Genomic DNA, 122,222 nt, shown 5'->3' with positions numbered 1-122,222 from the left:
GGCTGCAATTATTGGGGCTGGTAACTCTAATGAACTTATCCTCTGTAGCAGAGGTAACTCTGGGTCTTCCATTCCTGTGGCGGTCCTCATGAGAGCCAGTTTCATCATAGCGCTTGATGGTTTTTGCGACTGCACTTGAAGAAACCTTCAAAGTTCTTGAAATGTTCCGAATTGACTGACCTTCATGTCTTAAAGTAATGATGGACTGTCGTTTCTCTTTGCTTATTTGACCTGTTCTTGCCATAATATGGACTTGGTCTATCTTCTGTATACCACCCCTACCTTGTCACAACACAACTGATTGGCTCAAACGCATTAAAAAGGAAAGAAATTCCACAAATTAACTTTTACCAAGGCACACCTGTTAATTGCATTCCAGGTGATTACCTCATGAAGCTGGTTGAGAGAATGCCAAGAGTGTGCAAAGCTGTCATCAAGGCAAAGGGTGGCTACTTTAAAGAATCTCAAATCTAAAATATATTTGGATTTGTTTAACACTTTGTTGGTTATTACATGATTCCATATGTGTTATTTCATAGTTTTGATGTCTTCACTATTATTCTATAATGTAGAAAATAGTAAAAATAAAGAAAAACCCTGGAATGAGTAGGTGTGTCCAAACTTTTGACTGGTACTGTAATTATCATTATATTATTATTATTATTATTATTATTATTATTATTATTATTATTATTATTATTATATTATAGGTTAGGTAGAATGTTAATAGTAAGGCCCTCTGATCCCATAACAAGTCTAGGGACAAGAGGGAAGACGTTATCCAGTATATGTGATACAACATATGAGACATACACTACAGTTAGGTTAGGTAGAATGGTTACAGTCAGGCTCTCTGAGGGTGTGTGGCAGTGAATTCCTACCCTACTCTCCTTGGTTGTGTCCTGTACAGACAGCTGCACCATAGGGCTGGGGTCCTTATTGCCCTTCTTCCTCTGAAAGACAACATATAACACTGATATCATACACACTAACATAAACAAAAGGGGGGGAAATTGTATTTTACACCGGGTAGGTGCAGTGAAATGTTTGGTTTTACAGGATCAGTCATAGTAGTACGCCACCCCTGGAGCAAATGAGGGTTAAGTGCCTTGCTCAAGGGCACATTGAACGATTTTTATTCGAACCCTCTAACCGCTAGGCTACCTGAGGACAGACTGTAGACCAGAACCAGTCAGGTTGCGTTCCAGGTCGTCTTTACTACAGTTCCTGAGCAGTTAAACACTTCCCTAGGCATGGTGAGTTCTGATCATCTGTGCAGTACGACTGCAATAAAGACGTCCTGGAACATGGCTACTGTCAGTCAGTACTTACAGGCAGGTCTTGAGCGCGTTCCAGGTAGACAGACAGGATGGCTGCAGAGGGAGGGTCAGCAGTCTTACAGGTCATATTTCGGTTCCTCTGGATAACCTGATCACATGGGAAAACAGAGAAGGGTGTTTGAGGTATATGATTATGATTTACCTGATCAAAGCAAAAAAGTGAAAACTGAAGAGTGCTTGAAGGCAGAATGATACAGCTCAATATTTAAACAGCATCTTTGTTTACAAACTACTGCGCTATGGACACACCTCACTGAGTCGGTCAGCAGAGGACAGCAGAGAGAGCCACTCCAGACGGAGGTGAACACTGCCTGATGTAACATCCTTCAGCTTGAACCACTAGGAGAGAAAATGGGGGGGGGGGGTTAAAGAGAGACTGTGCATGTTTGAGAATTGCAGTGAGGCTGAGCAGTGCACCAGACCTTCACGACTGAAAGGATGTTTTAACATTTCAGAAACCACATAAATATGATACAGCCAGTGAAGGCTGCTGAGAGGAGGACGGCTCATAACAATGGCTGGAATGGAGTCAATGGAATGGTATCAACCACATCCAACAGGTGGTTTCCATGTGGTTGATACCATTCCATTGACTCCACCCCAGCCATTATTACGAGCCGTCCTCCCCTCAGCAGCCTCCACTGGATATAGCCCAACTGACATGTAGTCGATCTTGAACATACATATTGACTAACCCCCGACTAAACCATTGAGAGTAATAGAGGGGTGTCATGTTATTGTGGTGAAATGGACTAAAACACTGAGAGTCATGAAGGGGTATAATGTTATTGTGGTGAAATGGTGAGCACAGACTGAGCCAGCAGGAGATCACGAGGAGGGAGGTACATGGGGTCTGCATGACACTTGCTGTTTGAAGGAATTACCAGATTCAGCCTTCATTCTGACCCATGTCTCAGGGTAGTCTTCATTCCAGCTCAGTGCCCTTTACACACAATGGAACTTTTACTCTCTATACGAGATACAGAAAACAGCTAGTATATGTTAAAATGCTAATTGACCAGAAGCTGCTTCTAAATAGTTAAAGTAGATCACCTTTTATTGAACCTATTGGGATGTCAGACTCACTTTAGGTACATAAGATGAAGAACAAATTTGGAAAGTATTCAGACCCGTTGACTTTTTCCACATTTTGTTACGTTACAGCCTTATTAAAAAATGGATTACATTGTTTTCCCCCCCTCATCAATCTACACACAATACCCCATAATGACAAAGCCAAAACACGTTTTTAGAAATTTTAACAAATGTAATAATTCAAAACTGAAATTTCACATTTACAGAAGTATTCAGACCCTTTACTCAGTACTTTGTTGAAGCACCTTTGGCAGTGATTACAGCCTCGCGTCTTCTTGGGTATGACGCTACAAGTTTGACACACCTGTATTTGGGGAGTTTCTCTCATTCTTCTCTGCAGATCCTCTCAAGCACTGTCAGGTTGGCTGGGGAGCGTCGCTGCACATCTATTTTCAGGTCTCTCCAGAGATGTTCAATCGGGTTCAAGTCCGGGCTCTGGCTGGGACACTCAAGGACATTCAGAGACTTGTCCTGGAGCCACTCCTGCATTGTCTTGGCTGTGTGCTTAGGGTCGTTGACCTGTTGGAAGGTGAACCTTCTCCCCAGTCTGAGGTCCTGAGCGCTCTGGAGCAGGTTTTCATCAAGGATCTCTCTGTACTTTGCTCCGTTCATCTTTCTCTCGATCCTGACTAGTCTCCCTGTCCCTGCCACTGAAAAACATCCCCACAGCATTATGCTGCCACCACCATGCTTCACCGTAGGGATGGTTCCAGGTTTCCTCCAGACATGATGCTTGGCATTCAGGCCAAAGAGTTCAATCTTGGTTTCATCAGACCAGAGAATCTTGTTTCTCATGGTCTGAGTCCTTTAGGTGCCTTTTGTCAAACCCCAAGCGGGGTGGCATGTGCCTTTTACTGAGGAGTGGCTTCTGTCTGGCCACTCTACCATAAAGGCCTGATTGGTGGAGTGCTGCAGAGATGGTCGTCCTTCTGGAAGGTTCTCCCATCTCCACAGAGGAACTCTGGAGCTCTGTCAGAGTGACCATCGGGTTCTTGGTCACCTCCCTGACCAAGGCCCTTCTCCCCCGATTGCTTAGTTTGGCCGGGTGGCCAGCTCTAGGAAGAGTTTTGGTGGTTCCAAACTTCTTCCATTTAAGAATGATGGACGCCACTGTTCTTGGGGACCTTCAATGCTGCAGAAATGTTTTAGTATCCTTCCCCAGATCTGTGCCTCGACACAATCCTGTCTCAGAGCTCTACGGACAATTCCTTCGACCTCATGACTGGGTTTTTGCTCTGACATATACTGTGGGACCTTATATAGACCGGTGTGTGCCTTTCCAAATCATGTCCATCAATTGAATTTTCCACAGGTGGACTCCAATCAAGTTGTAGAAACATCTCAAGGATGATCAATGGAAACAGGATACGCCTGAGCTCAATTTCGAGTCTCATAGCAAAGGGTCTGAATACTTGTGTAAATAAGGTATTTCTGTTTTTCTTTTTATTACATTTGCAAAAACTTTGTCATTATGGGGTATTGTGTGTAGGTTGATGAGGATTTATTTAATCCATTTCACAATAAGGCTGTAATGTAACAAAATGTGGAAAAAGGGAAGTGGTCTGAATACTTTCCGAATGCACTGTATATTTGTGAATTTTGTGAATTTCTATTAGGATCCCCATTAGCTAACGCCGTAATGTTAGCTAATCTTCCTGGGGTCCAACACCAATTAATAAGACATTAAAAACAATTACAAATTTGGAAGGGGGAAAAAGTAAGGAACTTGTCTGTAGGTCCTGCATTAAAGAACATAATTGGTTAAAGAAAATTGTGATAAATAAAAATTTATACCAGTTTCATTTAAGGACCAAAGGATTGACAGCTGTCCCATATATATTGCAAAATAGTTGGGAAGAGATTTTTGACGTACCGATTCCATGGCATAGTGTTTATGAACTGATATGCAAAACGACGCCGGATTCAAAACTTAGAATTGTTCAATTTAAATTATTATACAAAATTCTTGCTACCAATAGAATGTTATTTATATGGGGGATACAATCTTCCCAGCTCTGCAGATTTTGCTGCGAAGAGACAGAATCATTTGATCATTTGTTTTGGTACTGTCCATTTGTAGCTTGTTTTTGGTCACAGGTCCAGGGATTCCAATATTTACCTGGAGCTAACCCTGCAGATAGCACTACTGGGTGATCTGAAAAGTCATAGTCAAATATATATAATAATACTTTTAGCAAAAATGTTTATTTTCAATTTACAATCTGTAGAAACAATGAAAATAGAAAGGTTCCAAACTTTTGTGAAACATCACAGTACAGTTGAAGAATATATGGCAAATAGAAATCCAATATGGATGGTGTTAAGAGATAAAGGGGAGGTGTTAAATGGAGCTGAAGGATGGAACTAATAACAACTAACAACAAATAATAACAACAAGATAACTAATGTAAAGCATACTGTGTCCATAATAAGTATATAGGTTATAGGTTGAGAGCTTTTGTGAAAGAGCACAGTTAGAAAGATATGGCATATAGAAGCAAACCAGATGGACATCATGAAAATGATCGAAGAGGTTGAAGGTAGAGGAAGTTCAGGAGTAAAAACAAACAAAGTAGAATTATAGTAAAATTGACTGTGTCCACAATATGTATATAGTATGTATAAGCTGGAAGTAGAGGCCTAAGCGTTGTTGTTCACTAGTTTACTCCAATTAGGGAAGGGGTGGTGGGGTTGGAAAGTAATAAAGGGAAATATATTTTTTAAAAGGATATGTATATATAAAAATTATATGTATACAGTGAGGAAAAAAAGTATTTGATCCCCTGCTGATTTTGTACGTTTTGCACTGACAAAGAAATTATCAGTCTATAATTTTAATGGTAGGTTTATTTGAACAGTGAGAGACAGAATAACAACAACAAAATCCAGAAAAACGCATGTCAAAAACGTTATAAATTGAATTGCATTTTAATGAGGGAAATAAGTATTTGACCCCTCTGCAAAACATGACTTAGTACTTGGTGGCAAAATCCTTGTTGGCAATCACAGATGTCAGACGTTTCTTGTAGTTGGCCACCAGGTTTGCACACATCTCAGTAGGGATTTTGTCCCACTCCTCTTTGCAGATCTTCTCTAAGTCATTAAGGTTTCGAGGCTGACGTTTGGCAACTCGAACCTTCAGCTCTCTCCACAGATTTTCTATGGGATTAAGGTCTGGATACTGGCTAGGCCACTCCAGGACCTTAATGTGCTTCTTCTTGAGCCACTCCTTTGTTGCCTTGGCCGTGTGCTTTGGGTCATTGTCATGCTGGAATACCCATTCACGGCCCATTTTCAATGCCCTGGCTGAGGGAAGGAGGTTCTCACCCAAGATTTGACGGTACATGGCCCCGTCCATCGTTCCTTTGATGCGGTGATGTTGTCCTGTCCCCTTAGCAGAAAAACACCCCCAAAGCATAATGTTTCCACCTCCATGTTTGACAGTGGGGATGGTGTTCTTGGGGTCATAGGCAGCCTTCCTCCTCCTCCAAACATGGCGAGTTGAGTTGATGCCAAAGAGCTCCATTTTGGTCTCATCTGACCACAACACTTTCACCCAGTTCTCCTCTGAATCATTCAGATGTTCATTGGCAAACTTCAGACGGGCATGTATATGTGCTTTCTTGAGCAGGGGGACCTTGCGGGCGCTGCAGGATTTCAGTCCTTCACGGCGTAGTGTGTTACCAATTGTTTTCTTGGTGACTATGGTCCCAGCTGCCTTGAGATCATTGACAAGATCCTCCCATGTAGTTCTGGGCTGATTCCTCACCGTTCTCATGATCATTGCAACTCCACAAGGTGAGATCTTGCATGGAGCCCCAGGCCGAGGGAGATTGACAGTTATTTTGTGTTTCTTCCATTGAATGATTCAGAGGAGAACTGGGTGAAAGTGTTGTGGTTAATCACACTAACTGTTGTCACCTTCTCACCAAGCTGCTTGGCGATGGTCTTGTAGCCCATTCCAGCCTTGTGTAGGTCTACAATCCTGTCCCTGACATCCTTGGAGAGCTCTTTGGTCTTGGCCATCATGGAGAGTTTGGAATCTGATTGATTGATTGCTTCTGTGGACAGGTGTCTTTTATACAGGTAACAAGCTGAGATTAGGAGCACTCCCTTTAAGAGTGTGCTCCTAATCTCAGCTCGTTACCTGTATAAAAGACACCTGGGAGCCAGACATTTTTCTGATTGAGAGGGGGTCAAATACTTATTTCCCTCATTAAAATGCTAATCAATTTATACCATTTTTGACATGTGTTTGTCTTGATTTTTTGGTTGTTATTCTGTCTCTCACTGTTCAAATAAACCTACCATTAAAATTATAGACTGATAATTTCTTTGTCAGTGGGCAAACGTACAAAATCAGCAGGGGATCAAATACTTTTTTCCCTCACTGTATATACGTAGTTCCCTGTAGCTCAGTTGGTAGAGCATGGTGCTTGCAATGCCAGGGTTGTGGGTTCGTTTCCCACGGGGGGCCAGTATGAAAATGTATGCACTCACTAACTGTAAGTTGCTCTGGATAAGAGCGTCTGCTAAATGACTAAAATGTAAAAAAATAAATAAATATATATATGTGTGTATATATACAGTGGGGGAAAAAAGTATTTAGTCAGCCACCAACTATGCAAGTTCTCCCACTTAAAAAGATGAGAGAGGCCTGTAATTTTCATCATAGGTACACGTCAACTATGACGTCAAAATGAGAATTATTTTTCCAGAAAATCACATTGTAGGATTTTTAATGAATTTATTTGCAAATTATGGTGGAAAATAAGTATTTGGTCAATAACAAAAGTTTCAATACTTTGGTATATACCCTTTGTTGGCAATGACACAGGTCAAACGTTTTCTGTAAGTCTTCACAAGGTTTTCACACACTGTTGCTGGTATTTTGGCCCATTCCTCCATGCAGATCTCCTCTAGAGCAGTGATGTTTTGGGTCTGTCGCTGGGCAACACAGACTTTCAACTCCCTCCAAAGATTTTCTATGGGGTTGAGATCTGGAGACTGGCTAGGCCACTCCAGGACCTTGAAATGCTTCTTACGAAGCCACTCCTTCGTTGCCCGGGCGGTGTGTTTGGGATCATTGTCATGCTGAAAGACCCAGCCACGTTTCATCTTCAATGCCCTTGCTGATGGAAGGAGGTTTTCACTCAAAATCTCACGATACATGGCCCCATTCATTCTTTCCTTTACATGGATCAGTCGTCCTGGTCCCTTTGCAGAAAAACAGCCCCAAAGCATGATGTTTCCACCCCTATGCTTCACAGTAGGTATGGTGTTCTTTGGATGCAACTCAGCATTCTTTGTCCTCCAAACACGACGAGTTGAGTTTTTACCAAAAAGTTCTATTTTGGTTTCATCTGACCATGTGACATTCTCCCAATCCTCTTCTGGATCATCCAAATGCACTCTAGCAAACTTCAGACGGGCCTGGACATGTACTGGCTTAAGCAGGGGGACACGTCTGGCACTGCAGGATTTGAGTCCCTGGCGGCGTAGTGTGTTACTGATGGTAGGCTTTGTTACTTTGGTCCCAGCTCTCTGCAGGTCATTAACGAGGTCCCCCCGTGTGGTTCTGGGATTTTTGCTCACCGTTCTTGTGATTATTTTGACCCCACGGGGTGAGATCTTGCGTGGAGCCCCAGATCGAGGGAGATTATCAGTGGTCTTGTATGTCTTCCATTTCCTAATAATTGCTCCCACAGTTGATTTCTTCAAACCAAGCTGCTTACCTATTGCAGATTCAGTCTTCCCAGCCTGGTGCAGGTCTACAATTTTGTTTCTGGTGTCCTTTGACAGCTCTTTGGTCTTGGCCATAGTGGAGTTTGGAGTGTGACTGTTTGAGGTTGTGGACAGGTGTCTTTTATACTGATAACAAGTTCAAACAGCTGCCATTAATACAGGTAACGAGTGGAGGACAGAGGAGCCTCTTAAAGAAGAAGTTACAGGTCTGTGAGAGCCAGAAATCTTGCTTGTTTGTAGGTGACCAAATACTTATTTTCCACCATAATTTGCAAATAAATTCATTAAAAATCCTACAATGTGATTTTCTGGATTTCTTTTTCTCAATTTGTCTGTCATAGTTGACGTGTACCTATGATGAAAATTACAGGCCTCTCTCATCTTTTTAAGTGGGAGAACTTGCACAATTGGTGGCTGACTAAATACTTTTTCCCCCCACTGTATATACAGTATATATTTGCGAGAAAGAAAACATATGGGGGATTGGAAGTTATTCAGACATTTACATTGATGGAAGTTACAATCTATTTGCAATATTAAAGCTGATCTACCCCCGAAAGAATATAAAATAACACAAAAAAATTTAACATTACAAATTAAGACTTTACAAACATTTTACAAGTAGACAATACAGACAATTAAAATACCTGACAGGTAACACATTTAACATTCAGTTGATGCTTTCTATTTCCTGTCCAGTCATATGGTCTATCGCATTAGATGGTCTTTTAGTTTTTTCTTGAAGGTGGATTTACTTTTTGCCTGAGAAATATGGATTGGTAAAGAGTTCCATTCAGCTATGGCTCTATATACAACTGTAGATTTAAGGTGAATTGTCCTTGGCTTGGGTTGTCTTAGATGCCCTGAATTTACCTGTCTGATTTGGTGGTTATGCATGTTGCTAGTATGTACTAACTGGTCTGAAAAATACTGTGTTTTTAAAAAATATATAACATTCCTAAAGAAAATCAGAAGACTGGATAGTAATTTGTTTTCAACGTGAAGCCATGAGATTCTGATGCATTTGGACAATATTCATACTGTGACGTCACGAGAGGCTACACAGCTTTCAGCGGGATTGCTCAAGTAGTGCAAGGAGACAAGGTTCAAACAAAACAAGGATTTTATTATAGGTCTTGGGAAATTAACGAAAATATAACAAAATTCTGTTCTCTTGTGGCTCTTTAAGGGTTAACAGTTCAGGGATGTCTCTTCCACATCCAAAATCATAATTCTCACTCGCTCAGATAACTTTTCCCCAGCCTTACTGTAGTCCACGTTGCAGCTAGTGGCCAACCCAGCAAAAAGTCCTTCCAAATGTCTCTCACGTATTTCCACAGGTGCATATATCCAAAGGTGAGTATTTCCCAAAGGTAAGTATCTCCAAATCCTTATATTCCTCATGGAAGTGGACGTGCAGCACTCTTGTCCTCCAGAGAGCCCAGGTTGGAGACTGTGTCTCTTCCCTTCCCAAACCTTCAGCTCATCAGCTCCTCATTTGTTTCAGCTGCGTGGGAAGATTGGCCATAGAGGGGTGGAGTTCCCGACCCTACCAGCAGATGGAGCCATAGCTGTCTGGGTTTGCAGCCACCTCAGGGGGATGTAACGTCCCTCCAGGACACAGCCTCTCGTGACATCACACATCCCCCTCCTCGGGACCGACGTCCTCGTCGGGTAAAGGCAGCGAAGAAGGCATCACGCCGGGAGAGGGCGTCCGCATTGCCGTGGTGCTTGCCAGACTGCTCTCTCTTCAACTCCTCCAACTCTAGGACCAGGGACTCAGCCTCCTGTTGTCTCTCCTTGAGTTTCTTACTGAACGCATCAGCCTTGGTTTTAGCAGAGTTTAGCTTCTGTTGAGCAGCTTTCAGTTCCTTCTCTCTCTCTGCCTCCGCATTCTTCATCTTGTTCTCCAACACCTTGTACTTCTCCTCTGCCTTCTTCTGGACCTCCTTACTCCTGCGCAGGGTCTCCTCACACTCCTCGATGGTCCTGCGCAGCCTCTCCAGCTCCTCCTGTTGCTTAGGGAAGGAGCTCTGTTGGAGTTTAGCCTGGAGGATATCTAACTCTTCTGTCTTCATGTCTAACTGTTGCTTTAACAAACGATACCTCTCAGCGGTCCCCTTCAGACCAGACAGTTCTTTGTCCAGATTCTGTAGCTCCGTCTCTGTGTCGGTCTGGGCACCTGCCATCCCTATCAGAGCCCGGGCGGGAGTGAGTAACTCGGAGGATTGCACCGGAGCCTTCCCAGGATGAGTCTTGCCTCTCCGTTTCCGAGGTACTCGGGTTATCCTCTCCTGAGACTCTCTCCAGAGTGGGTAAAAGGCTGGGCAGTCTCGTCCAATTAGGACAGGGACGGGGAGGGAATCAACCACCCCCGCCGTCGTGTGTATGGTTCCCCGTGTGCTGGTCATTGTAAGTTCAGTAATGGGGTATTCTCTGGTGTCCCCATGGACACAGGAAACTGGGAGGACTTTCCCCGGGGTCAGACACGTTGGGCCCACCAAATCCTTACGCACCAGGGTGGCCCGGCTACCAGAATCCAGTAAGGCCTCCACATCATGGTGATTCACAGTTACCGGGCAGGTGGGGGGGTCGATCTGGGCCGCCATCTACGACTCCCAAGAGCGAGGCAACACGGTGTGTGGGTGCTGAGCTGGAGGACTCCGCAGTGGGCATAGGTTCATCGGCTGGTTTCCCACACTGCCAGGAGATATGTCCCATCTCCCCACACCGGTAACACTGTCGAGTTTCCCCCTCCTGGTGTACTCTTCTTGGACCCGCCTGGTTTCTGGCTCCCCCTGGAGCCGGGATAAGTCCTGACGTGGCTGGGTTCGAGACCTTGGGGTCCTTTGGACGGGTTCTTCCCATTTGTGGTGGGGCCGCACTCCTGGGGTCTTTTCGGGAAGCATTCCGCATCTCCGCTGTGGCCTGGTACTTTTCCACAGCTTCCACGGTCAGATCAGCCGTGGTCAAGGCCTGTTGACTGATGAACCGTTTTGCCTCATAAGGCAGGGCGCGTAGGTAACGATCCACCACAACGGCCTCCACCACCGCCGCTGCTGTATTCCTCTGCGGATCAAGCCATTTCCTTGCGATTCGGACAAGTTCATGCATCTGCGCCCGAGGAGGTTGGTCTGGTTGGAAGGTCCAGCTGTGAAAGCGCTGGGCCATACCAAACTTTGTGAGTCCATATCTGCTGAGGATCTCAGACTTCAGGGCATCATAGTCAGTAACCTGGTCAGGGCCCAGGTCCCGGACAGCATTCAGCGATTCCCCCGGTTAGAAAGGGGGGCTAACAGACCAACCCACTGTTGCTTGGGCCAGGCTTCCCTAGTGGCCGTGGCCTCAAATGCATGCAGGTATGCCTCAATGTCATCGGTAGCTCCCATCTTAGATATAAAGTCACTTGCCTTTATTGGGCGGGTATTTTGGACCACCCTCTGTCTCTGCAACTGCAATTCCTCTGCCTTCAGAAGGTTGGCTTTCTTTTGCTCCTCCAAGAGAGCCACGTTTGCTTGCATCTGGGCTTGCTGGCCAGCAACAAGGGCTTTCAATATGTCCTCCATTTCAGTCGGCGGGGAGCCTACGGCCAACTTGGAAAACTGGGTGATCAAACCTTCGGTATCCTCCTCTGACATGCACTATTAACGCTTGAGCGTGCCTGTATTCTCCACCATCTGTGACGTCACGAGAGGCTACACAGCTTTCAGCGGGATTGCTCAAGTAGTGCAAGGAGACAAGGTTCAAACAAAACAAGGATTTTATTATAGGTCTTGGGAAATTAACGAAAATATAACAAAATTCTGTTCTCTTGTGGCTCTTTAAGGGTTAACAGTTCAGGGATGTCTCTTCCACATCCAAAATCATAATTCTCACTCGCTCAGATAACTTTTCCCCAGCCTTACTGTAGTCCACGTTGCAGCTAGTGGCCAACCCAGCAAAAAGTCCTTCCAAATGTCTCTCACGTATTTCCACAGGTGCATATATCCAAAGGTGAGTATTTCCCAAAGGTAAGTATCTCCAAATCCTTATATTCCTCATGGAAGTGGACGTGCAGCACTCTTGTCCTCCAGAGAGCCCAGGTTGGAGACTGTGTCTCTTCCCTTCCCAAACCTTCAGCTCATCAGCTCCTCATTTGTTTCAGCTGCGTGGGAAGATTGGCCATAGAGGGGTGGAGTTCCCGACCCTACCAGCAGATGGAGCCATAGCTGTCTGGGTTTGCAGCCACCTCAGGGGGATGTAACGTCCCTCCAGGACACAGCCTCTCGTGACATCACAATACGGATAGAGCAATGAAGAGCTAATCTGGCAGCCCTGTTTTGAGCGATTTTGAGCTTTTTTATATCTTTCTTTGCTGCAGATGACCATATAACTGGACAGGTTTGATAGGACCAGGGATTGAATCACCTGATTCAGAGTGCTAGATGTTACATACTCTGAACATTTTCTTGTAATAACAATATTATCTTTGTGTTCTGACCATGATAAAGCTTCGTCCAACATGATGCCTAGTAGTTTAGTTTTTTTCACTTGCTCTACATGCGTTCTATTAATCGACAAATTCAATTGGGGATCATCAGCAAGCATCTTGAACTAAATACAATACATTTAGTTTTAACCTTTAAATAAAGGTTAAATAAAAAAATGTGTCTCCTACATGATACAATCTTTAATAAGGGTATATGACATGGAGCCATCAGTTGGACTCATGGCATTCCTCAACTTGTCCACTTTGCCTGTAAAATATTCATTAAAGTAGTTTGCGATGTCGTGTGGTTTTGTAATAAATATACCCTCTGATTCAACAAAAGAGGTGGACATGTTCGAATTCCTACCCATAATTGTAAGGCTTGGTGTGAGGTGTGACCCAGGTGCGGTGCAGGATATACAGTAGGCAGTAGGCAGAGATGGTGAAACAAGGATCTTTATTGGTGGTCCCGAAGCCAGCATACAAAATAACTGAATTATCACGATAAAAGTAAGGTGGAGCAAATAAGTCTCCAAAAACCGGCTGACAGCCAAAATACGAAATATTACCTAAAACTCTGGGTGGAGGCGACGGAATGTTGTTATCAGCCCTGGGTCCAGAATGTCCCTCCTGGGCACCCAGGACCACTCCTCCGGTCCATAACCCTCCCAGTCCACAAGAAATTGGAGACCCCTCCCCATCCGCCAGCAGTCCAGGATCCGGTCCACAGTAAAAGCCGGCTGTCCTCCGACGAGGCACAGCGGGGGAACAGGACGAGGAGGGGGAGCCAGGGGACAGGTGGCGACGGGCTTGAGGAGGGACACATGGAATGTGGGATGCACCCGCATGGTGGGGGGAAGTTTCAGGCGGTAGGCCACTGGGTTGGCTCGCCGGACCACTCTGAATGGCCTGGGGGGACAGCTTCCTGGACTCCACGCGGAGGGGAAGATCCCGCATGGAGAGCCACACCCTCTGTCCCGGGCGAAAAACCGGGGCCGGGCGACGCCTGCGGTTGGCCTGATGTTGAGACCTGACCGAGGCCTGCTTAAGCACCGCCCGTACCTGCCTCCAGGTGCGGCGACAGCGACTGATGTGGGCCTGGACCGACGGGACCAACGCCTCCTCCTCTTGCTCTGGGAATTTGGGGGGTTGGTACCCTTATTGGCACTGGAAGGGGGACAGGCCGGTGGACAAGCAGAGGAGGGTGTTGTCGGCGTACTCCGCCCACGCCAGTTGCTGACTCCACGTAGCTGGGTTGCTGGAGGTGTAGCACCTCAGCATCCCCTCCAGATCCTGGTTGACGCGCTCCGTCTGCCCGTTCGACTGGGGATGGAAACCGGAAGGGAATCTGACGGAGGCGCCGAGGCAGGTGGCGAACGCCTTCCAGAACCTGGCGGCGAACTGAGGGCCCCAATCTGACGCCACATCTTGGGGAAGGCCGTGGACCCGGAAAACGTGCTGCAGCACCAACTTAGCCGTCTCCCGTCTGACGGGAGTTTGGGAAGGGGAATGAAGTGGGCAGCCTTCGAGAACCAGTCCACAACGACCAGGATGACTGTGCATCCATCAGAGGGGGGTAGGGCAGAAATGAAATCCAGCGAGATGTGGGACCAGGGGCGCTTTGGGATAGGCAGGGGTTGGAGCAGCTCCTCCGGTCCATAACTCTTCGTTCACGCGCACACCGGGAAAGCCACAATGAAGGTGCGCATATCCCCCTCAGCAGATGGCCACCAGAACCTCCTACGCAGGAACTCCAACATCCTGGCGCTCCCCGGATGGCTGGTGAGGTCGGACGCGTGCGCCCACTGAAGCAGTCGCGAGAGCACAGCCTTGGGTACGTACATCCTCCCCAATGGACTTCCGCCCGGATCGGGCTCCCACCGTAGCGCTGCTCTGACCAGCCTATCGATTCCCCACGAAACGGGGGCAGCAATCAGGGCGTTGGGGACAATGGGGTCATCCCTCTCCACCAGATCCATGGGTTCGAACTGCTAAGTTCTTATAGTCCGTCCATACAGCGAATGGATGGGCGGCCCACTCTAGCCAATGCCTCCACTCCCCCAGGGCGAGCTTGACCACTAGCAACTCACCTTCCAGCTCAACCTGTTGATCCAATTGTAGCTTCTCAGAAAACAGCTTTCGAACTTTGTCCTCTGATTCAGCCCATGTCTCACTTTGGCTCTCCTGGATACCATCTATTACAAGATTATTTCTCCTCGATTGTCCATCCAGGTAATCAGCCTTCCCAGACATGTTCTGGAGGCCCTCCCTGACTGTGGTGATTTCATTCCGCATAGAGGAACAGTTTCTGGAAAGTGTATCCTGTGTAGTCTTCAATACATCCACATCCTTCTGTGTGAACTGAAGGCTTGTTTTAATGTCTTGTACATCTTTAGTCAGGTTGTCCAGCCGTTTGTTGGTAGACTCCATGATCATTTGTATAAAGCTTTTAAAGTTGTTTTCCTGCTGAATTATAATTTCCTTATAGAATACTTTCTGCTTCTCCAAGAGTTCACGTACCTGCCCAGCAGAGATGTGATCCTCGTCTTTTTCGGAGGCATGGTAGTACTAATAGTAGGGCGAGCCCACTATTCACTCTGTAAAATGAGAGACGCCGGCAGGAGAAAACTCTAGAAATCGGTAGTCCTAAGCCCGGGACAAATAGAAGTGTGGCCCTAGCCACAAGGGCCAACCGCTTAGCGGGCTTGGTATCCGTCAGTAGTAGACCAGGTTGCCTAGCTTGATAGCGAGCAGCAAGGCTAGCTGCTTCGCCAATGTAGTACCACCTTGTTTGAGCAAGGATCCCGGGACATATATCAGCGGTCCCAGCGTTAACACTAACTGCATCGTAGGATCCAGATATGAATAGGAAAACGTTTATTAGCTAACTAGGTAGTTTGTTGTTAAAGTAAAACAAACCGAATCTCTAGTCTTGAACTGTGTGCTCTGTTGACGATACGGCCTATGGTGAATGGTGAATGGTTAAGGAGCGCTTGTAACTCACCTCATCTAGAACTCTGGCCTTGTGCACGACATCTAGATCCATTTTAACCCTGAGAGAGAGTGAGAGAGAGTGAGAGAGAGAGAGAGAGAGAGAGAGAGAGAGAGAGAGAGAGAGAGAGAGAGAGAGAGAGAGAGAGAGAGAGAGAGAGAGAGAGAGAGAGAGAGAGAGAAAGAAAGAGGCGAGAGAAAGAGGAAGATAAAGGAACATGTAAAATGTACATTACAACATACAGTGGTACACAGTAAATGTGTAACAATGAATTAGATGACATAACCAACAAAGAGAGTGAGTCAGTGCATCCCAAATGGCACCCTATTCCCTATATAGTGCACCACTTTTGACCAGAGTAGGGCATAAGAATCTGGCCAAAACTAGTGCACTACATAGGGCAGTGTTTCCCAATCCTGGTCCTGGAGACCCAAAGGGGTGCACATTATTGTTTTTGCCCTAGCACTAACATACCTGATTCAAATAATTAAAAGCTTGACGTTGAGTTGAATCGAATGTGTTAGTGCTAGGGTAAAAACAATGTGCACTCCTTTGAGTCCCCAGGACCAAGATTGTAAAACACTGCCCTATATAATGCACTAGTCTTTACTATAACCAGTCAAAGGTATTAAACTAAATAGGGAATGGGGTGCCATTACAGACACAGTCAGTGAGTGAGTTGGGCGCTACCTGCCCAGGAAGTCATCCTGGTTCTGGTCTTTATCAAACACCTCCACCTCCAACTCCTGACCAGGCACTTCATGGACAATCACCTGACACACATATATAAACAAACACATATACACATGTAATCACAATCACAGATGACACAATAGTAACAGTAGCAGTAACACAGACATGCACATAGTCACAATGGTCAAAGCCCATAGCACCAGTGTTTATCTCAACAGCCCCAATGTCCATAGCACCAGTGTTTATCTCAACAGCCCCAATGTCCATAGCACCAGTGTTTATCTCAACAGCCCCAATGTCCATAGCACCAGTGTTTCTCTCAACAGCCCCAATGTCCATAGCACCAGTGTTTCTCTCAACAGCCCCAATGTCCATAGCACCAGTGTCTCTCTCAACAGCCCCAATGTCCATAGCACCAGTGTTTCTCTCAACAGCCCCAATGTCCATAGCATCAGTGTTTCTCTCCACAGCCCCAAAGCCCATACTATAAGACATACTCTAAGCCTTGGGCAAGACTGTTCATGTCCCATGACACAGCAGAGTTAAGTAGCTAACACCGATGTTTGGTCAATTCTGCGCATCTCTTTACATCTCACTCATCTCTCTACAAACCTACAGCTTCCCTTTGTCAGCAGTAACAGAACACACTGCCTGAGGAAGAGCTGGTCGGTCATAATGTGTTGCAGTATGCGTCCTGCTGTAACAATATGCTGTGCCCCAAATGGCATCTTACTCCCTATATAATCCTTTTTTTTTTACCAGGGCCCGTATGGCTCTGCTGAAATGTAGTGTACTATATAGGAGATAGGGTGCCATTTGGGACACCCATAATATGCTGATCTGCTCCCATCTCTGTAAATATTTGTATATAGTTCACTAAAGTGGTATCTCTGCAATATGCAGGCCTCCTTTTTGTGGGAATCTGCAGAGTAAAACAAACCAACCTGTTTAACTCCAGGACTAAGGACACTGAGACATCTCTTTCACTCTCTCTCTCTCTCTCACCTCAAACATCTCTCTCTCTCAAACACCTCTCACTCCCTCTCTCTCTGTCGCTCTCCGTCTCTCTTTGTCTCTCTCTCTCGCTCTCTCACCTCAAACTTCTCTCTCACTCCCTCTCTCTCACTCCCTCGCTCTCCGTCTCGCTCTGTCTCTCACTGTCTCTCTCTCGCTCTCACCTCAAACATCTCTCTCCACTGTGGGTTGAGGTTGTTGTCCACGGTGTGTGATGTGAAGGTCTGGGTCCCCACACGCAGAACAGCGTACGGATCCGACTTCCCATCTATTATCCCCTTAATGACCGTATCCTTGGCTGTCAGCTCCTCAGCTTCCAATAGGTGGATACGCACCACTCCCTGACGGACATACAGAGAGGCATGATTAATACAGAGCCTACAGCAGGAACACTTGGCTGTCCACTGTTTCTGGACAACCTGTAGCTATGTGTTTATCTCTGTCAATCATACAAGTAGGGTCAGTCCATCTGTTATGTTTGGTAAATGCTTCAGTCAGTCAGTGAGTCAGTGAGTCAGTGACTCTCCATGACAGATGATTTAGAATGTCAGTAAGGTTACCCGTGGGAGAGGGGAGCGGAGCTGCGCAATGTGCAGGTTGGCCACCAGGGGGATAGTGAGGCGGTTGGGGAGGACCAGGTATGAGGCTATAGCATCCATTATCATCGTGTCCGACATGGCACTGTAAATGAATGCAGGGAGGCGTTGGGATGGGACAAAGAGGTGGGAAACACACACATAGACAAAGACTACATTCTACTGCTGACAGGAACATGCATTAAACTAGTAAACAATGAGGAAACCCCATTGAGTAAGGATGTGGCTGAGGCAGGGGACATTTCCCATTAAATCATTTTAAGCTAAATGTGATTTCTAAGTTGAATACAATTAAATAGAAACATATTGCCAGGAATATTTGAATTTATGATGTTAGCAACTAAACACTACACTGACAATGATTTCATTGTATTATCAGACAACTAGATGCCTAGATGCATGTCTTATCTACACACATGTGAGCAAGGACAATGCCTTGCTAAGTTAGGTCATCACCCTGAAGTAATACTAACATATACAGTACTAACAGCATAACACGTGGATCCACAGTACTATATAAGTACTTTGAGAAAGGCAATAGGAGCCCTCTCACTCACTTGAGTCCAGGGATATCCAGTATGTTGGTCAGCCCAGTCCAGTTGATGTCCAGCTTCTGTGAAAGCAGAGAAATGTCAACAACAATGAGAAGGCAGCATCGAATGAATGAATTAATTAATTAATTGAATAGATGGATGGATGGATGGATGGATGGATGGATGGATGGACGAACTAACAAACAAAGGAATTAAGTGATCGGTAACAGAGACTCACAGGTCTGTGGATGAAGAACATGGTGATGGCTCCCACCAGAGGCACATCCCCAATCAGGGGCTCCAGGATCACCCTCAATTTCCCATGTAGCTACAGAGAGAGAGCAGAAGGGAGGGAGAAAGAGGGGGGGAGGGGGGAGAGAGAGATAATGAGTTAATGAGAGAGATAATAAGAGAGGGGGGGGGGGGGAGAAGGAGAAATAAAGACAAGGATATTAGGTTAGCTTTGGAGAAGAATTTGGGAACCTTTTTCTCAAACACTCCCACTCCCCAGCCACTCTTTACCTGTATTCCATTCACTCCTGCTTTGCAAAAGTACTTTTTGATTCCCACATTGATCTCCACATCACCTGCATAGCTGCAGAGACGAGAGAGGTGAGGAGAGAAGAGAAGAGGAAACAGGAAGATGATTTAACTGTCACGCTGCTGCTACAGATGATGGATGTGCTCTACATCACAGAGGCATTGTGGACGGGCATGCAGTATGGGGTGCTGCGGCAGCTGCGTACCTAATGTATAGATCCAGTAAGACCTGCCGCTTGTCGTGCTCCGTGTGAGCCTTCACTCCCACCACCTTCATGGCCTGAGACAAAACCACATACTACGGTATTATTATGTGTATAGAAAGCATACAGTATAACACAGATAATGTTCACGGCAAGCTGTTCTGCATAAGGTCACCTCGCCTGCAAGCTATTATGGAGGGGGTCTGGTGCTAATAAGAAGTGATTCATTTGTGTCTAAATGTTCTGTATGCTAATTAGTGTTAGAATGAACCTGTCTATCTTTATGAGTATAAGGAGCTTACCAGAGCCACATATTTACATTTCTAGAAATGGCTTGGCTCTGGGTCCTACTAATACAGGCCAGGGCTCTAGTTAGTACCCTGGGTCCTACTAAACAGTAATGACATGGTGTTATACAGGCCAGTGTAACGGGACATTTTAATTGTATGTGTCCACATAACTGAGTATGTGACTAACCTTGTGAAACCGTGTGAAATTGTCCTATTATAATCTCCTGTTCTTCTGAGTATAATTCTGTGTTGCAAACCAGCTTAATCATGTGTCCTTGTATAGATAAAAGGAAACTGAAAGTCCCGCCCAAGAACAGGAAACTATAAAGATATGTGCTTATCACCCAATGCTTCGGAATTCAGACTGTCTACACTGTGCTGTCTAACTCTGTTCCCTCTGAGCTCAGAAATAAATCATCTTAATTTGACTTGGACTTCAGCAAATCCTTAAATTATATTATCCACCACATCAGGGCTCTAGTTTGTACCCTGGGTCCTACTATACAGTAATAACATGGTGTTATACAGGACAGGGCTCTAGTTAGTAACCTGGGTCCTACTATACAGTAATGACATGATGTTATACAGGCCAGGGCTCTAGTTAGTAGTAATGACATGGTGTTATACAGGCCAGGGCACTAGTTAGTACCCTGGGTCCTACTATACAGTAATGACATGATGTTATACAGGCCAGGGCTCTAGTTAGTAGTAATGACATGGTGTTATACAGGACAGGGCTCTAGTTAGTAGTAATGACATGGTGTTATATAGGCCAGGGCTCTAGTTAGTACCCTGGGTCCTACTATACAGTAATGACATGGTGTTATACAGGCCAGGGCTCTAGTTAGTAGTAATGACATGGTGTTATATAGGCCAGGGCTCTAGTTAGTACCCTGGGTCCTACTATACAGTAATGACATGGTGTTATACAGGCCAGGGCTCTAGTTAGTAGTATTGACATGGTGTTATACAGGCCAGGGCTCTAGTTAGTACCCTGGGTCCTACTATACAGTAATGACATGATGTTATACAGGCCAGGGCTCTAGTTAGTAGTAATGACATGGTGTTATACAGGCCAGGGCACTAGTTAGTACCCTGGGTCCTACTATACAGTAATGACATGGTGTTATATAGGCCAGGGCTCTAGTTAGTACCTTCTCCCCTAGGTTGACTTTGGTGAAGCTGAGGGTCTGCAAGTGGGTGTTGGATGCACGTATGGCTGGAGCAATGGTCTCGACCAGCAACTTCTCCAGATACTGACCAACGAATGGCCACGCCTGCTGCAGGATCTACAGGACACACACACAGAGAGAGAGAGAGAGAGAGAGAGAGAGAGAGAGAGAGAGAGAGAGAGAGAGAGAGAGAGAGAGAAGGACGACGAGAGAGAGAGAGAGAAGGACGACGAGAGAGAGAGAGAGAGAGAGAGAGAGAGAGAGAGAGAGAGAGAGAGAGAGAGAGAGAGAGAGAGAGAGAGAGAGAGAGAGAGAGAGAGAGAGAGAGAGAGAGAGAGAGAGAGAGAGAAAGGCATGTCTCAGTGTCTTTAGTCCTGTAGTTAAACAGCTTGGTTTGTTTTACTACTTTACTAAGTAGTCATGATTCTCACTGTGTATTTACAACCTAATGAATATACACTGCTCAAAAAAATAAAGGGAACACTAAAATAACACACCCTAGATCTGAATGAATGAAATAATCTTATTAAATACTTTATTTATATAGTTGAATGTGCTGACAACAAAATCACACAAAAATTATCAATGGAAATCAAATGTATCAACCCATGGAGGTCTTGATTTGGAGTCACCCTCAAAATTAAAGTGGAAAACCACACTACAGGCTGATCCAACTTTGATGTAATGTCCTTAAAACAAGTAAAAATGAGGCTCAGTAGTGTGTGTGGCCTCCACGTGCCTGTATGACCTCCTTACAACGCCTGGGCATGCTCCTGATGAGGTGGCGGATGGTCTCCTGAGGGATCTCCTCCCAGACCTGGACTAAAGCATCCGCCAACTCCTGGACAGTCTGTGGTGCAACGTGGCGTTGGTGGATGGAGCGAGACATGATGTCCCAGATGTGCTCAATTGGATTCAGGTCTGGGGAACGGGCGGGCCAGTCCATAGCATCAATACCTTCCTCTTGCAGGAACTGCTGACACACTCCAGCCACATTAGGTCTAGCATTGTCTTGCATTAGGAGGAACCCAGGGCCAACCGCACCAGCATATGGTCTCACAAGGGGTCTGAGGATCTCATCTCGGTACCTAATGGCAGTCAGGCTACCTCTGGCGAGCACATGGAGGGCTGTGCGGCCCCCCAAAGAAATGCCACCCCACACCATGACTGACCCACCGCCAAACCGGTCATGCTGGAGGATGTTGCAGGCAGCAGAACGTTCTCCACGGCGTCTCCAGACTCTGTCACGTCTGTCACGTGCTCAGTGTGAACCTGCTTTCATCTGTGAAGAGCACAGGGCGCCAGTGGCGAATTTGCCAATCTTGGTGTTCTCTGGCAAATGCCAAACGTCCTGCACGGTGTTGGGCTGTAAGCACAACCCCACCTGTGGACGTCGGGCCCTCATACCACCCTCATGGAGTCTGTTTCTGACCGTTTGAGCAGACACATGCACATTTGTGGTCTGCTGGAGGTCATTTTGCAGGGCTCTGGCAGTGCTCCTCCTGCTCCTCCTTGCACAAAGGCGGAGGTAGCAGTCCTGCTGCTGGGTTGTTGCCCTCCTACGGCCTCCTCCACGTCTCCTGATGTACTGGCCTGTCTCCTGGTAGCGCCTCCATGCTCTGGACACTACGCTGACAGACACAGCAAACCTTCTTGCCACAGCTCACATTGATGTGCCATCCTGGATGAGCTGCACTACCTGAGCCACTTGTGTGGGTTGTAGACTCTGTCTCATGCTACCACTAGAGCACCGCCAGCATTCAAAAGTGACCAAAACATCAGCCAGGAAGCATAGGAACTGAGAAGTGGTCTGTGGTCACCACATACAAAACCAGTCCTTTATTGGGGGTGTCTTGCTAATTGCCTATAATTTCCACCTGTTGTCTATTCCATTTGCACAACAGCATGTGACATTTATTGTCAATCAGTGTTGCTTCCTAAGTGGACAGTTTGATTTCACAGAAGTGTGATTGACTTGGAGTTACATTGTGTTGTTTAAGTGTTCCCTTTATTTTTTTGAGCAGTGTACATGAGATCCTATCATCATCTGGTCACGATTCAAGGACATTTTTCAAGGACTGCAGCGCTTGCAGACAAAACACTGTGTTGGGCAATTTCCTTGAATCTAACATAAATTATCTGAATTAGCCTGCTTGGCAAAGGTCAACATATGCCGTGCCAAATTCTTTCATATTTATGGTGTATAATCACATTTGAAGATGTGGTCCTTTTAAAAGAATTGGGCCATTCAAGACACAGATAGTAGGTTCTATAAAACTGCATATGACTGTGTAATATCTGACTACTGTATTGCACAACCAAAACCTCATAAACACTTATAACGGATTACATCTGCTAATGCAGCAAGAGGACCTGACAGTGTAACATGTGACAACCTTAGAGCAGGATCTCTACTCCCGTGATCACATATCCACCTACACTACAGGAAACCACAACCACATATCTGATCGAGAGACTCTTCACATGACAGAAACACAAGCCTTAAAGGCCAGCTCTGACAAGAGAGCAACAAAGGACAGAGTGTCACTACTAGCTAGTTACAGCAATTAATAATTAAGTAGGTATTAGACCTATAGTCATTTCCTAGTATTAGACATCCAAGTAGATGTCAACAAATATATGCATTTAGGTAGACACAATGCAGACGATGATAGTGCCTTCTTGGTTTGTCAATGACTTTTTAATTACTACATTTATCAACTGTAGGCTACATTTGATGGTTAATTTGTGTATGGTTCCGCTGTGCATGTCAGCACTGTTTGTCATATTCTTAAATCACACTGCCATGCAGCTCTTTACACAGCGAATAAAGTGCAAGGTCCGTCCGATCAAAAGCTTGTCGTCACTCTAAAAGGTGTTAGTTTCTGAATCAGTGTGTGAAGTTTAAGGCTGATACTACTTCTCATCTCTCTGCCCAGCCATTCCCATGACCCCTGACCTTCCCCTGGGCCCTGTCTGCTTGTCTGGGACTGGTCATGGGCTTCGTCTCAAATGGCACCCTACTCCCTATACAGGGCACTACTTTTGACCAGAGCCCCATAAGCCCTGGTCAAAAGTAGGGCACTAAATAAGAAATTGAGTGCCATTTGGGAAACAGGCATGAGGATGGTGATATGATACAGTGAGAGAAAAAAGTATTTGATCCCCTGCTGATTTTGTACGTTTGCCCACTGACAAAGTTTTAATGGTAGGTTTATTTAAACAGTGAGAGACAGAATAACAACAACAAAATCCAGAAAAACGCATATCAAAAATTTTATAAATTGATTTGCATTTTAATGAGGGAAATAAGTATTTGACCCCTCTGCAAAACATTACTTAGTACTTGGTGGCAAAACCCTTGTTGGCAATCACAGAGGTCAGACGTTTCTTGTAGTTGGCCACCAGGTTTGCACACATCTCAGGAGGGATTTTGTTCCACTCCTCTTTGCAGATCTTCTCCAAGTCATTAAGGTTTCGAGGCTGACATTTGGCAACTTGAACCTTCAGCTCCCTCCACAGATTTTCTATGGGATTAAGGTCTGGAGACTGGCTAGGCCACTCCAGGACCTTAATGTGCTTCTTCTTGAGCCACTCCTTTGTTGCCTTGGCCGTGTGTTTTGGGTCATTGTTATGCTGGAATACCCATCCACGACCCATTTTCAATGCCCTGGCTGAGGGAAGGAGGTTCTCACCCAAGATTTGGCGGTACATGGCCCCGTCCATCGTCCCTTTGATGTGGTGAAGTTGTCCTGTCCCCTTAGCAGAAAAACACCCCCAAAGCATAATGTTTCCACCTCCATGTTTGACGGTGGGGATGGTGTTCTTGGGGTCATAGGCAGCATTTCTCCTCCTCCAAACACGGCGAGTTGAGTTGATGCCAAAGAGCTCCATTTTGGTCTCATCTGACCACAACACTTTCACCCAGCTCTCCTCTGAATCATTCAGATGTTCATTGGCAAACTTCAGACGGCCCTGTATATGTGCTTTCTTGAGCAGGGGGACCTTGCGGGCGCTGCAGGATTTCAGTCCTTCACGGCGTAGTGTGTTACCAATTGTTATCTAGGTGACTATGGTCCCAGCTGCCTTGAGATCATTGACAAGATCCTCCCGTGTAGTTCTGGGCTGATTCCTCACCGTTCTCATGATCATTGCAACTCCACGAGGTGAGATCTTGCATGGAGCCCCAGGCCGAGGGAGATTGACAGTTATTCTGTGTTTCTTCCATTTGCGAATAATCACACTAACTGTTGTCACCTTCTCACCAAGCTGCTTGGCGATGGTCTTGTAGCCCATTCCAGCCTTGTGTAGGTCTACAATCTTGTCCCTGACATCCTTGGAGAGCTCTTTGGTCTTGGCCATGGTGGAGAGTTTGGACTCTGATTGATTGATTGCTTCTGTGGACAGGTGTCTTTTATACAGGTAACAAACTGAGATTAGGAGCACTCCCTTTAAGAGTGTGCTCCTAATCTCAGCTCGTTACCTGTATAAAAGACACCTGGGAGCCAGAAATCTTTTTGATTGAGAGGGGGTCAAATACTTATTTCCCTCATTAAAATGCAAATCAATTTATAACATTTTTGACATGCGTTTTTCTTGATTTTTTTTGTTGTTATTCTGTCTCTCACTGTTGAAATAAACCTACCATTAAAATTATAGACTGATCATTTCTTTGTCAGTGGGCAAACATACAAAATCAGCAAGGGATCAAATACTTTTTTCCCTCACTGTACATGCTAGCTCACTAATCCTGGAAGGAACCCAGGAAATCCTGTGCACTGGCAAGAGCTACTCGATATGCTAACAGTCTGTCATGAGAGACTACACATTCAAAAACTATTGTCAAACTATAATTGAATAACATTTGGGCTGTGTCATCCTATCTCTTGTCCTAATGAAGTTAGATTGGGAAGCAGACCAGGGTCTGTTGTTGTTGCAGCCAGCCAGGAAGAGACAGCCAGGCAGAGCCAGCCAGGCAAAACCAGCCATCCAGGCAGTGCCAGCCATCCATCCAGGCAGAGCCATCCATCCAGGCAGAGCCAGCCATCCATCCAGGCAGAGCCAGCCATCCAGGCATAGCCAGCCAGGCAGAGCCAGCCATCCATCCAGGCAGAGCCATCCATCCAGGCAGAGCCAGCCATCCATCCAGGCAGAGCCAGCCATCCAGGCATAGCCAGCCAGGCAGAGCCAGCCATCCATCCAGGCAGAGCCAGCCATCCAGGCAGAGCCAGCCAGGCAGGCAGAGCCAGCCATCCCGGCAGAGCCAGCCAGCCTGTCTGGAGGCTGGATAGCCTACGCATGCAGTCAGAGCACATGGTGGGTGGCAGGCAGGCAGACAGGCAGAGAGCCTGGAGGAGAAGCAGACGGGTTGGTTCTTGTGAAAGATGAGCCCTTTAGATCACTCCCCTACAATCTGTGCTTTGTCACAGCGACTTCATTACATTCTCCCAGAGAGAAGGGCAGCCTTGTTTATTGATATTCACATCACCTTCATCCACACTGAAGCTGCTCTCACAGTGGAGATGGAGATAGGGATGTGAGGCAGGGTGGCTGCTGTGGCTGCAACGGAGATAATCAGTGGGTCGGTGCTATCCGGAATCCTTGGGATGTCCCAACTCTGACGTTACCCCATTGAAGTTGAAATGTAAAATGGTTAAAGGTTAAGGTTAGGGTTAAGGTTATGGTTAGGGTAGGGATTAAGGTTAGGGTTTAGGGTAGACGTCCCAAGGATCCCAGACAGCACTAACCATACTCAGTGTGTGTGTGTGTGTGGTCTGGCGGAAGCTTTACACTCTCCCCTGACTCTTAATTATAACAAAGGATGATGGGTTCTGATGGAGGAGGTGGAGCACTCTCAGAGGTAGGATGCACACACACAGCAACCCAGGGCAATGGTGGACAAACAAACAAACACGACTACCCCATTCAGGAAGCACAAAGCTACTCCATCGGCACACCAGCTCAGTGTGTGTGTGTGTGTGTGTGTGTGTGTGTGTGTGTGTGTGTGTGTGTGTGTGTGTGTGTGTGTGTGTGTGTGTGTGTGTGTGTGTGTGTGTGTGTGTGTGTGTGTATGTGTATGTGTGTGTGTGTGTTTGTGTGTGTGTGTGTGTGTGTGCGCGTGCGTGCGTGTACACTACATACCTTGTTCATCCACTCAACCTTCTCCACGTCAGGGAAGTTGACCTGTAGAGAAAATGAGAAAAGTATTGGTTAGATTTGAACTTTTAACTGCCTTAAACAATATATACGTAGCAGGAGAGTGTAACCTGGGCAGGAATGTAGGGAGGTCATGAAATGGCGAAGGATTGACTCGAGACAGGGTCGTTCCAGCTCAAAAAGCACAAGAAAGAGGATTTCGAAACCCACCATCTCAGATTGTTCGGAAAAAGATTGGCATTCCTGCAACATTATTTTGTTGAAATATAATGTAATCTTTCAGACATTAACCTAATTGATTGCACCCAAATTGCCCATATTAATTTATAGGATTCATATAATATTGAACCTAACAGTACCTAACATTCGATTTGGACCAAACTTTTTTTGGGTGCAATCAATTAGCTTAATTTCTCAGAGATCAAATTATATTTAAACAAAATAATGCTTTCGAATGCTTATCTTATCTGTTTCTAACTACAGAAACGATTTCAGAACCATCTGAGATGGTGGGTGTCATGGATCACTGATCATGATCAAGTGTGTCAGTGTGTGTGCATGCTTGCAAGATAACCTGTGATATCCTGTTGACAAAATCACAGAGATTGTGGTGACAATGTGAGTGTCCTGCGGGTGTTGAAGAATGTTGAAATTATCCCATGATTAAGAAAACAATTATCATATTTTCTCTCTTTCCTGATATGGTCCTCCTTGTCCCCCCTCCTTCTGAATGATGTCTCTGAGTCACCAAGCTTCTGCCATCTAAAAGGTCAACAGTAGCACAACCATAGAATTAGGAATTAGAAAACTAATTTAATAGGATCGCTATGAGTACCAACCTCAAGTTCTAAGGAACCTCCGAACTGAAACAGGAAATGGGGGGCACACACATAGAAACGCCTAAAATGACGGTGGCACGACAAAACCTCAGAGTGGAAACACTCTCTCTTGTAAAATGTTCAAATACTTAATGGAAAGGTTCAATCATTTTGAATGTTATATTGTTTTTGTGCATCTCTGAGTGATGTTCTATCGATTCCCTGGGTCATTTCATGTTTTCATGTGTATCTGAGTTATTGGTGTTCAAGTAGTTAGAAATCAGTCCGGTATGACGTAGCACCGTGATAAAGTTGCTCTCACTACACTGGAAGTTAATAGGAACACGACTTTTAGATCGCGAAAACGTCTATCATACATGTCAGATTTCAATGCTGGCCGATGTCATATCTCGGGAGGATGTCTTCTCTCGAATGAGCCATTGATCATATTTGTGCAATATGTTCCCGTATTCTTCCGATAGCATTGAGGAGTACACCACATCAGTCACTGGCTTCATCAATAAGTGCATCGATAACGTCGTCCCCACAGTGACCTTACGTACATACCCCAACCAGAAGCCATGGATTACAGGCAACATCCGCACTGAGCTAAAGGGTAGAGTTGCCGCTTTCAAGGAGCGGGACTCTAACCCGGACGCTTATAAGAAATCCCGCTATGCCCTCCGACGAACCATCAAACAGGCAAAGAGTCAATACAGGACTAAGATTGAATCATACTACACCAGCTCTGACACTTGTCGAATGTGGCAGGGCTTGAAAACTATTACAGACTACAAAGGGAAGCACAGCCGCGAGCTGCCCAGTGACACAAGCCTACCAGATGAGCTAAATCACTTCTATGCTCACTTCGAGGCAAGCAACACTGAAGCATGCATGAGAGCATCAGCTGTTCCAGATGACTATGTGATCAAGCTCTCTGTAGCCGATGTGAGTAAGACTTTTAAACAGGTCAACATTCACAAGGCCACAGGGCCAGACGGATTGCCAGGATGTGTACTCTGAGCATGCGCTGACCAACTGGCAAGTGTCTTCACTGACATGTTCAACATGTCCCTGACTGAGTCTGTAATACCAACATGTTTCAAGCAGACCACCATAGTCCCTGTGCCCAAGAACACTAAGATAACCTGCCTAAATGACCACCGACCCGTAGCACTGACGTCTGTAGCCATGAAGTGCTTTGAAAGGCTGGTCATGGCTCACATCAACACCATTATCCCAGAAACCCTAGACCCACTCCAATTTTCATACCGCACCAACAGATCCACAGATGATGCAATCTCTATTGCACTCCACACTGCCCTTTCCCACCTGGACAAGAGGAACACGTGAGAATGCTATTCATTGACTACAGCTCAGCGTTCAACACCATAGTGCCCTCAAAGCTCATCAATAAGCTAAGGACCCTGGGACTAAACACCTCCCTCTGCAACTGGATCCTGGACTTCCTGACGGGCCGCCCCCAGGTGGTAAGGGTAGGTATCAACACATCTGCCACGCTGATCCTCAACACGGGGGGCCCTCAGGGGTGCGTGCTCAGTCCCCTCCTGTACTCCCTGTTCACCCATGACTGCATGGCCAGGCTACACTCCAACACCATCATTAAGTTTGCAGACACAACAGTGGAAGGCCTGATCACCGACAATGATGAGACAGCCTATAGGGAGGAGGTCAGAGACCTGGCCATGTGGTGCCAGGATAACAACCTCTCCCTCAACGTGATCAAGACAAAGGAGATGATTGTGGACTATAGGAAAAAATTAAGAGGACTGAGCACGCCCCCATTCTCATCGACGGGGCTGTAGTGGAACAGGTTGAGTGCTTCAAGTTCCTTGGTGTCCACATCACCAACAAACTATCATGGTCCAACACACCAAGACATTCGTGAAGAGGGCACGACAAAGCCTATTCCCCCTCAGGAGACTGAAAAGATTTGGCATGGGTCCTCAGATCGTCAAAAAGTTATACAGCTGCAGCATCGAGAGCATCCTGACTGGTTGCATCACCGCCTGGTATGGCAACTGCTTGGCCTCCGACCCCAAGGCACTACAGAGGGTAGTACGTACGGCCCAGTACATCACTGGGGCCAAGCTTCCTGCCATCCAGGACCTCTATACCAGGCGGTGTCAGAGGAAGGCACTGCCCTAGTCATAGACTGATCTCTCTGCTACCGCACGGCAAGCGGTACCGGAGCGCCAAGTCTAGGTCCAAAAGGCTTCTTAACAGCTTCTACCCCCAAGCCATAAGACTCCTGAACAGCTAATCATGGCTACCCGGACTATTTGCATTTGGCAAATACAATTTGATTTGATTTGATTTGATTTGTTACATGCTGATATTGTCTTTGAGATTATTGTGTGTAGCTTCGTTTGCTAGCTAGCTACCTAGCTAGCTAGCCAGCCAGCCCATAGAGAGAGCATTACGTTGTGGATTTTGTAGTCGACTTGAGATGCAACAGATTTCCACAACAATTTTCCATGTTGCTAACAACCTTATTATAACGCCAAAATGAAACATTTGTTCACAAAAAATATTGTTCTCACATATTACTGTCATTTAACACAGTAAATTAAAGGAATGAGTGGTTTTGGTTGGATTTTTTCCTTTAAGACGTTCATTGAACGAGTAACTCAGTCACTGTTAAGTTAACTGTGTGCTAAATGTAAATACAGTTACACCTCTGCGGTATTACATTTTAGTAATTTAGCAGAAATACTTACAGTAGTGAGTGCATACAATTTCTTACTGGTCCCCCCATAGGAATCGAACCCACAATCCTCGCATTGAAAGACCCATGCTCTACCAACTGAGCCACACAGGACATAATTGGATTAACTGTTAATTGTGAAATCATTTATTTTTTCACTTTGATTGTGGCATTCTAAAGTTTTGACTCATTCTCCAGGCTCTGCACATTAAGAATGTCCAAATATAGCTACGGCTGGATGGACTAGACTAAAGAATGTAGAAGAGGGGGAGGTGGGGGTGGTTAGGAACAGAGTAGAGTAGGAAAACTCACAGTGCATTTGGAAAGTATTCAGACCCCTTGACTTTTTCCACATTTTGTTGCGTTACAGCCTTATACTAAAATTGATATTTCCGTTTTTTCTTTTTAATACATTTTCAAAAACCTGTTTTTGCTTTGTCATTATGGGGTATTATGTGTAGATTGATGAAGAAAATCATTTATTTAATCAATTTTAGAATAAGACTGTAATGTAACAAAATGTGGAAAAAGTCAAGGGGTCTGAATACTTTACGAATGCACTGTATATCAACAAAAGGTCAGTCAGTCATAGACTTGGATGTCTTTATACTGTGCAAATGATGAAATGGTATGAAAAAGAGAGCGAGAGAGAGAGAGATTGTGAACAACTAGGACATTGTGCTCATCCCTGTGCTGTTATATCTGTCCTTATTATCAACTGAGTTGTGTCACTGTGTTACGTTGGCCACCACAGACAATTTCTTTACTTCATTCATTTACATATTTATTTATTTATTTATTTTGACAACATAAACAATGAAATATGACTTATTACCCTTTTGGATATGAGGTCATTCTTATTATTAAAGAACAGTGATATTATCAAGAGCAGTGATACTATCAAGAACAGTGTGCAGGTTTCTTCATTTTTCTCATCTTCAACTGTTACCATGCACCTGCAAAAAAGATAGCTCAGATGTGCGAGTGCCTTTTGAATTTTGGATATGAGGTAATGACATTGATGGATTTTAAGGCTGACTTTTGTTCAAATAATGTATTATTATTCCGCTGTATTTTATTTTATTTGAAATGAATATAAATATTATAGCACAGTCAGTGCCTTCTTGTTGTTTAATAAAAAATAAGACGACAACGGAATGAAGTTTAGCTTGCAAACACTTGACAATGTCTTACCCTATTGACACGAAACGAACAGAAACAGTTTTGCTATAAATGTTCATCTAAAAAGACCTCTTGAATAGGTCAACGGCACCAGGGGACAAAACCGCTCTTCATGCGCGCACTGACAAACACTAGCAGGCACAGGCAAGTGGATTCAAATACAGTGGGGGAAAAAAGTATTTAGTCAGCCACCAATTGTGCAAGTTCTCCCACTTAAAAAGATGAGCGAGGCCTGTAATTTTCATCATAGGTACACGTCAACTATGACAGACAAAATGAGAAGAAAAAAATCCAGAAAATCACATTGTAGGATTTTTTATGAATTTATTTGCAAATTATGGTGGAAAATAAGTATTTGGTCAATAACAAAAGTTTCTCAATACTTTGTTATATACCCTTTGTTGGCAATGACACAGGTCAAACGTTTTCTGTAAGTCTTCACAAGGTTTTCACACACTGTTGCTGGTATTTTGGCCCATTCCTCCATGCAGATCTCCTCTAGAGCAGTGATGTTTTGGGGCTGTCGCTGGGCAACACGGACTTTCAACTCCCTCCAAAGATTTTCTATGGGGTTGAGATCTGGAGACTGGCTAGGCCACTCCAGGACCTTGAAATGCTTCTTACGAAGCCACCCCCTTCGTTGCGCGGGCGGTGTGTTTGGGATCATTGTCATGCTGAAAGACCCAGCCACGTTTCATCTTCAATGCCCTTGCTGATGGAAGGAGGTTTTCACTCAAAATCTCACGATACATGGCCCCATTCATTCTTTCCTTTACACGGATCAGTCGTCCTGGTCCCTTTGCAGAAAAACAGCCCCGAAGCATGATGTTTCCACCCCCATGCTTCACAGTAGGTATGGTGTTCTTTGGATGCAACTCAGCATTCTTTGTCCTCCAAACACGACGAGTTGAGTTTTTACCAAAAAGTTCTATTTTGGTTTCATCTGACCATATGACATTCTCCCAATCCTCTTCTGGATCATCCAAATGCACTCTAGCAAACTTCAGACGGGCCTGGACATGTACTGGCTTAAGCAGGGGGACACGTCTGGCACTGCAGGATTTGAGTCCCTGGCGGCGTAGTGTGTTACTGATGGTAGGCTTTGTTACTTTGGTCCCAGCTCTCTGCAGGTCATTCACTAGGTCCCCCCGTGTGGTTCTGGGATTTTTGCTCACCGTTCTTGTGATCATTTTGACCCCACAGGGTGAGATCTTGCGTGGAGCCCCAGATCTAGGGAGATTATCAGTGGTCTTGTATGTCTTCCATTTCCTAATAATTGCTCCCACAGTTGATTTCTTCAAACCAAGCTGCTTACCTATTGCAGATTCAGTCTTCCCAGCCTGGTGCAGGTCTACAATTTTGTTTCTGGTGTCCTTTGACAGCTCTTTGGTCTTGGCCATAGTGGAGTTTGGAGTGTGACTGTTTGAGGTTGTGGACAGGTGTCTTTTATACTGATAACAAGTTCAAACAGGTGCCATTAATACAGGTAACGAGTGGAGGACAGAGGAGCCTCTTAAAGAAGAAGTTACTGATCTGTGAGAGCCAGAAATCCTGCTTGTTTGTAGGTGACCAAATACTTATTTTCCACCATACTTTGCAAATAAATTCATTAAAAATCCTACAATGTGATTTTCTGGATCTTTTTTTCTCAATTTGTCTGTCATAGTTGACGTGTACCTATGATGAAAATTACAGGCCTCTCTCCTCTTTTTAAGTGGGAGAACTTGCACAATTGGTGGCTGACTAAATACTTTTTTCCCCCACTGTATTTGTCAGACTTGTGAGGGAGGGTGTGTTCTCTAAGTGAAAGCCCTCCTTAAATCATTTGCCAGCTAGTGACCACTCTACAGAGCTGCTTCCAGAACAAAATTAATGATGAAAAACGCTAACCTGCAATGAATGAATACATGTATAATCCATGTAAACTGTAACCATGGGAAATTCTCAATTGGGCAAAAGTTTGTCCTCGTTATTTGTCCTCCTTTTATGCATTTCACCAAACAATTTCATACACATCAAATCAAAAATGATTTCTGATAGTAAATCTAATACAAAATAAGCACATTGTGGGCAGGATTCATTCATCGGTATCATCACAATCCAATTTCATGTATTCAAAACAAAGGTTGGTTTGCTAATAGTTTTGTAGACTTTCCATTTGCGCCCAGAAACACATTCCACAATAGAAATAAGGAAGGGTGAATACAATAGAGGAACACAACTGATATGAATGTACTGGCCTATATTCAAACCAAAGTAAAGCTCTATAATGGAATATCACAATGTTGGAGATGATGACTTAGGAGTAACCCAAAGTTATGTATAACACACAACTTATTTCTCTGCATCTCTGCATGTTCGCAATATTGTAAAAAATCATAACAATTAGACAGTCCCCACTGACCACGTATTTCCATTTATTGTACATGGTATGGCACTGATGGGGTGATTTAGAATTTCATGCAGTAGTATTTACTGAATGCCGGAAAACAGTGAACACAATTGCACACATTTCTGTTCTGATCAAAACAATGTTTTAATATTCTGTGAACAAAACACTTAAGAACTAATTTTGTATTCACTAATGACATTGATGGATTTTAAGACTGACTTTTGTTCAAATATTGTATTATTATTCCGGTGTATTTTATTTGATTTTAAATGAATATAAATATTATAGCACAGTCTATAATATTTATATTCATTTCAAATAAATAAAATACCAGCTCACAGACTAGTAGGCTGAAGATGTGTTCTGCACTCTGCAGCAGCAGGCTGAGCCCATAGAGAAAATAGGAATATAATAATTATCTGTTTCTTGTTACTTACCCATGGGGGTAATTCCTGTTTACTCCTAAAAGCCCTTGCAGTGGCGTATGCTCTCTCATTCTCCAATACGTACATAGCTGACCGCAGACGCATTACTTTCTCGTTCCTGCTGTGTTTCCATCCGATGTAGACCATCAGACCGAATAGAACCAAGCTGATACTGAACCCAAAGTATCCGGCCAGATAAACTGGTAAAAGTGTAGCCAGGCATTTTCCAAAGGACCACAACACGGTTACAGCATGTTGCCCTGGAGGTTTGGGTGGCTGCATTTCTTCGGGCAATTCCAAGCCCGCAGTCCCGGAGCCTGTGCCGATACTCGGACTTGCATCCACAGATGGCATCACTACCTCTGCAGTTCCGCGTTCAGTGCCTTCTTGTTGTTTAATAAAAAATAAGACGACAACGGAATGAAGTTTAGCTTGCAAACCATTGACAATGTCTTACCCTATTGACACGAAACGATCAGAAACAGTTTTGCTATAAATGTTCATCTAAAAAGACCTCTTCAAACCCGCACTGACAAACACTAGCAGGCACAGGCAAGTGGATTCAAATATTTGTCAGACTTGTGAGGGAGGGTGTGTTTTCTAAGTGAAAGCCCTCCTTAAATCATTAGAGAAAAAAGTAACCCTAAAATTAACTTGTTCCGAAAATATTTGACAGCACCAACCAGTCTAATCTCTAGCGACCTCCACTGCAAGTACCAAAAAAAGCCTCTTGCGCTGCTACAGCTTTCACAGACCAATAGCTTTCAGACTGACTGAGAATTGATTTAGGCCTACTGTAGCCTTAAGCCTATATAGATCTACTGTAGGCCTATGAATAAATGTGATAGTAGGGTAGACTACCTTTTTGATACAGCAACAGCTATACGACCGTTACCTCTGTTAACGCCTGGTGTAATGTAGAGCTTGGAGAAGCCTACTTGCTGTTGACTATTCTGTATTTTTCATCAGTAAATTAGTAATTTAGAAACTGATTATTAATAGTCTAACATGCATTTGTAATGAAAAACGTAACCCTAAAATGAACTTGTTCTGAGAATATTTGACCGCACCAATCAGTCTAAGGCCTCGATCACACCGTTACGCAGCATCATCTGGATATGTGTGCAACCAAAACTTCAACATTCACCTTCTGCTACCATTTCTGTTAAACCGCCTATGCATACAGTTTGACGCATACTTTGCACCACACAGAACGCACTACAACTGCCTCTGCAATGCAATTCTGCAAGGTAAAAGCAGAGTTCCATTGGAAATAAATGTACTTCCGGTGTGCCAAAATGCAATGACACTGTCGGTGTAATCGAGGCATAATCTCTAGCGACCTCCCCTGCAAGTAAAAAAAAAGCATCTTGCTCTGCTGCAGCTTTCATAAACCAATAGCTTTCCGACTGACTAAGAATTGATTTAGGCCTACTGTAGCCTAAAGCCTATAGATTTACTGTAGGCCTATGAATAAATGTGATAGTAGGGTAGACTACATATTTGATACAGCAACAGCTATATGACCGTTACTGTAGGCCAGGGTTCTTCAATTCCGGTCCTGGAGGGCCGAAACACTTCTGTTTTTTATTTCTACCTGGTAGTCAATTGCACTCACCTGGTGTCCCAGGTCTGAATTAGCCCCTGATTAGAAGGAGAGGATGAAAAACAGAGGTTTCGGCCCTCCAGGACCAGAATTGAAGAACCCTGCTGTAGGCTGTTGACTGTTCTGTATTTTTCATCAGTAGGCCTAAACTAGTAAATTTGTAATTTAGAAACGGATGATTAATAGTCTAACATGCATTTGAAATGGGAAAAACATATAGCCTATGCATTTATATGTTACTTATAGCCTATATTTTTCATTTTATTTGAACCTCAAGACAGCCATCTGGTTAGAAAATGTCCTACAAAATAGGCTATCACTTGTTTACATACCACCAGTATCCTTGGCTGACATCTATTTGAACAGCCTGTAAATACAAGACAGTGCCAGCGAGATCAAACCATTTTGACTCCAGTGTAAACTGGTTTGCTCTTGACAATTGTAGGTTTTGAGTTGGAGTGGGGTTTTATTTATTTTTCAGATTAACTTTATAACAAAATGAAGGCCTACATTTTGTACAGGCCTACGTTTACATAGTGTTAAATTTAAACCATTGGCTACAATACATTATTCTATACATGAATGGGCTACCTAATGTGCAATGACAGGTTTTTCCCTACAGAAATGTCCTTAGAGACAGCCAGGTATCCAGGGATACATTTTAGTCATTTAGATACTTCAATCAAGCTACCAATGCAGGCAAAATATATATCTCAATGCCCCAGGGCAGTGATTGGGAACATTGCCCTGTGTAAGGTGCCAGATTTCAGATGGGACATTAAACAGGTGTCCTGCCTCTGTGGTCACTAAAGATCCCATGGCACTTACGGTAATAGTAGGGGTGTTAACTCCGGTGTCCTGGCAAAATTCCCAATCTAGTCCTCATACCATCATGGCCACCTAATCATTCCCAGCTTCCATTTGGCTCATTCATCCCCCTTTTAACCATTTCCCAGGTCATTGCTTTAAATGAGAATGTTCAGTCAATTTACCTGGTAAATTGTTGCTGTGATACCACAACTTAGTCACAGCAGAGCCACATATTTAGATAAAGAGCCGTTGACAGGACAGACATGAGTGGCTGGCCTAAATACATTGCTTTCTCACCTCACAGGTTTGACTGAGGCACATCTTTAAGCTACTAAACATCCTTTGACAAATACAGCTACATGGCCATGGGCTGTCAAGCACAGTACACGTATGCACGCATGACTAAGTCGCTTTGGATAAAAGTGTCTGCTAAATGGCATATTATACGCAGGTCATTTTAACATTGCACTTTCTACTCAATGTAGAGTCTCCCTTTGCAGATGACTCCCAAAATGGCACCCCATTCCCTAAAGTGCACTACTTTTGACTAGTCCTGGTCAAGTACGCACAGTAAAGGGAACCATTTGGGAAATACGTCACCAGACCATATGCCTTCCATTCCAAATACAGAATGCCCATTAAATCACTGGTGTATAAGTGTATGCATCAGTCGTGTTGATACAAGAGCTCCAGATGTCCCACGTGAAGGTAAATCAAATCCATGCAGTCTCCTCACAACCTATGACTAAACAGCTGAGAGAAAACTCAGTCAAAACCTTTCCTCAGATAGTCATAACTGAGGAACTTAGTTCTTTGAAGAGACCAGTAAAAGGGAAGCACATCAACACATGGGTTACCTATGTTTGATATGACTAGTCTACAGAACTGAACTTGGTCAGCCATAATGAGAAGTTGCAGCATGGTAGGAATTACATTTTGGACCCAGTTTCAGAAGCAACAAAGTCAACTTTAAACCAGAAACTTTATTGGGAAAGTATAAACAAAAACAATGTAGTAGGGTAGGTTTGGTAGAAGAGTAGAGAATCTAGAGTGTCCCCATATCAAATCTCCCAGGCGGGTGGAGTCTCTTGATCGAGACTCATTGGCATGGATGGCACAGCTCTGATCAGACTTTGCACAAGGAGATCCTTGGTCCAGTGTTGTCCAGAAGGACGGTCACAGCCATGGTGTTGTGGGGTGGCAGTCTACTTGGACCTCTGCCTCATCTTTCGCCTCTTGCGCTTCAGCCTGCGCATACGCTTCTTTCTCCACTGGAAGAGAGAACAGAGGGAGCGATGTTAGACGTGATAACATTAGCTACTTTCAGATATTGACAAACCGTTTAACTAGGGTGCAGTGATTTGTTCCAACACTTAATTTCAGAAGCATGGTTGGCAACACCCAATAGGCATATACAGCAAATTGTCGTCAATAAAGTTCTACCACCATGGTCAACATATGCTCAGGTCGAGAAGGGACATTACAGTCATGCACACCCACATTTTAAGGGGCCTGTGAGTGAAAATATTACATCAAGTTAGCTAGAATTGCACAATAGTTGGCTACAGTAATGACCCAGGACAGGTGATACTGACAAGACATATCCCAATGTTTACTACAGAATTAGATTACTTGCTAGCCAGTCATGTGACAGTCTATTTCTGTGGTTCGTCTGCAGTTACCTACTTGGCTAGTTAGTGCCATTGGCCAACATAGTTAACGTTAAGGCTTCGCCTATCTGAACGAGCGTGCTCCCATACTCCCTTAGAAAGACCCTAACCTGAAAAACGTGGCAATCGTACAGTTTGTCAAGCTTGGCTGCCAAGGAGATCTTAGTCGCGCATTTCACACCCAACTAAGTTGTTTGGTGCAGTATTTCTCAAGTGAAAAAAAAATGGAACGAGTAGTCTATCGTAGGACTACAAAAACGTCACTGCAGAATCCTTACTGTTGACCAATGACTGACGAAGGAGCGTAGTCTTCGCCTAACGAAATTCGGCTTGCCTAGAGAAAGCAAAACAAATCTAATGTGCACAAACAGCCGAAAAAAACCTTGCCGGAGACAGACTTCAAAATGTCGTAATATATGCACGAATTGTTCCAAACTGTTTCGGATGTGAAGTCTTTAGTGGATGGTCGCTGACAATTACTTGTTAGCAGATAAGTCAGTGTTTCGAAAACTATTAAAAATGTTAATGTTTCAGTTGTCTTAGAAATTATTACAAGCCTGTACACCGAAATCAATCATCAATGTAGTTGAAATATGTAGCTGGTTGATAGCTAAATTTAAAATGTGTGCGGTTGTCGCAGGTAACTTTGCAGGCTAGCTAGCAAAGTATAGTTAGCTAACATAGCAACAAGGAAGATGGCTACAAATCAACCGTTTCGAGGGGATAAAACTCACCTTGGCCCTCATGTCGTTGAGGGGTGTCTATAAAGCAAAGGGACAGAAAGGTTGATCAGTTGGATGCCTTTTTGTTATTAAGGATTACGTTGGATACATATGACAAAATACAAAACGTTTTGGGTTCTGCGTTCAACGTACCTCTACCAGATGGCACCGTCTCCAAGAAGAACGTCACCAGCGTTCGATTGGTTATTTATACACTGAAATTACGTCATCACTGTTGGACGCTCATAAATTCAGGGATATGTAGATTTCATCAATCATGTGTCTCTGGACTGTCCCAAGACTTGGGGAGAATCTCAATTACATAGTCCTCGCGTCCACTCTCCTTCTCGAAACCAATTAGAGGAGAAGTCAAAGGGGAGGAGAGAAGACCAACGGGTTTTGAGAAGAAGGAGGCAGGGAGAGAAGACAGGAGAGAATGCAATTGAGATTCTCCCCTAGACAAATCAGTACTTTTTTAAAGACCAACTGCATTTCCTGATTTGGCCTTGTTTTAAATTGGGTCATGCTAGAGGCCATGACTGAATTCAAACATAAATTGGTTTCCGGTGTGGTTTGATGTGCTTGTATAGCGTGAGATAGCTGCGAAAAGGTTGAACGTACGTATCGTTAGGATCGTAAGAAAAGCTATGCATGAAACGTAAACGTTAAATTAGATCTGTAAACGTTACGACTATGAATTAACATTTACCTTACATCTCCCTTTACCCAGTTACAGATCTTTTTTTATGTCCACAAACTTTTTTCAGTAATGTGGCATCTGCAAAGGACATGAACCGAATGTAGCTAGTCGAATCAAGCTACTCTAGCCCAGACATTAGTTGCTTTGCAGCTTCCAGTTTCAATTCCAAAATAAAGTCTACAGCTTGTTGTAGAGCTGCATTCAATAACGACGTTATACCAGTAGATGGCGTAGTATAGGCTTGGGCCTTCAGCAATGACTTTTGTGAGAATGATAATGACAGAAGAGCCTTGTCTAGAGTAACCGCTTGAGCTGCAAAATAGACAGTAAATATGATTTAGGCTTATTTCGCCATCTAAATATGCCATACTGTTGTGTTATTTATTGTGGTGATCATGTAACCTAATGAATCACACTTTTTCCAGTATTTGGGAGCACAGACTGTAGGCCTTATATTAGGCATTTTGACTGTTGTATTAGTGAATTCCACTCTGTATGTAGGCTTGTTATAGCCATTTACGTTGCACAACCCCATCATGCAGAGGCTATATCCATATCAATAAATGGGACAAGACAACATATTGATTAAGTCTTGGCTATAATCTCTCCTGAGCGAAATAGCCAAGGGGTCCCAAATGGTCAAGACTATCTATAGCCTATTCTTATTGCCAGATCTGTTTTCCCTATCACCCACTGCATGTGCTTCTTCAACAATTTAGTGAAAACATTATTTAGAGGCTATATTTAGAGGCCTGTGAGCTAGGGTTCTCTTTTTAAGGGGAGCCCTATAATAAAAACAGTTAAAAAACCAAATAGAGTTCTAAAATTATTCCGCAAGACACCAGTACCCAGCCTCCCGAGTGGCGCAGCAGTCTAAGGCACTGCATCGCAGTGCTAGGGCCGTCGCAGCCGGCCGCGACCGGGAGACCCATGAGGCGGCGCACAATTGGCCCAACGTCGTCCGGGGTTGTCCTTGTCCAATCGCGCTCTAGCGACTCCTGTGGCGGGCCGGGCGCATGCACACTGACCCGGTTGCCAGTTGGACGGTGTTTCCTCCTACACATATCTGCGGCTGGCTTCCGGGTTAAACGAGCAGTGTCAAGAAGCAGTGCGGAGGACGCATGGCTCTCGATCTTCGCCTCTCCGGAGTCCGTACGGGAGTTGCAGCGATGGGACAAGACTGTAGATCTTATTCATATAATTATTATATGAAAACATTTACATTTCAGTCAAGTATGCAGATAAAATGTGTTTAAAAATAGTTACACTGAAATGGGTTGTAATTCTGACATACTTTGCTAATGACAATTTCAAAGGGCTTCCAAAATACCAAATTTTATTGGGAAGACTTCTATTACTTCCTAAATAAAGACTTTTGAAGAATTATATCCCATACACATTTACAATACAAGAGAGGATACATTTCTTTCATGAGAACAAACTTAGAAAGTAATCAACCTAGTAAGAAACATTCCCACAATGATGGGATGATCTCTCCCTCTAATATCCTATTCAGAACGAAAACCCCACAAGAACTAGTGGTGCGGCAGTTGGTTAGTTAGTCCTTTGGTCAGTTGCCTCATACCCAAACTCAATATAATAGAGTTGTGTTATTTGATGCCGCCTTGGTAATGTTTCTAGTAAAAATGAATCTAAAAATAGCCTGAAACTGGGATGATTTATTTTACAATTAAGTATCAGGTATTAAACAACTATGGAAACGGATGTAAACACTGACTAATATAGGTTCAATTCATTGACGAATTGGCAGTACCAGTGTATTATGAACTGAATTATGGCGGTCGTATAGATAACAAATCATTTAATAATGTGAACATTTGAACCCTTCATCATTGGGCATAACAATGACAAAAAAAAAAGTTTGGTGTGTGGTGCGTAGAGCAAGCCCCTTATCCGATTCCCTGTTCGAAAAATCAATGTAATATGTAGTCCCGTTAGGGGACATATCCATGGAAACTGACTTCAGGCAGTTGTTACAAACAGTTGGTAAGATAGCTAGGTACGCCCCTAAGGAATTTGCTTATCTACTGTACATAACGATTCGAGTCGCAACGTAGTCAGCCGTCATTTGCTAGCATGGCTGTTTATAAGGTCTTTCATATGTTTAGAAGAGCTTTAAGTAGGTTTAATGGAGGGTTCAAGTTAATACACATTTAATTCACTAATACACACACTGACATCCATGGTTATGACCGCAAAGGTTTTCCTTCAGAATAATCATTGGCGCAGTGTAATCGTATCATACCCTCCACTGTCGTGCTTTGCTTTCATATATTTTATTATTCACTGTTGACTTTCATTACAGTCCCAAGGCTCAACGACTGTATGGTAAAAACGTGTCTCCCACAGAGTCTACTCAGGAAAATGCCCTTCTACTACTCAATATCCCTCTAGGTGTCACTTAGTGGTTACTATTCTGGGGAGAACCCTGCTGTCTCAAGGACAGTGAGATTGAAATGGGATGTGACATAATTTGAATTTAGAAGGGTCAGCACCATCCCCTGTACAGTCTGACATCAGTTCACATTTGGAGGTATTTATCACAAAAGGCTAGGCCGCACTGCAAGGCTGGCGTCTCAGGACAGGAGCGCATGATGGAAGGTCTTGACATCTGTTCTGTTCTTTGGGTTGGTCAGTTGTCAAATGTCTGTCAGTATTATTGGGAGACGAAGACTAGGTCAGGGGGTGCAAGGTTTTATTCTGCAGCTTCAGTCTCTTTGACCTCCGGCGCTGGCTGTCCTGGTGCCGTTTCAGTTTCCACAGTCTTTGAAGCCTTGTCACAAGGGGAAAAAGTGGGTTGAGGGATTGAGGCAAAACTCTTATAAAATGTGTATTTACATCACATTAACATGTGTCCTTTTTAAATGTATTTAACAAGGAAGTCCCATTGAGGTGAGAAAACCTCTTTCCCAAGGGAGACCAGGATGTATTTACATTAAATAGTAGGGGAAGGGGACACAGTCAGTTGCACAACTGAATGCATTCAACCGAAATGTGTCTTCCACATTTAACCCAACCCCTCTGAATAAGAGGTGCGGGGGGCTGCCTTAATCAACGTCCATGTCATCAGCACCCTGGAGAGCAGTTGTTGTTTGCCATTCTGCTCAAGGGCAGAATGGCAGATTTTTCTACCTTGCCGGCTCGGGGATTCGAACCTGCAACCTTTTAGTTAGCCTACCTTCTTTTTCTTCTTCTTCTGCGTCTTCCGGCTCGCTGAGCTTTGGAGCAAGGCCTGGGGAAAGAAAGGTTGGTTTTTGAGAAAACACAACAACAAATCAACTATGTCCGTTTAGGACATAACGACATAATTACTTTGAAAAAGCCAAGTCACACCCAATAAAGTGGCTTGCGCTCTGCTGACGTAGGCAAAAAGTTACACGTCCAGTGTGGGAGCTAAGAAGTGTTTCCCCGAAGCCCTAGTGCAGCTCCCCAGTAGGAGCAGTAGGCCATCTGTCTTGCTTTACCTTGAGATCTGCGTCCTCCACTTCGTGTTCAGACTTATACAGCTCCGGCTCATACAGCCCTGTGGTGATGCGTAGGGGTCCGTTGGCCATCAGCAGCACAGTGAACTTGAACTGGGCAACAAACTCACCTAGACTCTCACACAGAAAAAAAGCCATTAAGTTTAGGCTTATAACAATTTGGTTATGACACTTTCATTTGTACTGGTAAAGTGGTGAACTGAATCAATGAAGAAATATTTCATTTGCGTTTCAAGTCACCTTCACATCCCTTAAAGGATTATCTGACACATTTTCACGAACCGTAACGTACTGTACTTTAGCCTAAATGCATAGCCTCTGTATGGTTAGATCTTCCAACTCACCTTCTTTCTCGTGCAGAACGTTGAAGGGCTGCAGCAGTTCATGTTTGGCACACTCCACCACACCCAGCCTGGCCTTGCCCTCATCCTCAAACGCCCTGAGAGACAGAACGGGAGAAAGAGAGACCGAGGGAGAGAGAATATAAAAAAAGGCAATAGAGGACCAAAACATCACATATCTAATAGGCATTACAACTGAGGAAACCAAAAAACATAATTAAGCGTTATCAGTTGGGGGTGAATGAGAGCAAATGGATGTAGTCTTTTGGATCAAATAGTCTAAAATCGGGAAAAAACTATATTGTGCCTTATTCAATTGATCAATTTGAACAACCTCAATTTCCCTAGTTGACATTTAAGGTGTTCTGGGTAAAAATATAATATTAATTGTAGGTAAAAGTATGATATTCATTGTAGGTAAAAGTACGCTCCCTGCGGCTGATGTGCTACCTGAGAGTGAAGGGCATGGCATCGAAGCGTCTCTCCACCTCACTGAAGAAACTTCTGGATGTCTTCATTTTCAGCCCGTACTGCTTGTCTGGGTCCCGCTTGTAAATGGTGGTCCTCTGGCCTGCATCCTTCGCCTGTAGTGGAGTATAACACATGGGAAGTTAGAGCAATGAAAGGAAGGGGGTTTAAAGCATATACAAAGTGATGACAGGAGATGGACAATAGAGTAATTCAATGCATAATGTCCCCTCACTGTTTTGCTGCTCCTGACTGTGATAACTTAATAGATTCTAGCACAACCCATCAAGGGGTTTGAGCCTCACGCGACTGGAATGTTGAGTGAATGTTTGTCCTCACCTTGCCTTCTCCGGTGCTGACGAGCACATCCACAGCGTACACCTCGTGTACCTCAAACTCTGCCTTCTCGTGGTCCTTCCTACACGCATAGTGTGAGAGAAACAAGGCCATTCATAATTCAATAAAACTTTATTTGTCTCAAGAGCAATTACTATTAGGGCTAGAGCGGTGCCTCAGATACATACAACAAACAATAACAGATATGCATCTTACAAGTAATACTAAACAAGCCAGAGGTCTTGGACTAATATTAAATGGTTAATGTCTCTCACTCACCTCTGCAGGTCCGTGGGGTTCTGAATGATGGTTTTCTCTCCATCAATAACATGCTGCTTCAACTGATGGGAAAGCATGCCTGAGGAGAGTAACATTTGAAAAAAAGTCAGGGTATGTGATTTGGCAAGTTACCAGTACAAGACGTAGGGGGTTGAATGTATCGTGTATCAATGTGGCACTGAGGTGCCAAGTATGTTAAATGAAAAGGAGTGACTCACCCTCTATGGCTGAGCATTTGAATGACTTGGCAATCTTGTTCCAGGCTTCTGTGACCTGTGAGTTCTGAACGAGAGAGACAGACATCCTAAACGTTAAAGAGCTATAATTCCACTGATGGAAATACTGTACCATTACAATGATACCAACTATATTTGTTTGTCAAGCTTCTTCTTTTTTTTTTTTTAACTTGTCACTGCATCCCTAATAAGCCTGTTCCCAGCTCGGTTTGTGCTGTATAGCCAACTGCACCATGGGAGTTGGCTATAGAGCACAACCAGATCTGGGACCAGGCTAGTCCCTGACTGTCCACTCAGTAAAGCGCTAGCTAATCACCTCACCTGGTTTCCAGGCTTGACCAGTCTGAGGGCAGCCTCGGCACATAGGTGTGCCGCTTTAATAACGTCAGCCTTACGCCCTGTCAAGGGAGCATCCTGATGGAGCAAAAACAGAGGATGAGAAGGTGAAATAATATAGCAACTGATTACAAAGGAAAATACATTACGCACATGTGTTGTATTTTCCATGTACTAGATGGCTGTCTACCTGAATCCTTTGTGTGTCTAACATTACATGACTGTTGCACTATGCATGTAATGTTTCATGTGCTGAACATCCGTCTCTGTGAATATCTGTATGCTGGCATTCTGTATGAGACAGAACATATTATCAACATCATCTGCACTCTTGCTAATGATCCTGATGCCGTCACTGCAAACAACAATGGTCTACTACCTTGGTCACTCCCACCACAAAGCTGTGAGCCAGGTTTGAAATGAAGCCATCGACGTGCACCCCCAGATCACTGCACAGGCAAAAACAACAAGCAACACATGAAGGATAGGCACAGAGACTCAAGACCATCAGACTGGCCCATGCACTGACATGGGAAGGGTAGTGCCCCAACAGTTGAACAGGGACAGCCATACAGGTCCCATACAGAGAAGGCAAAGATTCATCCAATAACAGCTGCCCATGAGACAGTCGGCCATAAAAGTTCCATACAGACAGAGATATATTGTTCCTACATTTTGACGAGGTCCCGGTCCTTCAGTGTGATCTCAGGGTCACTCTTCAGGGGAGAGAAGTGACACACACAGTTGTTGACTGATACACTGGTTGGGAACGCAATGCCTGAGGGAGGCAAAAAGTACAGACATTTATTTACATTAATAATGTAAGAAAGTAACTTTCTGCACAACAAAGAATATAAAAAGTGTTTTGATTCCTTGTGTTTCCCTCTCTTTTGAGGACACAAGGAGAGAGGATATGAGTAAACAAGGAAAAGACTTGAGATTCCCCCAAACACTAAACTTTCCTGCAATGAAAAAAGTCAACTACAAAACTCTACAAGAGCTACTTCACTTCACTCTGTCATGACTCATGATGTCAACACAACTCATTGACTTAACCAATGAGATGAGGCCCATACCTTTCTTCAGATCCTTCTCCTTCCTGAAGACTTTTCCAGTTTCTGCCATGATGAAAGCATCTCCCTTCTCACAGAGGCTGACCACAGTCACCCCTGCCTTGGCAGCCTCCACCACAGTCTTCAGGGCCTCTGGAGTAGACAGGAAGAGACACAGGAGGACAGAACATGAGGTTAGGTAGGTAAGCTTCAGGTATTTACTATTAGGACCAGGAGATGGACACCTAGATACACATAAGGCAAGGCCGTGGATATTGTCACTTGTAGATTTGTAAAATGTTTAGGTCCCTTTGGATAAGAGCATCTGCTAAATGACTCAAACGTAAAAATGTAGATCTGCTGGTCCAATAACCACTTCCATAGGGCAAATATGATTGTCATTTAAGCAAAGTACATTACGATCCCTTCCCAGGAGCATTATGTGGGATTATCAGGATTTACATAAATTCCTAGGAACACACTGCAGGCAGGTCTTCAATTTTGATGCACAGGGAATAAGTGTATATATACACAGTACCTATATCTGGATGCACAGGGAGTATAGCTGTGTTACTGCGTTGCAGGTCTGAGGCAATACATTGTCACTAAACTGACAGATGCTGATGGCCCTTATCCCTATACAATGAGCGACCACCCAAGGCTTCACAGAGAACACGATTCACTTGTTACAGTAACAGTTCAAGATTATTGACATGCGCGAGTATGTTAAGATATGAGCGGTGCAAACGACCTGTTTGTTTTAAATAGTAAGTTGGCAAACATGACAGTGAAAATGACTCGTTGGCAATTACCTAACTAACTAAACTTAGAAAATAGTAGCTAGCTAAATGCAACGGTATCATAGCGAACTTATTCAGACGGTAGTTTGCTTACCAGTTAGCTAACGTAGCATTTAGCTAGGTACCAGTTAGCTACATAAGTGCATGTATAGACTACTTTTACTATTAGTTCGCAATAATATGCTAACTCATACTACGATATCTACGAGACTGGCAGAACTATTGCTTAAGACCCCTACACAGGCCAAACGCTAGCCCCGAGGAGACGTTGTCATTGATTTATCGCTAGCTGCTAGCAACACAGCACATGGCTGCATTGTGATAGCTGAGCTAGCGTTAGCACATTAGCCAGCGGACTATCACGTCTAAACTCTTCCATCTTCCATTAAATATATATTCATATTCACTTACGATTGGCAATCTCGGCCCCCATCTTGTACTTGGTGACGACCAAGTCATCGGCGATGGTCTGCTCTTGTGGCTCGTCGTCTCCAGACATCTTTTCGGTGGCTCTTTCGCACTCAAAGTAACTTTTTCCCGGGTGTCAGCAACAGACTGGACCACGCTGACTGCAGTGCTCTCTCTCCTTAGCAGGTCTTGCCCAGGCCCAACTCACTAGAGATCACTCCTCCTACTAGCTGGCTACGTCCCACGCAGTGAGTGCACGCTGAACGCCAAATTGAATTGGCGCGTCACTGCACTGACCCTTGGTTTTAATGTCTATGGCACGGACCGATAAACCTTTTTAACAGTAAATTAGACCTTCTTCAGTAGTCATTCAGTATTATATTATCTGCATATCTACATAGCTATTATGACTAATCAAGAATAGTGTATGCATATCTCTTGACTTGCTTCTCTCTCTCATTTTTTCAATTAAATTCAATTTAAGGGCATGGGAAACGTATGTTAACATTGCCAAAGCAAGTGAAGTAGATAGTAAACAAAAGTGAAATTAACAATAAATATTAACAGTAAACATTACACTCAGAAGTTCCAACAGAATAAAGACATTTCAAATGTCATATTATATCTAATACGGTGTTGAAACAATGTGCAAATAGTTAAAGTACAAATCGAAAAATAAATAAACATAAATATGGGTTGTATTTACAATGATGTTTGTTCTTCACTGGTTGCCCTTTTCTTGTGGCAACAGGTCACAAATCTTGCTGCTGTGATGGCACACTGTGGTTTTTCACCCAGTAGATAATGGAGTTTATTAAAATTGGGTTTGTTTTCGATTTCTTTGTGGATCTCTGTAATCTGAGGGAAATATGTGTCTCTAATATGGTCATATGTAGCTCAGTTGGTAGAGCATGGTGCTTGCAACCCCAGGGTTGTGGGTTTGATTCCCATGGGGGACCAGTATGAAAATGTATGCACTCACTAACTGTAAGTCGCTCTGGATAAGAGCATCTGCTAAATGACTAAAATGTAATGCAGGTGGTTAGGAAGTGCACCTCAGTTTCCACCTCATTTTGTGGGCTCTCTCTCTCTCTCACACACACACGCACGCACGCACGCACGCACGCACGCACGCACGCACGCACGCACGCACACACACACACACACACACACACACACACACACACACACACACACACACACACACACACACACACACCACACCAAACACAGTATTGTATAACTAACCTTGTGGGGACACACAATTCAGTCCCATTCAAAATCCTGTTTTCCCTAACCCCTAACCTTAACCCTAACCTTAAACCTAACCCTAGCTCCTACCCTAACCCTAACACTAATTTTAACCTTAACTCTAAACCCCTTAAAATAGCATTTGACCTTGTGGGGACTAACATAATGTCCCCAGTTGGTCATTTTTTTCTTCCATTTACTATTGTGGGGACTTCTAGTTAAACACATCCACACACACACATCCTTGTGTAACAATAATAATTGCACTGTCTCTATGCACACTCACAGGACACTACACACTCACACACACTGACAACCCAAAACACACACACTCACTTAATTTGCTCACACACACAACATGCACACACATTTATACTTCACATACACTGCTGCTACTCTGTTTATCCTATATCCTGATGCCTAGTCACCGCTATACATATCTGCCTCTATCACTCTAGTATCCCTGCACATTGTAAATATGGTATTGGAACTGACCCTGTATATACAGTGCATTCGGAAAGTATTCAGACCCCTTGACTTTTTTCACATTTTGTTACGTTACTGCCTTATTCTAAAATTGATTAAATCGTTTTTTCCCCCTCATCAATCTACACACAATACCCCATAATGACAAAGCAAAAAAAGGTTTGTAGAAATTTTTGCAAATGTATTAAAAATTAAAAACTGAAATATCACATTTACATAGGTATTCAGACCCTTTACTCAGTACTTTGTTGAAGCACCTTTGGCAGTGATTACAGCCTTGAGTCTTCCTGGGTATGACGCTACAAGCTTGCCACACCTGTATTTGGTGCCAGGTTTCCTCCAGATGTGACGCTTGGCATTCAGGCCAAAGAGTTCAATCTTGGTTTCATCATGTTTCTCATGGTCTGAGAACCCTTTAGGTGCCTTTTGGCAAACTCCAAGCGGACTGTCATGTGCCTTTTACTGAGGAGTGGCTTCCATCTGGCCACTCTACCATAAAGGCCTGATTGATGGAGTGCTGCAGAGATGGTTGTCCTTCTGGAAGGTTCTCCGATCTCCACAGAGGAACTCTGGAGCTCTGTCAGAGTGATCATCGGGTTCTTGGGCACCTCCCAGACTAAGGCCCTTCTCCCCCGATTGCTCAGTTTGGCCGGGTGGCTAGCTCTAGGAAGAGTCTTGGTGGTTCCAAACTTCTCCCATTTAAGAATGATGGAGGCCACTGTGTCCTTGGGGACCTTCAATGCTGCAGAAATGTTTTGGTACCCTTCCCCAGATCTGTGCCTCAACACAATCCTGTCTCGGAGCTCTAATTCCTTCGACCTCATGGCTTGGTTTTTGCTCGGACATGCACTGTCAACTGTGGGACCTTATATAGACAGGTGTGTGTCTTTCAAAATCATGTCCAATCAATTGAATTTACCACAGGTGGACTCCAATAAAGTTGTAGAAATATCTCAGGGGTGATCAATGGAAACAGGATGTACTTGAGCTCAATTTCGAGTCTCATAGCAAAGGGTTTGAATACTTATGTAAATAAGGTATTTCTGTTTTTAACTACTCAATACATTTGCCAAAATTTCTAAAAACCTGTTTTTGCTTTGTCGTTATGGGGTATTGTGTGTAGATTGATGAGGATTTTTTTTTCTCATTTAATCCATTTTAGAATAAGGCTGTAACGTAACAAAATGTGGAAAAAGTCAAAGGGTCTGAGTACTTTCCGAATGCACTGTAGCTTACTTACTTCTCGTGTTCTTATTTATTTATTTTTCTTGTGTGTTTTTGTTCTACCTTATGTTATTTTTAGTACTACATTGATATTGATTACTGCATTGTTGGGTTTAGAGCTTGCAAGAAAGGCATTTCACTGTACTTGTGCATGCGACATTAAAACTTGAAACACACACACTTGCAATAACATAGTCAATACATTACTGAAATTCATCCATAAAGTCATGTTCATAAAGAATACCTCATTTCATAAAGGAAACTTTAAGCTACAAATGTACATTACATTGCAGACCTCACACCTAGTTGCATGATGTGATTTTCATTAATATGATGACTGTTATCTATCAAATCAATTAACTATGTTTAATTGTTACTCTATTAAATTAATCATGTAACAATTCACTCATTAGGATTTGGGGCACCACGGAAGAAGTTGCTTATAGAGTTACCATCTCCCGAATTAAACTCTAAAAGGTCTTTACCTATCACTATGTATAAAACAGTCAACGTATCAATCATTACCTCTTATCAGTCTCATTCTGAACGGTCGTAGACTTCTTGGATCTGCACGAACCCCAGCTTTACTTATGATTCAGTACTACCCAAATTGGTTTAATTATTTATTTACTAGCTAACTAAATAATAACACAGAATAACATTTACACTTAATACATGAGAAAAAGTCCCTAGCGGACTAACGACATGACTGCTTGGTTATCAAAAGAGGGAGGGGTAGAAAGAGAGAGGGAGAGAGAGACAAAGAGAGAGTCAAACTTATCGTTGATACATTTGGAAACTGCCCTCAAAGTAATCATAATACTTTGCTCATGAACCACCGCCCGTTTGGGGTAAGAAATCATGAATGCATTTACGTGTTTGCCATCGTCTTAGTTCGTCGTCTGTTGAAACCAAGCCTTCTTAAAAAGGGGGTTTTGGGGGTGTCCTGTGTAAGGCTCTGATTGTCCACTAGAGGTCACAATATCCTTCTACTTAGTTGTCCTGGTCTTGTAGTGGAGTGTTTTCAGAACAGCTACTCAGATGTACCAGTGATTGTCTTGAGAGGGGATTTTCTCCTTCCCACCTCGTGTTGATAGTCAGAGTTTGGACCACTTTACACGCACAGCTGCAGTCTGGCAATGTTCGGGTCTAGTCTGGTAGTTGATCTTCTTCACTTTGTGTTGAGGTTCAACATTCCAACCATTTTCAGACCTATAGACCACCGTCTCATGTCTTTCTGGTCTGATGTGAATTTCGTTACCAAGGCTTTTTATGCACTCTAGGTAAACGGGGGCGTTCCATCATGCTGACACGATCTCTGATCTCACTCGGGGCGTGGCTAGTCACTGTGCATAGTTTATATGAAAAACAATTATCTCATTAGAAATCAAAAAGGACATTCCTATCTTAACAGAAATACTCTCATCCTTAGTCATATATTTTATACAACATTTGGATGTAAACTTGACAGATAGAATGTGTACACTTTCTGAGTTAGAGTATTTTCTTTATACCATCCTTAATGACATCACAAAATAATAAACAATATGACATGATTATTCTTTAGATCCCCACTGACCATTCCAAACATTCGGATGTTAGAAATATTGTTCCAGTTTACTTTTTGGACGTTATAGTTTTGGCGGCAAAAGTCTTCTGTAGAAAAAGGGCATTCCTTTAGTAATTATTGAAGAGCAAGAGGGAGATTCCCCTCCTGCCTAATTTATGACAGAGTGTTAAGGAGTCAAAATCGCCTTAACACTCAAAATCCCCCCTTCCATGGGTGAGAGGGCATCTGGTCATCGTCAGCCCTTTCCAAGCTGATCTGAGGCCTTAGATCCTCACACAGGACAGTCATGACACAGGGAACCTTGAGGTTCTAACCTTACATGGCAGACCTCACACCCAGGGAACCTTGAGGTTCTAACCTTATATGGCAGACCTCACACCCAGGGAACCTTGAGGTTCTAACATTATATGGCAGACCTCACACCCAGAGAACCTTGAGGTTCTAACATTACATGGCAGACCTCACACCCAGGGAACCTTGAGGTTCTATCTACAGTGGGGAGAACAAGTATTTGATACACTGCCGATTTTGCAGGTTTTCCTACTTACAAAGCATGTAGAGGTCTGTAATTTTTATCATAGGTACACTTAAACTGTGAAAGACGGAATCTAAAACAAAAATCCAGAAAATCACATTGTATGATTTTTAAGTAATTGATTTTCATTTTATTGCATGACGTAAGTATTTGATACATCAGAAAAGCAGAACTTAATATTTGGTACAGAAACCTTTGTTTGCAATTACAGAGATCATAAGTTTCCTGTAGGTCTTGACCAGGTTTGCACACACTGCAGCAGGGATTTTGGCCCACTCCTCCATACAGACCTTCTCCAGATCCTTCAGGTTTCGGGGCTGTCGCTGGGCAATACGGACTTTCAGCTCCCTCCAAAAATGTTCTATTGGGTTCAGGTCTGGAGACTGGCTAGGCCACTCCAGGACCTTGAGATTCTTCTTACGGAGCCACTCCTTAGTTTCCCTGGCTGTGTGTTTAGGGTCGTTGTCATGCTGGAAGACCCAGCCACGACCCATCTTCAATGCTCTTACTGAGGGAAGGAGGTTGTTGTCCAAGATCTCGCGATACATGGCCCCATCCATCCTCCCCTCAATACGGTGCAGTCGTCCTGTCCTCTTTGCAGAAAAGCATCCCCAAAGAATGATGTTTCCACCTCCATGCTTCACGGTTGGGATGGTGTTCTTGGGGTTGTACTCATCCTTCTTCTTCCTCCAAACACGGCGAGTGGAGTTTAGACCAAAAAGCTCTATTCTTGTCTCATCAGACCACATGACCTTCTCCCATTCCTCCTCTGGATCATCCAGATGGTCATTGGCAAACTTCAGACGGGCCTGGACATGCGCTGGCTTGAGCAGGTGGACCTTGCGTGCACTGCAGGATTTTAATCCATGACGGCGTAGTGTGTTACTAATGGTTTTCTTTGAGACTGTGGTCCCAGCTCTCTTCAGGTCATTGACCAGGTCCTGCCGTGTAGTTCTGGGCTGATCCCTCACCTTCCTCATGATCATTGATGCCCCACGAGGTGAGATCTTGCATGGAGCCCCAGACCGAGGGTGATTGACCATCATCTTGAACTTCTTCCATTTTCTAATAATTGCGCCAACAGTTGTTGCCTTCTCACCAAGCTGCTTGCCTATTGTCCTGTAGCCCATCTCAGCCTTGTGCAGGTCTACAATTTTATCCCTGATGTCCTTACACAGCTCTCTGGTCTTGGCCATTGTGGAGATGTTGGAGTCTGTTTGATTGAGTGTGTGGACAGGTGTCTTTTATACAGGTAACGAGTTCAAACAGGTGCATTTAAATCAGGTAATGAGTGGAGAACAGGAGGGCTTCTTAAAGATAAATTAACAGGTCTGTGAGAGCCGGAATTCTTACTGGTTGGTAGGTGATCAAATACTTATGTCATGCAATATAATGCAAATTAATTACTTAAAAATCATACAATGTGATTTTCTGGATTTTTGTTTTAGATTCCGTCTCTCACAGTTGAAGTGTACCTATGATAAAAATTACAGACCTCTACATGCTTTGTAAGTAGGAAAACCTGCAAAATCGGCAGTGTATCAAATACTTGTTCTCCCCACTGTATGTAGGTAAACATCAGCTTTACCAGGAATTGGAACAAGTTGAAGTGCAAACACTGTGCAAATTTGATTTATCTATGCTTTGTGTATCTTTGTACATTCTATATGCTTTGTGTATGTTTTTAAATTTTTTATTTGGGGGTAGATCAGCTTAATATTGCAGATAGATTGTAACTTCCATCAATGTAATTGTCTGCTGTCACGCCCTGGCTCTGGGGACACTTGTATGTTGAGCCAGGGTGTGCATTTCATTTGTTTATCCAGTATGTGTATTTCTATGTTGGCCTGAGTGGCTCCCAATCAGAGGCAACGAGTGTCAGCTGTCGTTGGTTGTCTCTGATTGGGAGCCATATTTAAACTGTCTGTTTCCCATTTGTGTTTGTGGGATCTTGTTTCAAGTCTGTTTATGTTAGACCGTGAACTGTCACGTATCGTTTGTTGTTTTGATCGTGTCTCTAATTAAAGAGTATGTTTGCCTGCAACGCTGCGCCTTGGTCCTCATCTCTGTTTGACGATCGTGACAGAAGATCCCACCTCGACTGGATCAAGCAGCGTGACGAGGAGAGAGGATGGACTTGGGAGGAGATGAGTGCGAGTCTGGCAAGAGGGATGGAGGCCTTGGCCACGGGTAGGAGTGAAGCCCATACATTTTTTAGGGGGGGCTAACGCCGTGACGACGGGGCAGCAGGAGGCCGCCAGGTTACGGGAGTCACTGGTCACCAGGGGGAAGGAGGATGTAGAGGCACGGCGAGAGGTACTGGCGTGTGTTGCCAGTCCGGTCCGGCCTGTTCCTGATCCCAACGTAGGGCCAGTGGTGTGTGTTCCCAGTACGGTCCGGCCTGTTCCTGCCACTCGCACCAAGTCAGTGGTGCGCTCGTCAGCCCGGCACGGCCCGTTCCTGCTCCCCGCACCAAGTCAGTGGTGCGCTTCGTCAACCGGTCCGGCCCGCTCCTGCTCCCCGCACCAAGTCAGTGGTGCGTTTGCGTCAGCCCGGCGCGGCCCGTTCCTGCTCCCGCCCAAGTCAGTGGTGCGCGTCGTCAGCCCGGTCCGGCCCATTCCTGCTCCCCGCACCAAGTCAGTGGGGCGCCAGTCCAGCCCGGCACGGCCCGTTCCTGCTCCCCGCACCAAGTCAGTGGTGCGCTCCGTCAGCCGGTCCGGCCCGCTCCTGCTCCCCGCACCAAGTCAGTGGTGCGTTTCGTCAACCGGCGCGGCCCGCTCCTGCTCCCCACACCAAGCCAGTGGTGTGCGTCGTCAGTCCGGCACGGCCCGTGTCTGTTCCACCGGTGGCTGGTCCGGCACAGGTCAGATGCTTCACGCCGGAGCTAGAGCAATCCGCTCCACCAGTGTGCAGTCCAGCTCCGGCCAGCGGGGCCAGACCGGACCAGGGGTACTTTGGGGGGTTGGAGATGGAGCGGGGATCAGGCCCGGAGCCGGATCCGCCGCCTAAGCGGAGTGCCCACCCGGTCCCTCCCCTGTGGTGTTTGGTGGGCGCGGTCGGAGTCCGCGCCTTTAGGGGGGGGTACTGTCACGCCCTGGCTCTGGGGACACTTGTATGTTGAGCCAGGGTGTGCATTTCATTTGTTTATCCAGTATGTGTATTTCTATGTTGGCCTGAGTGGCTCCCAATCAGAGGCAACGAGTGTTAGCTGTCGTTGGTTGTCTCTGATTGGGAGCCATATTTAAACTGTCTGTTTCCCATTTGTGTTTGTGGGATCTTGTTTCAAGTCTGTTTATGTTAGACCGTGAACTGTCACGTATCGTTTGTTGTTTTGATCGTGTCTCTAATTAAAGAGTATGTTTGCCTGCAACGCTGCGCCTTGGTCCTCATCTCTGTTTGACCATCGTGACATCTGCATCACTTCCAATCCCCCATGTTTTTTTATATACTCCCCTTTATTACTTTTCAACCCCGCCATCCTTTCCCTACTTGGGGTAATTTAGTGAACAACAATGCTTAGGCCTCTACTTCCAGCTTATACTTACTATCTACATTTTATGGACACAGTCAATTTTACAATAATTATATTTTGTTTGTTTTTTCTCCTGAACTTCTTCTACTCTCAACCTCTCCAATCATTTTCATGATGTCCATCCGGTTTGCTTCTATATGCCATATCTTTCTAACTGTGCTCTTTCCCAAAAGCTCCCAACATACAACCTATATACTTATTATGGACACAGTATGCTTACATTATTAGTTATTATTTGTTGTTAGTTGTTAATAGTCCCATCCTTCAACTCCATTCAACACCTCCCATCTATCTCTTAACACCATCCATATAGGATTTCTATTTGCCATATATATTTAAACTGTACTGTGATGTTTTACAAAAGTTCTGAACCTTTCTATTCTCATTGTTTCTATAGATTGTGAATTAAAAATAAACATTTTTGCTAAAAGTATTATTATATTATTGATCGATTGACTATGACTTTTCAGATCACCCAGTAATACTATCTGCAAGGTTAGCTCCAGGTAAATATTGCAATCCTTTAGCCATTCCTGGACCTGTGTCCAAAAAACAAGCTACAAATGGACAGAACCAAAACAAATGATCTAATGATTCTGTCTCTTCACAGCAAAATCTGCAGAGCTGGGAAGTTTTTATCCCCCATATAAATAACATTCTATTGGTAGCAAGAATTTTATATAATAATTTAAATTGAAAGATTCTAATTTTTGAATCCGGTGTCGTTTTGCGTGTCAGTTCATAAACACTATGCCATGGGATCAGTACGTCAAAAATCTCTTCCCAACTATTTTGCAATCTATATGGGACAGCTGTCAATCCTTTGGTCCTTAAATGAAACTGATATACTTTTTTATTTATCACAGTTTTCCTTAACCAATTATGTTCTTTAATGCAAGGCCGACAGACAAGTTCCTTACTTTCTCCCCCTTCCACTTTCCTCTTCCACTTTTTGCGGTAAGGCTGCAATTATTTGGTTGTAATTTTGGGTAGAGCAGACATTTCCATATGTTTTTGTTAGCTGCATGTGCGACATAACTCCACCAGTCCTACCGATGATATCATTTACGAAGATTATACCTTTTTTAAACATTTTGTCAAAAAATACAGTTTTTTTGTCAATTAGTATATTTGAATTTAACCACAATATTTGTTGCATTATTTGTCGTTTCTGGAGGATTAAATTGAAATTGCAACCAACTTTCTATGTCTTGTTTTAGAAATAGTGATATTTGGGAGATTATTTCCTTTTCAAATAACTGAAAATGAGTGGTTGTAATCTGAATAAAGGGAAAAAGGCCATTCTTGAACATTGGGTGAGACAATCTTACTAATTTGCTTGAGAACCAGTTCGGATTTAAGTATAACTTTTGTATGACTGAAGCTTTTAGTGATAGGTCTAAAGATGTAATATTTAATTATTTCTGTCCTCCGAATTCATATTCATTATATAAATAGGCCCGTTTAATTTTGTCTGGCTTGCCGTTCCAAATAAAATGGAATATTTTTTTCTCATATAATTTAAAAAACTGTTCGCTAGACGTAGGCAAGACCATAAGCAAATAGGTCAACTGGGATAATACTAAAGAGTTAATCAGGGTGATTTTTCCACAAATTGTCAGGTATTTACCTTTCCATGGTAGCAAGATCTTATCTATTTTTGCTAACTTTCTATTAAAATGTATTGAAGTGAGATCATTTATTTCCTTTGGGATATGTATTCCGAGTATATCCACATCACCATCAGACCATTTTATTGGTAAACTACATGGTAATGTAAAAACGGTATTTTTTAGTGATCCAATACGTAATATAGTACATTTGTCATAATTTGGTTGTAATCCAGAGAGGTTAAAACATGTATCTAGATCCTCTATGAGGCTGTGGAGGGATTCTAGTTGTGGATTTAAAAGAAAACATGAAACATCATCGTACAATGACACCTCTGTTTTTAAGCCCTGGATTTCTAATCCTCTGATATTATTATTGAATATGATTTTAATAGCTAACATCTCGATGACCACAATAAATAGATATGCCGATAGTGGACAACCTTGTTTCACTCCTCTTGACAGTTTAAAACTTTCTGAGAAATAGCCATTATTTACTATTTTACACATAGGGTTACTATACATGATTTTGACCCATTTTATAAGAGATTCTCCAAAATTGAAATGCTCCAGGCATTTATATATGAACCCCAGTCGTACTTTATCAAATGTCTTTTCGAAGTCTGCTATGAGCAGGCCTGGTTTCCCAGATTTTCCATAGTGTTCTATTGTTTCCAATACTTGCCTTATATTATCTCCAATGTATCTTCCATGTAAAAAACCTGTCTGATTAGAATGAATAATATCCGACAATACCTTTTTAATTCTATACGCTATACATTTTGCTAGCATTTTTGCATCACAACACTGAAGTGTAAGGGGCCTCCAATTTTTTTAATGGACTTGATCTTTATATTTTCCACTTGTATCCTGTTTCAGTAATAATGAGATCTTCTTCTTGAGTGTCAGATAATCTACCATTTACATAGGAGTGGTTAAAACATGCTAATAACGGTCCTCTTAGTATATCAAAAAAGGTTTGGTATATCTCGACTGGTATGCCATCCAACCCTGGAGTTTTCCCGGACTTAAAGTCATTAATTGCATCCAGAAGTTCCTCCTCTGTAATTTCACCTTCACATGAGTCTTTCTGTATGGCTGTTAATTTTACATTATCAATAGAAAAGAAATCTCAGTTAGAGGAGATGGAGGCGACTGAAAAGAAAACATATGCTTAAAGTACTTTGTTTCCTCCTTCAAAATATCATTTGGTGAATCATGGGTGACTCCGTCAATTGTAACCAGTTTCATTAAATTCTTTTTGGTAGCATTCCTATGTTGAAGATAAAAAAATAATTTTGTGCATTTTCCCCATATTCCATCCAGTTTGCTTTATTTTTATAATACATTACACTTGATCTTTCTTGAATAAGTTTCTCCATTTCTTTTTGTATCTTTGTACATTCTATATGCTTTGTGTATCTTTGTACATTCTTTATGCTTTGTGTATCTTTGTACATTCTTTATGCTTTGTGTGTCTTTGTACATTAGGCTCTAGTCTGTGTATCTATTTCTCACTATTCTGTTTGCCTTTGACGTATTGATTCTTGCTCCCAGTTTAGGCCATCCTTTGCTGTTGTTTAATATAGAGCTGCCTATTTGGTTACATTTCTGAGACTGAGATGTCACTATAAACTGATAGATAGATAACATGAATGGGACATTTTGCAGATGTTTTTTTGGTTCATGATGTTTGGATGGATGATGTAAACCAACTGAGAATACATACACTACATTATAAACAAGCCCTTCATTACTGGTTGAGCTGCACCAGAGCCTGTTACATGATTATATAAAATATCTCTGGCTGTGCTTGCTTGGTCACAGTTGTTGTTGTTGTTGTTTTCTCAGTCCACATCATTATGTGCGCACAGCATCTGACTTGAGGAACAGTCTGCTGTGCCAATAGTTAGGGTTGTCAAACGATGTGTTGCTGCTCGGCTCTCCCACTCCCACACCGGAGCACACTTTGATGTACCCCCCCAACCCTAGTCCGGCACACCTGCTACCAGCACCCCCCTCCTCAGGTGTGGTGGCCCTCCCCTTCCCTGGGACTGGGAGGTTTTGGTACTCTGCCTCCTGGTGGTCCCCTCGCTGGGAGCCCCTGGAGCCCCCTCCAAAGGCATCCATATCCTCATACTCCTCCACCTCCACCTGGCTGTCTACCACTGCTGTGAAACCATCTGGCCTGGGGTTGGGATTGGGGCTGGGGCTGAGGCTAGGTTTGGGGCTGTGGCTGGGTTTGGGCCTTGACTTGGGGCTGAGGCTGGGTTTGGGGCTAAGGCTGGTTTTGGGGCTAAGGCTGGGCTTGGGGAGGAGGCTGGGCTTGGGGCTGGGCCCTGCCACTTTGCTGCTCTCTCGGAGGAGTCTGGGCTGCTTGTTAGTGTACTGGTAAACTTCCTCCCCATCCTCGTCTTCCTTTCTTTCCTTCTCCTCTACCTCCTGACTCGTTCCTTCTTCTCTCTCTCGTTCTTCTGCCTCTGTCCTCCTCAAGTCAGCTGCTCGGCTCTCACGCCTCTCCCAGATGGGTCTCTCTGTATCTGTTGTGTTTGTGGTGCGCCGGATATCCATGTATTCATACTCCACTACAGCTGCCTGCTCTGGCCTCCCCTGAGTGGCCCCTCCACTGTCAGACAAAACAGATCCACTGTAAGGCCTCACAACCAGCAGCTGCAGCTTGTCTCCCTCTGCTACTCTAGCCACAGCACTATCAGAGGCCTCTGTTGAACCCTGGCTTCCCCCAGGAGTGGCTGCAGTGCCTGACGATGACTCCTGTGAGGCCCCATGCACTGTGTTGTTGCCCTCTAGTGGCGAGGGTGCTGTATTGTAGGTTGGGGAGGGCAGAGGTGAGGACTGTTTCCTCCATTCCACTGATGAAGGCCCTTCTATCTGTACAGAGGTGGCTCTGGGGGAGCGGGGCAATGGGGCTGGCTGTTTGGTCATCAGTTCATAGTCCGCGGTGGGGTCTGGGACAGTTGCTAACGGTGACAGCACATTTCTGGAGCTCCTAGAGCCCCTGAGAGATGTTCCACTTGGGCAAGAGTTTCTGGAGGCTGGGTGAGACAGCAGAGAATCTGCCACATAAAGGAGGAAAGCGATATTAGAGAATAGAACTAAGAATTCTATCACTCCATCAACACAGATGAATTTTTTTTAACAGTGATCACATTCCCGTGTAGCTCAGTTGGTAGAGCATGGTGTTTGCAATGCTAGGGTTGTGGGTTCGATTCCCATGGGGGGCCAGTATGAAAACATGTATGCACTCACTAACTGTAAGTCGCTCTGGATAAGAGCGTCTGCTAAATGACTAAAATGTAAACGTAAAATTAATGTGGTATGTTGCCTGCACATCAAGGAGTCACCTCTCTCTGGAGTGTCAGACACTCCAGGCAGCACGTATCCATAGTGATCTTCCTCTTGCTCAAGCCTGTTGGAGTGTGAGACTGCAGATTGGCTCCTATGCACCATGGTGGTGGAGGTGTGGTGGGTACTACTGCCACTGTCCCTGCCAGCTCTGGGCTGCTGCCTGCGCAAGCTGCTGCTCAGTGACACTCCCTCGGTCAGCTCAACGTCCAGGCCACTCCCTCTTCCCTCTGACACCTGTGACAGTGTCTTCGCTGAGTTCAGACAAGACTGCTGGGAGAACAGCTGAAAGAAGGATACAGTGAAAATACCTTTGAGTTTCAAGAATATGTTATAAGTGCAAAATTAATAGTCATCATCGTCATTCATAGACCATCATCATCATCACGAATCGGGATGAGACTTGAATCCGATACAACATATTTATGTGTCTGAGTTTCCTGAAACAGTAATTTCCTCTTGGCAACGTTTAGTCATAATACTGATTTAAGTGAAGCCATTTGGCAAAGTGGAGTCATAATACTTATTGCTCTCAGTTAAATAAGGCCAAGACCTCTTGTACTTTGGTGTGATGTGTTAGTGCCAGTTGTTTCTGGCTATTCGCATGGGGAAATTACGGCCCTAATATCAAGATCTCCTTATCTGTGATGTGTGATGTGTTGTGGTGTCTGACCTCTGCAGAGCTGGGGGTCATGGGAAGGTACCCTACTGGTTTGGCCTGAAAGGTGGCACTGGCACTCTGAGAGGTCAAAGAGAGAGAGAGAGAGAGAGAGAGAGAGAGAGGTTAAAGTTCACACTGACCTTTTACAACTTGATATTCGAGTGTGTAACTCATAGTGTTTTTTATGTTTGATACCGGAGCTCCGAGGCATGTGTCAAAATCGCTAAGCAGTTTTTTTTCCGAAGCAGTGTGCCGATGCTTGTATCGCTTTATCAGAAGCACGTGATCAATGACGTCGGAAGCTTTGTTTCGTCAAACAACCACCTGATTGGTTTGGTATTGGTTTCGGTAGAAGACAAAAAAGGCTACAAAAAGTTTCACCTCACCGGTAGATTAGAGGGCAGAGTACGTAGTTTAGAGGGTAGAGTACAGGAACTATGGAACATTCAAGGTCGTGAGGGTGAGGCTTAGAGGGTAGAGTACAGGAACTATGGAACATTCAAGGTCGTGAGGGTGAGGCTTAGAGGGTAGAGTACAGGAACTATGGAACATTCAAGGTCGTGAGGGTGAGGCTTAGAGGGTAGAGTACAGGAACTATGGAACATTCAAGGACGTGAGGGTGAGGTAGAATCCCGTTGAAGGCACACAATTTATTTATATTTTTATGTGAAACCACACTTTCTGCACTGTTGTTCAAATAATTTGCTTTATTTCGTATAGTATAAGCTTCTGTCTTAAGCATCCTAAATAATGCCATAAATTCAGTTTTTGAAAAATTGTAAACTTGAAGGCAAAAAAGGTGAGAACCTGGTATTCCACCTGATCATAGGCTCCTAAAGTCAACGACTTACCGCTGTGCCACAGAGTTTTGATACAAACAGTGGAGAAAGAAAACGTCTATCTGATAATCACACACTGTTCTTTTGGATCCTTATCGGATTCATTTTAGGTATATAGGAGGTCGTCGAAGGAGGAGGTCGTCGGGTAAGCTTGGCGTCGGGTAAGCTTGGCTTTATACATAGCTTGGGCTTTGTCGAGTAAGGCTTAAACTATGTATTTAGATTGTAGTTAGGTATTGTAGGCAGTTATCGTGGGTTGTTGTATGTAATTATTGTAGGTTAGTATTGTATTCGGCTGTGCCGGGTGTAGCACGAAGCTAGCTAGCTAACCCACCACCTGGACTAGCTGGCGAGTAGCTATTAGCAACGGTATAGCTGTTTCACGCCTGAGAGTGCCTGTAATTACGCCAGCTGGCTGCCTACAATAATTACATACAATAATTGCCTACCATTCAGCTGTTTTCTAACCTCATTGTCTGAACCGTTAACGTTAGGTAGCAAGTGGCTACTGTGCTTGAAATTTAGCTAGCTTGTTGCCACCTGGATAGCTACTAGTAAACAATAGCTGGAACGACCGAGCGAACAGACGCGAACTGGCTGAGTCAATTCAGTGGCTAGCTTTGCACTTGGCTAGCTAACAGTAGCTGCTAGGGGTAAGTCATAACCTACATTTGTGTTTTGTTTTTTTACATATTGATAGCCCGAGTCGTTCAAGGAATTCGGGACATGGGTGACTAGTTAACGTTAGTTTGGCTCTCTCTGTGTGTTTGTGCCGTGAAAGGAGGGGTTCTTCTTTGTCTGAAAGCAATGGCTAGCTAGTTTGCTAACTATTCTAGCTAACTAACTGGCTGAATAAGTTGACGACGGACTCGCTCAAGCTGTCGGGACTAACCCACAACGTTAGACACGGACACGAACGATCTGCTTGCGTGTTGATACACTGGTGGTTTGTTGTGGCCGGCATGCTAGCTGGCTGTGGCGTCTTATGACGAGGTGCCCGGACGATTTTCACGGAATAATACTGCACCTAGTTAGCTAGCTGAATAAACTAAGTTAGTCTATTCCTAGAAACATTGAACCGCTGTAGTTTACAACAATTATAGTTTCGGAGGTGGAAGTTGGGAGAGTTATATTTGGGGGTTGTGGTGAGGGAGGCCCCGCTCTCTCCTTTCCCAGATGTTTAGTTAATTTCATTCCGATCTCCTCTGCATTATTGTAGCCATCTGCTGCAGCCTGTCAACTATGCCTCTGCCTATCCCTGTTCTCTCCTCTCCGCACAGGCTACACAAACGCCTCACACCGCGTGGCTGCTGCCTCTCTAACCTGGTGGTCCCTGCACGCACCTCCCACGTGGAGTTCCAGGTCTCAGGCAGCCTCTGGAACTGCCGTTCTGCTGCCAACAAGGCAGAGTTCATCTCAGCCTATGCTACCCTCCAGTCCCTCGACTTCTTGGCGCTGACGGAAAATTGATTACCACTGAAAACACTGCTACTCCTGCTGCTCTCTCCTCGTCTGACCATGTGTTCTCGCATACCCCGAGAGCATCTGGTCAGCGGGGTGGTGGCACAGGAATCCTCATCTCTCCCAAGTAGACATTCTCAATTTTTCCCCTGACCCATCTGTCTATCTCCTCATTTGAATTCCATGCTGTCACAGTCACTAGCCCATTTAAGCTTAATATCCTTGTCATCTATCGCCCTCCAGGTTCCCTCGGAGAGTTCATCAATGAGCTTGACGCCTTGATAAGTTCCTTTCCTGAGGATGGCTCACCCCTCACAGTTCTGGGGGATTTCAACCTCCCTACGTCTACATTTGACTCATTTCTCTCTGCCTCCTTCTTTCCACTCCTCTCCTCTTTTGACCTCACCCTCTCACCGTCCCCCTACTCACAAGGCAGGCAATACGCTTGACCTCATCTTTACTAGATGCTGTTGTTCTACTAATCTCACTGCAACTCCCCTCCAAGTCTCCGACCACTACTTTGCATCCTTTTCTCTCTCCCTCTCCTCCAACACTACTCACTCTGCCCCTACACAGATGGTAATGCGCCGTCGCAACCTTCGCTCTCTCTCTCCCGCTACTCTCTCCTCTTCCATCCTATCATCTCTTCCCTCTGCTAAATCCTTCTCCCTCCAATCTCCTGATTCTGCCTCCTCAACCCTCCTCTCCTCCCTTTCTGCATCCTTTGACTCTATATGTCCCCTATCCTCCCGGCCGGCTCGGTCCACTCCTCCAGCTCCGTGGCTTGATGACTCATTGCGAGCTCAAAGAACAGAGCTCCGGGCAGCTGAGCGGAAATGGAAGAAAACTAGACTCCCTGCGGACCTGGCATCTTTTCACTCCCTCCTCTCTACGTTTTCTTCATCTGTTTCTGCTGCTAAGGCCACTTTCTACCACTCTAAATTCCAAGCATCTGCCTCTAACCCTAGGAAGCTCTTTGCCACATTCTCCTCCCTGCTGAATCCCCCCATCCTCCCTCTCTGTGGATGACTTCGTCAACCATTTTGAAAAGAAGGTTGACGACATCCGATCCTTGTTTGTTAAGTCAAATGACACTGCTGGTCCTGCTCACACTGCCCTACCCTATGCTTTGACCTCTTTCTCCCCTCTCTCTCCAGATAAAATCTTGCGACTTGTGACGGCAGGCCGCCCAACAACCTGCCCGCTTGACCCTATCCCCTCCTCTCTTCTCCAGACCATCTCCGGTGACCTTCTCCCCTTACCTCACCTCGCTGATCAACTCATCCTTGACCACTGGCTATGTCCCTTCCGTCTTCAAGAGAGCGAGAGTTGCACCCTTCTCAAAAAAACCAACACTCGATCCCTCTGATGTCAACAACTACAGACCAGTATCCCTTCTCTCTTTTCTCTCCAAAACTATTGAGCGTGCCGTCTCTAGCCAACTCTCTTGCTATCTCTCTCAGAATGACCTTCTTGATCCAAACCAGTCAGGTTTCAAGACTGGTCATTCAACTGAGACTGCTCTTCTCTGTGTCACGGAGGCTCTCCGCACTGCTAAAGCTAACTCTCTCTCCTCTGCTCTTGTCCTTCTAGACCTGTCTGCTGCCTTTGATACTGTGAACCATCAGATCCTCCTCTCTACCCTCTCCGAGCTGGGCATCTCCGGCGCGGCTCACTCTTGGATTGCGTCCTACCTGACCAGTCGCTCCTACCAAGTGGTGTGGCGAGAAGCTGTCTCCGCACCACGTGCTCTCACCACTGGTGTCCCCCAGGGCTCAGTTCTAGGCCCTCTCCTATTCTCACTATACACCAAGTCACTTGGCTCTGTCATATCCTCACATGGCCTCTCCTATCATTGCTACGCTGATGACACACAACTAATCTTCTCCTTTCCCCCTTCTGATAACCAGGTGGCGAATCGCATCTCTGCATGTCTGGCAGACATATCAGTATGGATGACGGATCACCACCTCAAGCTGAACCTTGGCAAGACGGAGCTGCTCTTCCTCCCGGGGAAGGACTGCCTGTTCCATGATCTCGCCATCACGGTTGACAACTCCGTTGTGTCCTCCTCCCAGAGTGCGAAGAGCCTTGGCGTGACCCTGGACAACACCCTGTCGTTCTCCGCTAACATCAAGGCGGTGACCCGATCCTGTAGGTTCATGCTCTACAACATTCGGAGAGTACGACCCTGCCTTATACAGGAAGCGGCACAGGTCCTAATCCAGGCACTTGTCATCTCCCGTCTGGATTACTGCAACTCGCTGTTGGCTGGGCTCCCTGCCTGTGCCATTAAACCCCTACAACTCATCCAGAATGCCGCAGCCCGTCTGGTGTTCAACCTTCCCAAGTTCTCTCACGTCACCCCGCTCCTCCGCACACTCCACTGGCTTCCAGTTGAAGCTCGCATCTGCTACAAGACCATGGTGCTTGCCTACGGAGCTGTGAGGGGAACGGCACCTCCGTACCGTCAGGCTCTGATCAGTCCCTACACCCAAACGAGGGCATTGCGTTCATCCACCTCTGGCCTGCTGGCTCCCCTACCTCTGCGGAAGCATAGTTCCCGCTCAGCCCAGTCAAAACTGTTCGCTGCTCTGGCACCCCAATGGTGGCACAAGCTCCCTCACGACGCCAGGACAGCGGAGTCACTCACCACCTTCCGGAGACATTTAAAACCCCACCTCTTTAAGGAATACCTGGGATAGGATAAAGTAATCCTTCTACACCCCCCTTACCCCAACCCCCCCCAAAAAAAAAAACAGTTTTTCGGCACAATTTGGTGAAAGCGCTGAAGCCTTCAGAAAGCCTTGTTTTCCCATCACTAGTAACTCAATAGATGTGATTAGTGCAGAAATTCAAGTTATGTATGCAGATGAATAAGATTTACCCTATATGAGCTCATCCTCAGGCGAGACATCCTGGATGGGGGCAGGGTAAGAGGAGGAGTGGCCAAACCATCCTCCAATCCCTCCTCATCCTGGTCCTCCAGGCCCGCCTCCAAATTGTCCAGCTCTGATTCCCGTTGGTGGGATTCTTCTGGCCCCGCCTCTCCTCTGTCCTATAGGCAAAGTGTCAGTAATAAAGACTTATGTCAATAGGACTTGAATAGACAGAAAAGTAATAAAGTGCTGTAATCTTTTCCTTACCTTGATGACAAGGTAGCGAGGTGGGTCTCTTGCCATGCGAATAAAGTCATTGGCCAGTTCTTTGAAGGTCGGGCGAATATTCTCATCAATCATCCAGCCTGGTAAAAGAAAACAATAAGATGATCAATGTCCAAACGTTGCTGGGTGAACCAGTTGACACCATGCATATAGTGGAGTATTTTGCTGTGTGTGTACGTCAGAGAGCACAGAGTGAAATGTGTGTTAGTCACCCTATGGAAAAGAAAGAAAATACCTGTCATTTAAATAGAAACCATTTAATTTCAACCTTGAATGTTCTGATGGGGATCGTTTGTGGTCGTTTGTGGTCAAAATAATTTTTAAAGTGTGCTGGTATTTCTCCTCTTATCCCATGGCAGTTTTGTCGTTTGTTGGATGTACATAGTGTTACTTTTGAACGATTACTCACACTTGACCATGACCATGTAGACATCTATAGTACAGATGTGGGGTTGGGACAGGCGCTCTCCCTTCTCCAGTAGACTGGGAACATCTTGGGGCTGCATGGATGCGTAGGGCTCTGCTCCGAATGACATCATCTCCCACACTGTCACTCCTGCAGAGGGGAGAGGTTATGTCATGATGACATAGACGTTTAACACAAACAGACGGAGGGACAGATGGACAGACAGACAGACAGACAGACAGACAGACAGACATACAGACAGACAGACAGACAGACAGACAGACAGACAGAGAAAGACATTTGACACACAGAGACACAGAGACACATACAGACAGACAGACAAACAGAGACACATACAGACAGACAGACAGACAGACAGACAGACAGACAGACGGACAAAGACACACACAGACAGACAGACAGACAGACAGACAGACAGACAGACAGACAGACAGACAGACAGGGAAAGCCATTTGACACAGACACACAGAGACACAGAGACACAGAGACACAGAGACACAGAGACACAGAGACACAGACAGACAGACAGACAGACAGACAGAGAGACAGACAGACAGAGAAAGACATTTGACACACAGAGACACAGAGACACATACAGACAGACAGACAAACAGAGACACATACAGACAGACAGACAGACGGACAAAGACACACACAGACAGACAGACAGACAGACAGACAAAGAAAGACATTTGACACAGACAGAGACACAGACAAACAGACAGACAAAGACTTTTGACACAGACAGACAGAGACACATACAGACAGACAGATACAGAGACAGACAGACAGATACACATACAGACAGACAGACAGACAGAGAGAGAGAGAGACACAGACAGACAGACAGAGATACAGACAGAAGACAGACAGACACTTATGACCATGCTGTCTGACCATAACTCCAGACATCACTCTGATGAGTGTATGTTCGGAACAGGATGCTTTCCAGGGCCATCCATTTTATGTTTATGGGAGTCTGGAAGAAACATAGAAGCAGAAGCTCATTTTGTCTGTTTATAGTAGACAACAACTTGTGAAGAAATACAATATCTTGATGAATCAAGGTGAATGGTGTTACAGGAGGGGGTCGCAGTTCCGGAGCGACCCACTAGGTGTCATCCTCCGACAACCTTAGGCACATCCTCACACAGTCTTGATTAATCATTATCTTATTGGTGTCATCTGTGTCTACCTGTTCACCTGTGTATTTATGCCCTCACTTCCCTTACTCTGTTTTCTCTGCTAGTTCTCGATGCCAAACAGTACTAATCAGTGTCTGATCGCGAGACGTATGTACAGGTACTTGAGAAGTGTTCTCCCTGTTTCATTGTTGTTTTCAGTCATAGTTAGTATTTCGTATGTTTGCTGTCAGCCTGTTTTTGGAGACCAATTTGCTCCTCCTTTATTTTTTGTGTGACAAGTCCGTTATTTTGTATCCTGGTTTTGGGACCACCAGTAAATATCCTTGTTTCACCATCTCTGCCTACTGCCTACTGTCTATCCTGCACCGCACCTGGGTCATACCTCACACCAACCCTTACAGAATGGAGCGGTGAATGTGTGTCCTGATTACCTTGTTACTGTCACTGTAGACATATTTCTTGTCATCAGGATAGAGCAGGTCAGCCACACCGTAGTCAGAAATCTGGACAAAGTAATCATTCTTCAGCATTACGTTCCTGGCAGCCAGGTTCCTGTGCACCATACAGCGCTCCTCCAGGTAGTACATGCCCTGAAGACAGACACACAAGAGGTCACCCACAAAACACTGAGTCCTGATAATAACTGTGAAACAGAGAGACTCAATAAGAGACTTAGGGTAAGATAACCCTTTTTTTATCCCTTTTGATTTTGATTCCCGGTAGAACCTTTTTACCAAAGGGTTCTTAAGGTGTTTTCACACTTTTTCCCTTTCAGCCATTTTTTTGTGAACTCAGTGCAGTTAGCTTAATATTTTGTGCAGTGTGAACACTCCAAAGGAGCTCAGACCCCTCAAAAGAGCCCCCGAAGCGAACCGATCTGAGATCATCTCGAGAGGTGGTCTGAATTCGGTTCGCTTGAATTCCGGGGTCTGGTTCCCTTTTTTAGGACAATGTGAACACAAATCTCCCCAGGTTCACTTGTCATTATTCCTGCACCACACACTAGACTACTGCAGCACCGTTTCCCCTGCCATAACCCCTCACAATAGACTACTGCAGCACCGTTTCCCCTGCCATAACCCCTCACAATAGACTACTGCAGCACCGTTTCCCCTGCCATAACCCCACACACTAGACTACTGCAGCACCGTTTCCCCTGCCATAACCCCACACAATAGACTACTGCAGCACCGTTTCCCCTGCCATAACCCCACACACAAGACTACTGCAGCACCGTTTCCCCTGCCATAACCCCACACACTAGACTACTGCAGCACCGTTTCCCCTGCCATAACCCCACACACTAGACTACTGCAGCACCGTTTCCCCTGCCATAACCCCTCACACTAGACTACTGCAGCACCGTTTCCCCTGCCATAACCCCACACACTAGACTACTGCAGCACCGTTTCCCCTGCCATAACCCCACACACTAGACTACTGCAGCACCGTTTCCCCTGCCATAACCCCTCACACTAGACTACTGCAGCACCGTTTCCCCTGCCATAACCCCTCACACTAGACTACTGCAGCACCATTTCCCCTGCCATAACCCCACACACTAGACTACTGCAGCACCGTTTCCCCTGCCATAACCCCACACACTAGACTACTGCAGCACCGTTTCCCCTGCCATAACCCCACACACTAGACTACTGCAGCACCGTTTCCCCTGCCATAACCCCACACACTAGACTACTGCAGCACCGTTTCCCCTGCCATAACCCCACACACAAGACTACTGCAGCACCGTTTCCCCTGCCATAACCCCACACACTAGACTACTGCAGCACCGTTTCCCCTGCCATAACCCCACACACTAGACTACTGCAGCACCGTTTCCCCTGCCATAACCCCACACACCAGACTACTGCAGCACTGTTTCCCCTGCCATAACCCCTCATAAAAGAGAGAAGATGATGTGCAGGTTCGTGTAAAGAAATGGGTGCTATTTTGGGATATTGATTAGCGATTGTCAAGGATGCACAGAAATTCCTAAATATGTGTGGAGTTTTTTGTTCAGATTATCTGTTTGCAAAATATGATCTATAGGCTACGATACAGCAGCTTAATAAGCTGTTTATTCGATTGTGGAGTTCGAATAGTGTGAGAAGGCAACATATTTGGTGAGAATCACAACATACAGTGCATTCAGAAAGTATTCAGACCCCTTGACCTTTTCCACATTTTGTTACGTTACAGCCTTATTCTAAAATGGATTAAATAAATACAAATCCTCATCAATCTATACACAATACCCCATAATGACAAAGCGCAAACCGGTTTTTAGAAATGTTTGCAAATGTATTAAAAATAAAAAACTGAAATACCTTTGCAATGAGACTCAAAATTGAGCTCAGGTGCATCCTGTTTCCATTGATCTGTAACGATCCCGGCAGTCTGAGTCGGGTCCTGTCTGTGGACTAGTTTTTATGTTCGTTATCTCCAGTTTCCCGAGGGTTCTGGAACGCTCCGGGGAGCTCTCTTGATTTCCGCACCTGCATCCCATCAGCAATCTGCACACCTGGTCCTGATCATCACCCTTCTTAGGCTCTGGCCTAACATCCATTCCCTGCCGGATCGTTAGCCATGAACAGTAGGTTTACCAGAGTATCAGTCTTAGAGCCTAGCGTTAGTTTTGTTGTTTTTGCACCTTGTTGGTTTGTTGCTTACTTACCCCGTTTTTGTTCCATCTGCAGTCACCCGTCCGGAACCTTCATCCAACCTCTGCCTGGTGGTCGGCGGCTGCCGACCCAGGATGGGATCAACCACTGCACCCCCAACAACTAATCAACGCCGCCCGCTCTGTTCCCTGGATTATTCAGCATCACTCTTGAATTTGTAAATAAACACTCACCTTCGTTTCAACTTACCTTGTCCTGGTCTGCTTCTGGGTTCTGGCTTAGCAACTCGTGACAGAACGATCCGGCCAGTAATGAACCCAGCGGACCTGGACTCTGTTCGCCATGCCATTACCCAGCAGGAGAAGATGTTGGGCCATCATAGCACGGTACTACAGGAGATCGCGTTGTCAGTTCGGAACCTTTCTACCGGTCTGACGGAGGTCCAGAACCAACGCAAGTGTCCGGTGGAGGATCCACTACCGGTTTCACCCATCTCGCCTGCCGCTTCTGAAGCTGTGTCCTTCCGTGAGCCCAAGGTTCCGACGCCGGATAAATATGAGGGGGAGCTGGGAAGATGCCGTTCCTTCCTTATGCAGTGTGGATTAGTGTTCGATCTACAGCCCTACTCTTATGCCACAGACAAGGCTAGGATAGCCTTTGTGATTGAGTTGCTGCGTGGTCGAGCGCTGGAGTGGGCTTCAGCCGTTTGGGAACGACAGGATCCCTGCATGGCTTCATACCAGGGGTTCACGGCCGAGATGAGGAAGCTCTTCGACCATTCCGTCCGAGGGAGGGACGCAGCTAGGCGCCTGTTTTCGCTCGCCAAGGAACTCGCAGCGTGGCCGACTTCGTGATCGAGTTCAAGACGTTGGCTGTGGAGAGTGGGTGGAATGAGGAGGCTCTGCAAGCGGCCTTTTACCAGGGTCTGTCGGAGCAGCTCAAGGATGAGTTGATCTCCTATCCGGAGCCTAGTGACCTGGACAGCTTGGTAGCCTTGTCTATTCGGGTGGATAATCGAGTCCGAGAGCGAAGGAGGGAGAAGCAATGGGTTCCGTCCAACCGATCAGCTTCTCAGGTTCCAGTCGGGTCGTCAAACTGCGCGGCTCGCTAAAGTTGGGAGGACTTTTAGCGAGCCAGTTTCGACCTCTCAATACCTCTGTCAGACCCCGTTTCCCGGCTACCCTTATGAACAGGAATCAGAGCTTAGCGATTAACGCTTTATCGATTCAGGTGCCGATGGAAGCTTTCTAGATGCCGAGTTGGTGGAACAGCTGGGGCTTTCCAAGGAGCAATTGCCGGAAGCCATTGAAGCTACCACTCTGGACGGCAGTAGTCTGGCACGTATCACGATGAGGACTGAACCGGTTAAGATGCGGTTGTCGGGGAATCATTCTGAGATGATTTCATTCTTCATTCTGCCGTCTTCCCATGTTCCTCTGGTCCTTGGATACCCCTGGCTGAAGGAACACAATCCCACGTTCGATTGGGTGACGGGCAAGGTAACGAGTTGGAGCCTTGATTGTCATGCTAACTGTCTCAAGACTGCCTGCCCCCATTCGGTTCCCAGTCAGGTGATTGAGGCTAAACCCCCAGATTTGTCCCTGGTTCCCGAGACATATCACGATTTGGGGGAAGTTTTCAGTAAGCAGAAGGCTCTGTCACTCCCTCCCCACCGACCATATGATTGTGCCATCAACCTGTTCCCTGGAGCTGTCTACCCCAAGGGAAGGTTATACAGTATCTCCCGACCTGAACGTGAGGCTTTGGAGACCTACATCAAGGAGTCCCTAGCTGCTGGTCTCGTTCGTCCCTCGTCATCACCCCTGGGGGCAGGATTCTTCTTTGTGGGTAAGAAGGATGGCTCTCTTCGACCGTGTATTGATTATCGGGGGTTGAATGACATCACGGTCAAGAACAAGTATCCCCTGCCCTTGATGAGTTCTGCCTTCGACTCCTTACAGGGTGCTACGGTGTTCACCAAGCTAGACCTACGCAATGCGTATCACATGGTCCGGATCAGAGAGGGGGACGAGTGGTTGACGGGTTTCAATACACCGATGGGTCACTCGAGTATCAGGTGATGCCGTTTGGACTGACCAATGCTCCAGCGGTATTCCAGAGTATGGTGAACGACGTCCTGAGAGATATGATCGGTCTCTTTGTGTTTGTTTACCTGGATGACATTCTGATCTTCTCGAAGGAACCTTCCGACCACGTCCAGCATGTCCGGCAGGTTCTGCAGCGATTGTTGGAGAATCGCCTGTTCGTGAAGGCCGAGAAGTGCGAGTTTCACGCCCACACGACATCCTTTCTCGGGTACATCATCTCCAGGGGAGAGATTAGGATGGACCAGGAGAAGGTTAGAGCGGTTCTGGAATGGGCCCAGCCCGGTGCGAGATTGCAGCTCCAGAGATTTTTGGGGTTTGCGAATTTCTACCGCAGATTCATCCGGGATTACAGCCGTGTGGCCGCTCCGTTAACTGCCTTGACTTCCAGTATCAGGACCTTCAAGTGGAATCCGGAGGCGGATCGAGCGTTTCTGGATTTGAAGAGGCGATTCACCAACGCACCCGATTCTCTCTCAACCGGACACGGCCCGTCAGTTCGTCGTTGAAGTGGGACGCGTCTGATGTGGGAGTTGGCGCCATCCTGTCGCAGCGATGCTCCACGGACAGTAAACTCCATCCCTGCGCCTACTACCTCGTCGCCTTTCGCCTGCGGAGAGGAATTACGATGTGGGTAACCGGGAGCTTCTCGCGGTGAAACTTGCCTTGGAGGAGTGGCGCCACTGGTTGGAGGGGGCGGAGCAACCGTTTATTGTCTGGACTGACCACAAGAATCTTGCTTACGTGCAATCGGCTAAACGTCTCAACTCCCGTCAGGCCAGGTGGGCGTTGTTTTTCGGACGATTCAAGTTTTCCCTGACGTTCCGACCTGGATCTAAGAACGGCAAGGCGGACGCCTTGTCCCGGATGTTCTCCAAGACGGAGGAGAGTGGGTCCAAGACCGAGACAATTCTCCCCCGGAACTGCGTCGTGGGAGCAGTTATGTGGAAGATTGAGGAGGAGGTGCTGGCGGCCCTTCGGACTCAGCCCGGTCCCGGTAACGGTCCACCCGGTCGGTTGTTTGTGCCTGAGTCGGTTCGTCCTGCTGTCCTCAAATGGTCCCACGCCAGCAAGATGGCTTGTCACCCTGGCGTGGCTCGGACAATGGCGTTTCTTCGCAGACGTTTTTGGTGGCCTGCCATGGCCGAGGATACTCGGGGTTATGTTGCTGCCTGTCCAGTGTGTGCGCAGAATAAGAGTACCAATCGGCCCAGCTCTGGACTACTTCACCCCCTTCCTATTCCCCGGCGACCATGGTCGCATCTGGCCCTGGACTTTGTCACTGGGTTGCCCGCTTCTGAGGGGAACACGGTCGTTCTGACTATCGTGGACAGATTCAGCAAGTTCGCCCACTTTGTGCCAATTGCCAAGCTTCCCTCTGCCTCGGAGACGTCCGAGATCCTGGTTAGGGAGGTTTTCAGGGTCCACGGGTTGCCCAGTGATATCGTTTCCGACCGTGGCCCTCAGTTTACCTCTGCTGTCTGGAAGTCCTTCTGTTTGGCCATTGGAGCTACAGTCAGTCTCACATCTGGTTTTCACCCCCAATCTAATGGTCAGGCGGAGAGAGCCAACCAGAAGATGGAATCCACGCTACGCTGCCTGGCCTCTTCCAACCCCACCTCCTGGGTCTCTCAGTTGCCTTGGGTTGAGTATGCCCACAATACTCTCCCTACATCTGCCACTGGGATGTCTCCCTTCCAGTGCCTGTATGGCTACCAACCTCCCTTGTTCCCTTCTCAGGAGAAGGAGCTCTCAGTGCCTTCTGTTCAGGTCCATATTCGTCGTTGCCACCGGACCTGGCATCGGGCCAGAAAAGCACTCCTTAGAGTTTCGGACCGGTATCAGCTCCAGGCGAATCGTCGCCGGATCCCCGCTCCCACCTACACCATCGGAGATAGGGTCTGGTTGGCCACACGGGATCTTCCTTTACGGACTGAGTCTAGGAAGTTGTTACCGAAGTTCATTGGTCCGTTTGTGGTGGAGAAGGTGATCAATCCGGTGGCAGTTCGACTCAAACTCCCGAGGACGCTCAGAGTCCATCCCACCTTTCATGTCTCCTGCCTCAAGCCTGTTTTTCTCAGTCCTCTGTTGCCTCCTCCGCCTCCTCCTCCTCCTCCTCGGATGATCGGAGGTGGTCCTGCCTACACGGTGCGTCGCATCATGGATTCCAGACGGCGGGGCCGGGGTTTCCAGTATCTCGTGGACTGGGAGGGGTATGGTCCTGAAGAGAGGAGTTGGATTCCGCGGCGACAGGTCCTAGATGCTGACCTCATCAGTGACTTCTACCGCCTCCATCCTGGCGCTCCGGGGAGTCCGCCCGGTGGCGTTCGTCGGAGGGGGGGTACTGTAACGATCCCGGCAGTCTGAGTCGGGTCCTGTCTGTGGACTAGTTTTTATGTTCGTTATCTCCAGTTTCCCGAGGGTTCTGGAACGCTCCGGGGAGCTCTCTTGATTTCCGCACCTGCATCCCATCAGCAATCTGCACACCTGGTCCTGATCATCACCCTTCTTAGGCTCTGGCCTAACATCCATTCCCTGCCGGATCGTTAGCCATGAACAGTAGGTTTACCAGAGTATCAGTCTTAGAGCCTAGCGTTAGTTTTGTTGTTTTTGCACCTTGTTGGTTTGTTGCTTACTTACCCCGTTTTTGTTCCATCTGCAGTCACCCGTCCGGAACCTTCATCCAACCTCTGCCTGGTGGTCGGCGGCTGCCGACCCAGGATGGGATCAACCACTGCACCCCCAACAACTAATCAACGCCGCCCGCTCTGTTCCCTGGATTATTCAGCATCACTCTTGAATTTGTAAATAAACACTCACCTTCGTTTCAACTTACCTTGTCCTGGTCTGCTTCTGGGTTCTGGCTTAGCAACTCGTGACATGATCATCCTTGAGATGTTTCTACAACAAAAAAACTGTTTTTGCTTTGTCATTATGGGGTATAGTGTGTAGATTGATGAGGGGGAAAAAAAACTATTGAATCCATTTTAGAATAAGGCTGTAACGTAACAAAATGTGGAAAAAGTAAAGGGGTCTGAATACTTTCCGAATGCACTGTATGGTACAAAACAATTCTAGCTCCTAAAGGGGCAGTAGCCTACACTGGGTGTACAATTTTCAATTACAGCATTATTTAATCTGCAGTTATTCTTCTGCTATTTATTCTGTTACCAATAATATTTACATGTTAATAGTATCTTTTGATTACAATTATTATGTCTAATCTTTTAACTAAATGCAATCTATTAGCTTCCAAAATGTAAGTAGGTATTTAGCTGTCCGATAACACGTTTTGATGGAATGGCTTGTCCTGTACTTTGTAAAAACCCAGAGTGCATTGAGTGAATGTTGGAAATATATTTTGGTTCCTTCCTAAATATAGCAATGTGAATGCAAAGAGGACTGTGACCACAAAATAGGTGAAGTGAACTGGCAAAAGGGTTGAGTCCCCATTCAAAGACAAGGGCAGTGTGAATACAAAGAGAACTGAGTTATTTTACCCCAGAGTTCACTTTAAAGAGGCCTGAGATCGTTTCTTTTAAAGAGGACTATATGTGAAAACACCCTTAAAAGGTATTTGTGTTTTGTTTTTACATACTGGTAACCAGAGTCGTTCAAGGGAATTCGGGACATGGGTGACTAGTTAACGTTAGCTTGGCTCTCTCTGTGTGTTCGTGCCATGGGAGGAGGGGTTGGTTCGTTTGCAGAGAGCAATGGCTAGCTAGTATGCTAACTATTCTAGCTAACTAACTGGCTGAATAAGTTGACGATGTACTCACTCAAACTGTCAAAACTAACCCAAAACTTTACACAACGTTAGACACGGACACGAATGATCTGCTTGGCGTGTTAACACACTGGTGGTTTGTTGTAACCGAGTATTGGTGCTAAACCATTTTATTGGAGGCTGGCATGCTAGTTGGCTATGGCGTCATAGGATTCGGTGACCTGGACGGTTTTCACAGAAGAATAATGTACCAAGATAGCTAGCTGAATAAACTAAATTAGAGTCTATTCCTAGAAAACATTGAACCGCTGTAGTTTACAACAATTATAATTTCTAAAGTGGAAGTTGGGAGAGTTATATTTGAGTGTTTCAGTGAAACGTAAGTGAGGGAGGCCCCGCTCTCTCGCTTTCCCAGATGTTTAGTTCATTTCCTTCCAATCTCCTTTGCATTATTGTAGCCTTTTTCTGTAGCCTGTTAACTATGTTTCTGTCTATCCCTGTTCTCTCCTCTCTGCACAGGCCATACAAACGCTTCACACCACGTGGCTGTTGCCACTCTAATCTGGTGGTTCCTGCGCGCACGACCCACGTGGAGTTCCAGGTCTCTGAGAGCCTCTGGAACTGCCGTTCTGCAGCCAACAAGGCAGAGTTCATCTCAGCCTATGCTACCCTCCAGTCCCTCGACTTCTTGGCGCTGACGGAAACATGGATTACCACAGAAAACACTGCTACTCCTACTGCTCTTTCCTCGTCTAACCATGTGTTCTCGCATACCCAAGAGCATCTGGTCAGCGCGGCGGTGGCACAGGAATCCTCATCTCTCCCAAGTGGACATTCTCTCTTTTTCCCCTGACCCATCTGTCTATCTCCTCATTTGAATTCTATGCTGTCACAGTCACTAGCCCATTCAAGCTTAACATCCTTGTCATTTATCGCCTTCCAGGTTCCCTTGGAGAGTTCATCAATGAGCTTGATGCCTTGATAAGTTCCTTTCCTGAGGATGGCTCACCCCTTACAGTTCTGGGTGACTTTAACCTCCCTACATCTGCCTTTGACTCATTTCTCTCTGCCTCCTTCTTTCCACTCCTTTCCTCTTTTGACCTCACCCTCTCACCGTCCCCCCCTACTCACAAGGCAGGCAATACGTTTGACCTCATCTTTACTAGATGCTGTTCTTCTACTAATCTCACTGCAACTCCCCTCCAAGTCTCCGACCACTACTTTGTATCCTTTTCTCTCTCGCTCTCCTCCAACACTACTCACTCTGCCCCTACTCAGATGGTAATGTGCCGTCGCAACCTTCGCTCTCTCTCTCCCGCTACTCTCTCCTCTTCCATCCTATCATCTCTTCCCTCTGCTAATTCCTTCTCCCTCCAATCTCCTGATTCTGCCTCCTCAACCCTCCTCTCCTCCCTTTCTGCATCTTTTGACTCTCTATGTCCCCTATCCTCCCGGCCGGCTCGGTCCTCCCCTCCTGCTCCGTGGCTTGACGACTCATTGCGAGCTCACAGAAGAGGGCTCCGGGCAGCCGAGCAGAAATGGAGGAAAACTAGACTCCCTGCGGACCTGTCATCTTTTCACTCCCTCCTCTCTACATTCTCTTCCTCTGTTTCCGCTGCCAAAGCCACTTTCTACCACTCTAAATTTCAAGCCTCTGCCTCTAACCCTAGGAAGCTCTTTGCCACCTTCTCCTCCCTGCTGAATCCTCCTCCTCCTCCCCCTCCCTCCTCCCTCTCTGTGGATAACTTTGTCAACCATTTTGAAAAGAAGGTTGACGACATCCGATCCTCATTTATTAAGTCAAATGACACTGCCCTACCCTATGCTTTGACTTCTTTCTCCCCTCTCTCTCCAGATGAAATCTTGCGACTTGTGACGGCCGGCCGCCCAACAACCTGCCCGCTTGACCCTATCCCCTCCTCTCTTCTCCAGACCATTTCCGGAGACCTTCTCCCTTACCTCACCTCGCTCATCAACTCATCCTTGACCGCTGGCCATGTCCCTTCTGTCTTCAAGAGAGCGAGAGTTGCACCCCTCCTCAAAAAACCTACACTCGATCCCTCCGATGTCAACAACTACAGACCAGTATCCCTTCTTTCTTTTCTCTCCAAAACTCTTGAGCGTGCCGTCTCTAGCCAACTCTCCTGCTATCTCTCTCAGAATTACCTTCTTGATCCAAACCAGTCAGGTTTCAAGACTGGTCATTCAACTGAGACTGCTCTTCTCTGTGTCACGGAGGCTCTCCGCACTGCTAAAGCCAACTCTCTCTCCTCTGCTCTTATCCTTCTAGACCTATCCGCTGCCTTTGATACTGTGAACCATCAGATCCTCCTCTCCACCCTCTCCGAGTTGGGCATCTCCGGCGCTGCTTACTCTTGGATTGCGTCCTACCTGACAGGTCGCTCCTACCAGGTGGCGTGGCGAGAATCTGTCTCCGCACCATGTGCTCTCACCACTGGTGTCCCCCAAGGCTCAGTTCTAGGCCCTCTCCTATTCTCTCTATACACCAAGTCACTTGGCTGTGTCATATCCTCACATGGTCTCTCCTATCATTGCTACGCAGACGACACACAATTAATTTTCTCCTTTCCCCCTTCTGATAACCAGGTGGCGAATCGCATCTCTGCCTGTCTTGCAGACATATCAGTGTGGATGTCGGATCAACACCTCAAGCTGAATCTCGGCAAGACGGAGCTGCTCTTCCTCCCGGGGAAGGACTGCCCCCTCCATGATCTCGCCATCACGGTTGACAACTCCATTGTGTCCTCCTCTCAGAGTGCAAAGAACCTTGGCGTGACCCTGGACAACACCCTGTCGTTCTCCGCTAACATCAAAGCGGTGACCCGATCCTGCAGGTTCATGCTCTACAACATTCGCAGAGTACGACCCTACCTTACACAGAAAGTGGCACAGGTCCTAATCCAGGCACTTTCATCTCCCGTCTGGATTACTGCAACTCGCTGTTGGCTGGGCTCCCTGCCTGTGCCATTAAACCCCTACAACTTATCCAGAACGCTGCAGCCCGTCTGGTGTTCGACCTTCCAGTTCTCTCATGTCACCCCGCTCCTCCGCACACTCCACTGGCTTCCAGTTGAGGCTCGCATCTACTATAAGATCATGGTGCTTGCCTACGGAGCTGTGAGGGGAACGGCACCTCCTTACCTTCAGGCTCTGATCAGACCCTACACCCAAACGAGGGCACTACGTTCATCCACCTCTGTCCTGCTAGCCCCCCTACCTCTACGGAAGCACAGTTCCCGCTCAGCCCAGTCAAAACTATTTGCTGCTCTGGCACCCCAATGGTGGAACAAGCTCCCCCACGACGCCAGCACAGCGGAGTCACTGACCACCTTCCGGAGACACTTGAAATACTACCTCTTTAAGGAATACCTGGAATAGTATAAAGTAATCCCCCCCCCCACCCCCCATAAAAAAAAAGAAAAAAAAAGTGGTTGTCCCACTGGCTATCATAAGTTTAATGCACCAATTTGTAAGTCGCTCTGGATAAGAGCGTCTGCTAAATTATGGAAATGTAAATGTAAATGTTCTGGATTCTTTGAGGTGAAAAGGTCATGGAACCAAAAATGGTTCTATCCTTTAGTGATCGTGACCTCACCTTAGCTATCTGTACACACCAGTTGAGGAGCCTCTGTGGATCCAGGTTGTCCCTGTGGTGCCTGATGTGCTTCAGTAAGGACCCCTGGCTGCTGAGCTGGGTGACCAGCTGGAGACTGGCACCTGGACAGACACCTAAGAGCCTGAGGATATACGGGTGGTCCAGACTGCCCATGGACAACATGTGCTGCACAGGAGGACACACAGAGAGAACAAGAGAGAGAGAGAGAGAGAGAGAGAGAGAGAGATCAGACAGGGTCTCCTACGCACCACAAGACTGTGTTAGCTTGCTGAGCTAAAGCCCAGGCATTAGCTCAGGGAGCTAACACAAGTATGTAGGTCTCATGCAAGGTTACTCTTCAATAAACCCCACCTCCTTTACACAAACAGATCTGGTGACTAGGAATTCTGGTGGATTCTGTTCAGACGTTAGTATAGTTACTGAGTATCGGTGTGTTATGAGTGTGGGATTCTGTTCAGACGTTAGTATAGTTACTGAGTATCGGTGTGTTATGAGTGTGGGATTCTGTTCAGACGTTAGTATAGTTACTGAGTATCGGTGTGTTATGAGTGTGGGATTCTGTTCAGACGTTAGTATAGTTACTGAGTATCGGTGTGTTATGAGTGTGGGATTCTGTTCAGACGTTAGTATAGTTACTGAGTATCGGTGTGTTATGAGTGTGGGATTCTTACATCGGTGATCTCAGTGAAGTTCTGTCTGCCTGTGCGGTCCTGGATGGTCTTAATGGCCACAGGAATCTTCACTGAGTCTCCCTCAGGGATCCACAGGCCTTTATGTACGGTGCCAAACACTCCAGAGCCGAGGGCTTTGACCTTCTTCAGCTCTGGGGCCCTCAGGATCCGGGCATGAACCTTAGCCCCTTTCTCTCCTGGCCCCAGCGGCTCAAAACTCTTTTAACAACACACACAGACAAGTTACATTTTAGCACATACTGCAAGTTTGGATAGAATTTTTTGGATATGTCCAATATGTCCCACAACTTACTTTCAGTTATGCTGTAGAGATACAACAGTATTTATATTGAATTTGACATGTATTTTCAAGTGAGTAGTTTCCTCTCACCTCCTCACTCTCCAGGTACCTCCTCATGGCTCTCTTCCTGCGGATGGCCAGGCCACGGTGGTACAGCATACCCAACACAAACAATGCCAGGCAGACTATGAGGGCAGCCGGCACTCCCAACGCTATCCCTGTGATCTGAGTGCTACAGGAGAAAAATTGATAAATGTCTGGTGTGTGTTTGAGTGGGGTGTGTGTGTGTTCATATAACCACCAGCAGGGGGAGACACTCACCTACTGGAGTGTCTAGTGTTGTCTATACAGTCACTCAACCTTGGACCTGAACACCTGCAACAAGATGCACAGCGTCACTCTACTGCGCGCGCACACACACACACACACACACACACACACACACACACACACGCATGCACACACCCACATCACTAACCCCTGAGTGCAGTTGACATGGCAGGGCTCACAGTAGCTGTCCTTGTTGGGGTATTTGTAGATGAACTGCCCCCTCTCTCCGTTCACCCCACTGGGGCAGGAGGACACACAGTGAGGACCGTCTCTCAGACTAGAACACACCACACACTCATCAGACCCCTGAGAGAGAGAGAGAAATGGGGGGGAGGGGAGAGAGAGAGGGGGGGGATGGAGAAAAGGGGGGGAGCGAGACAGACAGAGGGGGAGAGAGAGAGGGAGGGGAGAGAGAGGGAGAGAGAGAGGGAGGGAGAGAGAGAGACAGAGAGGGGGAGAGAGAGACAGAGAGAGAGGGGAAGTGGAGAGGGGGGAGGGGGGAGGGAGAGAGAGAGAGAGGGAGAGAAAGAAGGTAGGGAGAGAGTCAGACAGAGAGGGGGAGAGCGAGAGGGAGGGGAGAGAGAGGGAGAGAGAGAGGGGAGAGAGAGAGAGACAGAGAGCGAGAGAGAGAGAGGGGGAGAAAGAAAGTGGGGAGAGAGACAGACAGAGAGGGGGAGAGAGAGAGGGAGGGGAGAGAGAGAGGGAGAGAATGAAAAGCCAAGAACAGAGCATTAGATCTCAGCCATGATCCTTTCTATCCTTCCACTTATAGACTGTATATGTGAAGCTAGCAGTGAGGGTTAGTTGCTAGCGGGATTGAGAGAGAGATCAAGAGGACGAGAGAGAGAGATGGGAAGAAAGAGAGAGAATGATAGAGAGAGAGAGAAAAATAGTGTTTGTATACCGGTCCAGTGCAGCTATCCCTCCCATCCTGCGGTTGACATTCTGGATGACAGGCGACACACTCCCCCTTCGGCCCCGCAAACTCCCTGGGCTGACTGGTGGTGGAGGGACACAACAGAGGGATGGTTAATTACACAGACACACAAGACACACACACACACCCAACCAACTCTCTATCTCAAATTTTCTTCCTCTCTCTCTCTCTCACACACAAGTAACACACACACACACACACACATAACGGTCCCTCCCACTGACCCTGTGTAGAAGTTGCAGTGTGCCACACAGGTAGCGTCTCTGCTGTGGTTCCTGCAGGAGAGACACTGGTCGGACCCCAGGCCCCAGCAGCCTGAGTCTGAACACAGTGGGTCACACACGTGACCCTCCTCAACTGTAAACAACAACACCATGATTCGTAGTTGAGATAAATCCATGCAACTCTGACTTTCACTTAATTGACTTCAACTCAAAAATTGGAATTCAGCGTGCCGATCTCAGGTCAGAATATGGCCCTGCAAGATTAAAACAGCTAGTAGCTGAGATGTCTCTCTCATGCTTTTCAGCCCAGCCTCACCACACTCTCTCAGAGGCTTGTTGTCCTTGATGTCGTTGAGGCGTGTGACGTGCCCGGTGAACAGGCGTGTCCAGTTGACAGTGTGGTGGTAACACAGGTTGGCGTTGTGGCTGAGGTACACGTTGCCGTCACTGATCTCTCCCAGGGAACGCAGACCCAGAGAGGTGATGGACGCAACACGCATGACCATCAGAGAGAAACGCCTGGAGGAGAGGAGAAAATAAAAGTTTGAGATTGGTAAAACACCCTCTAATGGCCCTTTCTCACCAAGTCCGTTACTCAGACGAAATAAAAGACAAGCACGTCTTGTTTACGACACCGTTCACACCAATTGCGAAATATCGTCCATTATTTATTTGGAGCAGGTTCGTTTTTTTAGATATTTTCTCACGAGAAAATAAGCTGTTCACCAATAGAACATGTTATCTGGGATATTGCCACTGACAGGTCTGTGGGTTCGTTGCGTGAATGAATGCATTTCTCTCTGCCTGTTTTTGACGTTTTTAATGCATCAGTGCAGCAATGTCACTGAGAGGTACAGTGGGGAAAAAAAGTATTTAGTCAGCCACCAATTGTGCAAGTTCTCCCACTTAAAAAGATGAAAGAGGCCTGTCATTTTCATCATAGGTACACGTCAACTATGACAGACAAATTGAGGAAAAGAAATCCAGAAAATCACATTGTAGGATTTTTAATGAATTTATTTGCAAATCATGGTGGAAAATAAGTATTTGGTCACCTACAAACAAGCAAGATTTCTGGCTCTCACAGACCTGTAACTTCTTCTTTAAGAGGCTCCTCTGTCCTCCACTCGTTACCTGTATTAATGGCACCTGTTTGAACTTGTTATCAGTATAAAAGACACCTGTCCACAACCTCAAACAGTCACACTCCAAACTCCACAATGGCCAAGACCAAAGAGCTGTCAAAGGACACCAGAAACAAAATTGTAGACCTGCACCAGGCTGGGAAGACTGAATCTGCAAAAGGTAAGCAGCTTGGTTTGAAGAAATCAACTGTGGGAGCAATTATTAGGAAATGGAAGACATACAAGACCACTGATAATCTCCCTCGATCTGGGGCTCCACGCAAGATCTCACCCCGTGGGGTCAAAATGATCACAAGAACGGTGAGCAAAAATCCCAGAACCACACGGGGGGACCTAGTGAATGACCTGCAGAGAGCTGGGACCAAAGTAACAAAGCCTACCATCAGTAACACACTACGCCGCCAGGGACTCAAATCCTGCAGTGCCAGACGTGTCCCCCTGCTTAAGCCAGTACATGTCCAGGCCCGTCTGAAGTTTGCTAGAGTGCATTTGGATGATCCAGAAGAGGATTGGGAGAATGTCATATGGTCAGATGAAACCAAAATATAACTTTTTGGTAAAAACTCAACTTGTCGTGTTTGGAGGACAAAGAATGCTGAGTTGCATCCAAAGGACACCATACCTACTGTGAAGCATGGGGGTGGAAACATCATGCTTTGGGGCTGTTTTTCTGCAAAGGGACCAGGACGACTGATCCGTGTAAAGGAAAGAATGAATGGGGCCATGTATCATGAGATTTTGAGTGAAAACCTCCTTCCATCAGCAAGGGTATTGAGGATGAAACGTGGCTGGGTCTTTCAGCATGACAATGAACCCTAACACACCGCCCGACAACGAAGGAGTGGCTTCGTAAGAAGCATTTCAAGGTCCTGGAGTGGCCTAGCCAGTCTCCAGATCTCAACCCCATAGAAAATCTTTGGAGGGAGTTGAAAGTCCGTGTTGCCCAGCGACAGCCCCAAAACATCACTGCTCTAGAGGAGATCTGCATGGAGGAATGGGCCAAAATACCAGCAACAGTGTGTGAAAGCCTTGTGAAGACTTACAGAAAACGTTTGACCTGTGTCATTGCCAACAAAGGGTATATAACAAAGTATTGAGAAACTTTTGTTATTGACCAAATACTTATTTTCCACCATAACTTGCAAATAAATTCATTTAAAATCCTACAATGTGATTTTCTGGATTTGTTTTTCTCATTTTGTCTGTCATAGTTGACGTGTACCTATGATGAAAATTACAGGCCTCTCTCATCTTTTTAAGTGGGAGAACTTGCACAATTGGTGGCTGACTAAATACTTTTTTCTCCACTGTATATATACATATATTTTTTTTTACATTTTTGTCATTTAGCTGACGCTCTTATCCAGAGCGACTTACAGTTAGTGAGTGCATACATTTTCATACTGGCCCCCCGTGGGAAACGAACCCACAACCCTGGTGTTGCAAGCACCATGCTCTACCAACTGAGCTACAGGGAACTACGTATATACAGTGAGGGAAAAAAGTATTTGATCCCCTGCTGATTTTGTACGTTTGCCCACTGACAAAGAAATTATCAGTCTATAATTTTGTCTTTTATACTGATAACAAGTTCAAACAGGTGCCATTAATACAGGTAACGAGTGTAGGACAGAGGAGCCTCTTAAAGAAGAAGTTACAGGTCTGTGAGAGCCAGAAATCTTGCTTGTTTGTAGGTGACCAAATACTTATTTTCCACCATGATTTGCAAATAACTTCATAAAAAATCCTACAATGTGATTTTCTGGATTTCTTTTCCTCAATTTGTCTGTCATAGTTGACGTGTACCTGTGATGAAAATTACAGGCATCTCTCATCTTTTTAAGTGGGAGAACTTGCACAATTGGTGGCTGACTAAATACTTTTTTCCCCCACTTTTTGGTTCGTTGTGTGGATTAATGAATTAATGATTTTATTTATCCTTATTTTGACGTTTGCTATGCAGCAGTGCAGCAATGTATCAATTTATCCAATGTGATCACACCAGAGCTACACGTCACTCTCTCCATTCAAACTTCCCCTCCAGTTCATTGCCAACACTGTAGCCTATTTTATAGCCACTCAGCAAGCAAGAGAATCGATCAATACTTCTCTCCTTAAATAGACCTTAAAATACGTTTCTAACTACACTTAGTGGCCAGTTTATTAGGTACACAACCCCGTTCACGAAAATGGTTCGCTCCTACAGACAGTCAGTCACGTGGCCATGGCTTGCTATATAACGCAGGCAGACAGGCATCGAGGCATTCAGTTACCATTCAATTGAACATTAGAATGGTCAAAAGCGACTTTGAGCGTGGTATGATCGTCGGTGCCAGGTGCGCTGGTTTCAGTTTTTCAGAAACGGCCGGCCTCCTGGCCTTTTCACACACGACAGTGTCTAGGGTTTACCGAGAATGGTGCGACAAACAAAAAACCTCCAGTCAGCGGCAGTCCTGTGGGCGAAAACAGCTCATTGATGAGAGAGGTCGAAGGAGAATGGCAAGAATTGTGCAAGCTATGAGGCAAATAACGGTGCAGTACAACAGTGGTGTGCAGAACGGCATCTTGGAACGCACAACTCGTTGGTCCTTGTCATGGATGGGCTATTACAGCAGATGACCACACTGGGTTCCACTCCTATCAGTTAAAAACAAGAAGAAGCAGCTCCAGTGGGTACGTGATCACCAACACTGGACAATTGAGGAGTGGAAAAACATTGCCTGGTGCGACGAATCCCGGTTCCTGTTGAGTCATGCTGATGGCAGAGTCAGGATTTGGCGTAAGCAGCATGAGTCCTTGGCCCCATCCTGCCTGGTGTCAACGGTACAGGCTGGTGGCGGTGGTGTAATGGTGTGGGGAATGTTTTTGAGCAACGTTTCCATGCCACAAAGAATTCAGGCTGTTCTGGAAGAAAAGGGGGTTCCGGCCCAGTACTAGATGGCCACTGAGTATATATTGCTGTTCATTGTCTATATATAGGCTACACGTTCAAGAGCTATAGAGAGGGGGAAGAGATAGGCCAGTGGAGATGCATGAATTGAGCAAGAAGGGAACAGGTTTCTATTTTCTAATGGTTGTCAATTTAATCTTCATATAGCCTATATCACAGCTGTCTCTCTAACCCCCTTAAAACTTTCCTCGTCAATTTATATGATCGGCTATATTGATTTAGCATTATTCTATAATGTAGACTCATTTTTGATATCCTACAGAAACGATTTGAGGCTAAGGCAAGGTTTTTAATACAGTTTTGGGAAATAATAAATGTGATTTGCTTATGTAAGATGCGCTGCAGACGGCTTTGATTGATGGGTCCTTTTAGGTAGGTGGGTGTGCGTGTATGAGCTAATTCTCTATGTCCATTCAGAAAGTTTCCAAAAATAAGCCTGTCTGGACTTCATCTCTTTAATCAGATAGAAATAAAACTGTAGGCAGCAAGTGTCATGCTGGTCAGCATATGTGCGAGGAATGACGACAGGTGCTATTTTTACGTTTCCTCTCTTATTAAATGGGTTACAACGGAATGAAGCCAAGTTCCTTTCATGATTCATCCTAATATTTTCAGTAGCATATTATTTTTCCAGTAGTATATGATTTTTCTCTCATTACTGCATCCTCTTTAGCCACTTTGATGAAATTGAACATATTGTCACTGAGAATGACCGCAGCAGTGTTGGTGACGTTCTGAAAAATTTAACCAAAAAGTGGAGGGAAAAACGCATCAGACTTCGTGTGAATTGTTTAGTGTGTCATAATTGGAATCTGTTTTTTTCGGAATTCGGACAAAAAGACTGCAACGCAGTTGGTGAGAAAAGACCTGGCTGCATTTAGACAGGTAGCCCCCAATTCTGATATTTTTTAAAACTAATTGGTCTCTTGACCAATCAGATCAGCTCTGAAAAAGAGCTGATGTGAAAAGATCTGATTTGATTGGTCAAAAGACCAATTAGTGGAAAAAATATCAGAATTGGGCTGCCTGTGTAAACGCAGCCACATACTGCATCATCAATTTACCTCTTACAGAAAAAAAGCATCCTTAAACCTCAGAAGGAGACTAGAACAACAAATTAAATTAAATAAACATTTATTTGTGGTGGAAACTAAAACTGCAATAGGTAGTTTCATTAAGATATTGCAACATCACAGTAACAAACTATCTGTGTTAGTCAGCCTTAAGGCCATGCTTTGGTTTAGCAAAAAGTTCAGTCCATACCTCTTTGCGCTGGAGAGAGACATCAGGAGCAGAGGGGACAGGAGGGTGAGACACAAAAAGAGAGATAGAGAGATTACATGCTCTAGTGACATGCATGACAGGGGGCTTGACATGAGCTGTTGACAGAAAAAGCAGCTTCTGGTATTATTAAAGCAAACAGACTGGGTGGATTAAATTACATGATCAAGTTATATAACAAAACAGAATGAGATTTGAGTTATATAGAAATATGGACTTTCTTTCACACACACATACACACACATGCAGTCACACGTGCATACGCACACAAACACGCACACACACACACACACACACACACACACACACACACACACACACACACACTGCCTTACTTGTGAAGAGATCTTCCCTGTATGGTGGTGAGACTGGAGAAAACTGACAGATCCGACAGCTCTTTAGGCCACGACTGGATGGCTAGGATATCTGGACATTAGACAATGGGCAAGCAAACATAGTATACACGAGTGCAAATATACACACTCACATGGTGGACAGACTGTGGCTGTGAAAAGGTGGACAAACTGGGATTTCAATTTCTGGTTATACTGTATAACAACAAAGCAACATACTGTATGGGATTATAGTTATTCAGAAATATGGACTTTCTCACACACACAAATACGCACGCACGCACACACACACACACACACACACACACACACACACACACACACACACACACACACACACACACACACACACACACACACACACACACACACACACACACCTGTTATCTCCTGCACAGAGCGGAAGACCTCCAGCTTCTTAGGGTCCAGAGGTGGGATATTCTTATAGTCATCACTGAAAAATACACAGAGCACATCTACTGTACATGTACTGATAATGCTACATAATGCAGCAATCAAACTACAACACTTCCAGTGTGATGAACTCACTTACCCAAGGATCCCTGTGACCAGGAAGTGCAGACTGCCCTGTATCTTGGTGCAGTTGATGAAGCTGTCAATGTTACTGGAGTCCACAGTCTGTCTATGCTCAGGACCTGTGCCCTCACAGGCTAATTTTGGGAATCAATCAATCAATCAATGTGTCTGTCTGTGCTCAGGCTCTGTCCCTTGCAGGCTTGTGTATGAAGATGAACTCAACAGCTATGTCGAAACTACCAAAAATAACAGCATGAAATTCCTGCACAAACAACCTTAATCTCGCAGCTATTAGTCAACCATTGAAAGTGACTGTAGTCACTACAGGGACTATTTCTCAATATTCTTTCCTCATTTCCTCACATCCTTTCCTCCTCTCCTCCTTCTCAAAACTCAGAGGGACCTCAGACCTTCACCTCTAACGTGTTTTGACAAGTAGGCAGAATCGAGGACAGACTATCTGGGATTGGGCCAGGGTGTGTTAGTGTATTGACTGTGTTGGATTACCTTTAGGGCACAGTCCTCCACAGAGCTCACACTGCCTCTGACCACTCCTCTCCACCTCCTTCTTGTCTGGAGGACAGCCGCTCACACAGGAGCTGCCGTCCACCACGAAGTGTGCTGTATGGGGGACAGAGGGCAGAGGAGTGAAGAGACATAGGCATCTATTCACATTCATTCAGAACCATGCAGTGGCTTGGATGTTCTTGTTGTCACTTGGCTGGTTCAGTGTTTAGAAAATACACAGATACCAGTTCAGTACGAGAACACAAGAGGAAGAATGTGAGAATATAGATAAAAACACAAACACACATGAACACACACACACACACACACACAAGGGTACTCACTGGGGCAGTGGGAGACACAGATGGATCCGTACTGATACTTGGCATTTGGGTTCGTCTCCATCTGAAACGTCTGCTTGTTGTAAATCAGAGTCTGGGGACACTGGGGCACACAGGAGCCTGAGTCGTTGAAGTGACTGCACGCCTGAGAGTAGGGAGGTAGACACACACACACGCACAGGAATTTAGAATGAATCATGAACCTTCTCATGAAGTCCTCTATATTAGCTTTCTTACTGTAAATGAGCTACTTCATCAGCTGTTACAAAACTGCGCTACACAGTTCAAAGCCTCAAAGCTGTGTGTGACATACAGTTGGTGTTGTGACATATGTCCACGACTTGATAACTCAATAAGAAGCAAATTCAATGAGGGTCCTATATACACTACCAGTCAAAAGTTTGGACACACCTACTCATTCAAGGGTTTTTCTTTATTTTTACTATTTTTTACATTGTAGAATAATAGTGAAGATATCAAAACTATGAAATAACACATATGGAATCATGTAGTAAACAAAAAAAGTGTTAAACAAATCAAAATATATTTTATATTTGAGATTCTTCAAATAGCCACCCTTCGCCTTGATGACAGCTTTGCACACTCTTGGCATTCTCTCAACCAGCTTCACCTGGAATGCTTTTCCAACAGTCTTGAAGGAGTTCCCACATATGCTGAGCACTTGTTGTCTGCTTTTCCTTCACTCTGTGGTTTGACTCATCCCAAACCATCTCAATTGGGTTGAGGTCGGGGGATTGTGGAGGCCAGGTCATCTGATGCAGCACTCCATTACTCTCCTTCTTGGTAAAATAGCCCTTACACAGCCTGGAGGTGTGTTGGGTCATTGTCCTGTTGAAAAACAAATGATAGTCCCACTAAGCCCAAACCAGATGGGATGGCATATCGTTGTAGAATGCTGTGGTAGCCATGCTGGTTAAATGTGCTTTGAATTCTAAATAAATCACAGACAGTGTCACCAGCAAAGCACCCCCACACCATAACATCTCCTCCTCCATGCTTTACGGTGGGAAATACACACGCGGAGATCATCCGTTCACCCACACCGCATCTCACAAAGACACAGCGGTTGGAACCAAAAATCTCCCATTTGGACTCCAGACCAAAGGACACATTTCCACCGGCCTAATGTCCATTGCTCGTGTTTCTTGGCCCAAGCAGGTCTCTTCTTATTATTGGTGTCCTTTAGTAGTGGTTTCTTTGCAGCAATTCGACCATGAATGCCTGATTCACACAGTCCCCTTTGAACAGTTGATGTTGAGATGTGTCTGTTACTTGAACTCTGTGAAGCATTTATGTGGGCTGCAATTTCTGAGGCTGGTAACGCTAATGAACTTTTACTCTGCAGCAGAGGTAACTCTGGGTCTTCTATTCCTGTGGCGGTCCTCATGAGAGCCAGTTTCATCATAGCGCTTGATGGTTTTTGCGACTGCACTTGAAGAAACATTCAAAGTTCTTGAAACTTTCCAGATTGACTGACCTTCATGTCTTAAAGTAATGATGGACTTTCGTTTCTCTTTGCTTATTTGAGCTGTTCTTGCCATAATATGGACTTGGCCTTTTTCCAAATAGGGCTATCTTCTGTATACCCCCCCTACCTTGTCACAACACAACTGATTGGCTCAAACGTGTTAAGAAGGAAAGAAATTCCACAAATTAACTTTTAAGAAGGCACACCTGTTAATTGAAATGCATTCCAGGTGACTACCTGATGAAGCTGGTTGAGAGAATGTCAAGAGTGTGCAAAGCTGTCATCAAGGCAAAGGGTGGCTATTTGACGAATCTCAAATATAACATATATTTTGATTTGTTTTTGGTTACTACATGATTCCATATGTGTTATTTCATAGTTTTGATGTCTTCACTATTATTCTACAATGTAGAAAATAGTTTAAAAAACTACTTTTGACTGGTACTGTATGTAATTATGGTGGCGACGCGCCTGTGGACTCTATTGAGCAATTAAGGTTCAATTAAATCACTAAATCACTACTGTTAAATCCCTACTCCTTTGAGAATGAGAGAAAAGCACTCACAAAGCAGTCCGTGTCCTGAGGCCCAGTGCAGCCCCCTGCACACTCTATGTGACAGCAGTCCCTGGGGCTTGTCCCAAAACAGCGGCCGTTACACTGAGGGGCGCACACCGTCTTAGTCACTGAGGGGGACAGAGAGGGGGGTCAGTGACAGGATAGTGTATGATAGCATGTGACAATATATGACAAGTGGTGAAAAAGAGGGGGGGGGAGAGAGAGTATGTGAGTTGGAGATAGAGTGATGAATAGAGATTGAAGAGAAGAGAGAGATTGAGAGAGTGAGCAAGAGGGTGAGGGATAGAGAGAGTGAGCAAGGGGGTGAGGGATAGAGAGAGTGAGCAAGGGGGTGAGAGATAGAGTGAGAAAGAGGGTGATAGATAGAGAGAGTGAGAAAGAGGGTGAGAGATAGAGAGAGTGAGAAAGAGGGTGAGAGATAGAGAGAGTGAGAAAGAGGGTGAGATATAGAGAAAAATAAAGAGATAGAATGAGAGGTGGCACACCCAGATGAAGAGCAAGCAGAGAACTCACAGATCTGGCAGTGTTCTTCACCAGACCCCCAGCAGTTCTCCCCACAGGAGGGGTGACAAGGCCCTACAGACATGGAACATTATTATCAGTCAGACATAGCAGCCAAAGGCTGACCCAGGAACAGAGGTCAAAGTTCATGGTCTAGCCAGAGTTCGGAATCTCAACCGGAATCCTGATCTCTTTTTGTATTTTTCAGATCAGACTCTAACCACTTATCCTATTCTAGTGGACAGACACTGACCTCTCTGGCCATTGTACTGGATGTCAATGGGAGCCTTGGCCCTATCCCTGTCCCTCACAATGTCATCCCAGTTCACCCAGGGACCATAGCTCAGGAACCTGTTGTTGACGATCTGGACCCCCCCCTCCAGAATCTCTGTAGACGAGAGAAAGAGAGAGAGAGAGAGAGAGAGAGAGAGAGAGAGAGAGAGAGAGAGAGAGAGAGAGAGAGAGAGAGAGAGAGAGAGAGAGAGAGAGAGAGAGAGAGAGAGAGAGAGAGAGAGAGAGAGAGAGAGAGAGAGGAAGGGAAAGAGAGACAGAGCGACTGTGAGAGAGGAAGATAAATCCGTGTTACACTAAGACAGTTCCAGTTTGACTCAACCTTTCATTAAACATTAACCAAGACATGCTGGAGCATGTAGGGAGAAGCTGCTCCCAGAACCTCTCCTTGGAGGTTGGAGGGGTTGTGAGATATAAGACACATACACAAACACACGGAAACACACCGCGAACTACAGGTGAAACCCAGTGTTGTTGGGAATAACTGGAAGCTCTGCTTTCACAGTAAAGTCATTAGTCAGGTCTTTACCATCAATCCCCCTTCACACCCCCTCCTCACCCCTAATCCCCCTCCACTGCCATGCTACATTACACACCTGTCTGCACACTGAGGGTGTGGTGTGTTTTACAGTAACCACAAGAGATTCCTGGCTCCTGCCGCCCACACAATTTGTCCTCCCTGTCTGGCATCTATCCTCTTCACCTCTGTTCCCTCTCTAATTTCTCCTACGTCTCTTTAGCTTTTCCTCATTTCATATGTCCTCTTTCAGTTCTCTCTCTAAAATTAGGGTTATGGCAAGGATTAGGGTTAGGGTTATGGCTAGGATTAGGGTTAGGGTTATGGCAAGGATTAGGGTTAGGGTTATGGCAAGGATTAGGGTTAGAGTTATGGCAAGGATTAGGGTTAGGGTTATGGCTAGGATTAGGGTTATGGTTAAAATTAGGGTTATGGCTAGGATTAGGGTTAGGGTTATGGCTAGGATTAGGGTTATGGTTAAAATTAGGGTTATGGCTAGGATTAGGGTTAGGGTTATGGCAAGGATTAGGGTTATGGCTAAAATTAGGGTTATGGTTAGGATTAGGGTTAGGGTTATGGCTAGGATTAGGGTTATGGCTAAAATTAGGGTTATGGCTAGGATTAGGGTTAGGGTTATGGCTAGAGTTAGGGTTGAAGCTGACATATGGAATTGTTTTAAGATGGTCATACTACGGATCATTTAGCTATTTGATTTTGAATTGTAGGACGCCTTTAGTTATCATAAATATACACTACCAGTCAAAAGTTTGGACACACCTACTCATTCAAGGGTTTTTCTTTATTTTTACAATTTTTTACATTGTAGAATAATAGTGAAAACATCAAAACTATGAAATAACACATATGGAATCATGTAGTAAACAAAGAAGTGTTTTATATTTGAGATTATTCAAATAGCCATCCTTTTCCTTGATGACAGCTTTGCGCACGCTTGGCATTCTCTCAACCAGCTTCATGAGGTAGTCACCTGTAATGAATTTCAATTAACAGGTGTGCCTTGTTAAAAGTTAATTTGTGGAATTTCTTTTTTTCTTAATGCGTTTGAGCCAATCAGTTGTGTTGTGACAAGGTAGGGGGGGGCATACAGAAGATAGCCCTATTTAGTAAAAGATCAAGTCCATATTATGGCAAGAACAGCTCAAATAAGCAAAGAGAAACAACAGTCCATCATTACTTAAAGACATGAAGGTCAGTCAATCCGGAAAATTTCAAGAACTTTGAAAGTTTCTTCAAGTGCAGTCGCAAAAACCATCAAGCGCTATGATGAAACTGGCTCTCATGAGGACCACCACAGGAATGGAAGACCCAGAGTTACCCCTGCTGCAGAGGATAAGTTCATTAGAGTTACCAGCCTCAGAAATTGCAGCCCAAATAAATGCTTCACAGAGTTCAAGTCACAGACACATCTCAACATCAACTGTTCAGAGGGGACTGTGTGAATCAGGCCTTCATGGTCGAATTGCTGCAAAGAAAACACTACTAAAGGACACCAATAAAAAGAAGATACCTGCTTGGGCCAAGAAACACAAGCAATGGACATTAGACAGGTGGAAATTTGTCCTTTGGTCTGGAATCCAAATTGGCAATTTTTGGTTCCAACCACTGTGTCTTTGTGAGACGCGATGTGGGTGAACGGATGATCTCCGCATGTGTAGTTCCCACCGTAAATCATGGAGGAGGAGATGTTATGGTGTGGGGGTGCTTTGCTGGTGACACTGTCTGTGATTTATTAGAATTCAAGGCACACTTAACCAGCATGGCTACCACAGCATTCTGCAGCAATACGCCATCCCATCTGTTTCGGGCTTAGTGGGACTATCATTTGTTTTTCAATAGGACAATGACCCAACACACCTCCAGGCTGTGTAAGGGATATTTTACCAAGAAGGAGAGTGATGGAGTGCTGCATCAGATGACCTGGCCTCCACAATCCCCCGACCTCAACCCAATTGACATGGTTTGGGATGAGTCGAACGGCAGAGTGAAGGAAAAGCAGACAACAAGTGCTCAGCATATGTGGGAACTCCTTCAAGACTGTTGGAAAAGCATTCCAGGTGAAGCTGGTTGAGAGAATGCCAAGAGTGTGCAAAGCTGTCATCAAGGCGAAGGGTGGCTATTTGAAGAATCTCAAATATAAAATATATTTAGATTTGCTTAACACTTTTTTGGTTACTCAAGATTCCATATGTGTTATTTCAAGGTTTTGATGTCTTCACTATTATTCTACAATGTAGAAACTAGTAAAAATCAAAACAAAAACCCCTTTTTGTGTGGCACAAACCTACCTACTTCCATTCAAACCGTCAAACCGTTCGGACACTACAGAAGTTTACGTGAGAAGACAGATTTTCAGGATGTCTCATGGTTTCACAAACACCGCTTTAGCTCTGCCACCTTTCACCGCAGATGCGGAAGCTCTACTCTGGTGGATGTGGTGGATTGAGACGCATCCAATGCAAAAAAAACAGATATCTCTAGTTTAAACTGATGGATTTTGATGGGGAATTTCTTTGTTATGTAACTTAGCGTGTCAATCATCTCAAGGAGGTTAACCACTGCTGACTACCACTATCCCTCCTTCTCACCTCTTTCCTTCACCCTTTCTACTCTTCACCCTCCCTCCCACCTCTCCATATCCCCCACTCCTTCACCCCTCTCCTCTCCTCTTTCCTTCACCCTTTCTACTCTTCACCCTCCCTCCCACCTCTCCATATCCCCGACTCCTTCACCCTCTCCTCTCCTCTTTCCTTCTCTCCTTTCCTCTCCTCTCCCCCTCCCTCCTCCCCCTTTCCTCCTCTCACCAGTGAGGTATGTGAGTCCCAGGTGCTGCAGGCCATTGGAGCCCTCCTTGGGGTAGTTGAGGAAAACAGAGAGGGCGAACCCTCGGTCGTACAGGGTGTTGCCCCTGATCACGCGCAGCTGTTCCAGAGGCAGACGTCTGAAGTGGTTCATGGCGATTAGGATGTAGCCCGTTACCTCTCTGATGGTCTGGAGTGACAGAGACAGAGTTACAGAGTTAATCAGATTACAGATTACGTCCTAATGTTACTGTAACAGTACAGGTTAGAGACAGGATGTAGCCTGTCACCTCTCTGATCGTATTGAAGCACAGGAGTTAGAATGAGGTTAGAGACAGTCACATTACCAGATTACCTAGATTACCAGTGGAGGCCTCATGGACATGTCTCATGGACAAGAAAAATTAGAAGAAGAAAAGAAGAACAACAACAACAACAACAACTATAACAACAACAACAACAAGAGATCTTATAATAAAAAATGCTGTCTCTGTCTCACCCCTAGGAAGCTGAAGTCCCAGTCAGTCTCTATCTGGGTGATCTCCAGGTTACCCATGATGATCTCACAGCCTGTGTAGCGGTCCTTGATCAGGTTGTACTGGTTCTCCTGGGATCCTGTGGAGCTCAGGCCATTCTGGGTACCAGGACACACCACTGACACACACACAGGAAGGAGGGGAGATCAAAGAAGGTTTGTTGTCAGTGTTGTTCAATCAATCAACCAACCAACCAACTAATCAGAGAGACCAGTGTACCTCAGGCAAGGAGTGCACTGGTATGGAATAAGAGCTTAAACAAAATAACCTAGATAGTTGGACTCATTATAGTGGTGTGATGGTACATGTGACTGCAGTGATGAGTCTATTGACATGCAATGCTACAGTATGTCTGTTAATATGTCTGTTAATATGTCTGTTGATATATGTTGTTATATCTGTTGTTATATCTGTTGTTATATCTGTTGATATGTCTGTTAATATGTCTGTTGATATTTCTGTTGATATGTCTGTTGATATGTCTGTTGATATTTCTGTTGATATTTCTGTTGATATGTCTGTTGATATGTCTGTTGTTATGTCTGTTGACATGAATGTTGATATGTCTGATGCTGTGTTTGAAGCGGTGCAGGCCATAATCCCTCTGCATTTAGTGGACCAGGCCTGAGGCTGATAGAGGGGGGATGGGGGGAACAAGGTCTTACCAGACAAATAATAGGATTGTAATGGTCTGCGCTATAAATGTGGACAGTATGTCCTAGTGATGCAGTGACAGACAGTGCTTCTGTGTGTGTGTGTGTGTGTGTGTGTGTGTGTGTGTGTGTGTGTGTGTGTGTGTGTGTGTGTGTGTGTGTGTGTGTGTGTGTGTGTGTGTGTGTGTGTGTGTGTGTGCGTGCGTGCGTGCGCGGGTGTGTGTGATAGGGGGCCCACATTGCTGAGATCATGGCAGTGGGACAATAGGCCATGTGTGAGAAGAGAACTCCAGTCTGGTCAGAGGAGGAAGGGGAGCTAGAGGCAGGAAGGAGACATCCACACCATATCTTACTGACCACATTTCAGTCTCTATATTGTACAGTCTCTACACATTCATTGTGCATCTGCAGCTACTGTATGAGTTAAGGGAGGCCCTTCCAATGCACACTGGATCAAAAGGCACAGACAGCATTTACTCACCAATCCCCCAAGAAGACTAATACACCAATTCTATGAAATGTCCTATGTTAAGCATGCATACATCTGCAAAATACTGAAATCATTGAGAATGAGCTGCATTCACACTGCGCATTTGGTTGCTAACTACTCTAAAGTAAATCCCCATTCTATTCCATAGCTATTCAACTCGAGCAGTTGCATGCGTGATTGGACACAATTAAATAAAAACATTCTTCCTTATTAATACATGAGTCATTACATTCAACTGTCTCGATTTGTTTGAGTGACTCACAATTTAATGGGAACACCTCATCAGTTCATCCAAACTTCAGTTTTTTCATTTCTCTTCTTACCAGTAGCTTGTGAATGGCATCAGAGTTAACACTATTATATGGAGTGTTGCATGTTGACATGGATGGCTCTTTAGAAGTTGAGAGGTCTGAGTGGTGCGCATGCATACACACAGACAGACAGACAGACCCTATGGGTAATCCATATCTTTGTAACACTCGTTCATTCATACATACTTCTGAGCAAATATTGGACCAGAAGAGGAGTGGAAGTTATAAAGATTCACACAAAGTACCTGATCCAGCCACTGCACACACTGATTATGTCTCAAAGGGCAGGTTTAGTCCTCTGCAAACACATAGATGGGTGTGGACTGGACAGAAATGGGACAGATAGAAGGAAAATCCATCAGGAAGTAACATATAGCCACGCAGGATATGAACCCGGGTCTCCCACGGGAGCAAACAATGTTAAACCGTTAGACCAAGCCAATATTCCCTCTTGGGCTGAGGGCAGACAATGGTTTTGAAGTTCGCAGGCGGGGCTACCTCATCACGTGCCCATGACTCATGTCCGCTACACACACACAATTCTATTTTACTGAAAGCATCTAAGAAAGCTCCACTGAAACGATCGCTTATCTACCATCTAAGCATGCTCCACTGAAATGATCGCTTATCTACCATCTAAGCATGCTCCACTGAAATGATCGCTTATCTACCATCTAAGCATGCTCCACTGAAATGATCGCTTATCTAACATCTAAGCATGCTCCACTGAAATGATCGCTTATCTACCATCTAAGCATGCTCCACTGAAATGATCGCTTATCTACCATCTAAGCATGCTCCACTGAAATGATCGCTTATCTACCATCTAAGCATGCTCCACTGAAATGATCGCTTATCTAACATCTAAGCATGCTCCACTGAAATGATCGCTTATCTACCATCTAAGCATGCTCCACTGAAATGATCGCTTATCTACCATCTAAGCATGCTCCACTGAAATGATCGCTTATCTAACATCTAAGCATGCTCCATTGAAATGATCGCTTATCTAACATCTAAGCATGCTCCACTGAAATGATCGCTTATCTAACATCTAAGCATGCTCCACTGAAATGATCGCTTATCTACCATCTAAGCATGCTCCACTGAAATGATCGCTTATCTACCATCTACGCATGCTCCAATGAAATGATCGCTTATCTAACATCTAAGCATGCTCCACTGAAATGATTGCTTATCTACCATCTAAGCATGCTCCACTGAAATGATCGCTTATCTACCATCTAAGCATGCTCCACTGAAATGATCGCTTATCTACCATCTAAGCATGCTCCACTGAAATGATCGCTTATCTACCATCTAAGCATGCTCCACTGAAATGATCGCTTATCTACCATCTAAGCATGCTCCATTGAAATGATCGCTTATCTAACATCTAAGCATGCTCCACTGAAATGATCGCTTATCTACCATCTAAGCATGCTCCACTGAAATGATCGCTTATCTACCATCTAAGCATGCTCCACTGAAATGATCGCTTATCTACCATCTAAGCATGCTCCACTGAAATGATCGCTTATCTAACATCTAAGCATGCTCCACTGAAATGATCGCTTATCTACCATCTAAGCATGCTCCACTGAAATGATTGCTTATCTACCATCTAAGCATGCTCCATTGAAATGATCGCTTATCTAACATCTAAGCATGCTCCATTGAAATGATCGCTTATCTACCATCAAAGCATGCTCCACTGAAATGATCGCTTATCTACCATCTAAGCATGCTCCACTGAAATGATCACTTATCTACCATCTAAGCATGCTCCACTGAAATGATCGCTTATCTACCATCTAAGCATGCTCCACTGAAATGATCGCTTATCTAACATCTAAGCATGCTCCACTGAAATGATCGCTTATCTACCATCTAAGCATGCTCCACTGAAATGATCGCTTATCTACCATCTAAGCATGCTCCACTGAAATGATCGCTTATCTAACATCTAAGCATGCTCCACTGAAATGATCGCTTATCTACCATCTAAGCATGCTCCACTGAAATGATCGCTTATCTACCATCTAAGCATGCTCCACTGAAATGATCGCTTATCTACCAGAGAATTGGGATGTCATGTTTATAACTATTCTATTCCAACATGCAAAATACAGAAACTACTCCCAACTATACACCCAACTCGGAGCTCCTTACTGGTAAACAACAGCCAACAGTCACTCAAAGCGACAGACAACACTAGAGCCATCCATTTGACCTCCAGTGTCATTTACAATAGGGGCCTCCCAGTCACGTATGTCTCCAGCACACAGGATATCAGCTCTGTGTAAATGACACATAGCCAGCGGCGGCTAAATGGCTGACATATTACTGCAATCAGAGAGGCTGATTACATCGTGGTAATGTGTATAGCAAAGTCCCCTCTTCTGAGAGAAGAACAGAGGAACTATTTTATCTCTGAGATAGAGGGAAGGGGGAGATGGAGAAAGAGAGAGAGACAGAAAGAGAGAGAGGGGAGAGACATCATAGAGATATAGGGGAGAGAGGATAGAGAGATTGAGAGAGAAATAGGGGAGAGAGCAGTGGCGACCCGTTATTCAGGGAAGGTAGAGCCCCGCCTGTTTTGAGTCCCACATTTTTCCATGTTATTTTGGCATTAATACGTGTCACATATCAGTTTGCAAACAATATAAAAAAATATTTATGTATCATTGAGTTAATAAAGCCTCCATACAACCATGGTCTCTTTTTTGCTTTCTTGAGTAAGGCAGCTCCAAAATGCAGGTGTTTCAGCCTAGCTCAGTGCTTTCTGTGGTGGTGAGGCAGCTAGCGGAAAATCCGGAGCGTAGGGGTTGATAATGTTCTCTAGTTGCGCCGTGATTGGCTCAGTGTTCTGTCACTCATGGGGACACTAGGTCACTACCAAATCTAAGGGTAGAGCTCGAAAATTCAAGCCCCTTGGGTGCTGCCATAGTTATATTAGAAGTGCCCATCCAAGAAGGCTGAAGGTCATTGGCCACAGATAACATGACGTCAAATCATGTTATATATACAGTAGCTTCGATTGCACTGATCATGTCAACATCATACTTTCTAAATCTTAGCTAGCAGTCATCATCATGAATCAAGTCGACAATCTACTGGCAAATCCTTTTTAATCCTTGTCATATGAAGAGAAATAATGAAGAGAAATTATAGATAAAACGTATCGGTGCTCATCGGCCATTGGACATAAACATTACACAACAAGTTGGAAATCGCAAATTCAACAATGAGTGGTTTGGAAGGAATCAGTGGCTAACTGCAAGCATTGCAAAGCAATCACTAGGCTGCTATTCAGTGGAGTGGGTGTGTGGTCCCAATTCTCGGTTTAAGGTTCTCTTTTCCAACTTTAAAATGATAAACATTCAACATTGGCCATTCTGTCAATCAGCATGATTTCTGCCACGCTCAAAACAACTGTTAACTCAGAACTGGGAAATCTGACTTCAATGAGTTCAAGACAACTGGGAACAGGAAAAAATAAGTTTTGAATGGCTATGGTCATCCAACTCGGAATTGTAAATCAGGAACTCGGGCCTCTTTCTAGAGCTACGACGTGAAGATCACTGACATCATCATGATACAACCTTGTTTTTTCCGAGTTCCCAGTTGTCTTGAAAGCACCATAAATCCAGAGAATGCCAGACTTTGATGACAACATTTGCCCACGTAGGACCTCCGCGCCACCTTCCTGTTCAAGTGAGCACAGCACAACAAGGTGAGTCCAAAAATGTATTGTATGCTTCTGCATAAATGATGTAATATGCCAGGGAAATATGTATACTGTAGCTAAGAAGGTGATACTAAGTGTATGTTGTGTAGTAAACTGTTAGTAGCCCATGTGACTCACCCTAATAATTAGGTCTATTTTCCCCTTTTAATTTCGCCTACTGTTCAGACTTGGTGGTGCACATGTAGCCTATAACCTGTTTTAGAGAAATGTTATCATCGAATATTGTAAGAGCTTTCATTGTCTGCTTATATGCCCCCTTTATTTATCCTACGGTTCTGACTTGGTGTACAGGGAGAACACTGTAAGAACGGCCCATGTTCTGAATTCTGTCACTGTACATTTAAAAAGTGCTGAACAAATAATTATATTGACTACGTCCGTCCTAGCTCGCTCATTAATGTCTTAATCGAAATTACGGATTGCCTCTTATCCGCTTGTCGTCCCCTTATGCCATAATTTGTACATCTCAATTCTCAGTAGAAACCACATTTGTTTAAGCAAGTCAGCCATATCAGCTATGTTTTTTTTAAAGGCAGTAAATGAGGCTGAATGAACTATTTCACTGCCAGACAAGGCTCTGCTGATAGCCAGGTGTAGCAGTGGTAAGGATTCACTCCATGGTGCTGAAAAGAAAGCTCTGCTGTTGGGACAGCTTTATGTAGGCCCTAACAGTTTGTGGGCACCGTTTGTCACTGTTATAGTGCAATTCATGTATTGTTTAGTGTGGTGTTGTGTAGTGGCATTGCTGGCATGCATCCCCAATTTTTTGTTTTTGTTTGCCCAACCAAGATTGACAGGCTAAAATCGCCACTGGGAGAGAGAGAGAGAGAGAGAGAGAGAGAGAGAGAGAGAGAGAGAGAGAGAGAGAGAGAGAGAGAGAGAGAGAGAGAGAGAGAGAGAGAGAGAGAGAGAGAGAGAGAGAATAGAGCGATATGGGAGAGAGAGAGAGAACAAGAACAGGAGAGAGAGAACAAAGAAAGAAATATAGAAAGAAAGAGCAAAGGATATAAAGGAGAAACATTCACAACCAAGACCAGTCAATAGGGCATATAGAGACCAGTCAATAGGGCATATAGAGACCAGTCAATAGGGCATATAGAGACCAGTCAATAGGGCATATAGAGACCAGTCAATAGGGCATATAGAGACCAGTCAATAGGGCATATAGAGACCAGTCAATAGGGCATATAGAGACCAGTCAATAGGGCATATAGAGACCAGTCAATAGGGCATATAGAGACCAGTCAATAGGGCATATAGAGACCAGTCAATAGGGCATATAGAGACCAGTCAATAGGGCATATAGAGACCAGTCAATAGGGCGTATAGAGACCAGTCAATAGGGCATATAGAGACCAGTCAATAGGGCATATAGAGACCAGTCAATAGGGCATATAGAGACCAGTCAATAGGGCATTTAGAGACCAGTCAATAGGGCATATGGAGACCAGTCAATAGGGCATATAGAGACCAGTCAATAGGGCATATAGAGACCAGTCAATAGGGCATATAGAGACCAGTCAATAGGGCATATAGAGACCAGTCAATAGGGCATATAGAGAACAGTCAATAGGGCATATAGAGACCAGTCAATAGGGCATATAGAGACCAGTCAATAGGGCATATAGAGACCAGTCAATAGGGCATATAGAGACCAGTCAATAGGGAGTATAGAGACCAGTCAATAGGGCATATAGAGACCAGTCAATAGGGCATATAGAGAACAGTCAATAGGGCGTATAGAGACCAGTCAATAGGGCATATAGAGACCAGTCAATAGGGCATATAGAGACCAGTCAATAGGGCGTATAGAGACCAGTCAATAGGGCGTATAGAGACCAGTCAATAGGGCGTATAGAGACCAGTCAATAGGGCATATAGAGACCAGTCAATAGGGCATATAGAGACCAGTCAATAGGGCGTATAGAGACCAGTCAATAGGGCGTATAGAGACCAGTCAATAGGGCGTATAGAGACCAGTCAATAGGGCATATATAGAGACCAGTCAATAGGGCATATATAGAGACCAGTCAATAGGGCATATAGAGACCAGTCAATAGGGCGTATAGAGACCAGTCAATAGGGCATATAGAGACCAGTCAATAGGACATATAGAGACCAGTCAATAGGGCATATAGAGACCAGTCAATAGGACATATAGAGACCAGTCAATAGGGCATATAGAGACCAGTCAATAGGGCATATAGAGACCAGTCAATAGGGCATATAGAGACCAGTCAATAGGGCATATAGAGACCAGTCAATAGGGCATATAGAGACCAGTCAATAGGGCATATAGAGACCAGTCAATAGGGCGTATAGAGACCAGTCAATAGGGCATATAGAGACCAGTCAATAGGGCATATAGAGACCAGTCAATAGGGCATATAGAGACCAGTCAATAGGGCATATAGAGACCAGTCAATAGGGCATATAGAGACCAGTCAATAGGGCATATAGAGACCAGTCAATAGGGCATATAGAGACCAGTCAATAGGGCATATAGAGACCAGTCAATAGGGCGTATAGAGACCAGTCAATAGGGCGTATAGAGACCAGTCAATAGGGCATATAGAGACCAGTCAATAGGGCGTATAGAGACCAGTCAATAGGGCGTATAGAGACCAGTCAATAGGACATATAGAGACCAGTCAATAGGACATATAGAGACCAGTCAATAGGGCATATAGAGACCAGTCAATAGGGCATTTAGAGACCAGTCAATAGGACATATAGAGACCAGTCAATAGGGCATATAGAGACCAGTCAATAGGGCATATAGAGACCAGTCAATAGGGCATATAGAGACCAGTCAATAGGGCATATAGAGACCAGTCAATAGGGCATATAGAGACCAGTCAATAGGGCATATAGAGACCAGTCAATAGGGCGTATAGAGACCAGTCAATAGGGCATATAGAGACCAGTCAATAGGGCATATAGAGAACAGTCAATAGGGCGTATAGAGACCAGTCAATAGGGCATATAGAGACCAGTCAATAGGGCATATAGAGACCAGTCAATAGGGCGTATAGAGACCAGTCAATAGGGCGTATAGAGACCAGTCAATAGGGCGTATAGAGACCAGTCAATAGGGCATATAGAGACCAGTCAATAGGGCGTATAGAAACCAGTCAATAGGGCGTATAGAGACCAGTCAATAGGGCGTATAGAGACCAGTCAATAGGGCATATAGAGACCAGTCAATAGGGCGTATAGAGACCAGTCAATAGGGCGTATAGAGACCAGTCAATAGGGCATATAGAGACCAGTCAATAGGGCATATAGAGACCAGTCAATAGGGCATATAGAGACCAGTCAATAGGGCATATAGAGACCAGTCAATAGGGCATTTAGAGACCAGTCAATAGGACATATAGAGACCAGTCAATAGGGCATATAGAGACCAGTCAATAGGGCATATAGAGACCAGTCAATAGTGCATATAGAGACCAGTCAATAGGGCATATAGAGACCAGTCAATAGGGCATATAGAGACCAGTCAATAGGGCATATAGAGACCAGTCAATGGGACATATAGAGACCAGTCAATAGGGCATATAGAGACCAGTCAATAGGGTATATAGAGACCAGTCAATGGGACATATAGAGACCAGTCAATAGGGCATATAGAGACCAGTCAATAGGGCATATAGAGACCAGTCAATAGGGCATATAGACACCAGTCAATAGGGCATATAGAGACCAGTCAATAGGGCATTTAGAGACCAGTCAATGGGGCATATAGAGACCAGTCAATAGGGCATATAGAGACCAGTCAATAGGGCATACAGAGACCAGTCAATAGGGCATATAGAGACCAGTCAATAGGGCATATAGAGACCAGTCAATAGGGCATATAGAGACCAGTCAATAGGGCGTATAGAGACCAGTCAATAGGGCATATAGAGACCAGTCAATAGGGCATATAGAGAACAGTCAATAGGGCGTATAGAGACCAGTCAATAGGGCATATAGAGACCAGTCAATAGGGCATATAGAGACCAGTCAATAGGGCGTATAGAGACCAGTCAATAGGGCGTATAGAGACCAGTCAATAGGGCGTATAGAGACCAGTCAATAGGGCATATAGAGACCAGTCAATAGGGCGTATAGAGACCAGTCAATAGGGCGTATAGAGACCAGTCAATAGGGCGTATAGAGACCAGTCAATAGGGCATATAGAGACCAGTCAATAGGGCGTATAGAGACCAGTCAATAGGGCATATAGAGACCAGTCAATAGGACATATAGAGACCAGTCAATAGGGCATATAGAGACCAGTCAATAGGGCATTTAGAGACCAGTCAATAGGACATATAGAGACCAGTCAATAGGGCATATAGAGACCAGTCAATAGGGCATATAGAGACCAGTCAATAGGGCATATAGAGACCAGTCAATAGGGCATATAGAGACCAGTCAATAGGGCATATAGAGACCAGTCAATAGGGCGTATAGAGACCAGTCAATAGGGCATATAGAGACCAGTCAATAGGGCATATAGAGAACAGTCAATAGGGCGTATAGAGACCAGTCAATAGGGCATATAGAGACCAGTCAATAGGGCATATAGAGACCAGTCAATAGGGCGTATAGAGACCAGTCAATAGGGCGTATAGAGACCAGTCAATAGGGCGTATAGAGACCAGTCAATAGGGCATATAGAGACCAGTCAATAGGGCGTATAGAAACCAGTCAATAGGGCGTATAGAGACCAGTCAATAGGGCGTATAGAGACCAGTCAATAGGGCATATAGAGACCAGTCAATAGGGCGTATAGAGACCAGTCAATAGGGCGTATAGAGACCAGTCAATAGGGCATATAGAGACCAGTCAATAGGGCATATAGAGACCAGTCAATAGGGCATTTAGAGACCAGTCAATAGGACATATAGAGACCAGTCAATAGGGCATATAGAGACCAGTCAATAGGGCATATAGACACCAGTCAATAGGGCATATAGAGACCAGTCAATAGGGCATTTAGAGACCAGTCAATGGGGCATATAGAGACCAGTCAATAGGGCATATAGAGACCAGTCAATGGGACATATAAAGACCAGTCAATAGGGCATATAGAGACCAGTCAATAGGGCATATAGACACCAGTCAATAGGGCATATAGAGACCAGTCAATAGGGCATATAGAGACCAGTCAATAGGGCATATAGAGACCAGTCAATAGGGCATATAGAGACCAGTCAATGGGGCATATAGACACCAGTCAATAGGGCATTTAGACACCAGTCAATAGGGCATATAGACACCAGTCAATAGGGCATATAGACACCAGTCAATAGGGCATATAGAGACCAGTCAATATGGCATTTAGACACCAGTCAATAGGGCATTTAGACACCAGTCAATAGGGCATATAGAGACCAGTCAATAGGGCATATAGAGACCAGTCAATGGGACATATAGAGACCAGTCAATAGGGCATATAGAGACCAGTCAATAGGGCATACAGAGACCAGTCAATAGGGCATTTAGACACCAGTCAATAGGGCATATAGAGACCAGTCAATAGGGCATATAGAGACCATTCAATAGGGCATATAGAGACCAGTCAATGGGACATATAGAGACCAGTCAATAGGGCATACAGAGAACAGTCAATAGGGCGTATAGAGACCATTCAATAGGGCATATAGAGACCAGTCAATAGGGCGTATAGAGACCAGTCAATGGGACATATAGAGACCAGTCAATAGGGCATATAGAGACCAGTCAATAGGGCGTATAGAGACCAGTCAATAGGGCATATAGAGACCAGTCAATAGGGCATATAGAGACCAGTCAATAGGGCATATAGAGACCATTCAATAGGGCGTATAGAGACCAGTCAATAGGGCATATAGAGACCAGTCAATAGGGCATATAGAGACCAGTCAATAGGGCGTATAGAGACCAGTCAATAGGGCGTATAGAGACCAGTCAATAGGGCGTATAGAGACCAGTCAATGGGACATATAGAGACCAGTCAATAGGGCATATAGAGACCAGTCAATAGGGCATATAGAGACCAGTCAATAGGGCGTATAGAGAACAGTCAATAGGGCGTATAGAGACCAGTCAATAGGGCGTATAGAGACCAGTCAATGGGACATATAGAGACCAGTCAATAGGGCATATAGAGTGTACCTTTTTATAGCCTACACATGTGAGAGTCCAGTTTACACACAGTAGGACATTGTCTACCTTTATTGAGTCTACATGTTTTTGTCCCACAGTGAGTTCCATTCAACCAACCAGAGGTTTCACAGTATGCTGCATATAAACAGCACACAAAACACTTGTGTGCCATGTTGATATCAGTCCACAACAACATGCCAAAAGTCTTGGCTGGTTTTCTACCAGTAGTGTAGGAGCTGCTGTGTCATCAGGGCCACAGGTGGGTGTGGTCTACCTGCTCTCCTGCTCCCTGCTATATCCACTGAGACTCAGAGAGCAAACTGGCGATTCCTCTACAGTCACCCAGACCAGGACAGAGACAGACACACCCTCTCAGGTGAAACAGGAAAGGAGCAGTAAAACATTTTTTTTACTGTGAAATACAGGAACAGGAAAGCAACCTCTTGAGAAACAGACTTTTAGACTTTCTGTGTTCTGTGTGTCATCAGCAGTGATACATTCCCATGAAAATAATAAAAACAATGCATTTGATTATCAACACAAAATGTAAAGTGATGCTTGATTACAAAAATAATGGCTACATGCTACAGCCAATACACATGGAATTGATCTGCTGGTTTATAACTACAGTGCATTCAGAAAGTATTTAGACCCCTTGACTTTTTCCACATTTTGTTATGTTACAGCCTTATCGATCTAAAATGGATTAATCTACACACAATACCCCATAACAATAAAAACAGGTTTGTAATTTGTTTTGCTAATAAAAAATAAAAAATACAGAAATATCACAATTACATAAGTATTCAGACCCTTTACTCAGTACTTTGTTGAATCACCTTTGGCAGCGATTACAGCCTCGAGTCTTCTTGAGTATGGCACTACAAGCTTGGCACACCTGTATTTGGGGAGTTTCTCCCATTCTTCTCTGCAGATCCTCTCAAGCTCTGTCAGGTTGGATGGGGAGCGTCGCTGCACAGCTATTTTCAGGTCTCTCCAGAGATGTTAGATCGGGTTCAAGTCTGGGCTCTGGCTGGGCCACTCAAGGACATTAAGATACTTGTATCAAAGCCACTCCTGCGTTGTCTTGGCTGTGTGCTTAGGGTCGTTGTCCTGTTGTAAGGTGAACCTTTACTCCAGTCTGATTTCCTGAGCGCTCTGGAGCAGGTTTTTATCAAGGATCTCTCTGTACTTTGCTCTGTCAGAGTGACCATCGGGTTCTTGGTCCCTCCCTGACTAAGGCCCTTCTCCCCCGATTGCTCAGTTTGGCCGGGCAGCCAGCTCTAGGAAGAGTCTTGGCGGTTCCAAACTTCTTCCATTTAAGAATGATGGAGGCCACTGTGTTCTTGGGGACCTTCAATGATGCAGAAATGTTTTGGTACCCTTCCCCAGATCTGTGCCTCGACACAATCCTGTCTTGGAGCTCTACGGACAATTCCTTCGACCTCATGGCTTGGTTTTTGCTCTGACATGCACTGTCAACTGTGGGACCTTATATAGACAGGTGTGTGCCTTTCCAAATAATGTCAAATCAATTGAATTTACCACAGGTAAATCAAGTTGTAGAAACATCTCAAGGATGATCAATGGAAACAGGATGCACCTGAGCTCAATTTCGAGTCTCATAGCAAAGGGTCTGAATACTTATGTAAATAAGGTATTTCAGTTTTTTATTTTAATACATTTGCAAAAATGTCTAAAAGCCTGTTTTTGCTTTGTCATTATGGTGTATTGTGTGTAGATTGATGAGGGGAAATGTTTATTTAATCAATTTTAGAATTAGGCTGTAACGTAACAAAATGTGGAAAAGGTCAAAGGGTCCGAATACTTTCCGAATGCAAAGTTTGTAGTTGATTTAGTGACACATATCACCATTCATAAAATCACTTACCTTCCTGCGTTTGAGACGACGTGGACTGTAGACATGATATCATTATAATACACAGAACAGACACCTGCAAATGGTCCATGCCTAGGTCCAAACCAGCCGAATAATAATCATGACCAGGAATTACAGTAGAGCAGGTCGGTTTAATCCTCAAGAAGTCCTCAACTCGTTAGATACTTTTTTTTGGAAAGGCAAAACAATTTCAACAAATTATAACTTCGAGATTGATCTTCATAAGACTCGAGACTCAAGTCTACAGTTGATAGGTCCAAGTTTCAGTACCACGATTACTTTCCCTTTCTCTCTAATAAGAAGCCTATTTACAGTGTCGCATTGACTTGACGCAGAAACATTATCGTATTATTAGATAAGATACTTCCAGTGAATATGGGCGGTGAATAAATTCCGATATGGTGCGTCAATACAGAGTTTGGCAAAAGTGAACAAGTATTTTGATGCTCAGCTTTCACTCCTAGCGGTGATACAGACCAGACAGGCACTTGATTGGCCAGATCAGTTTGTTTACCAATCAGTAGTCGTTACTTCTGAGCGCTAGTGAGAAAATCCGTTTCATTTTGTGGCTACTTTAAAACATTACGATAATATTTGCTACATAAATAAAAGGTCAAGGATTAGCCTAATCTGATTTATAAATATATGAAAACACTGTTGATGATTTCAATGGGCCCTTTCTAAATACAATCATATCTAGAAAAATGGGTCATTGACATTAATGACGTTTATTATAATATTGTAATATGGTTATAATAAAAAAGTTATGTCTTGGGTGTAGCCTATGGTTAAAATGATTACACTGAAATTCATTAACACAAATTGGTCAGAATCCTAACATGTAGGCTAATAGCAGCATGCTTGATTATCCATGAAAATAAATTGTAAGCAAAGCTTAGTAGGCTACTGAAACAATATAAGAACATTATTTAGCATCATCCTAAATGTGTTTATTTCCATTCCATGTAGACTATTTTGGACCAGTGTTACTTTCAATCAGTGACAGGTTTAGGGTCTGAGTGGCTGTACTGTCTGTCTCCATGCAATGAACAGCAGTATTGTCCTCCAGCCCTGTCAACTGGTTAATCAGTGCTGTTTTGATGCGATTGGAGCAGCCTGTCACAGTGGCATCATTGTCAAACGGTCAAGTGACTTCTGAACCCAAACCCAGAACATAGAATCTATGCTTCATTCCAACAGAATGGAACACACAACACACAACTCAGAACAGAGAATAGGCCTCATATTCCATGCCATGTCGCACTCTATAAAAGAGAGCAGTTAATAAATGTACAGGAAATAAATATCTGGTTGTGATGAATATGTAACACAGTGTTGTTATTTCTGTTTCCATAATGAAGGACTAGGTAGATGAGTTGATGTAAAGATATATTCACACGCTCAGACAAAACATAGTAGGTTGAAAATGTTTAGGAACAGTGGCATTTGATTGATTTACACGAGTTATAGACACTTATTATAACGCTCTTTATAACACTTACAAAGACACGTATACAGCATTTATAGATGAGTTTCAACAAGCTTGTAAACATAGTAAGCTACCTTGTTCATACTTTCTTCACTGTAAAAGAAGGCTGTTCTTTCCATTTCCCTTACATCTATCAGCTATTAAAAAGATTCAAAGTGAAGTGTTGACCCATGGAGTTGAAAAGTCTGGAAAATTCTGTAATAAACTCAATAATAAAAACTCTGAATATTGTGTTGTTATGCAACACCATTATAATAGTTAGAAAAGGGGATGTTTACATCGTAATTTGAAATTTTGAATAGTGGGTCCATCTAGTGGCAGCATGATGTGACCATTTGACTTTTCTCTCAGTGTTTACATCAGACAGGCAGTACCTCATTTGTGTGCGTACATCCCATAGCTGTGCTGTGATTCCAGGTCATATATTTTAGATCCAGCAGGGGGAGACAAAGGCCAGCGCTCTGAGTTTCCTCTGCCTGCGAGCCTCTGAAGTTTCTTAGCTGAACTTTAGTTTAGTATGTTATACAAATTTAGCCATTCATGTAACACACACAATACATCCCCTTTCTAACTATTATAATGGTGTTGCATAACAACACAATATTCAGAGTTTTTATTACTGAGTTTATTACAGAATTTTCCTGACTTTTCAACTCCATGGGTCAACTCTTCACTTTGAATCTTTCTAATAGCAGATAGATGTAAGGGAAATGGAAAGAACAGCCTTCCTTTACAGTAAAGAACGTATTCAGGTGTCAGCCAATCCTGAATCTGTCATCTGAGGTTCTATCTACAGACTACAGACTATTCTTATAGACAGACTACTATGAGTGGGTGGCTCCATGACAGACTACTATGATGGCTCCATGATTGCCCAAGCTTCTGTTGCCAGACCTCGTCAGATTCTTCACCAGAGTATCATCATTATCCCTGGTGGCCCTAGCCTGTCTGCCTGTCTGTCTGTCTGTCTGTCTGTCTGTCTGTCTGTCTGTCTGTCTGTCTGTCTGTCTGTCTGTCTGTCTGTCTGTCTGTCTGTCTGTCTGTCTGTCTGTCTGTCTGTCTGTCTGTCTGTCTGTCTGTCTGTCTGTCTGTCTGTCTGTCTGTCTTTCTGTCTGTACTGTCTGACTGTATATCTGTCCGGGGCCAGGCTGTGTGTGGAGGCAGGTTGATGCTCCAGTCCCCAGTCCTCTGCATGGCCTTTACATCCTGGCTGGTCGCCATTCCCTTCAACAGATTGATGAATTGATTGTGGGGCTGCTGCCAGTGTGTCTGTGCCCTGGGCGAGGGGTGTCCCGGTTACGGGAGAGAATCCCAGCTATGGCACCCGCCCTGGGGCCGCTATTGTGGCTGGCCTGCAGGGGGCCCAGGGGGCCAGAGAGCAGCTCTCTCTGACCCACATACTGCTGTCACACCCCTGGAGACACAGCACTGGAGCTGAAGGGGGAAGGGGTGGGGGACACAGCACTGGAACTGAAGGGGGAAGGGGCGGGGGACACAGCACTGGAACTGAAGGGGGAAGGGGCAGGGAACACAGCACTGGAACTGAAGGGGGAAGGGGCGGGGGACACAGCACTGGAACTGAGGGCGGTTGTGGGGGGCGGATTGGGACTGGGGCTAGGGTAGGGGGCCAGTGCTGGAGCTGGGGGGGAGTGGGCTGGAGGGCTGGAGACATAGGGCTGTTGCGGAGATCGGACATGGGCTGGGGGTATGAGAGGGCTGGGGCCAATAGGGACCTCTGAATCGCTGAACTAAATTGTGGGCCATGCTGTGAAAATCTTTCACACACACCCCAAAACTCAAAAGAAGTCCTAACTCGATTTGAAGACATGGAATCGAAATGATTGCAAGAAACATAACTTGAATGTAGGTATTTGTATTGCTCTACCAGAGCAGTTAACAGGTAAACTGGTATCACTGGACACATCCTCACCAATACATACAGTTGAAGTCGAAAGTTTACATACACCTTAGCCAAATACATTTAAACTCAGTTTTTCACAATTCCTGACATTTAATCCTAGTAAAAATTCCCTGTCTTAGGTCAGTAAGGATCACCTCTTTATTTTAAGAATGTGAAATGTCAGAATAATAGTAGAGAGAATTATTTATTTCATTCCCAGTGGGTTAGAAGTTTACATACACTCAATTAGTGTTTGGTAGCATTGCCTTTAAATTGTTTAACTTCGGTCAAACGTTTCGGGTAGCCTTCCACAAGCTTCCCACAATAAGTTGGGTGAATTTTGGCCCATTCCTCCTGACAGAGCTGGTGTAACTGAGTCAGGTTTGTAGGCCTCCTTGCTCGCACATGCTTTTTCAGTTCTGCCCACAAATGTTCTATAGGATTGAGGTCAGGGCTTTGTGATGGCCAGTCCAATACCTTGACTTTGTTGTCCTTAAGCCATTTTGCCACAACTTTGGAAGTATGCTTGTGGTCATTGTCCATTTGGAAGACCCATTTGCGACCAAGCTTTAACTTCCTGACTGATGTCTTGAGATGTTGCTTCAATATATCCACATAATTTTCCTTCCTCATGATGCCATCTATTTTGTGAAGTGCACCAGTCCCTCCTGCAGCAAAGCACCCCACACAGCATGATGCTGCCACCCTGTGCTTCACGGTTGGGATGGTGTTCATCAGCTTGCAAGCAGCCCCCTTTTTCCTCCAAACATAACGATGGTCATTATGGCCAAACAGTTATATTTTTGTTTTATCAGACCAGAGGACATTTCTCCAAAAAGTAAGATCTTTGTCCCCATGTGCAGTTGCAAACCGTAGTCTGGCTTTTTTATGGCGGCCTTTCAGGTTATGTCGATATAGGACTCATTTTACTGTGGATATAGATACTTTTGTACCTGTTTCCTCCAGCATCTTCACAAGGCCCTTTGCTGTTGTTCTGGGATTGATTTGCACTTTTCGCACCAAAGTACGTTCATCTCTAGGAGACAGAACGCGTCTCCTTCCTGAGCGGTATGACGGCTGCGTGGTCCCATGGTGTTTATACTTGCATACTATTGTTTGTACAGATGAACATGGTACCTTCAGGCGTTTGGAAATTGCTCTCAAGGATGAACCAGACTTGTGGAGGTCTACAATTTTTTTTTTCTTGGCTGATTTCTTTTGATTTTCCCATGATGTCAAGCAAAGAGGCACTGAGTTTGAAGGTAGGCCTTGAAATACATCCTCAGGTACACCTCCAATTGACTCAATTAGCCTATCAGAAGCTTCTAAAGCCATGACATCATTTTCTGGAATTTTCCAAGCTGTTTAAAGGCACAGTCAACAAGTGTATGTAAACTTCTGACCCACTGGAATTGTGATACAGTAATAATAATAATATGCCATTTAGCAGACGCATTTATCCAAAGCAACTTACAGTCATGCGTGCATACATTTTTGTGTATGGGTGGTCCCGGGGATCGAACCCACTACCTTGGCGTTACAAGCGCCGTGCTCTGCCAGCTGAGCTACAGAGGACCACACAGTGAATTATAAGTGAAATAATCTGTCTGTAAACAATTGTTGGAAAAATTACTTGTGTCATGCACAAAGTAGATGTCCTAACCGACTTACCAAAACTATAGTTTGTTAACAAGAAATTTGTGGAGTGGTTGAAAAACAAGTTTTAATGACTCCAACCTAAGTGTATGTAAACTTCCGACTTCAACTGTATGTGTGTGTTGTCTTGGCAGGAGGTTCAGGAGGTATTAGCAGTGCCCTGGCCACAGCGCTAGCTCTCAGCCAATCCAGGGACTCCAGGGACTTCAACTGTATGTACTCATGACTAGGATTCAATCGTCAATCCGTTTTCTGAGTATTAACATTCATATTTGAACCTTGTTTCAATGCTTTTTAACACACATTATTAATTGGAATGTTAAGTAATTATATTGTTACAGTAATATAACATAACTTATTTTTAAATATTGCACAGACTCAACTGAGTTAAAGGATGGAAAAATGAAATGAAGTGATACATTTTGCAACAATTGTGGTCCCACACATAAACCATCATCAGAATAAAAGGGGTTTCAACACTAGTGATACTGTATAAGGCAACAAAAACAATTGTCTCACCAAACCAAACTCAATGTAGGAAATGTAATATACAAGCTGTAATGTTATATTCACACATCTATACACATCAGTCCATACACGAATCCTGATATCTACAATTGAACATATCAACCACAATGATTACTTTCAGGTATATTTCAGATATATTCTTACAGGTATATGTTTGTACTTGTTAAGCAAAATGTGTAAATATACAGTTGACATAGAAAAAAGCATGCTTTTGCATATTGGATGTGTTTTACACAAACCTATGTCACTCTCAATTAATATCTACCATTACTGCGTTACTCCAACCAGCAGTAGCAATTTTAGTGTAAAAGGAGAATACTGTCAGAAGACACTGGCTAAATAGACAACATTAGACAGATACAATTTCAAACTTCATTTCAAAGAGTTCATTTACTATATGGCCATGCATAATACTGTGTTCCAAACCAAACTAACATTGCCATTGTCCATTCTGAAATAAATACATAAATAAATAACAACTAAATTAATAAATAAATGGTGTTGCTTAATACTTTTTAAAGGTTATTATTAAGGTTAATGTATTGACATTGATGGCCCGTGTTTGGGCAGTGCTAACCATTTAGTTGACAACAGGCTGAAAATGTCCTCAAGGAATGGGGATAGGAATCCTCAAGCAATAGGGATATTCTCTCTAAGTCCCCTTCCTACACACCAATCATATTTCACTACCACCATGTCAGGATCTTTCACTTAATGGATCAACTAAAACCAACTACCACTTTTTGATTCAAGAGCTGACACTAAGGTTTCTCCTCACTCTCCTCTGATTGGTCCACTCACTTCTTGTTCTTCAGCTGATTGGCCAGCCAGTCAAGGCCCTCGTATAGGCCGTCTCCGCTGGTGGCGCAGGTGGCCTGGATGTACCAGTTTCGGTGACGGAGGGAGTGGAGCCCCAGCTTGTCTGTGATCTCTGCTGCGTTCATGGCATTGGGCAGGTCCTAGACGCCGAACGTGAAGTAGAGATGGAAGGATAGGAGTGGAGAAGAGCACATGAGAGAGCAGGATAGGCGTAAGGAAGGCACAGGTAGACAGAAGGACAGGTAGACAGAAGGACAGGTAGCAAGGAAAATCACATGATTTAGACACAGGCAACAGATACAAATATATGGTGAGTGAGGCAATAGAATAGAATAGAACAGAATAAGCACTTTATTGTCCATACCTGTTTGTTAGCGAAGATAAGAAGCACGGCGTCTCGTAGCTCGTCCTCAGCCAGCATCCTCATCAGCTCCTCTCGAGCCTCGTTCACCCGCTCACGATCATTACTGTCCACCACGAAGATCAGACCTGGAACCACAACAGACCTGACTTCAACAAACGACATACCCTCAAGGTAGCAACCAGGAATCGGGACAAGCCTGTCAACAAACTACAGACCCTTTGAAGACAAAGGTTTACTGTCTGACATCCCCCTTTATCAGAATGAACAGGTTAAAGGTAGTCAGCTAAATTGACCCACTATGCTGTTTACTTCCTGCATCTACGTAATATCGCTAACTCTACCTTTAATGTTCCAAGGGCTGTGAGAGGGGTTTTGTACACATACCGTATCATAGGTATAGTATATAATAGAAAGACATGACAAAATCATAATATAATACTGGTAAGATGCTTTGAATTTGCCTTTTAAAAACTTGCTCATTTGAGGCCGTTAATGCAGTATGCAAATGTCTATAACTAGAGTGTGTAAGTCAGCCCAATACATCATTGTGCTGGATGTGTCATAGGCCTGGAGTGGCAGTCTTTGTCCCAGCGTGGGACTATAGCCCTCAAATAAAAATCTCGAAGCCAGTTACACTGCTTTTGTTCATTTTTCCCCTCTAATTTGGTACGGATTTAGACACCAGGTGTGTGCAATTAATTATCAGGTAGAACAGAAAACTAGCAGTACTCCGGACCTTGTTGAGTAAGATTTGAATACCCCTGCTCTATAGTGTCACCAACCAATGTTCTAACACAGGTCTCCTGCACTCCCCCAGACTGAGTTAGCCCACTGAGCTAAAGCATAGGCAGTAGCTTGAGGGGCTAACGCAAGTTTTTAGGTCTCAGGCAAGGTTACACAGTCACAGATTAGTGAGAGCCAGAGCTCTCCTGCTCAGCTTACACGTCACAAGAATGTGTTAGCCCGCTGAGCTAAAGCGTATTAGCTCCCCTTATACTTACCCTGTGTGTTCTGGAAGTAGTGTCTCCACAGAGGCCTGATCTTGTCCTGACCACCCACGTCCCACACCGTGAAGCTGATGTTCTTATACTCAACCGTCTCCACGTTAAACCCTGAGCAGGGGAAGGAGCATGTGTGTTACAAATGCCTTATAAAGAGCTGTAGGTGTGTTACAAATGCCTTATAAAGAGCTGTAGGTGTGTTACAAATGCCTTATAAAGAGCTGTAGGTGTGTTACAAATGCCTTATAAAGAGCTGTAGGTGTGTTATAAACACCTTATAAACAGCTGTATGTGTGTTATAAACACCTTATAAACAGCTGTAGGTATGTTATAAACACCTTATAAACAGCTGTAGGTATGTTATAAACACCTTATAAACAGCTGTAGGTGTGTTATAAACACCTTATAAACAGATGTAGGTGTGTTATAAACACCTTACAAGAGCTGTGTGTGTGTTGTAAATGCCATTTAAACAGTTGTAGGTGTGTAGTGATTAAAGGCCAGTGCAGTCAAAATTAAGTTTTTACTGTGTTTTGTATCACAGCTGATGAAACTAACACTGTAAAAGTGTGAACAATTTTCTATCAGTGTTATTTCCTGATAGTTACTGGTCGAAAATGCAATCTACACAGGAACTTCTAATCAGCAGGTTTGCATGGGCGGGCATTTCAGCTTTCCATGGTAACATCACCATGCGGTAAAATTGGTTGATAGACCAATAACAAAGAGAGTTCCCAGGGATGGCTCCAGGCATAAGCGACGTAAGCCTTCCCCCCAATTTTAGGAACTCAGTTGGGGTCTCAACTTACTGTTGAGAGTTAGAATAGTAGAACACACAAGGTGCAAGTTAGAAATTTGGTTGTACATTAGCAATTTTTCTCTTGTTATGTCAGACACTGACACTGAATCTGTGTGATTTATGACCATTAGGGTGGGGGCTCCTGCACATACTGTTGTTGTTGATGTTTTTTTTACTGTTACAAACTGTCTTTCTATTTGTGCAAAATAAAATAAACAAAGACACTGACAGTCACTCAATTAGCCATGTCAGCTAACAATTTAGTTTAGCCAGCTATCTAAACTTGTAGTAATCATGGTCGAATACCGCCTGGTCACGCAGGGCACGTGCCCAGGGGCCCTGAACTCCTTGGGGCCCCCATTGATTTAGTTAGTCACTCTCATTCAGATATCATTAACATGGCATAAGTCATGGCAAAATGTTTAGAATTGCAGGAAATGAGTTATTTTATCTCCGCCCCATGGCAAAATGTGTGGAACTGCAGAAAACTTGCTTTAAAACTGCAACATATTTTTTTGTGTGGGATGAACTCAGTCGGGGTCTCACCTTATTGTTGAAAGTTAGAATAGTAGAATACACAATGTGCAAGTTCGAAATTTGGTTGTGCATTAGCAATTTTTCTCTTGTTATGTCAGTCACTGACAGTCACTCAATTAGCCATGTCAGCTAACAATTTTAGTCTAGCCAGCTATCTAAACTTGTAGTAATCGTGGGGGCGGCAGGTAGCTTAGTGGTTAAGAGCGTTGTGCCAGTAACCGAAAGGTCTCTGGTTCTAATCCCCGAGCCGACTAGGTGAAAAATCTGTCGATGTGCCCTTGAGCAAGGCACTTAACCCTAATTGCTCATGTAAGTCGCTCTGGATAAGAGCGTCTGCTAAATGACTAAAATGTAAAATGTAAATGTAATCATGGCCAAATACTGACCAGGCATGCAGGGCACGTGCCCAGGGGCCCTGATCTCCAGGGGCCCCCCATTGATTTAGTTAGTCACTCTCACTCAGATATCATGGCATTAGTCATGTAGAATTGCAGGAAATTAGCTTTAAAACTGAAATTACCTGTAAAACCAAATCTCGCTTAGGGCCCCCAAAAGAATAGAGCCGGCCCTGAGAGTTCCAAACCTCACTGCCAATTATAGCTAGTTTTCAGTTTTCCCCTCCCCACTCAGACCCCTCCCAGACAGTCGTAGCAAGATTAAGAAATCGTTTTTTTTCTTCTTTTTTAATCTTTTTTAAAAATGGAAATCTATTACAGTAAGTTACTTAATTGTTACGCAGCAATTAGTTGATATTGATATAAAAATGGCTGCATTGGGTCTTTAAGGATAAGTAACATTTCTAAAAGATAACACATTTTACTTTTCTCTCATCCTTTGTAACCAATGACCTTCGTTGTGAGACTGAGAGACTTTCCATACCGATAGTGGGGATGGTGGTGACTATCTCTCCCAGCTTCAGTTTGTATAGGATGGTGGTCTTCCCTGCAGCGTCCAGCCCCACCATCAGGATCCTCATCTCCTTCTTCCCTAACAGGCTCTTCAGCAGGTTGCCAAAGATGTTCCCCATGGTGACTGACTGGCTGGTGGCTGGCTGGCTGGTTGACTGGTGACTGGCTGGCTGGTCAGACCTCAACTCACTGCTACAGAGCTGATGGGCAAAGAAGCTGGATGTTAGGGCCCAGAGTTTTTCATGATCTTGTAACTTAACCAATAAAAAATGGTCTCTAGTTGCATGCCACTAATGGGAGAATTATTCCTAGGGCCCAGGCAAAAGTCTGCATGCCCGGTCAAGTCACAAGGTGAGGAAAAACTGTTGCGCCCTGGAATAAGCTAATTCAACCATAGACTAAATGGCAAGCCAGCGGCTGAACAAACAGTACGTTTACTGAGTCAGAACCCCAGAGACATGCTGCAGGACACACAGTAGCCCTTCAACCACTACTCAGGCCATTAACACCTCATAACAGCTCCAAACCACATCAGAGGAAAACTAATCAAGTCTGTTTCACACCTCTACATGCGGGCTGAGGAAGCTGACCTGACTGAAGGCCTGTAGGCTGGCAGACTGCACACTGGTGAGAAGAGCTGCCATGTTGTAGGCTTACACTACCTACCGCAATCCCTTGTTGAGCTGGGTTTATGTGGTTTATAGTAGTTCTAATCTATACATTGAAATATGTTATTTAATATACAGTGATATATATGTGCCACTGTAACAGTAAAATGTAATCTGTCCCTACAGTAGGCTATAGTCCTAAAGCAAGGATCATCAAATTGTTCTAGGGTGGCACACTGCAGGTACAGTCTTCTGTTCTGAGTCAAAAATATTTAAATAGCCTAGCTTAAAAATACATGGATGAATGTGTTCATAAATTGATTTTTCAATCACTGCATCGCAGTGGCCGCATAGGATACTATGAAACACATCTGTCGTAGCGCAAGAGCACTCGCAGTGATGGCAGCAACCTCAGCTCAGTGCGCCTGTGTCTGTGGAGTGGAACACCCTTTATCTTTGCAGCACACTGCGCATCACAAAATGCCGGTTCAATCAAATAATAACATAGTAAATATCATATGTAGACAGTCACACTGTACACATCAGAAATGCCAGGGTTATTTCCATCCATAGGCATATTATGATTATCACCTTCTCCAGTCACGACAAGAAGCAATGCTTAGGTGGCCTGTATGGACGCCGTTAATTCACTAGGATCACTACCAACACCTAACGTTAGTTGCTTCATTACTGTAATGACATGACAAGATTAGATTGCCGCATTCTTGTATTTCAATAGTTTTACGTTATCCATAATTTTCATAATGCCCATCTCATTCTCACTTACCTCTTTTAGCCGTACCAGCTGGATTCGGGCAGCGCCGTTTGACTCTCGCGAGAAGACGCCAAGAATGACAGGGGTCTCGCGATAATGAGCTCCACAAGTACAGCTCTCCATCACTTCATGGGCCGATCACGCGCCCCCTTCACTGTCAATACATCTTGATACATTGTCAGTAGGAGGATGGGGGTCAATTCTTTTTTGTTGTTGTTGAAAATGTACTATTCGTTTTTTATGGGGAGTTTGTAATTCAATGATTTCTTTTGATTTAG

The 122,222-nt window shown here is 44.7% G+C and overlaps 4 protein-coding genes and 1 long non-coding RNA gene across 5 annotated transcripts in view; all 5 read right to left on the bottom strand.

Moving 5' to 3' along the window:
- The window catches only part of LOC121537903 (extended synaptotagmin-1), a 47,410-nt gene extending 12,467 nt beyond the window's left edge, over positions 1–34,943 (bottom strand). Inside the window, exons 1-14 of the mRNA XM_041845545.2 lie at positions 34,395–34,943; positions 26,823–26,864; positions 20,664–20,798; positions 19,223–19,296; positions 18,999–19,071; positions 18,715–18,804; positions 18,501–18,556; positions 17,908–18,028; positions 17,512–17,688; positions 16,331–16,413; positions 15,653–15,701; positions 1,590–1,679; positions 1,333–1,428; positions 882–953 (exon numbers count right to left, since the gene is read on the bottom strand). Coding sequence (XP_041701479.2) covers positions 882–953; positions 1,333–1,428; positions 1,590–1,679; positions 15,653–15,701; positions 16,331–16,413; positions 17,512–17,688; positions 17,908–18,028; positions 18,501–18,556; positions 18,715–18,804; positions 18,999–19,071; positions 19,223–19,296; positions 20,664–20,798; positions 26,823–26,864; positions 34,395–34,736 — 1,500 coding nt within the window. The 5' untranslated portion in view covers positions 34,737–34,943. The remainder of the gene's footprint in view (positions 1–881; positions 954–1,332; positions 1,429–1,589; positions 1,680–15,652; positions 15,702–16,330; positions 16,414–17,511; positions 17,689–17,907; positions 18,029–18,500; positions 18,557–18,714; positions 18,805–18,998; positions 19,072–19,222; positions 19,297–20,663; positions 20,799–26,822; positions 26,865–34,394) is intronic.
- Positions 34,944–37,761: 2,818 nt separating this feature from the next.
- On the bottom strand, positions 37,762–39,429 carry LOC121537902. The gene is made up of 3 exons (XR_005995158.1): positions 39,344–39,429; positions 39,203–39,229; positions 37,762–38,069 (listed from the first exon to the last, which is right to left on the bottom strand). It is a non-coding gene; the product is annotated as an uncharacterized LOC121537902 (long non-coding RNA).
- Positions 39,430–41,205: 1,776 nt separating this feature from the next.
- On the bottom strand, positions 41,206–47,884 carry LOC121537901 (proliferation-associated protein 2G4-like). The gene is made up of 13 exons (XM_041845544.2): positions 47,653–47,884; positions 46,466–46,594; positions 46,062–46,167; positions 45,769–45,838; positions 45,375–45,467; positions 45,036–45,099; positions 44,818–44,896; positions 44,542–44,620; positions 44,185–44,318; positions 43,738–43,832; positions 43,376–43,503; positions 43,090–43,143; positions 41,206–42,684 (listed from the first exon to the last, which is right to left on the bottom strand). Exons 1-13 carry the CDS (start codon positions 47,738–47,740, stop codon positions 42,607–42,609), a joined length of 1,197 nt encoding a protein of 398 aa, XP_041701478.1. The 5' UTR covers positions 47,741–47,884; the 3' UTR covers positions 41,206–42,606.
- An 11,292-nt stretch (positions 47,885–59,176) lies between these two features.
- LOC121537899 (receptor tyrosine-protein kinase erbB-3) lies at positions 59,177–110,962 on the bottom strand. Its single transcript, XM_041845543.1, has 28 exons — positions 110,552–110,962; positions 97,281–97,435; positions 96,785–96,971; positions 93,408–93,542; positions 93,167–93,229; positions 92,642–92,760; positions 90,591–90,732; positions 90,247–90,360; positions 89,756–89,873; positions 89,583–89,656; positions 89,185–89,275; positions 88,832–88,840; positions 83,790–83,992; positions 83,474–83,606; positions 83,217–83,310; positions 82,461–82,618; positions 82,304–82,357; positions 82,073–82,214; positions 81,682–81,900; positions 80,990–81,175; positions 69,349–69,507; positions 68,670–68,751; positions 67,755–67,901; positions 67,328–67,425; positions 67,069–67,239; positions 61,894–61,959; positions 61,220–61,505; positions 59,177–60,931 (listed from the first exon to the last, which is right to left on the bottom strand). The coding sequence occupies exons 1-28, from the start codon at positions 110,628–110,630 to the stop codon at positions 59,718–59,720; spliced, it is 4,698 nt and encodes a 1,565-aa protein (XP_041701477.1). The 5' UTR covers positions 110,631–110,962; the 3' UTR covers positions 59,177–59,717.
- A 5,167-nt stretch (positions 110,963–116,129) lies between these two features.
- On the bottom strand, positions 116,130–122,015 carry LOC121537898 (ADP-ribosylation factor 3). Its single transcript, XM_041845542.2, has 5 exons — positions 121,957–122,015; positions 120,533–120,761; positions 118,318–118,428; positions 117,317–117,441; positions 116,130–117,092 (listed from the first exon to the last, which is right to left on the bottom strand). The coding sequence occupies exons 2-5, from the start codon at positions 120,678–120,680 to the stop codon at positions 116,931–116,933; spliced, it is 546 nt and encodes a 181-aa protein (XP_041701476.1). The 5' UTR covers positions 120,681–120,761; positions 121,957–122,015; the 3' UTR covers positions 116,130–116,930.
- Positions 122,016–122,222: the final 207 nt, after the last annotated feature.

Source organism: Coregonus clupeaformis, chromosome 24 (genome assembly GCF_020615455.1).
Source record: "Coregonus clupeaformis isolate EN_2021a chromosome 24, ASM2061545v1, whole genome shotgun sequence".
NCBI classification, from domain to species: Eukaryota; Metazoa; Chordata; class Actinopteri; order Salmoniformes; family Salmonidae; genus Coregonus; species Coregonus clupeaformis.
The sequence above is the reverse complement of the archived record's forward strand: the minus strand, read 5'-3'. Positions and strand labels throughout refer to the sequence as shown.

Bases quoted from the DNA above. Each gene is read 5' to 3' on its own strand.
- LOC121537901 (XM_041845544.2), bottom strand. From the start codon at position 47,740: ATGTCTGGAGACGACGAGCCACAAGAGCAGACCATCGCCGATGACTTG. The intron at 46,595-47,652 runs GTAAGTGAATAT...TGTCTACTCCAG, and splicing joins GGGGGCCGAGATTGCCAATC to AGGCCCTGAAGACTGTGGTG. The intron at 44,897-45,035 runs GTGAGTCACTCC...TACTCTCCTCAG, and splicing joins CAAATGCTCAGCCATAGAGG to GCATGCTTTCCCATCAGTTG.
- LOC121537899 (XM_041845543.1), bottom strand. From the start codon at position 110,630: ATGGACCATTTGCAGGTGTCTGTTCTGTGTATTATAATGATATCATGT. The intron at 89,874-90,246 runs GTAATCCAACAC...TCCCAAAATTAG, and splicing joins TGGAGGACTGTGCCCTAAAG to CCTGTGAGGGCACAGGTCCT. The intron at 83,311-83,473 runs GTCAGTGGGAGG...CTCCACCACCAG, and splicing joins CACTGCAACTTCTACACAGG to TCAGCCCAGGGAGTTTGCGG.
- LOC121537898 (XM_041845542.2), bottom strand. From the start codon at position 120,680: ATGGGGAACATCTTTGGCAACCTGCTGAAGAGCCTGTTAGGGAAGAAG. The intron at 118,429-120,532 runs GTATGGAAAGTC...TCCCCTGCTCAG, and splicing joins CACCACCATCCCCACTATCG to GGTTTAACGTGGAGACGGTT. The intron at 117,093-117,316 runs GTATGGACAATA...TTCGGCGTCTAG, and splicing joins TTATCTTCGCTAACAAACAG to GACCTGCCCAATGCCATGAA.